Source organism: Argiope bruennichi, chromosome 11 (assembly GCF_947563725.1).
Source record: "Argiope bruennichi chromosome 11, qqArgBrue1.1, whole genome shotgun sequence".
NCBI classification, from domain to species: Eukaryota; Metazoa; Arthropoda; class Arachnida; order Araneae; family Araneidae; genus Argiope; species Argiope bruennichi.
Genome location: NC_079161.1, coordinates 55,078,844 through 55,223,022, shown reverse-complemented (window position 1 = coordinate 55,223,022; position 144,179 = coordinate 55,078,844). Strand labels below are relative to the sequence as shown.

At 29.0% G+C, this 144,179-nt stretch overlaps 1 protein-coding gene across 1 annotated transcript; it reads right to left on the bottom strand.

Moving 5' to 3' along the window:
• Window positions 1–30,380: 30,380 nt before the first annotated feature.
• LOC129956560 (uncharacterized) lies at window positions 30,381–120,462 on the bottom strand. Its single transcript, XM_056068489.1, has 6 exons — window positions 120,342–120,462; window positions 104,259–104,498; window positions 72,775–72,955; window positions 69,485–70,274; window positions 67,024–68,241; window positions 30,381–31,336 (listed from the first exon to the last, which is right to left on the bottom strand). The coding sequence occupies exons 1-6, from the start codon at window positions 120,460–120,462 to the stop codon at window positions 30,605–30,607; spliced, it is 3,282 nt and encodes a 1,093-aa protein (XP_055924464.1). The 3' UTR covers window positions 30,381–30,604.
• Between the last annotated feature and the right edge of the window lie 23,717 nt (window positions 120,463–144,179).

The window sequence follows — 144,179 nt, the reverse complement described above, 5'->3', positions numbered from 1 at the left end:
TCCTTCGCAGCTTTAATTTCATATATATTTTATTTTCCATGTAAATAATGAATAGAAATTGTATTAGAATAAAAGATAATTTAGAATTTTAAAAAAAGAAATTTAGAATATATTTTAGAATAGATTTACAGTATTTTTTTTATCAAAATTCTATGTTAATTTTTTTTTTCTATTTTTCTACTGTTATAATGTGTTCCCAAGCCAAAAAAACAAACAAAACTCCTTTTTTTAAATCTTAAAAATCGTACATTGAAGGGTTAAGTTATTTTACCTAAAATTGCACGAGTATGACTAACAATAGTTTATTTAACAATCTTTCATTCTCAGAAGAATGCCTTGGAAATTTCATATACTAATGTATCTGGAATATTTCTATTCAGAGTTTTTTATTTTTTTAAATTTCAGAGGTTTAATTTTTAAAAGACCTTTCATTATAAAATATATACATTAAACTATCGAATTTGTATGCAATTTATGTAATTTAATCTCTTTATTATTAAAAAAGTAAAAAATAATATGTTTATTAAATTATGAAATGTTACATGGTTCCTATGAATGTACGCTATTTTTAAAGTGGATAAGAATATCTTTATCTCAAACACTGCTTACTCAAACACAGCTTACTCAAACAAACAGCTGCAAACAGCGAAAAACAGCAAACTCAGCTTAAATAGCTTTTACTCAAGTACATTTGAGAAATAAAAAACGAGTAACTTGAAGAGTTTCCATAATGTTGAATAAGTAAAATTAACAAAGAAATATCTATACACAATAGGTTCTTATAACTTTCAATAATATATAATTAAAAAATAACATTTTATGGAAGACATTTGTATATTTTAAACTATCTTAGAATTTGTGACATAATCCCCAAAAATGATGAAATTGGCAGTAAAAATTTGGAATATCATGATCGAAAATATTATAATTAGGAATGTTCATGATTTATCATGCGATAATAACTAAGAATGTTTATAATTCATTGTGTAATAATTAGGAATATTCATAATTAATCAGAAACAATTAGAAATGCTTTTGATTTATCGAATAATATTTAGGAATGTTAATGATTTATCGAATAATATTTAGGAATGTTAATGATTTATCGAATAACTAGGAATGCTCCTGATTTATCTAATAACTAGGAATGCTCCTGATTTATCTAATAACTAGGAATGCTCTTTATTTATCTAATAACTAGGAATGCTCCTGATTTATCTAATAACTAGGAATGCTCCTGATTTATCTAATAACTAGGAATGCTCTTTATTTATCGGGTACTAATTAGAAATATTTGTGATTTATCGCTTAATAATTGGGACAGTTCAAGATTTACTACGAAATAACTTGGATAGTTCAAGATTTATCGCTCAATAATTAGGATAGTTCAAAATTTATCGCTAAATAATTAGGATAGTTCAAAATTTATTGCTAAATAATTAGGAATCTTCATAATTTATTGCTAAATAATTAGGAATCTTCATAATTTATCATGCAATATGTAGGAATGTTCATGACTTAGCAATTTCAATAATTTCATGAATTTATGGTAGCATGTTATTAACCACATACTTTTTTCAAATATAACGTGACAACCCAACTGTATTAATTTCCAAATTTTCTATGAATTAAAACTCTCAGGGGAAAAATAAATAAGTTCTTTTACATCATCAAATACGTTACTAGTACATGCAACATTTTGTTTTCGACAAGTTCGTAAATATCATGTATTCATCATCAGTGTTTGAATCAACATACATTACAATAATTTGCCTCCTGAATTTGCTTTGCTAATACTTATGATTTAGTGTGTCATAACTACGAATGCTCATTTTAAATTTTAATTAGAAATGCCATAACTTACTCGAGCACTTATAGCAGAAATAAAAAAATCTTGTTTAAATATGGTACAGTTTAGAACATTCATAATGTAATATAATGATTTAGTTTCTCATAAGTTTGCACATTCCTGGTACGTGATACGAAAATTTCTTTATAATAGTAATCACAAACCAATAAATAAAGAGGACATTTATTAAATAAAGATTATTGCAAAAATTAATTTGCTAATTTGGTCTAGCCAGTGCTCCTTTTGCTTAATTAACTCAACATTTCACTGATCTGTCTCTCTTAAGTGACAGGTGGGGCATGAAAATGAATACAAAAAAAAAAGAAAAAAAAAAGAGAATACTTTTAACATTCAGAATTTAAAAAAAAGCTTGAAAGATTGATTTTTACTGATTGTGAATCAATTTATTTGCATTATTATTGATTTTGCTTTAATGAAAACCCCTTTTTTTCCCTAGAATTTAAAATCTCAGTTGAATGAGAAGTTAATGCATTTTTGTTTCAAAGAACTTTTTGATGAGGAAAGAATCTATGTAGATTTATAATGGTTAGCCATTTTATGATTAAATCAGAATTGAATTTAATATGAATCAATCAAATTAAATTAATTAGATAAATATAGTTAAATCAGAATAAATGCCATGATTTATCAAATATCATTGATTGAAGCTTTCATCTAATGTCCGTTTATGTTCTCTGAGAGTAAATACATGGTTAAAAATGTTTATTTGCTATACTGAGATTCTTTTTTTTAATTCTCTGCAATAATAAGTGGCAAAAAATCTACTTGCACTAAAATGCTACTGTAAAATCATCTCTTAAGGTGAGTTTATACTCGGGCAGTTCTAAAATGGCCAGTAGATAGAGCATGCGCAGAAAGGAACATTAGGTTTTCCACAATTTCATAAGAGGTTCAGGCATTCCATGCTTGGCTATAAATTGACGTTTTGGCGTCCCTCTTTCACTGTGCATCGTATTAAAACGATAAATAATTACACAAAGAAACATGGTAAAATAAAACAAGGTCAAAATATCTAAATTCAGGAAACTATATAAAAGAAATGGCTAATAAAAGGAAGGAAAAAAATCCCATCAGAAAAAAGAAAGAGCAAAAAATGTCGGAATTAATCTATCATAATTCCATCATATCCATTTTTTTTCATTCCAAAAAAAGAAACCCTCAAATTCTACAAACGCATGCGCAGTAAGAAAAAAAAATGCAATACAGCGGTACGTTGCTGTTCCATCCGGACAATTGCTTCCCATCAACCGAACAGCATTTTTTCTGCCTTTCTACGCATGCTCTGCCTACTGGCCATCTTATAACTGGCCGAGTGTAAACCCGGCATGACATGGACAAATAATAATGATGAAAATAATGTCTTCGCATTCACTTATATCCATATTTGTCAATTACAGATAATTTTTAAAAAATCTAAAACTGCAAAAGTTTAAATGAAACTGTAAGGTAAATATCAAAGCTAAGAAAGCAGGGTTACTTATGACAGTTAAACTTTTATTTACCGAATTATTTTACCATCGATTTTCCAATTGAATTTTTGCACTGCAAGATAGGTTTTGATCAGTATAAACCTAGCAACGGGGAAAAAATAATTGTGATAATAAATAAAATAATAATTAAATATTTTTAATTTCAAATTTGAGCTGATATCTACTACTTACAATCGGAGCTACTGATTAAAGTCAGGAAAATAGTCATATTACAAAGACCTGGTCATGATTACGAAGATATGAGCCTGATTAAGACCATTACTATTAAATAAGAGTTACTATTTCATAGGTTTTGCTATTTAACATGAGAGCCCTCATTAGACAGGAGCATAAAAGTATCAAATCATGAATCATGTAGGCTAAATTTAAATTATTTTTTACCATTATTATTTAAATCATTGGTTATTTGATATGCTAAGTGTATCAAAAATCTTCTAATGGCCCATATAAATCTGAACATGATCAGAATTTCAGAGCAGAATGTATTATGCTTCAGAACAGATTTAGTAATAATGGGATGAAAATAAATCATAAATTGAAGTCAGAAAAATCTAGAAAAAGCCATCAAGGAAAATTATACGAAATTTCGTTGAAACTTTCCCTGTTCTTCATTACTATAATGAACAGTTTGAAAAGAATTAAATGTTTTATTTATCTTAAATTCTCAAAGGCTCAAAATTCTTTAAATAAAATCATTTCTTTTAAAAAATAAAATATATTATTCAATTATTTAACCAGACATATTTAAATAAATCCTTGGCGTAGAACTTTTAAAAGCAAGAAAGGAAATACATTTATTAAATTAGAAATACAGAAAATAAATTTCTGAGAGACTTCGTAAAATGGTTTCTCCTGATTTCTTTAATTTACTAGTGCACTTAGGATTTGTTTTGAGCAACAACCCATCATTCACTTAAAGGTGACATACGAGACGTTGCTTTGAATGCGGAACATGAGATTACTTTTAACTATGAGAACTAAGTGGAGTCGCGATTATTGTTGTTTACTGAAGTCAAGTGTCTCGACTTTTTTTTTTTTTTTGGGGGGGGGGGGGCTTTTTTCCTCTTTATGTTTTTAAATGAAAGGGTTACTATTTCAGTCATGAAAGGCTTAAAAAAATGGCAAATTTCTCTTTAAAAAATTAAAATGTCTTAAAATCTTATTTATGAAATAAATATTTCATGCGGAGACGTTGAGCGTTTAAAAAATCGTATTTATTATTCAAGCATATATCTTTAGAAGCATTTCTAATATCAGACATTTTTATTTGAATCTTCTATAACATTTTAAACTATTTAATGGAGTTTCATCATATCTAAATATATTATACATTAAAGACAAGTCATTTGATGGAGAAATAATTTACACAAATAAAACTAACTACAAAAGATTATCTTTTCGATGTATTTTTACTTTTGGAAGATTTTCTTTTTCATTTTTCTTTAGTTATTCTTCTAATACAATCTTTTTCATAGAACTGAACATATGTTTTCATTTTTTTTATTAAAATAAGTTTTATAGTGAGTGGTCAAAAATCCATTATAGCAATTTATAATCTGCAATCACGAACAAAATAGATTTTACCTTTAAAGTTGCATCCGCCAAATTTCGAGTTATTTTTCATAAATTTCTTGCAGTAAATTGTGATGAGAGTTATTTTTCATATATGTCTTGCTATAGAGCACAATCAGAGTTATTTTTCCTAAATTCCTTATTATAAAGCCTAATGAGAGTTACTTTTCATACATTTCTTGTTATAAAGCCTAATGAAAGTTACTTTTCATACATTTCTTGTTATAAAGCCTAATGAGAGTTACTTTTCATACATTTCTTGTTATAAAGCATAATGAGAGTTATTTTTCATGCATTTCTTTCTGTAAAGCGTGATGCAATATCATAAATGTCTCTGGAATGGTACATAAAGCATATAAGCGAGAAAATAAGTCACAGACAACTTCCTGCAAAACTTTTTAATTAGATTTTCGTACCTTCTTTCTTACATCATTTAATTCAGCACAATAAAGTTTATAGGCAGTATTGCATGATGCATTGATATTGAAGAATGAAGACACAGAGTATCGCATCTTAAACTGAAAAAAAATTTAAACGATTCCTTTTGACAAAGATTATTCGTATTGATGCCAGACACTTACTTATAAAATGCCATCATGCGTGAAGATAGACAAGTGTAATAATTGAAATTCATATTAAAATGGTTTTTATCATCACTGTTCTACCTGTAATAGTTAATTCCTCTTTTTTGACTGAGTTTTTTAAAATTATATTTATAGTGCGCAGGTTCTATTCTTACACAAATTAGTGTCTTCATTTTTTTCCTATTAATTATTATTGCATAAAAGTAATTTGTCCTAAATGAATTTTACGAAATATTTCTGTTGTAATTACAACCTCAAAAGCGTATATTTTAGTCTTGTTCTCAATTTCAAATACGAACTGTGAAATATATATATCTCATTTTTATTCAGTAATTACAGAATCCTTTAGAATTTTTAAGAATCAAGCAATTGGGTTCAACTCGTATTTGAAATAATATTTGGCGTTATTGTTTTTAAAGGACTCATTGCATATTTCAGAAGGCAAAAATAATACATTATTAAATTTAAAATGGCCTTTCTTAGCCAATTTTATCTAGCCATATTTATTTAAGTATTTCAAGCATGGAATACAATATACATATTCAAAAGAAGTATTATTTCTATTTTTCCCAACTAATAATGAAATAGAATGGTATGTTGTTGCTTTATGTACAAGTTCAACAAACCAAAAAGTATTAATTATAACACATATATGCTTTTAGATAGTGGTTACTTTCAACTCGGAGGGATTTATTCTGAAAATTTAATTAATCGAAAACTAAGCAAAGTTTTATGCGATAACTTCCGAACATATCACTGCACAAAATTTATTTTTACACCATATTAAAATTAAACATAATAATAATTAATCTTTTTATTTATTTTTTCTTTTATTATGCATAATTTTTTAAAAATATATTTTGTGCTTTTTCTTAAAAAAAATATATTTCATTATTGAAATGAAGCTCATATTTTCATCCTTGTTTTCGCTAATATTTCATCCTGGATTAATGAAGATACGAAAATGCCACTCATTTTTCCATGTTGGAAAAATCTCTGTATAAGGCTAGATTTTAATTTTTTTGAAAAAAAAAGTTCAAAATGGACACTGTTAAAACATAGTTCAATGAAAAGAAAGGTGCAAAGCTTCTAATATAGTGCGAATCTATCAAACTTTCGTTAAAAATGTGTGTCTTAAGAAACCATTAAAATGAAGCTATTGATGAAAATTGTTAGAGCGTCTGTATTAGAAAATATAGAAAGGATTCGAAACACAAAGAAAGGAAACAACTTGTATATATAAGAATATTATGCTTACAAGTTAACATCCATTACTAAGCATCAATTTCAAATTTCAATAACAATCTATCCATGAGAGAATCCATCGCAGGTCCTATATTTTCCTAGAGAAAAATATTCTCTGCCAAATGGCGCAGAGAATTTATCATAGAATTATACGCTGTGAATCTATATGACATTTGTAAAGAAGTGCTTGCATAATGTAAATAAAAATTTTCCTCTGTGAAATTTTTGGAACGTAATAATTAACGGTGAAGGACTGACGGTTCGTTGATGATAAATAGTTGGCAAAAAATACGATTTTCTTCTTGCAAACTTTGTATAAACAGGGTGAAAAATGCTTGCTTTCTTTCTTAATGAAAGTTAGAAGCGCGCGTATAGGGATGCATTGCCAATTTGGTTTTGAGGCTAAATTTGGCAAGCTGTGACTCCTTCACCGTTAATTGTATAATAGTGTATGATATTAAACAATATTCACAATATTGTATAATATTGTTAAATATTAAATAATATAATATCATACAATATTAGATAGTAGACTGTATTACCTGGATAGAATGGCAATTCATAAATGGAATCTTTGAATAATTCATACACTATAATCACAACCGAGCTTCAGAATTAAATGTTACATTGAAAATACAATCTGCTCACAGGCAATATGTTACATATATAATTGGGGTTTATGATGACTGTAAGGTTTAAAATAAATTACAATTTTAATATTCATTCCATAATCAGGACTTTAGCTCCCTGAAGTTTTATTATAAAACCGAATTGTGTTATTTCCTAATCTAAGAACGTGAGAATTTAAATTTGTATGGGTGCAACATTAAGTGAAATTCACATGGATTAGCTTCAATTTCTTTAAATAAATTAAATATATGCAATTTTTTTTTAAAAAAAATTAGTTTAGTTTACTTATATTAACGTCCCGTTTTAAAGCAACCCTAGGGATATTTCGGGAAGGACCTCGTAATTTGAACCGCGGCCAGATAACAAGAAGGATACCTCAGTTGACACCATCCCTCCGAGTACCCACACTACACCACACCAGCGGGAGGACGTTTGACTCCGATGGATTTGACGTGCACTTAGCCCGCTTACACGGCGGTTCTCTGGTGGAATTGGGGCTCGAATCTGAAACACTCCGGTTCCTAAGCCGGGACCTCCAGGTGGCCCTCTAAATATATGCAATTTTTTTAATTCATGTAATTTTTATTCGTTAACCGTTTCAAAGGCCGTGGGAAGTATGCTTCCCACCAAATTTATCAATCTTTTTATGAAATTATGTTGGTTGACATAAGTGCTGAGTTTTTTTTTTTTTAGTAAGTCAGAAACTTAGATGTTTTAGTTCCTTATCTCAGAAAAAATGATGTGTCTTGATTTGTTACTTAATTACTAATTAACCAAATTAATTAATTACTCAAATTAAATTTATCTAATAAGCTAAATGAATCGCTTTTCTTATTCTAATTTCAAGTCTAAAAATATTTTAACATATCACTAGAAAAAAATGGCCTTTTAAAGTGTTAAGCAACTTTCTCAAATTGCTAAATTATTAAAAAGTATTTTTAATTTTTTTTGAAACCATGAAAATCTATTTAAATAAGGTTTTTAAAACTTTCTAATATTCATAGAAGGCTTCATTATGGAACTGCTCTGCTAAACTTCCAATAAAGATCCATGAAGTTAATTATCACTCTTGATAATCTAGTCAGTATATCTCTTCCTGACTAAGGACAAAGCATATTTATGATGTAAATAGTGGTTTAATTTACTAATTTGTTGCTTAAAAATGCAATCATTTGTTGCTCTATGACGAAGTCAATATCATTAAATCAAAATAAATTTCAAATATAATCTAATTTTAAATACTTAATGGAAAAAGAGATTTTTATTCAATAGTTTAAAGTTTAAAAATATCCATATATTTCTGATTATTTCAAATGGAAATTGTATTTAAATAGTAAAATTTAATTCATTAAAATAAATGATAAAAGTTAATGAAAAATACAAATTTTATTTAATATTATTGTTGTTTTTTTACATTTTAATAATGAAAAATAAGGACCTTATTTTCAAAAATCATTGCTTTATTTCAGATGTTTTCTTTTAACTTAAACTAAAGTATTACAAATGCTTGAAATCATTTTATTTACTTCCGTGTTGCCATTTGCAAAATTATATTAAGTTTTATATAATTCTTTAAAAATATCTGAAGAATTAAACAGCGTTTTGATCAATCTAGTTTTTCTAATTTCGATTAAAAAGTTTTCAGGCAATACGTCTATTATAGTATTTAATGAATTATATTTGAATAATTATTATAGTTTGCAAGTAATTATTATAGTATCAAGCTATTCATAAATTAAATTAATTAGTATTTTATGTAAAAGAATTTTACATAAAATACTAGTAACGAATCCAAATACGTCAAATTTACTCATAAAGTTTGAAATTATTATTTTTTATTAAGATACATTTTAGTTTATTTAAACTGCAATCGTTCGAATCTGTTTTGAAGCTTTCTTACTGAAATGTTTCAAATCATATTTGTCAAATAATTCGCTGAAAGAATACCAGAATAAAAAATGTTCTCTTAAGATTTTTTATTAATTTTATATTAACCCTTTGAAAAGGCGATATCTAGAAAGTAAGCCTTTTTGATAAAAACTATCATCCAAAAAAAAAGTTGACAAAATCAATCACTTGAGTTATTGGCTTAAGATTATATTGATTTTTTTAACATCTTTCCTAATATGATTTCTAAGAAAAAAAGTCTATAATTCTCAGATATTCTAACGAAAGAAAAACATCTATTCGAATCAGTAACATTTTGATGACTTTTAATATACTAAAAACAGTAGACAACCTTTATGATATGTCGTTTATGGAATGCCCTAGTTTTAGTTTACTTAGAGTTAAATAATGATATGTCTGTTGGCGTTCAACAAGCAGATATTTTTGCTTCAAGTAGAACTAAATTCCATAAAGAAATATGTCTTAAAAGTTGTTAATGTGCAACCAGAAGCGATTTTTTTCGAAAATTTTAGTTAAAATTTAAGGGATATTCTGGAATTTTTCGACAATTTACAAAATTAATATTGCAGAAAAATCAAAATATTTTAAAATATAGAATCGAGTTTATTTTTAAGAAACCAATGATATCCAATCAATATTTGATAATTATATTACTAATTGTATTAGAAAGAATTTTTGGAATCATGTTTTAAATTTCGGTAAATCTATTACTGGAAGCAAATATTTCAAAAATCTCCCGCGTTACGCAGTAAACAGCAGACGATTCTACATCTATTTCATGGAAAAAAATGTTTACTTAGTTTTTTTCTAAATTAAATATTTTTTAAAATCTCAAAGATATATATGAAAATATGAAAAAGAATTTTCATGTTATGTGAATTTTTTGTCTAAATTATATTAAATAAGCATCAGATAATATATTTAGGGAATTTTAATTTACCTACAGATTGAACTGAAATAATTTCCCAGAATCTCATTAGATTCCGCCATGAAAATATGGGATGAAAGAATTTCGGAAAGATATTTAAATACTTTTTTTCATTATGTCTTCAAACCCATAACATCATGTCCATGTTGTTTTATGCTTATTACTGTCATTTTAACTATAATTCCCAATATACATGTTGAAAAAAAGTCGCTATACAATGCTGAATGAACTCCGAAATGCAATATATTTCTTCAGTGACATTCTCATTGAAATAAATGTTTCAAAGTTTCAATTATGCTAAAAATTACAAACAATATAATGCTTTTCTTCAATAATTTTGGAGCAAATAGTTACACAAAAACCATTTCTATAACCCTTTAAAATTCTAAAAATAAGCCTTTTAGCCAGATTATTTTTTTTTTCTAAACATGCGGAATTTTTAAATATGTTTTAAGTACATTTTATATAATAACACTTTTCTTACTAACTGTATTTTTACCCCAGTTCGTTTCAAATATTAAATGTATTTTTATATTTATAAAATCACAGTCAAAAATTAATTTTATGAATAAAATAAAATAAGAAGAATGCAATATAAAATTTCATCACGCCACCATTACTTGGAATTATAAATTTAAATCTTCATTTTATTTTTTCATTCTTACAGATAGAAATTGATATGATTAAAACAGAAATTATTTTTGTAAATGTGGTCTTAATAATAATTAAAAAAACATATCTTCTGAAACATTTGAAAATATCTTCTAGATTTTAAAAGTTTAGTTATGCATGATTAAAAAAAAAAAAATTAGCAAATCTGTGGTATTGCATCATTTCTATAAATTATCTCTTTCCAAACAGTATCCATTTAATTACTTCTAAATTTTCCTTCAAATGGGGAAACATTATTTTGCAACAATTAAAAAGCTATTTCAATTCAAATTTGCAATTAATAAAAATTGATCTTGTATATTATAACCATATGTTTTGGAACTTACTATATTTAATGCTACTGTCATGAGGAAAATAGTAATTAGTAAATAATACGATGCATTAAAGTATGCAATTTGTACAAATAATTGGGTATTTAATTAAACAGTTATTGAAAGTAATTCGCTAAAATTTATTATACAATTTGAGTAAATAGTTTGGTATATTCAATTATAAAATTTGAGTAAATAGTTTGGTATATTCAATTATAAAATTTGAGTAAATAGTTTGGTATATTTTATTACACAATTTGCGAAAATAATTTGGTGCATATAATTATACAATGAGAAAATAATTTGGTGCATATAATTATACAATGAGAAAATAATTTGGTGCATATAATTATACAATGAGAAAATAATTTGGTGCATATAATTATACAATTTAAAAAATAGTTTGGTGTATTTAATTGGACAATTTTATAAAAAAGTTTGGTGTATTTAATTGGACAATTTTATAAAAAAGTTTGGTGTATTTAATTGAGAATTTTTATAAAATAATTTGGTGTATTTAATTGGACAATTTCATAAAAAGTTTGGTGTATTTAATTGAGTAATTTCATAAAAAAGTTTGTTGTATTTAATTGAGAAATTTTATAAAATTATTTGTTGTATTTAATTGAGAAAGTTTATAAAATAATTTGTTGTAGTTAATTGAGAAATTTTATAAAATAATTTGTTGTATTTAATTGAGAAATTTTATAAAATAATTTGTTGTATTTAATTGAGAAATTTTATAAAATAATTTGTTGTATTTAATTGAGAAATTTTATAAAATAATTTGTTGCATTTAATTGAGAAATTTTATAAAATAATTTGTTGCATTTAATTGAGAAATTTTATAAAATAATTTGTTGCATTTAATTGAGAAATTTTATAAAATAATTTGTTGCATTTAATTGAGAAATTTTATAAAATAATTTGTTGCATTTAATTGAGAAATTTTATAAAATAATTTGTTGCATTTAATTGAGAAATTTTATAAAATAATTTGTTGCATTTAATTGAGAAATTTTATAAAATAATTTGTTGTATTTTAAAAGGTAAAAGGAAGATAAGCAAGAAGAATCGTCAAACATTGGCTTTAAATATCAAAATTAAAGATATAATGCAGGCAAAATGTTCCAAAACGCGCGAATCAATCTAGAATTTTTATGCATCTTAGAATTTTTACATAATGTTACTAATAAATACTTCTGTTATTTTATTTTTCATCTATTTTACTGATTTTCTTCAAGTTATTACATTTTTATCTTAGTGTGTTCAATCACTTTCAAACAAAAGAATAAAGCTTGGAAATTTTATTCTTTCTTTTATTACTGCAAAATTTTGATTTCAAAACGTAGAAAATTTTATCAATATTGACTTTTTTTTGTTAACATAATTTCTATCTTAAGAGACTGAAACCTCAAGTTCAAGATATGATCCTATCTATTTTCCGCCATTCACGCTTACAAACATTACGTGATCATTCTGAACTCATTTCGTTTAAATGTTTTCAATCGGAATTTCCTAGAGTATATTAATACGGTCACAATTCAACAATATGAGACTCATTTCTAAATAGTTCTATTGTAATTCTAAACTGAAATGTTCTAATGTGAACACAAACTAAAACATTTGTTACGGACAGATTCGAAACAATGGTTAAATTTGGTAATACTTAATTTGTAACAAGATCAAATATATTTCTCCATGAACATTTTTAAAATGTTTGAAGTCTGATAAATTTTTAAATTCTTAAATTCAACCACCTTTTTACAAGAATTTTTACATCGCCTACAATGAGCTTAATAGTAGTGAACCATACCTAAACAGCAGTTATCTTACAGATCAAATTATAACAAACTCGTCAACTCAGTTGAACCATTTCCAACTTCGGAAGTCGCAAACAGAAAAATCTCAGTTGTTAAATCACACTTTGTATTTAAAAATAAGTCCAGATAACCTCTGAATAGAATACATTTTAAAGACACCTCAACCGTAATCTGACACCTCTTCTTCCGTTCGTCTAGAATAAAGCGAATTACCGTCACACATCTTTATATAAACAATTCATTCCATTACCATGCTTCGATGACATCCTTGGCATTCGGATTCACAGTTATTTCAATTCTGGCTGGGGGGGATGATTAAAATCTGTGTTATGGGACCGAGTTTCATGCGCATTAAACCTGTCACGCCGATGGAGATCCGCTGAATGATAAACGTGGGACTTGTGCTGGTAGGAATCAACAATGAATTCCGCTCTACTTGGTTCGAGAGTATGGTGGACTGGATGCGTTATGGGGACACAAAACTCGTGTTGTGGAATGGGTTTACTGCATTATGATTTGCTTTGCAGAAATTTGAGATTTTCATTTTCTTTTCATTGTTGTATTTTATCAAAGAGAAATTTAAAATAATAAAAGTCATTCGGGGAATAATTAAAGAAATCAGAATCTATATCAAGCAGCCAAGTAGTAAAATAGACTTTAGCAGAAAGTGGGTTCAAGAGTATAGAAAAAAAGACAGTTTTTGGAAAAGCAAAAACATTTACATGCAATCTTTAGTCATGTAAAACTAGTTTATAAATTCGACTGCTTTCTTAAAATAAAAACGCAAAAATTTTAAATCCTTATGACAATAATATTGTAATCAAATCGTAAATCCTCATGACAATAATATTGTAATCAAATCGTAAATCCTCATGACAATAATATTGTAATCAAATCGTAAATCCTCATGACAAAATAATATTGTAATCAAATCGTAAATCCTCATGACAATAATATTGTAATCAAATCTTAAATCCTCATGACAATAATATTGTAATCAAATCGTAAATCCTCATGACAATAATATTGTAATCAAATCGTAAATCCTCATGACAATAATATTGTAAGCAAATCGTAAATATTTACGACAATAATATTGTAAGCAAATCGTAAATATTTACGACAATAATATTGTAAGCAAGTCGTAAATACTTACGACAATAATATTGTAAGCAAGTCGTAAATGCTTACGACAATAATATTGTAAGCAAGTCGTAAATGCTTACGACAATAATATTGTAAGCAAGTCGTAAATGCTTACGACAATAATATTGTAAGCAAATCATAAATCCCTATGACCATAATATTGTAAGCAAATCATAAATCCCTATGGCCATAATATTGTAAGCAAATCATAAATCCCTATGACCATAATATTGTAAGCAAATCATAAATCCCTATGACCATAATATTGTAAGCAAATCATAAATCCCTATGACCATAATATTGTAAGGAAGTCATAAATCCATATGACAATTTTTAGCAGAATTTTTTTTAATGATTATCACCTATAAAATGTAAATTTTAATAATAAATAACAAAGAAAATTAAAAAAAAATTAAAAGCCATAATTTACTCGCCATTTGATTGATAACTGTAATATCGATTGGGATCTTTCCTACAATTTCTTTAGCGAACATTTTCGGCAGAAAATTTCAAATCATGAATTTAATAATCTATTATCCTTGCTTTAATATTATTTGTTGAGAATATTTATCCCTATAAAAATAATACATTAGTTTTTTTCATAAGAATACTTGCTTTTGAATTATAATTCGGTACGCATGATGTGTTAAATTGTTGTCTAGGAATCTCCGTTTTTATTTCTTATTATATCAAGTTATATTCATTGAATTTTCAATTTAAATAGGCGATTTCAAAATAAAATAACGATTTGATATACGATGCATTGTTATGAATTTCTTGACAATTCTTGCATTGCATGATTTTTGCTTTGCTCTGAAATTAGCTGATGAGCTATGATATTTCGTATTTTCATACTTTAAAAATTACAAATAACAATTTCATCATCAAACAAATTAAAAGTATAAATTAAATTAAATTAAAAATAGAACTTCTATTTATTCTTTGACCAAAGTAGAAAGATTCATTAAGAATACAGAATTATCTATATGCATTTCATGTTACAGAATTAATTTGTATTTCTCTTATATATATATTCAATTAGAAAAGTACCATCTAACTGATTAGTTTATGATTATAAATCTACTTGTTTATAAAAAAAGTAATTATATCATTTTTGAAGATGTGAGGATATATGGTAAATATAATTACACTTCTTATGTAATTGGCAGGTTTTTAAACTAATAATAATGAATATTATCATTTTTTTAAATGATAAAGAAAAGTTTTACTTACGTTATTACTTCTTAGATGATCAAACATTTCTATGTTATAAATTATATTCTATACTCGGTTTCCACAACCCATTTCGAATCCTTTCCAAAAAAAGTCAATGAGCTTACGAAATTGTAGCAAACCATTTTCATTCCAGCAATACTACTTTCCTAACTTGAGAATGCTCTACTATATTTAAAAAAAATTAATTTCGAACATACAATCAGCTATATGTTGATAAGGAAAATCTTTCGAATTTGATGACGTATCAAAAATTGAAAACAGTATGACTGGATAACGAGTAAATATAAAATCCATCTACCAAAACTTTTGATCAGCTGTTTCAGATTTACTGCCGACAGGTCACGTGTCGTTAGCTGTGACGTCACATGCACGAGGTCCATTACAAGCATTTGCTTCCACTACATATTCATAATCAATATATATCTACATATTTATAACCGACATTATATTTCACTACATATTCATAATCAATGTCATTATTTCAAGATATTTCAGCGTTCATTTATAATTTTTGATTCCAAATTTTAGCTTTTTTATTATAAATTCTGACTTCACTGAGAGCGATTTTATTATTCTTATTATTATACTTATTTATTATTTTATTTCAGATTATTTCACTATTTTATTTAATTTCCAGCATCGTTCATTTAATGAATTCCAATGTCCATTACGTCATCTCTTAGATATTTTATTTTTTACGTCTACGCTATGACGTCATAATAAGGAATATATAAGTTATTTATAATGTATTATAGTGTCTTTCAAACAAATTCATATAATTATTTAATAATCACTCATACCATAACAAGGATTTTGTTGTTCATTTTTTTGTTTATCATTTATGATGTCAATATAAGTATTTTATTTGGTAATTATTTATTCTAACAATTAATTTTAAGTATTGATTAAGTGATTATTATTTATTGTAATTATTCAATTTTTTACAAAAATTCCGAAAATCGCAAATATCAAAAATTTAAGCTTAAGTTGGCTTGACATTTTAGCGTGATCTCTGATATTGTTTTTCTAAAGATACTGTTATATCGAAGAATTCACAATTTAGCAGTGATTTAAGGTTTCAAGAATTCCAAGAAAAATATTTTAATAGCATTGCTTGAATTAAATAAATGATTGAATTCTAACTAGAATTATGTATAGTTTTATGTTATGCCATGACTAGTTTTATAATTAAAATGGATTTGTTCTATTTTCAGTGCTTAATTTCATATTTATGATCAATAGAACCTTTGCATCAATTCACTTTTTCTCAATCTGAGTGTAAAACAGAATTTGATAAAAAAAAAAAGAAAGAAAGAAATTTTGTCAAGAACACTTAAATTCTGGCTATAGATGCCTCTTAGGGCATCGTTTACCAGTGAATTGAAAAATGATTCACTAATTTTAAAGCTCTAGTATAAGATTTGAAACAAACGAATTCAATTCCGGCTGTTTCAAATTAGAATGGTATAAAAAAGGAAACATCTGGGGATGGCATATATTAAATATGCATGCTTCTCCGATATCGGTGACGAAAAATGTTTGACAAATTATAATTGGAATGGGATGACTCTTGATTTGGTTGCAAGATCTTGATATGATTTTATCAATTTTTGAGGCCATAATGATAAGCATTATTTCTACCATATGTTTTTCTCATATATATTATATCTCTAAGGGAATTTGCGGAATCAGAAATTTTATTATATGCAGTTTTACTATAAGCCACTGTATTTGAGCTAAATTTGTCCTGACAAAACGAAGTACTGCCTGTCTAAAAGAACTTTATAAGAATAGAAAGTGTCGTCCAATGAATGTAATGCAAATAGTTTTAATACCTTTTAGAATTCTCAGTGATGTTTATAGGAAATTATATCATTATTGAAAAAAAATTTAATTCTTTATTTTCTCTCTTCTTGTTCTTTGGTGATATTCTCATTTAAGAAGGTTAGCCCCTGGTCGATTTGTTGGAATACCTTTTACAGAAAAATATGGTTCGCATTTTCTTTTCGTTAATGGCGACACGTCTACATGTGTGTCACTTTTTGATAATTCTATGGCATGCGATAATAATATTAATAATATTTCATTATAATTAATCAACTTTCTTGTTCATTTATATTAAAAATGAATAATATTAAATGGTATTCATAAGCAAGAATGCTTATGAATGGGTTATAAATCTCTGACTTTTTTATATATATTAATTCCATAGATTTATTATATGTGCAATATATAATCTGAATATTTGCATTGCATATGAAATACTTTTTAAGAAAAAATATGAACTTCTGTCTTAAGAAATACTAAATATATATTTTTAGTTATATAAAATCAATCGTTTCTTAAATATATGAAATTGGCTCTTCATATGTCTCCTTAATTTGATTAAATATCTTTAAGCTCTTAGAATTGAAATTTCAACAAACGAAATCTTTGTGATCTCTTGTGAGTCGAAGTAGGCTTTTCTAGTGAACATACGTACCATGTTGTGAATCACTTACAATGTTATCAACAGTATATTGCTTTTCCTATAATGCAAAAGCCTATAACTTATTATTTTACTGAATATTTTAATCGGTTTATTGATGTTTGTGTAATACATTGACCTTCCTTGACCTTTCCAATCCTTGATGTTTGTGTAATGCATTGAAAGTCCTTCAAAATAAACGCGAAGTTTATTCTGAAGGACGTTCTAACAACCAAAATGTTAATAATATCTAGAAACAGCAAAAGCAAAACGAATTAATAAATATTCCCTTAAAGAATGCCTTGGTTAAGTTAAGAAAAATAAATTTACATTTTGATAACTAAATTAAAATTTTGAACATTTCAAAATACTTCATTTAAGAATTTTTAAAGAAATATATAAAAATAAATAAAGATTCTCTCATTTTTACAATGAACATAGTATTGCATTAAAAACAGTTTATAAAAATTCTTTCATTGATATGCTTTAAAGAATTATTTTTTTTAATATTGTATGCATTTTAGTTTTATAGCTTTACATTAATATAAATGCCATGAAATTGGAGAAATAATTTTAGAAAATTAGTTATTTTAATGATATTCCTTAAAACGTTTTTATCTGAATATTTCCTGTATTTAGAATTTATTGACAGATTTCGCACGAAATTAATAATTTAATTGATTTATTAACTAATAATTAAGTTTTGAAGATATTAAAATAACAGGTGTATTGATGTCAAAAATATAAAAGTGAACAAAACTTCAAAACTCTAGTATATAAAAAGCAATTCCAAAAAAAAAAATCATTTTAAAAATGTTATCCTTAAAAGCATGAAATAATTCAAGTTAAGCATAAGTACTCATGAGCTGAAAAATCAAGTTCAACCAGTTTTACGATTCAATTTCTAAGTTATCTGCTGTTTTGAAATATCATTGGTTTGGGCACTTAAATAAAATTACCATACCAATATGATTTGTCAATTACATGTTTACCTGATGTTCTTAATCACTTCGCCTTTTGTAAAACATGTTCAATGTTAAAAAAAAAAAAAAAATTACCAGTGAAAATTTGAAAGTGCTCAAATAAAGAACAGATTTTATTTGTCAAACATACAGATCATTTATTGACTTAGAAACATTAGTATAAACTTGTAACACATGGCAGAATGTTTGATCATAGGCTTTAATTTTGCACACCGTTGCCAGCGTTTTCAGTACAATACATAGACATCATATACTGTGATAACACTAATTGCACAACAATGACCATAGGTCGGGTAGCAAAAGATACATGCCGTCACCGAAAAGAAGTGAAGAGCGAAACACAGAACCATTTATCGAGTGTCAAGTTTACATGTGTTGTTATTTCTTGCAACACAGACAATAAGCTTTTTAGATCACATATGAAGAAACACAGAAATACATCTATTATTAAGATACAAACATAACGTGTTTCATTTTAATTGTGTTTTTTAGAATTCATCAGTTTGTTTTCACAAAGACAAGTCCTGGAAACATTATTATTATAACTGCGAATATAATAATATAAATAGGAAATATGGTTATTGACATTGCACAACAAATAAGCAAAACAGTGCACAACATAATTTTCTTCAGTGATTATTTTAACATTGAACATACATTTCCACACACACTTAAGAGTTCAATATTTATTTATAATTCTTAGTAGAAAATTAAGATGGAAAATTAAAGTTTGGATTTTTAATAAACAAAAGAATATCATTTATGACTATGCAAATGGAATGAGTAAAAAATAAAAATAAAAGCAAACAGTATGAAAAATTAGCATATATATTTTATATTGAATGGAATTAATATAATTTAACAAATTATAAAAGGATTAATGGATATTATATATATTTCTAACCTGCATTTAAATTCATATATTTTATAGTTATTCAATGGCTGAAAGGATAATAGTTTTATTTTAGTTTATAAAAATATGTTGTCTTGAATATTATTTTTGTATTTGCTTATGAAAAATCAATGTTATTACAAGCTATCACTAATTGTATTCGTCTATTTAAATTTAATAATAATGACATTATTATTAAACTTAATAATGATGTCATTAATTTTGATTATTTAAGTTTAATAATCAAAACTTTTTGGTATTGATTTTTCGTAACGTTACGTAGAATAATTTTTTTTCTTTGTTTTAAATTTGTGCAATAAAATATGGTAAAAAAATTCAAATGGAAGTTGATTTCAAAAATATGGAATTTTAAATTACAAACTTTAAAAAAAATATCAGAAAAATAATACCGATGCTGATAAAATAATACTCTAAATACCGATAAAATAATACTATAAATACCGATTTTTTATTATTTTAAAATTGATACTGATAATACCTAAATACAGATTTTTATTAATTGCAAAGAATTCATTATTCACTGTGATCATTTCGGATACACATTACAACACAATAAATCTTAGCATATATTTTGAGTCTTATATAAATGGTATCTATTGTAAGTCAAATTATATAAAACATTGATAATCAAATATGAAAAAATATATAATTTGTAAAATGAAATTTTTTTATAAATGCGAATTAACCTAATCATCGGTGAAATACTTTCATACTTCTAAATCAATTTAAATAATTTTTAGAGCTCTGGTAGTAAAACGCATTCAACAACAACGGCAACAACATGACATCAAGGTTTCAAGAATACAACAGGGTGTAATAATATTATTCCCCAACGGGTGTCTCTCATATGGGAAGGGAAATATTCTCACAATTTCCGCAGTTGAAATAACGAAGAAGACAGTTAACAAACATTTCTCATAAATTAAATCTTAAATAGTTTTCAAGCAAGTTTTAATAACAAAGAAAATGATTTTATTTATCATTTATTTAAAAACAAATAATTAAAAATTCGAATTTTATAACTTATTTAAGATTTTTTTAAAATTTTAAAGTAACACAAGGGTTATTTTATGTTGGATCTCTTAAGTTGAACCATGGTCAGCTAACAAGGACAAATGGGGTGGGGGGACCACTAACTCCATTTAAGCTTTACACCAGCGGGAGCACACTTACATATTGGTAAAACCTGTTTTCTTACTGGAGTACCAAATTCGATCCTTCGAAAATTGTAGTTCAAAACTTAAAATTCTCCATTCACGAAGCAGGTATGTTTCCAGTATTTTATGGGGGGACTAATGTTTTTAAATGAAAAAGAACATTTGAGTGATCCAATCCTGTATTACGCGATCGCATGTAGCAGTTGAATCATAGATTAAAATATCCTCTTGTAGATTAAAAGATGAAATTGAATTATTTATTTCCACAGATGTTGTGCAATAACAGTACAATCATTCCAACTACAACATGGATTTGTGATACTGTGATTTTCATATTACAGGATTTGAGCAGGCTTCATGTAGCCCATTTTTTTTTATTATGCTCCTTGGATGAGCTGTGCTGTTTTCATTCAGTACAGTTATGATAGATAATCATATTAATCAGCCATGTTATAGAAAGGTCGAATGTACAAAGTTGTTTTTTTTTTCGCATATGCAATAAAGTAGAAATCCCTATTTGAACACAGCCATTTCTACTACAACATGTTATTATGATCCTATGGTTTTCATATAGCCTGAACTGAGTATATTTCATATAGCACAATTTTTTTCATAATTCTCGCATGATTGTGACAAATGTATTACTTTCGTTTAGCACAGTTTCAGTAAGAATCCAAACTTACCAACCATGTTATAGAAGAGTTGAATGTAGCAAGGGCATTATTTGCGTATGCAAGAAAATGAAGGAATGTGTGCAATATATAGTGAAGTGCGAAAATACATTAACAATCCACACAATACAAGACAGCAACATGCGTATAATCAAAACATCAAGTATTTCATGCGCGATGTAGTTTACGAATAACATTCAATACACATTTGATTAACAAATAATTAATAGTTCTCGTATTAATATTCAAATCATTATACTTTATCTTCAGATATAGAAGTGATCAAAATTTTTAGTTTAACGATAGTGTACATTAATTCCTTTTATCATGGTTTTGGTGCTAATTTGCACTTAATTTTTAAACACTGAGTATAAGATTTTAATAATACGTTCATGAAATGTAATGTTTTCATTCAAGATATCAACAAAGAACTAATTATATCTGTGAATTGACCCAATTAAATATTTGAAAGTAAAAATATTTTATAATTGATTGTTTTAGTTTCTTTTTAAATAAGAGGCAGTTATGTAATAGAGAAACAACCATCTTTTTAAATATTAGGGCTTTATGAATATATAAATATATTCACTATTGTTTCTAAGTTATAAAATGAAAACCAAGAAATAAAAAAAACATTAATAATGTAACTAATCTGACGAAAATCTGTATTTCAATTGAGAAAAAGTAACCAAATATTTAAATATGTAGTTTTAACATATTTTTAAAAATGTGTAACTGCATCAGTAGAATCATTGATATAGTATGCCAATACTTCATTTTAAATATATTTTGCACAAAATGATTTGAAATTTCATATAGATTTCTAAAAAAATAAATATGTGTGTGATTTATTTTCTTCTAAATACATTAATTTTATTTATTTGATTTTTAGTGTACTTTATTTGACCTTGAAAAAATATGAAATAAAATTATTTAGCGAAGAAAGTGATGAGATTTAACATGAACGAAGAAGAAGATTTAAGATTATTTCAAAAATAATAAAAGCAAACGATCTAAATTTCAAACTCTTTTTCCGTTCAGATGGACGAGACCCAGTAAAATATCTAGTCGACAGAATTTGCATTTTTTTTTTTACCAGATGATATTAATATTAGAATTTCAAACAGTACGTAATACCTTCTTTTATATACTAAAAGTCCTATGAATGGTTTGAAAAACAATATTGTCATGATTTTTAAGTAAAAATACAAATAATTCATAAGTTTCAAAAATAATGACAAAAATGTACAGATATTTAATTTTTTTTCAAATATATGGTTTTCAAGTTAAGCTATTTTTAACATATGACTATTCTTAAATAATTTCAAGAGCATACATGTTTGATTTTTTAGAAGAAACGAAATTACAGTTTCCTCCAATATAAATCCAGAATATATGAAAGAAAAAAACTAAGTTTAAACTCTTATTTCAAACAAACATTATTCCTCTGTCAAAAATTCCAAGCGTTTACATAAAATTTATTATACATGATAATAAAAAAAATCTGAAGACACCGATTCAATATTGATTTTAAGTGTTTATTTTTTTTCCTTTTCAATTCCCATAGTAATAAATATATCCCAATTCTTAACCTACGTTCTGTCCGATTTATTTCGTAGTTAGTCTTAAAACATAAATAATAAATCAGTGAGATTAAATTTTAATGGAATAATGATAGCCTAGTTCATCTTCAATAAGAAAATTCTTAATTATTTATGAATATATAGTAGCAGAAGCAGTTTCTTGCAGATGAAGTGACGTTCATTGAAGAATTTAACAAAATCGTTTGTTTAAAATTCTTTTGGAATAATTAAATTAATCTGAGAATGTTTTTTTTTCTGAAAAATAATTTCGCTTAATAAACATTTTTTTTTTGTTCTAAATAAATGTTTCGTTTGCAAAAAAATAAATGCCCATTAGATTCATTTTTTTTTCATTGATGTACTTTTTGTCGCGTCATTTAGATTCATGTTTGCTATTCATTTACATTCTAATTTATCATTCATTAAAAAGCAAACAAAAATTAATTTAATATTAAAACAAATATAAACATCTCTTAGGCTCAGATTCATAGGCAGAAATATTGAACTTTCTTTATACATAAAAAAAAAGTTATCAAAACCTTTAATTATTTAAATTTTTTATTGTGTATTTACTCACCAAATTGCTAAATTCAGTATCTGTTGATATAAAATAAGGCATTTATTTGTTAATACATGATAGTCTTGAGACCAAATTTGTTGTCCTACAGATTTTTTTAAAAATAAAAATGAAAACAAGATTATTTTTTTTTCGATTTTTGTCTTAATCTTTTATTTACCGACGATACTTTAAAGTTCCGTTTAAATTCTGCTGATATCTATACAATATGACTACTTTTTCGAAAATTATTTGAAAGAACACAAATAATGTTTTCCAATAAAAAAAGTAATAGATATGATCTAAAAAATAGCATTAAAATCTTTTATAATTAATTAACTTATTTTATTTAATTAAAAAGTTATTTTCTTCTTCATGCGTTTATTCTGTACCAAAAACTTAACTAATGGTTCAAAAATAAATTTGAAAAACTGTTGTTAAAATATTTCAGTAGGTAAAGGGTTAAACCGTTATGAACCTATATATATCAAATAGTTTTAAAGTACTCTAAGGTATTTATTAAGCATATATATATATACACTCAAGAATGTTTCAGAATATTTAGTTTAAAATATATTTATTTCTTAAATTAATCTTAAGAATATGTAATAATAAATATAAAATTTGCGTTCTATAATAAATTATTTAACTAAAAATGATCTGAATAATGTTTAGATACCAAAGAGTAACACCTGTAAAAAAATAAACGGCAAGATTCATGGTATCAGAAGAGCAGTATTCAAAGTTTTTTTTTTCATTACCAAGTAAATCTTTCTTATTTGGAAGAATTATATTTTTATTTTTATTTTTTATGAAAAAGGAGTTAAATAAATTTTTAAGCATGTTTTTTTTCATGATTTAAACTAAAGATTAAAGAAAGATAAAAAATTAACAACTTAACTGATAACTTTAAGAACAACAAAATATATTTTTTTTAATATTAATTTTCCCTTTTATGAAAAATATAATTTTGCCGAGATACTTAAAAGTTTACTTACAAAAAATTAACTAATAGAAAACATCAAAGGTTTAAATAGTTACCATCTCAAGAAGCAATAGAATATATTTTCAAAAAAAAATACATATATAGAAAAAAACAAATATTTCTTTTTAAAATAATATTTTTTTGAATAAAAAGAACACAAAACAAACAAAAAAATATATGTTTGTAATCTCAAACCATGTCGTTCTCTTCCATCTGAGATATCAAAACAAACGCTGCTGAAACACATTGTGGTAAAGGATTTAGCCTCGTCCCAGAGGAAAAACCAACATGGCGTCGCCCTCACATCCATTGTTAGAGCCGTATTTGAATTTCCAACCAGAGAGTAATGCTTTTCTGAAGTCATTACACACCAGTAATTAGCTCTGAGCCCAACCAGCGAGTCCCCGAATGCCAATGCAGGATCAAAAGACTGCTGAAATTGGCCAGTGCGTTTGAACAAGGGAATGGTTTCGAAACTCGTTTGTCGGTATTTTTGTGCAGCAGCGTAACACGATAAAAGGCCTTCGAAATGGTTGCGCCAAACTCGTTTCTCAAGTGAAGGGAGTAATCTTAATCAGTTATACGCCTTGATATATGAAACTGGGGAAAAATTAAATTCGAATGTAGCCAGAAGGTGAAAGGAAGATAAGCCAGTTTCCGGAACAGGACTTAATATTTAAGTCTTATCTTAGAGTTTTCAGGAACTTTTGGGTACGTATTTCTAGGTATTAATATGGCCGCATATTTCGCAATAAAATGAGATTATTGAGAAATACAAGATACTTATAATCAAGGTTATAATTTCTAAAACACATTATGGAAGTTTGTAATTACTTTTAAGGGGCCACAGCTCTGTTTTATGATTTCGATCAAAATGGATTTGTGAATATTTTAAAGAATATAATTTGAATGGATAATGAGTATTCATTATTTTCATATAATATATGCTCATAGAAATATTGCATAATTACCTTAAGAGATTTGGTTAAAATTGAATTTTTCATTGCTTAGAGTTAACTATTTAGACTGGTAAGGTATAGTTTAAATGTAATTTAGCATTGAATTTAAGAGCAGAATCTCAACATTTCTCAACAACAACAACTACCTTAATTAAGATAACTTTTAATTTAAATATACTTATTATACTTATTTAATTTAAATGCACTTAAAACACTTATTTAATTTAAATATATTTAAAATGTTTATTTAATTTATACTTAATTTAAATCTACTTAAAGTACTTTTTTTAATTTATATGCACTTAATTTAAATATACTTAAAATCGGAGGAACTTATTTTAGTAGATAATCAACAATTTTATTATCATTTATCTATTTGATGAGGGAAAAATATCTTCAATTTTGGATAAGTTAAATATATATTAAATGAAATATTATTAGGTTTTGGAAACATGGCATGCGTTTTTCTAGATTTGTTTATTATTTTGGCTGCAACTGTAACTGCCTTCATAAAATAGAATTAGGATATTTTTTTTTTTAATTAAAGCCAACGATAAATAGTAAACAATTCTAAATAATGTTTAGATGTATATGCTTCATTTTCAGATTGCAATCATTTTCATTTAGAAATAGGATTTGCTATATTGCAAATTATGTTAAAGGATTTTTAAAAATAAATATTACTCGCAAAAAATCTAAAACAATTCTAAATTTTCCTGATAAAAGTTATGATTTCTATTATTCTTAATTAATGCACTGCTTGAAAAATTATTACATGTTTTTAATTGTTATGAGCTGTTGAATGTAAATTACGTAACGACTTTTCAGCGATAATTTAATTAAAAAAACCAAAACAAAAAATCTATACAAGTTGAAACAAAGTAAAAATGTATATGCACAATTAATGAAGCTTAATTATCTTTAAAATATATTAATTTTGCCAATGGTTTTCTTAAAATAATAATTAAAATATATACAATGTTTAAATATCAATACTCTACAAAGATTTTATTTTTTTTTCTAAAATCTTTTATACGTCGATTAATTTCTGAAAATAATTTTAATGCATTTTTAATTAATAAAAGTATTTTCAACGCATTTTACTGCATATTTGGTTTATATTTTTTAAAAAAATAAAAACAATAAGGAAATTTATATTAAGAAAGTAATATCACCAGAAATTTCAAATTGTCAATCCCATTGAACAAAAGATAGTTTTGTTCTTCTGCATTTAGTATAATCAGTTAAACAGATAATGGAATTTTTAATAGACTAAGTATACCAAATATTTAACAGGAATTACACTGCTATTTATAATTAATTTGTATAATAATATTTATTAAAATATTTATAATTAAATGCATATTTGCTCTGAAAATTAAAATATATATACCATATAAGATAATAATAAAACGTCTGATAATAAAAATATAAAATGCATGTATTACGCTTGTGTAATAAACATTTGAAACTGAATATTGAATTTTGATTGCATTATTATAATATAATTTATCTATATTGAAAGTTGTGAAAAATCCATCATGTACAAATTATATCTAGAAATCTAAAAATAAGAAAAATCAATTAAATGAAATAAACAAAATCGTTTGCTCTTTTATGAAATTCATCAAAAATAATTCACCCAAATAAGATTCGAAATCTGTAACAAAGTTTTTAAGATTTTAAATACTCACATGTCCGAACATTTTATTAAATAATGGAAATCAAGCTTTTAATTTTTGGCTTTATAACTATAATTCAAATGTGCTAAAGGAATAAATAAAAAACCATCATAAATAAATATTATTTATCACAGTTCTAAAAACAAAAATTAATTCAAATGAAATTAGCGAAATCGTTTGCATTTTTACATCATTCATCAAAAATAATGTACATAAATAATATGGGAAATCTGTAGTGAACAAATCTTTTAAATGCTCATATGTTCAAAAATTGTATTAAATAATTAAAATTAAGCCTTTATTTTTGGCTTTATAATTATAATTCAAATATGCTAAAAGAATAAATAAAAAAAACCAACATAAATAAATATTATTTCTCAAAGTTCTAAAAATAAAAATTATTTCAAATGAAATTAGCGAAATCGTTTGCTCTTTTACATCCTTCATCAAAAATAATGTACATAAATAATATGGGAAATCTGTAGTGAACAAAGCTTTTTAAATGCTCATGTGTTCGAAAATTTTATTAAATAATTAAAATTAAGCCTTTATTTTTAGTATTATAACTGAAACTTAAATGTTCTGAAAGAATAAATAAAAACCCATTATATATAAATATTATTTCGCAAAGTACTAAAAATAAAAATTAATTCAAATGAAATTAGCGAAATCGTTGCGAATCTTATGCGAAAAATAATATATTCGAAGAAACCACAAATTCTGAGGCTCCTGAACCAACAAAACTTTTAATTTTCAATCCAATTCATTACTAATCCTGAAAAATGTTTATCCGAAACTTCTGTGGGTGTTCCCCGATTATTTTTCCATTAATTTAATGTGATCCTTAATTGAAGTAATGAGGTCTACTAATGAAAGTCTAATTGAATAAACAAAAAGTTTTGTCTCCCCTTTTAGTGGAGTAAAGTTTGGTACGAAGATTAGTTTTGTGGTGTAAAAATATCATAAATTGTATTACTGCCTAAGATCCGGTGTGATAATAAAAATCAAATACAGAGGATGACTTTTTAGATAATTTAATTCCGGCTTTCCATCGCGTTGCCAGTTTCTCGCAAAGAAACTAATTTATTTTTCAGCGGAAACTGACTCAGATTACTTTAAGGTTCATTAAATAATTAACATCGGAAGCATGGATCAAATTAACACTTTTGCATGAGAAATCCTTTGGCGAAAATAATTGATGTTAATTATACGTCAGACCCGTTTTTGGCGTCTGAATTTACGGTTTTTTTCTGGCGAATATTTTGGCGATTGAAGTATGAGCTTTCTTTTTCTTCAACGGTCTTAATAAGCTTCAATTAATTTCATTAAAACTAAAGTCTCATAAAACTATATCAAATAATTCTTGTTCATAAAATAAATTAAGGAAAATTGGTTGGCAATTTAATTTATAATTTATTCGCTTCGTATCAGTGACTTTTTTTTTTGTTGTTTCATATGTTTTACTAATTATTTATTCATTATCATCAAATAAAGAAAAACAGCTCTCATCATTAGAGAAAATTGGAAGTAAGTTCTAATACGAAATAGTTCGATTAACAATGCATATCTTAAACGTAAAAGCACTTAAAGCACAGTTAGAAAGTTATACATGCTTAATCTGTAGACAGGAACTTTTTAATAGTGTTTATGAATTTTGTGGGGAAAATTTGTATGATCTGTTTATTATTTAGATATTTTTTATAAAAATTAAATATTTATTTTATTTTATTTTTCGAACTTCTTTTAGTTTAAGAATTAAATTCAAAATTTTACATAAATAATTTAACGTGTTTTTAAAAAAGATATTCAAATTTTAGTTTCAATTTTTTTGTGTGTGTTTTTAAAGTTAGAAAAGTTATTTTGCTCTATCATCAATGCAATTACGATGCACAACGAATATTGTTTAAGAGGAAAAAATATATTTTTCGTCTTTTATTAAAATATATTGGCAATATCTATCGAAATAAATTTTGCATTAATATTGTTCAAGATTTAAAGTTTTCCGCAATTAAAAAGTTTGAAATATGTATAGAAAGGGGGCAATTGTAAACATTAGATAGAAATTAAGAACTGTAATTAAATGAAAGATATTACTTAATTCATGAAGGCATATACCTAAGTTTCATACCTATATTAATCCTGCATGGAATTAAATTTAGTTAAATCATTCTATGTTTTTTTTATTTTTTTTAATTTCAATAAAACATTAAAAGAGATATTTTGTTAGTATACACCCCAAACAATTGTTCGCCAATACAGTCGAGAATGTTATATAATCCAAAAGACTGGAATTCAAAACAGTTAAGAATTTTTATATTAATCCTGCATGGAATTAAATTTAGTTAAATTATTCTATGTTAAACAATACTTTTCTTCTTCAACATGAATAAAATATTTAAAGTAATATTTTGTTAATATTTGTCACAAACAAACTGTTCGCTAATGCAGTTGAGAATATTATATAATTCAAACGACTGCAATTCAAAACAGTTAAAATTTCCTGTTTAATCCTGAATGAAATTAAATTTACTTAAATCATTCTATGTTAAGCAATACTGTTTTTTCTTCAACGTGAATAAAATATTAAAAGTGATATTGTGTTTATATAGGCCACAAGCAAACTGTATGCCAATGCAGTCGATAATGTTATATATTAAAAATAACTGCAATTCAAAATAGTTAAAAATTCCTATATTAATACTGGAATAAATTGAATTATGTTAAACCATTCTATGTTAAACAATATTTTTTTTCCTTCAACTTGAATTAAAAATTAAAAGTGATATTGCGTTATTATGCGCCAGAAACCAATTGTTCGCCAGTAGGATCGAGAATGTTATATAGTCCAAAAGACTGCAAGTCAAAACAGTTGAAAACACATTTCATTCCTGATTCGGAATTGTTTCATGCAAAAATAAAAATATCTCCATCTGATATAATTAATTTGTTTCAACAATTACTGTGCAAAATGAAATTTTTGTTTGTTATTTTTTTTTTGTGTGTCTGAAATCAAAACCATTTTACATAGAACTGTTAATCAGTCACTTAGAACTGAGTAACTTGGGATCTTACAGGTTATAAGTACTGTAATTCTGCCAAAGTACAGTTTAGCCTTATGCACCTTCTTGGGTAAACAGTATAGTGTCACATATCAAAAACAAAAAATTTAAAAAATAAAAAAAGTGTGCCACAAATAAGATCGAAACACCAAACATCTCTTTTAAAAAACACATCTATTTCACGTGCGGGCTGTCCATCGGAAAGTCTTCTGTTGGCACAGGTCTGGATTCTTTGAACTCCCCTCTCTGCCTGCATCGTATTGTGATCAGTGCCAGTGCCAGCAGCAAAATTATAGCACCAGCGGATGTACCAGCAGCTACATATGACGTAGGGAATCTGTCGCAATGTGCTGGTGCCTCATCATAACCAGATGGGCAATGCTTCCTCCCATCACACCACAGTTCTGGTGCGATACAAGCATTCAGCTCAGGACATTCGAAAGGACAGTTCACATCCCTCAAGACCTGGCCACCCCTTGTCCGAAAGAAGGGTTTGGTCACTTCCATCCATTCGAAACGTACAGTCTCTGCATGGTTGGCCAGCACCTCAATGTAGACATGATCCCTTAAGACATGCCGACCATTACCGTCTTGGCCAGTATCATTATACCAGTAGTTGGAGAAGACATCAACCTCTCTGTTTTCATTGGCTGCAGAGGACGATGCAGATTCGGCACCAGCTATTGATGTAGGAGTCTTGCGTCCGCCATGCAAGCACACCACCGACAGTGGTTGAACAGGTAAGCCAGCATAGACGATGATTTTGTTGCCAGACAGACAGCCTTCTGCACCGTCGGTGCCTTTGAATCTTAGGTAGAGGTACTTGTGAGGAGAAGCTTCTAAAAGCCATCGACACCGGAGAGGCATGGCTCGGCCTTCAACTGTGGATGGTACTTGAAAGACTACCTGTTGAGGCAAAAAATAAAATGTAAAATACATATTGTCTACTATACAGAAGGGATACATATTTTATATTAAATGAAAAATAAACATATAGAGGAAATTAAATGCTCATAAGTCTGGCTACAGTGAATTCTAATGTAAATTATGTATCAGGGTAAAATGTCATTCTGTTTTTTTTTTCCTTTCTTTTTTTACTATTTTTTTTTTACTGTTTTTTTACTAATTAAACATTTGCGTGTTATAAAAAAAGAAGCAATTGATTATTTCAGTTTTTGGTGTGATTCTCTAAAAATGTTTATTTTTCAGCGGGTTTTATAGATTTTTGTAACTTAAAATTAGTAAAATACGTTCTTTATTCAAATAAGATTTGAACATAAGAATGAAAAATTCTGATTAACAGCCTTGCTTTGACCACTTTACTCCTTCAGCTTATAAAAATGCAACAAGATTTTTTTCATACATGAAAAGAATTACGAACGAATTTCACTTCGAATCTACGAAAGAATTTCCCTTTAAAAGAAACGTGAAAAATATAATTATAAATGTAATTCACTCTGATAACTGCCGATATATCAATATAAAGGTATGTTTTTTTTACACATCTCTCCATGATATATTCAGTATTGGTATTTTCATTAATTTCGGCTTGAATGATTGTAAGAATTAATCAGATTGATAGCATGTTATGAAAGGCTATAAATATACTAATGTAACTTGTTCACGAATAAAAAGTATCTGTTTATTTACTCACGACGAGGCAGCCTATCTAGGAAGTGTAAGGCCTTCACTTGGAAATGCGATTTTTTATATTTAATTATCTTGCATTAATATTAATTATTATTTTATATTAATTATCTTGCATTAATATTAATTATTATTTTATATTAATTATCTTATCGCAATTTCTATGATAAGAGTACAAGATAACATTGCATCAATGCCATTCCATTAAAATACAAATGCTAAAAAAAATCTCAAATTATAAAATAAATGTTTAACAACATATTATTGATTCTTGTAATAATTAATTCTTAGAACTCAATCTTCTGAAAAATGTAAATACATCATAATTATAGGACGAAAAATAAAATATTAATATACAAATCACATTAAATATCACCTAGTCTTTCAATATGTAATAACTGAAATTTTCAAGCAAAAAAATGATTTAATAATTTAGATTTCTACAGAGAACAAGTAATTTAGTGTTTCCAGTTTTACTTGTATAAATAAAGCAATTTTTATTAAAATTTTGCAAAACTCTATAGCAAAATATTATCTAATAATTGTAAACAAAATTCAAAGAAATAAATTCATGTCAAATGTTCAAATGTATAAACTAAAAAAATAAAGCAAAATAAATGTATAATTTTAAAATTTTGGTTACAATTAAACCATTAATTAACCATTTAAAATCAAATAAATAATGTATACATACGAAAACAAAAAATGAACTGCAAATTTATCGAATAAAGAGAACATAAAAATTTCTTTTGTTAAATATTATGAGTAAATTTTATTAGTGAAAAAATTATTTTGCTGTTTGATTCCCCTAATGTTATTCAGCAAAGAAAATGAACGAATAGGAATTTTCAAAATCACACTTTTATTATTGTATTAAACAACAGAATTTTTTACTATTTTCTTGTATATGATGCAAACATAAAAAAAAGAAAAAAAAATCAATGATCGTCAAATAAGAAATTTAGAACTTGAGATTTTGAATATTATACCTTTCAGATCTCCTACAGCCCGGAAAACAAATTTTTGGAATTATGGCTATCTGTTTGGGTACTCAATAATTGAAAAATACTTTAAGCTAGAGGAATGGCATTTGGTAAATTAACTTGATACCAAATTTGTCAAATTTCTATCAAATGATGAATGAAATACATTCAACAGAAATCTATCTAAATGGATGTCACTGTACAGCTGAGCCTGGCAGCTACATAACTACATAACATAAAGTGCTGGATACAAAAACAATTTGCTACATAGGTTTAGCACATAAAATAAGGAGATTTTTTTTTCATAAAATTTGAATCATATCTGTCAAAAGGCTGCTCATCTATCAATCTGTGCTTTCTTGTGCATGCATATTCAATACCTCAAAAAAAGCAACAACTTAAATAAATAAAATTTGGCATGTGAACGTGGGGCTAGAACTGTAGCTCCATGACAAGATTTCATTCTAATCGGGAGGAAAAAAAAAAAAAAACGCATCTAATATACAAATTTGATTTTTGAGTGCCAGATCTGTAAAAATTCAGAATTTGTGTCAAAGATCTATATTTTGTAGCTATTGTTCACCAATGTCACGCAAGACATCATAGGCCTTACTCAAGGTGCAAAATTTTATTTATTTATTTATTTTGGTGAAGAGAGGGTTAACATCTTTATTGAAAGGAATGCGATACAGTTTGATAAGACCCATTATCTCTCATTTTATTTACTTTCTACAATTATTCTTAGGTTCAATTAATTCTCTATCCCCCGACTAGGTGACATTATTATGAAATCAAATTTTTAATTAGAATAGTAATTACATGATGATTACTCTATGAAAATATTAAAATAGTATTTTGTCACTGATGGTAAGTCATAGACTGACTATTTCGACTCGTCTGAAGACACATGTAAAAACTTGAAAGCCCAGACTTCCACGATAGCAACACTGGCGGGAACTATGATTGAGTGCTAAGGGCCATCACCGGTCACGGTACAACCCTCCCCGAAGGAAGTAAGTCCCGCCATCGATCGGAGGAGTCAGATCCCCCACCTATTTGTGTACCCTCCTGAATGGCGAGATCCAACCACCATGCCGAAAGCATCTCATCCTCAATTATGAGACTCTCGGGACTGTCATTGACTGCTTAAAGTGTGCTAAAGTTCAAGAATTTAGCACATCAGGAAGTTAGCAGATAATTGATAAGAAAATTGTTTTCCCCAAACATGAAACAAATCAAGTGAAATAAAGGTTTTAAAACATCATAACATTCCACTAAAAATTTGAAATAAAAAAGCAAAATCAACTTATGCAGTTTCATATGTAGAGCATGAAGTTGAATTCAAAATACATGAATCATAATATATATTAATCATAACTCATAACTAATACCACTAAATAAATTGCTAGTAACATTTAAAGTGCCAGTAAGCTCATATATTACAGAAAAGAAAGAGTACAGAATAAATAACCTAAAAAACTATCAATCAAAATTATAACCCTCAAATGGCAATATTATTAGATCTTCGTGTAAAATATCACTTAATCAACGAAAATGATTACTTCGAGGGGGAAAAAAACTGATGTGTCTAATTATGAACAAAATTGGAATATGATAATTAATCCTCAGGGCAAATGCTTCGAACTCGGTTCACCGCTCTTCATTTTTTTTTTTCCAAATTACCAAAAAAGGTGTGTGAAACAGCTTCTGGCTGAAGAAAGCAATTAGAGTTAAAGTTGATTGTAATCGTTTATCACCAGTTCATTACCTAAGAGATTCAGGTCTTCTGTATAGCTTAGGAAAAGGGGGGAGTGTTACCCTAAGAAGCTGGTACAATTTTGATGAAGTGAAATGAAATGGAAATTATTCCTCATCTGTGAAATATAATGTCATTTTTTTATTAATCTAATGACCTGTGATCAATTAATCACATTACATTACGTGTTACTATAGGAGTGTTGTATAACGATAGGAGATTTTTTTAATGACACTAATTACTCAAGATGTTTTCTTAAGAATTCTATTTTATTGAAGAGTTTAATGCCAACACTCTTTTAGATAGCATGCTCGTTTTTTTTTTAAGAATAAAATTTTGTTCATAAATTTCTTTATAAATAAATAACTAGAAATATTTCTTTTTGTATTATACAGAATGGACATAAAATAATTTTCCCTGTTTGGAGGCATCTGCGGTCAAAACGAATGAACGGAATGAAGCCACGTTTCAATTACAGACTGAGGAAGGCATGAGAAAATAAATTCCGCAGAAAAAAAAATTAGTGCAAAAACTTGCCTATAGAGAAATTACTTGGGAAGTCAGTCAGCCATCTGACTCTCCGACCCCCCACGAAGGCACACGGATTTAAACCATAAAGCTGAATGACCGGACTGCCTCAACAGCAACACTGGCGGGAACTGTGGTTGAGTCCTAAGGGCCATCACCGGCCATGGTACAACCGTACCCGAAGGAAGTACGTCCCGTCATCGATGGGAGGAGTCAGGTCCCCCACCTATTTGTGTACCCTTCAGGGTGGCGAGATCCAACCACCATGCCGGAAGCATCTCATTATTATTTCGAGGTGCCACCGGGGGTTTTTGGGTCTGTGTGAGTACTGTTATGAATGAATTCATGAAATCATAAAAAAATAATATTTATTCACCAACTTTAAGATCCCCTTTACGCCATGCAACATTTTCAATATCCTGCACTTCCCTGTGTATAACATATTGCATACGATATATGACGTTCTCCACTGTTGCGTGTAAATTATCAGTTATGTTTATAACTTATGCTCTGTTTTAATGCATGAAGGTTTGCTTAACCGTAGCCACGGCATTACACTGTCTATTGTCGAACAGTTTTGGCAGTAAAGCATGCTGAAGTGAGTTTGGCTCATATTAAGCCCACATCAACAGTCAATCACGAACAACAGTCAAGAACGCACCAATAGTTAACAAAAACGAACTACTAATAGGTCGTTTTCTCTTCCCTTTTTACAAAGAATGCATGTTGCAGCTGTCAAACACACACTAGTAATTTTACATAATCCATCTCGATATGCAAATTTCCTCGATTGAATATGACAGCAGCGCCAATATTTCCTCTATTGGTGACTTTTGGTACTAATTTTGTTTACTCCGGAATAGATCTTATCATGCCTTTCACAATCGTAAAATCTTATAAAATCTGGATACATTCCGTGCATTCGTTTTAGCTATAAAAGTCTTCAAACATATTTTAAAAATATATAACATATTTCATAGCCACCTGTATATCATAACATATTCCTGCTAAAAATTAATAGATTGAAAAGCCGTAAATAATGGAAACAAAGCGTTTTTAATAGAATGCTATTAATTTAAATATTCATTTATAGAATGTTGAATACTCTGTTGATTTGGTGATGAAAATAAACTTTAATATCAATATCAAATGATAAGAGAAACATTTACATTGATAAGAATATCAAATCAACAACGTAGTAAATGCACAACTCCAAAAAAACCAAAAAATAGTAAGAAAGTAGCAAATGGATTGCCAGAAAAACTAATCTACATGCATGCTTACGTTAGCACTTTGACAACAGACTCAAAAGCCAAATTAAAGCAGCTTTAATCAAATTACTTTTTTTGCTCATCATTTTCACAGTAATTGCATTTTGGCAATCAGTTTGGCGTTTTATATAAATTTCCTAAGTAAGCAGCATATTTGGTTACATTTTCTACTTTCTATTCTAAAAGCTTCCAAAATGTTGATATACCAGAATATGCTTTCAAATGAATAAAAATGAAGGCCAATATCAAGTAATTGTCTTTTCAAACAAGATGAGGTGTAAAATAATAAGCCAGTGTTGACGAAATACTAGCAATAAATATGCCAATTGGCGACGGAAATTTCAAGACTTTTCATTTTTCTTTCATGCAATTAAATATTATCTAGATATGTTTCTAAAAGTTTCAACAGTTCAAAATCGAACAAATTTTGCTTTTCTTCAAAATTATATGTGTGCTTAATTAATTAGATAAATCTAATTTCAACACTGAACAGATGCAACAACTCTTTGGTAAAAATTCATCCAGGTTCTATGACTATTCATTCTATTCTAACTGATTACAGCGATAAGTTGTATTGATTTTTCATAAATATTCACAAATTTTATAATAATTATCTCTAAAATTAATACTTATTTACTAAACAATTATGATAATACATAATTTCGAAAACATTAATTAAAATTAAATCCAATAATATTTTGAAAAATTGCGAAAAAAAATCCGGCAATCTGAAACAACATAACTGCTTTTTTTGGTATATTCCGGAGGCTAATTGCTGCCAAAATTTGATTAATTCGCCAAATCCATATAGATGAGACGTGTTTGGAGATTATTTGATTCACCAAGAGAAATGGGTTCAAATGATTCTGATTAAAACTTATTTTGTAACTATTTTATAATGCCTTCACTAGCAAAATATTATTTATCTTCAAATTTTGATGCACATATAAGTATAATATTTTTAGACGCCTTACATTTTTATGTTCCGTGTGTTACGTACATCTTTTATTTCTGTGTATTGTTTTATAATGCGTATATTCCAACTATATCACCAGAAAGAATATAAGTATAAGAAGGTCAAAATGGGCGCACTTAAAAATTTTTTGACACTGCTTTATTGTTAATTTAAACTTTAATTTTAAATACAACAAATGTTTGAAGCTTTTTCTAAAAGTATACCTTATATCAAGACCTACTCAACATGGAAATGAACTTAAGTGCATAGGAGATTTTCCGTTGAAGTATTTAATAAAAACAACATTTGCGATTATATATTTTATATAACGCTTTAATAATGATTTCCTCAATAAAATATTTTTTTGAATTCAAATTTTGAGAGATATATAATTTATATTGTCTTAGGAACTTTACATTGTTCTGTTTATTGTACTACCGTCTAATTTCATTAATTTTCTCTACATTTTATACATTTAAATTTATCACAAGGCAGATCATTATTTTTCATAAATGGGCGCCTTTTCAAAATTGTTCTCTGTTTCTAAGTTCTGAATCTAAGCATTAAGTAGCATAAGCTGAAATTTAGACAGCATGGAAAATAAACAGAATTTCGATATTTTGATTATCATCAATGGGGAAAATTCCAGAATTGAAAATTAGTAGCAACAATGAAAATTATTTGTGTTTTAATCTAACAGCATCTGTTTTTGGAAATTTGGAAAAAAACATTAATTTAAAAAAAATCCCAATATAAAAAAAAAACGATTTGCGTGATCATTAAATTGATATCATGAAAAAGATAATATTTCGAGATTTAAGATGTTCTAAAAATAATTTTTGTTCTGTGATATGTCGGGAGTTATTTCAGAAAAATGTCAAAATGACGCTTAATTTTTAGTTACGTAAAAAATGAATAAAAAGAATCTCTGAGAGATGCAAATTCCCATTCATCAAAATTTAATAGTTCTAAGCAAACAATCTTGTTTATAGACGCCAACACACAGAAACACAGCACTGCTTTATTATTAGTAGATATATGTTATCATTTTGTATGATCATTTTCTCTTGTTCAATTCTTTGCAAAAAGTCTCCTTTGTAGGCCTCATGTTTAAGATATTCTGCATTCTTCGGAAAAAAAAATATGTCTATTCGTCTATCCAACTTTATCTATCCAAGTTGTTGAAGCAAAAGTAGATATTCTAGAAAATATTTATTTTAAGAATATGATTTAATCAGAAAGTTATATTGTTCAAATACTGAAAGAAAATAGATTTATTTCAAGTGTACTCTGTCTGTTTTATATTTATTTCCTCATTCATTTAATCAGGTGGTGATCTTATTGAGATCTAATAGTAAATTTAAAGGTTTTGCTTTTTGATAGCGATAACAGATGGCAGCACAGACTCTAGATATTTTTCTTTGGAAAATTCATGATTTAGATTTGCTTCCAGGAAGGATAAATAATTAAATATGATCTTGAAAGTCCGTCTTTTTGAATCAAAATAAAGAGAAGACAATTTTCTCTCAGCAAGAGATGACGAAGAAAACGAAAATATCATGTCAAAATAAATATTACGGGGAATAAAAAGGAGAAGTCCGTTCTCTTATAATGGTATTTTTACAATCCCTTTGTGAAAAATATATTAATTATTAAAAACAGATGTTTTATAAACTAATTTAAAAATATATTATTATTTTTTTATTTCTAAAACATTATAAGCTTGAAAATTAAATTTTAAGTATGAAATCCATTCCTTCAACATCATTATGGATTTTGACAAAACATGCTATCAGAAAACAAATATAAACAGTCACCCTTACAAAGGGACGATCCATTATTTGAAAAAAATTAATGGAGTTAAACAGTTTATTATTAATTTAATCTATATTTCACAGTTGAGCATGCTTTGAATAAAAATGTTAAATTTGCTGTCACAAATTAAATGTTTTAAAGACAAAAGAAAAAAAAATAGAAATTCATCAGAAATAATTACTCATAAAAAGCGAAAATATCTCAGCTAGGACACTAAACCTAGATCATTAAATACTCATTAAACTTTTAAAAATGATACCATTTGGGGAAACAAGTGCTTTTTTGAAATTTAATGATCCGTTAATTCCCAATTACAAGTTTTGAATGGCAGATTTTATATCGTATCATCCAGATTTTACAAAATTAATTTTCATATAGCGACGGTTTTCTTTGAAAATAAAATAAATTTATAATTTGACTAGAACATTTACTTAAAATATCAAGCGAAATTTTTTATAAATTGATGAATCTGCGCTTATGACAAATATAGCAACCACAATAATCAAAAAGAATATTTACTAAAGCAGATATTCTGCTAGAATATTGAAATAATTCCCAGCATTTTTCTATGTTGAATTATGCACTCCTTAAAGGATATATATATATATATATATATATATATATATATATATATATATATATATATATATATATATATATGGTTTTATATTTTGTCAACAACAAAAATTTGACTTGCAATAACATATAGGATGGTGTGAATAATTTAGTCATTTGACAATTCAAATGGGGCATTTTAGTATATGCACAATATTCTTCCCCCCCCCCTCCCCGAAATATATTGCAATACATTCGTCCAATTCTCACTTAATTAAATATGAACCTTCATCAGCAGAGAGATAACTCTTATTATTATTATACCAACCATGGAAGCGAGAATATGCTTATTTACACGACAACTTCTCATCCCTAAATCTGATGTGCCTCCGGTAAGATTTCAATTTTAATAAGGATAAATGAAGGGTCTTATAAAGTTATGTTGTATAAAAGTACTTTTATACTCCATATCTGACATCCATTCAACATTCATAAAAATATCCTTGGAAATCTCTTCTTTGTTAGAGTAGTTATGCAACATAACAATATTACAGATTTATAACTATTGCTTAAGGATTTTAAAACTAAAGTGAAAGATAGGATTTTTTTTAAATATTTAATTTGCTAATGAATGCCTTTCTTGCAGTATATAAATAACGTATTAATGAATATGTTGATTTTCCTTAAAATAAATATAATGCTTTATTGTAAAATTACTTAAATAAATGCATAAATCCATTACAAGCATATTTAAATCTCAAGTATTACTTTGGCAATGTTTTTTATTTTTAATTCGACTTACTGTTAAACGAAATTAAAGAAATTCAAAGAAATATCGCTTAAAGATTATTTTAATAATAAATAATTAACTGCTTTATTCAGTATTTAAATAAAATATTAAATAAATCAAGAAAATTAATGCAAAATTAAATATGAAGAAATAAACGCTTTCCATTAGAAAATAATTTTATTTTATTTATTAATTTAGCTTCGATGTTTTTAAAATAATATATTTATAGATTAGATTCTGTAAAATATTATAATCATGCTTAAATGATATTTTATTTTATATTTTTCTTTTCAACAAGAAAAAAGAGAAAATATTTATGAAAACAGTAAATCCTCTTTGATAAAATCATTTATTTGAGTAAAACTTTTTACATTGTTTTTGTTTTCTATAGTGTGAATTCAAAATATTGATTTTTATCTTTCCATAGAATATTTTCAAGTATTATAAATGAATAAATAAAAGAATTTTTTTTTCTATTTCTTCTCTTTCTTTCCTCTATATAAAATATGTAATAGAAATAATGTTTCTAACATCAAAAATATTCAGAATAAAATATCAACCGCTTTAAATTCTAAGTTGTCTATTCTTTAAAATCACGTGTTTGATTTCCCAATAAGTATACGAACACTTTTTGCATGTGTATAATCTTATGTGTGTGTATATATAAAATTAATATAGTGTGTATAAAATAAACGTAGAGAAGTGAAAAATAATTTTTTTGCAAAGATTTCATTTAGGGCTGTTTCATGATTTCAAAGTAAATCCAAATTTGTCATATACTATATATATATATATATATATATATATATATATATATATATATATATATATATATATATATATATATATATATATATATATATATATATATATATATATATATATATATATATATATATATATAGAGAGAGAGAGAGAGAGAGAGAGAGAGAGAGAGAGAAAGGCATAGAAAAAAACACATTCCTAGATTGCAGAAACTCAAATAAAATTTTTTTTAGATAATTTGAAATATTTTATGCATTTATCTCCATAAGAAATAAGAATTTGACATTCTGAAATTCATTTTTTGAAAAAATTTCCATTATATTTCACAAATTATTTATGTAAAATCCACTTGAAATTTACTAGTATAGCTTAAATCCAAATTCATAATTTAATTTAATAAAAACTAAATTTTATACTTCATTTAATTAGAACATTTTACATGCAGCATTTGAGAATATAAATATAAATTTGTAGTTAAATTAACTGAAGTAAAAATGCCGAACTCAATTTTAAATCAATTTACTTATTATTCCTTTTAATAATGTACATTCAACATTTTCTTAAATTGGACAATTAAAATATTGAAATTCAAGCGTACACTCAAATTATAAATTGTCTGAATCCATATGAATCTAAGAATTTTTAAATTTAAAGATTTCTGATTATATCCGAATTTTCATCGCATTAAAGAAAAAACAAATTTACATTTAATACAACAGAATAGTATGCACACATGTAACTTAGAACCTTAGAACCTTATTATATACTTGCAATTAAATTAAATTAAGTTAAAATTTAAAATCAAAATGCAATTTCATTTTTAAAAAAATTTTACTAAGTTGTCTATTCAAATCAAATAGCAACACACTGTCAGCATTCCTTTATATTGGACAAAAAAATAGTATGAATATAAATAATTTAGAATCTTATTTTATACATGAAATTAAATTCAATAAAAAAACACAGAAACAAAATACTATTTTAATTTAAAACTTTTTTACTAAGTTGTTTATTCAAATAAAAACATACAATCAGAATTCTGCTTATATTGGGCAACAGAATAGTATGTCTAAGCTAGAACCTTATTATTATATTTGCAATTAAGTTATCTAAAATAGAAACATAAAAATGAAAGTACTACTTTATTTTAAAACATTTTTACTAAGTAGTTTCTTTAGACAGAAACATACAGTCAGCATTCTGTTATATCGGACAACAAAAAAGTATGCATACACGTAACTTAGAACGTTATTGTATATTTGCAATTAATTTAAATAAAATGAAAACACAAAATAAAAGTTCTATTTTATTTTAACATATTTTCACTAAGTTGTTTATTCAAATAGCAACACTCAGTCAGCATTCTGTTATATCGTACAATAGAATAGTATACATACACGTAACTTAGAACGTTATTGTATATTTGCAATTAATTTAAATAAAATGAAAACACAAAATAAAAGTTCTATTTTATTTTAACATATTTTCACTAAGTTGTTTATTCAAATAGCAACAGACATTCAGCATTCTGTTATATCGTACAATAGAATAGTATGCATACACGTAACTTTGGACGTTATTGTATATTTGCAATTAATTTAAATACAATGAAAACACAAAATAAAAGTTCTATTTTATTTTAACATATTTTCACTAAGTTGTTTATTCAAATAGCAACACTCAGTCAGCATTCTGTTATATCGGACAACAAAAAAGTATGCATACACGTAACTTAGGACGTTATTGTATATTTGCAATTAATTTAAATAAAATGAAAACAGAAAATAAAAGTTCTATTTTATTTTAACATATTTTCACTAAGTTGTTTATTCAAATAGCAACACTCAGTCAGCATTCTGTTATATCGGACAACAAAAAAGTATGTATACACGTAACTTAGGACGTTATTGTATATTTGCAATTAATTTAAATAAAATGAAAACAGAAAGTAAAAGTTCTATTTTATTTTAACATATTTTCACTAAGTTGTTTATTCAAATAGCAACACTCAGTCAGCATTCTGTTATATCGGACAACAAAAAAGTATGCATACACGTAACTTAGGACGTTATTGTATATTTGCAATTAATTTAAATAAAATGAAAACAGAAAGTAAAAGTTCTATTTTATTTTAACATATTTTCACTAAGTTGTTTATTCAAATAGCAACACTCAGTCAGCATTCTGTTATATCGGACAACAAAAAAGTATGCATACACGTAACTTAGGACGTTATTGTATATTTGCAATTAATTTAAATACAATGAAAACACAAAATAAAAGTTCTATTTTATTTTAACATATTTTCACTAAGTTGTTTATTCAAATAGCAACACTCAGTCAGCATTCTGTTATATCGGACAACAAAAAAGTATGCATACACGTAACTTAGGACGTTATTGTATATTTGCAATTAATTTAAATAAAATGAAAACAGAAAGTAAAAGTTCTATTTTATTTTAACATATTTTCACTAAGTTGTTTATTCAAATAGCAACACTCAGTCAGCATTCTGTTATATCGGACAACAAAAAAGTATGCATACACGTAACTTAGGACGTTATTGTATATTTGCAATTAATTTAAATACAATGAAAACACAAAATAAAAGTTCTATTTTATTTTAACATATTTTCACTAAGTTGTTTATTCAAATAGCAACACTCAGTCAGCATTCTGTTATATCGGACAACAAAAAAGTATGCATACACGTAACTTAGGACGTTATTGTATATTTGCAATTAATTTAAATACAATGAAAGCACAAAATAAAAGTTCTATTTTATTTTAAAATATTTTCACTAAGTTGTTTATTCAAATAGAGTACACAGCCAGCATTCTGTTATATTGGACATTTTACATAATGAAATTCATACACATACACAAACCACATTACTTATCTCCTACCATTCCTACTACCAAGAAAAAGCAGAGGAGACATTTCGCTGCATATTTTTTTGAATTTATAATCGCACATGTGTATGAAAGCAAGAAACATGATGTTTGTCAAGACGGTAATAAATATTTTTAGCGGAAGATAAAACTTAAGCTCCACTTCTGGACAAGGTCCAAAGAGATTCCACTCACCGGAATGAAAAATGCGACTAACTCAATATGTTTAATAGCTCCGTTTCGCAGCGGAGAAAGTCATTTCTGTCCTTCAGACAAACAATATATTTCCTTGACTTTTTTTTTTATCATTTAAATAGAAACCACAACAAGACATTTCAAGAAGTTTTAGAGCGAAATGACGTTGGTATGATTTAAACAGGGCTCAGTTTTGGAAAGTAAATATTTATGATCATTATGTAGTTCGTACAAAAGATTTTAATATAAAAACTCTTGCTTTAATTTTGAATAAAATGGAATTTCTAAGTTTTGTGCCAAGTTTTGACAAGCATTTAAGAGTTTATGACGATTTTGGAAAATGAAATAGTTAATTTTTTTTTGAAGGAAATAATTTTCTTGAAAAATATTTTTCAGGAAAACTCAAAGTTTATTCAATTAAAAGCATTTAACTAAAGCAAATATTTATATCCGAATGAAATTGAAAAAAATCTATTAAAACTCTTAATATTTCAAACATTTTTCTAGTTACAGTATAAAATGGTTTCAAATAGTAATGAAAAATAATTTATTTTGGTATTAAATTTACAGATGAAATGGTTTTCAGTAATGGTTTCTTTTTTAGTAATAATTTTAAACAATTTTGTATCAATTCATATGAAGCCAAATAAAAATATTTTAATTACTTACAAACTTTTAAAATCTATCGACCTAGTTGAAAAGGGATCATCTACATTTTTACCAGTTTTATAGGAGAAGAAAAAAAATAATAGGCATAATATTTATTGAATGTTTCAATTTCAATCTTTTATAATTAATGGTAATCACATATAATATAAAAAATTTGTACAATTTTTTATTGTCCTAGAAAAATCCTCATGAAAGATATTTTTTCCCACGCGAAGATGATATACTTTCAGAATGAATCTAGTTTTGTGAAATACAAGTTTATGTTAATAAAAGAAATATTTTATGAAATCTGTGAATTGTTTAATCTATGCGTTAAAAACATATAATATTGCAAATACTTATCGAATGCAAAAATTGTTACGAATTTATAATATTATTCCCTGCACAGTTAGTCCCATGATGTGGAAGAGAATTTTACGGATAGATCTAAAGAAAGCTACGTGGATGCTGGGCTAATGACATTTGGCTTTCGTGACTTGCTGGCGAACAGGTATCTTCGGCGAAAAAATTGTGGATCCTAAATATTCAAGAATCTTGAAAATAATATTTCTCGATCTCGAGTTCTGAGTTTGGTCTAGAATATTCGATGTCTGGAAGTAGGAGCTGTAAATGCTGAGACACACAGGTGTAGAGTGGAGCTCAAGCGAATAGTAGAGTGGACATTCGCTTTGGAGTATCGATCATCACTGTGTTCTTTCTGAGAGATTTGTGCTCCTGTGGCTATTTAAAACTAATCTGCCTGTGTACTTCTGTTTATTACAAAATCTTGTACACAATTTAGATGTGTTTGTTCTTATAGTGTATTCATATTTTCAATTAGACTATAGTTTCGATATATTTTATTAAACATCTTGGATGTTTACATCGTATACACAAATGGAAAATCTTGTTATGTTTTTTTCAATAATAGGAATCAGTCCTCTATGATGTTGTCGATATAAAGCTTTGCAATCGTAACCGATTTTTTTCAGGTGCAATAGAATTAAGAATAATCGTTCACTACAAAACGGTATTTCTTCTCTAGACTCAGCTATTCCGTGACTTGGAATGGAACAAAAAAAGTCACTTTTTATAAAATAGGTTGACGCCTAAATTTCAAAATTATCTATAACTCGAGGCAGGTTTTTTTTTTCTTACTGATTTTGTTCGCTTTTATTAAAGATTCTATCAAATTTTAGTAATAAGCGAAAGTATGTTGGAAGATACGTGAGCCGTGCTTTTTGAGATAATCCGTTTCCAAAATGAAAATTGGGATGAAATTAGTTTCGAAATTCTTTAACAGATAAAATATATCTCATTTTAATTCAGTTCATTTGAAAAACATTGGAATCTTTTTTCAAGCTATCATTTGAAATGATCCATATTTGATTACAATTTCCATCTTTATCTTGCTTATATTTCAACATGAAATCAATATGTATTTACATTCTTCAATTGAAATGAGCCGCACTAATTTAATTCTTGATTCTTTTGCGCATCTTGTGGGGATGACATTACCACTTCTTACTATCCAAATATAACACAAACATTTTATTAGCCTTTTTTATTGCATTATTTCCCATTGTTCTGTTATTCCTTAATGTATAATTTCTTACTGGGCTAATTATAAAAATATACCCTTTTATTCATGGTGAATCATAAAGTCATGATTCCATATGGATATTTTTATGTGTACAGAGAGATTTTTTCAAAGAGCCCAAATAGGCTTGTATATCATTTCATGTATTTTCTCTTGATTAAAACAGCAAACGAGTTTCTACGTGGAATTAAAATGAAAATAAATAAGTTATTGATGATACATTTGCTATGATAGTAGAAGGCCGGGATAGCCTGGTTGGTAGGGCGTTGCATTCGCATCCCTTGGATTGTGAGTTCGAACTCCGCCAGCCGAAGTCTCCCCGTGTATGTAATGACTGGCGCACGTATAAATCTACCGTGGTCACAAAGTCCCACATGTACAGAGTAATACCACTGAGGGTACTGGTTCAGAAGTGACAGTTCTCTGATTCAGGTCTAAATTACGATCTGTGGATAAGTAAATGAAATGCATGAATGAAGCCCCCCCCCCCCGTGAAAGTGGTTGTGAAATGTAAGTAGCTAAGTCGTACTCCTGACCCTAGATGGTGGTATTGAAAAACAAGAGACGCTCTCTCGGCTAAAAATCGCTGACATCGTTAGTGGGGTTGTCAATGACAAGTGCTTTTAGAAAAACAACTATGATAGTAGATTTATTTCATGTTTTCTCAAATATTTATATCATTATCTTTTAATAAAAAATTATATTTAGAATATTAGTTAGATTATGCTTCTTCCTTCAAAAATTAAAACAAATCATCATTCTACAGAAATATTTATAAATATTTTGTAGATTCAAAGCCTATCAATGCAAATTCAAAAAATAAATATATATTTTTCTTTGTGGACATAACTAAATTGTTCAGAAAATGATAGAAGAAGTCAGAAATTATGTTAAAATTGATCATTCTACTCTGGTAAAGCGTGTAGATTTGAATAAAGAAACATATTTATATTATATCAAACAATCAATTACTGAAAAACCATATCGATTATGCTTCTTGATTTCAATTTTAGAGCCTTATAGAGAAAGAAATTTTCACTTTTTATATCTATTAATATTTTTGATAAATAGCAGGCGAGTTTTATTTATTATCATGGTTTCGTGGCGGAAAATTATTTAAATCGCCAAAATTGCGGCTTATTTGGCGATTTTCAGACTATACCAAGAACGCCAAGCTCATTATACACAAAATGCCAAGCTCATGTTACTTAGCTATTTTCAGATTACACCGAGATAACCAAAGAATACACTTAAGTTTTTCGATATTGCTAAGAAATCTAAGCTCCATTATACATAAGATGCAAAATTTTAACTAGATGGTTGCATTCTCCGATTCACTTGGCGGCTTTCAGATTATGCCAAGATTGGTAAGTTCCATTGTACATAAGATTCAAAGATAATCGCCGTTTTTAGTTGGCGACGATTTATTTCATTTTTATTTTCCCGTATATGTTGGATAGAGAAAGTACTGAAATCCTCGAAAAATTCCAACTCGAAATTTTGAAAGAATCTCCTCGATTTAGACCTATCCAAGTTCAAAACACGAATTTTTGGAAAATGTCTGTCTGTTTGTCTTTGACTATTATAACTAAAAACGAATTTGAGCTAGACCGATAAAATTTAATATACTGTCATATCACCAAATCTGTAGATATCCTCCGAATTTAAAGCAAAATCAGTGCTGAGGAAGTCCAGCTGTCCAGGTGTTCGAATATAAATTAAAAGGATAGCTACAAATCAAAGAAAGCTAGATATATAAATTTAGATATCCAGATATAATATACAGTGTGGATTATCTATTGAATTTTTAGATAAATTCAACAACAGGTTCAATGTCCTTCGATATGAATTTTCAGTAACATGTAAACGCGATAAATCAAAAACGTAAGGACTTAAATACATCAGTTTTGGTGTGTGATTTTTCTGACTACAAATGTAATGTAATTATCTGCCAAATTTTTGTTTCAACCGAATGGGGAAAAAATGTACCTGAATCACAAATTCTAATTTCTGATTCAGGTGCTATTAAACACACGCAGGGATTATTCTCATGTAATCTCGCCAAGAAGGACACGGCATTCAATAAAAATGCCAAAAAGTTAACATTTCGTAACAATTGTATGCCAATGCCTTGTAAAGAGTCCTCTGGATAACCTTTATTGGAGAGTAGGCGAGAACGTTTTTTTTCTTTTGCGGGGGAGTGAAAATGGGGCCCTCTCATTGATTTTACCCTCTCGCTGCGTAATTCTTTTATCAAAATAGGTTCGAAAATTGCGAAACGTTTCCTGCCAGACATCTTTCGATTTTTAAAAATAGCCCACAAAATGCTGCAAAACACGCTTGAATATTTCACAGAACCATGGATAACTAATGCTATCTGTTAACCCAAATCTGAATGAAACTATAAACGGGAAAAGAACTGCTTGCACAGCTAAATAGATGGAAAAATGCATCCCGGCTGAAATAGAGGGTTACACAAATTTTGCCACTTCTACGTAGCCCGTGGAAATCGCGAGATGTGTAGCGAGAGGGTGAGTCATATCACTGACTCTCCGATCCTCCCGAATGCGCACGGAAAAATTATACTGAATGACCAGACCGCCGCTACAGCAACACTGGCGGGAACTGTGGTTGAGTCCTAAGGGCCATCACCGGCCACGGTACAACCCTTCCCGAAGGAGGTACGTCCCGTCATCGATGGGAGGAGCCAGATCCCCCACCTTTTTATGTACCCTCCAGGGTGGCGAGATCCAACCACCATACCGGAAGCATCTCAACCTCATTTCGAGGTGCCCCCTCCCCGGGGGTTAGCAAGAGGGTTCACAATTTATCCTTAGAGTCAAAAAATTAAAACAAATGCAAAGCAGTTAATTGTTAATTCCTAAATAAATATCAATTTTTGAAGGCACAACTGAATACTTTGGATGCTTCTGAGAGTATGTCAGAATTCTGAAGATAATTCCTTCTGTAAAGCTGAAGTGCATAATTTTTGAAAAGTAAGGAAGTTTCTATTATTTCAGACTTAAAAGTTTGCAGCACTTACATTACATTCACAATTAATATCTGAAGTAATATTTTTTTATTATTTTATTGATTGCATCTGGAAATTTCCACTTAAAAAGAGAAAGCTTAATGGAAACTCATCTTTACATTTACAATAAAACCAAATATTTCCATGAAGTGTGCCAAGAATATTATAAGATTTTCCCCCCCTCTTATTTGAGTATCAATTTTTGCTCTTTGTTTGCGTTATGAAAGATCGTTGACTGAACAAAGCAAAATTATATAGCTAACTTTTGTTATATCACACTATAAAGATCCATTGAAGAAACAAGAAAATTAAAAAGCAAAGTTGTTTTCTAATACAAAAGTAGGGAGGCACTTAAACGGCAAAGTAAACACTTCAAAATCTCCATTTCTTTATCTCTTTGTTATTAGTATTTCAACTGAATTGTTCCTTTTTTTTAAAAAAAAATACTTTTAACAAAGGAATATGAAATTCTATGCTCCATTTTCATTCGTCTGTTTATAAAAGAAACGAATTGCCTCTTACTATTTTGCTCATTTTTTAAAAATTTGAATCGCATTTCAGAATAAGAGTTTTTGAAAAATGATTCTATTTTTTTAATTTTGTTTACAAGAACATTAAAATGAATCTTTTATTTTATTTAAACAAGGTATTCGGTATTTATCGATCTATTTGTATAAAAACGCTCTCAGAGAATGGCACAGGAACTATATTAATATAAACCATCGGTAGTGGTCTCTCCAGAACTTTCTCGCATACACTTTAATAAACCTTTCACACCATAAAAAGCAATACATAGAATTGGCATACAATAGTTGCGAAATATAAATTTTTTATACGACTTTAGCATTTTTACTGAAACTATAGTATCATCCTTGGCTTGTCTTTTGGCGATTAATCCCTGGCATGCGATTTAAAATATCCAAAAGTAGAATTGATGTTTTAGACACTATTTTATCAGCCCATTGAAACAAAGATTTGACAACTGCACTTGTAATTAAAAAATTCCATATCTAATTTGGTATATTAAAGTCTTTGTATTTTTGAATTATTGCGTCTACTTGTTTCTCAAGGTACAGACCGATAGACAGTCAACTTGTTACTATATTTGGCTCAAACTTTGAAAGGTGGCTACAATATGTTAAATCTGTGCACTGAATTTTTTTGTCTATCTCTCTTCGTTTTTCAATTGTCGTTAACTTATATTCAAACAGCCGGGCAGACGGGCTTTTTCTGAGCAGATTTTACTCAAAAGTTGGTAGAAATATGCAAACTTGGTGAACAAACCATGTACCAAATATTAACCGTTTAGCTCAAAGCGTTTTTTGAGTTGTCTTTGCCAGAGATAGACCGGCAAACATTTTTCAGAAACATGTTTTACAAATTCTAAAACGTGGTCTAAACGTGGAGATTCGTCAGAATCTCGAGTTCGAATTTTTTGACAGTTGCTATACTTTCTCGAAGCTACGAATATGAGAAAGTACGAAGTCATTGTAGCCAGTATGGTCCACATTTCCCCAATACTACTATGTTGAATACGGCCATACTGCACAGAGTTATTATCTAACAAGACTACAATAAGATTATTGTAACATTTTTAAGTTGATTTTCTAATTTAATTTTTAAATATCAAGGTAAGAGACTACTATATAGTGTCAAATTTTTGAAAAATATGTTTTTTTTTGTTTTATTTAGCATTCTTAATATTGAACGATTTACTTCATAAAATCATTTGAAGTTTTTTTCTAAGTCGTGTTTTTTTTTTCGGAAGGGAGGTAGTTGATTTTTACTCTCTGGTACATGTAGTAAAGAGACAGTATAGTAATCATCAAAGAATTCGAACTCGAAATTTTCAGAAATCTTTACGTTTTAGTCCTCGTTGAGTTAGTTAACCATTTCTATGGCCGTGGGAAGTATGCCTCCCACCAAATTTGTGAATCTTTGCATGAAATTATGTAGGTTGGCATAAGTTCTGACACATTTTTTTAGAAAGTCAGAAACTTAGATGCTTCTGTTCTTTATCTCACACAAAATGATGCGTCTTGCTTTGTTACTTAATTATTAATTAACCAAATTAATTAATTAATCAAATTAAATTTATCTAATAAGCTAAATGAATCCCTTTTCTTATTCTAATTTTAAGCCTAAAAATATTTTAACATAATATGACTAGAAAAAACTGGTTCTTTAAAGGGTTAAACAGATTTTTGGATAATGTTCGTCAGTTCTATCTCTGACAAAAATAACTGAAAAAAATTTTGGGCTAGATCGATGAATTTTGTTATACGGTGTTTTCAGCAAATTTGCAGATTTTTGCACAATCCGTGTAGAGGACGTCTGTCTGTTCGACTGTAGGAACGTAAGTTAACATAAACTAAACAAAATAAAAGAAATGGATGGATAAAAAACGTAAACAATTTTAATATATTTAGTGTAGACACCTGTCAAATTTTGTGCCAAATCCAATGAAGGTTGACAGTCTGTCGGTCTGTACTTTCAGAAACATATAAATGCGATAACTCAAAAATGCAGTGAGTTAAATACATTAAATTTGGTATGGGACTTTTGTGACTACAAGTGTAGTATTTTTAACTAATTTTTGCTTCAATCGATTAGATAAAACGCATCTAAAATACAGATTCGGTTTTCGGTTGTTATCAAGCACATGCCATGAATTAATCGCCAAATAACTCTACAAGGTTGGCACGATAGATTCAATAATAATTCTAAATTCATGCCCTAAGATGAATATTTCATGATTATTGTACGCAACTGCCATGTCAGGTGTTCTCTGGAATAACACATTTATTAGAAAATATTCGAGAAATGTTTCAGAAGATCCTTCTAAAATTTAAACTTTAAGAGAAAATCGAAAACTATGACAAATCCATTTGAGAGGTAGCTGAATCGAAATAAATAGGTGAAAAAATTTAAATACTTAAAAATCAAGTAACAACAATAAGAAAGTAAAACGTAAAGTTGCAAGAGAGTTGCAATTATTTTGAGCGTTGAAATGAGTTATGATAAAGAGGGTAAATCTTTAGTAAGGAGAAGACAATGCATACTTGATTAGTTTAAAATGAAAAATCCAGTAAAATCGTTTTATTATTTACAAGTATTTTATACTTATATTTATAAATGTATTTTTATGGACATTATTTCCGGCGTCCTAGCTTAGGGTTAGCGCGTCTTCCCTGCGATCTGGACGTGCCAGGTTCGAGTCCTGGTTCGTGCATGGTCATTTTTCGCCTGTGTTCTATCCGTGAGGTGTGTGAAAGGGTCTCCTTGTAAAAAGGGGTTGTGGAAGCAAGCGTGTGTGTGTGTCATCTTCTTATGAGCTAGAAGCGTCAAACTTCTGCCCTCGGGTATTCGGGAATCCTCAGAATTTACTGTACTCCCTTTCCGTAATAACGCGGACACGACATCATCACGAGCATTCTTTTAAAATAAACTTTAACTATTTTAAAGACTTTATTCTGACCTTAAAATTATAGAACTAATGAGGCCAAATATTTTCAGAATTCTATAACATACCGCATTATTTGACTTTGAACTCAATTAAAATAATAGAACTAATGAAGTCAAATATTTACAGAATCCTATAATATACTGCTTTATTTGACCTTCAATTAAAATTCTAGAACTAATGAAGTCAAATATTTACAAAATTCTATAATATACTGCTTTATTTGACCTAGAATTCAATTAAAATTATTGAAGAAAAATATTTACAAAAAATCTACAACATAATAATTAATTAATAATGTCTGCTGTTATTTAAGCGAGGAATAACTCCATCACAAGTTCAAAACTCATCAATACGATTCTCTCTCCTTAACATGTTCTCGGATTTGCTGTTAAAAAATAAAGAATCAACCTCTTCTCAGTGCCCCTGATCTTTGAACCTTCCCCACCCCAACACTTCAAAAGTGATTGATGCCTGCTTTTGGGGATTTGATTGATGATATCTGCTCTATTTATTTAAAGCAACCTAGTGGAAGGTAAACTTAATTAAAAGGAAGAATTCTCACAACATTACTCGATTGAAACAAACTGTGAAATCATTACTTATCATAATGATTAGATTCGCAACGTGATACCCAATCCAGACTTAGAAATTAATGATGGCAGATGGGTGTATACTGAAGATTTTTATTTGCTACCGATTTGGAATTTTTGCACTGGAATTAAGTTCAGTTTTACATCTGTTCGATTCCTTCCTTTATACGTCAGTTTAGCGAGTTGTTGAATAGATTGTTACGAATCTGTGATGATGCTTCCCAGCATAGTTGGTTCCATCATAAGAAAGGCTGTTTTACAGTCATCTGTATTGGACTGAGTCCGGGTGTCGCGTCGGAGGTCCCAGAGCTTGGCGACAAACTTGGCAACCATTTGCCGACGAATTTGGCGACTTTGGCGCCAAAATAGATTATACCTGAAACATCGAGAATTTTCCCGACCCGTCCATTGGGAACCGAAATACGCCTCGAACGTTCCTGATTGGTTGAGAGACTTTTAGCCCCGCCTCCTGAGACCTATAAAAGGAGGCAGTCTACAGCTGCCGGAGAAGTAGTCGGAATCGACGGTAAACAACGGGTCTTCCAGAGATTAGCAGAGCAGCGAGAGAGTCAAGCTAGTGCTGAACTAAGGTGTGCGCTTTTGTCTGCAGTGGAGTCTTGTTGTGTGCTGCTGTATGCATGTCTCGGCTGAAGATAATTGTCTTCTATATGCTGTATATAGTTGTCGTCTTTGTGCTGTTCTGTGTGTCGTAGTGTCAATGAATGTGTTGTGTGTTCGTCTACTGAAAGGACTGATCATTGTGTTGTGTTATCTTCCTATCACACACAATTCTTCCTATCACACATTATCTTCCTATCATTGTGTTATCTTCCTAAATACACACAAGTAAACGAACCCGACAGATTGATAGTGATTGAGGGAAATCCGTAACAATATCCTATGATGTTATATCCTCAGAAAAAGTGTTTGAAATTTCAATTTTTAATGAATAAGGGGGTAGTTAAATTATTATCATATCGGATTTTGAGATCAATTAAATTCAAGATCTATTCTTTGTTAACAAAAATATATTTTAGTAAATCCATCCATTAATTCCCCAGTTGTTACTTTTTCAACAGAGAATCGTTCTATGCAATAACATTTTCAAAGTATATTGCAGAAGGAACCAGCAGGAGTGGTCTCCTTTTAATTTTCCCGCATACTCTCTAATAAAGACGTTATCGCAGCGAATGCTTTGCGTGAAATTGACGCACGATAGTTATAAAATATTAACCTTTGGAGTGAATTTAGCATTTTTACTGAATCTATCGTATGATCCTTGGCGAATGTTTTTGGCTATAAATCCCTGTATGGGTTGATAATGTAAGAAAATTGAATTTTGGCTTTAGACCCCAATCTTCCGACAGGCAACCAACCATTAGTTGGATTTAACTCACAAATTGTCAGGTATCCACATCAAAGACATTAACTCTGTGTATCAAATTTTATCTGTCTAGTTCTCTTTGTTTTGTAGTAATTGGTTTAAATTATATTCGAACAGCCAGGCAGGCAGACTTCCTCTGAGCAGATTCTGCTCAAAATTTGATAGAAACCTACAAATGTGGTAAAAGTTGTTATACCAAACATAGATCTTGAGTTATCTTTGTCACAAAGGTGTTTCTCGAACTTAGGGATATCTATAATGTAGAGAGTTTTCAAAATCACGAAGTAAAAATGTTTCATAAGTATTATTTTTTATCTATACTACGCACATGAGAAAGTAAAAATTAATTTTAAAACTGGCAAAAGATTGAGCAACTTCCTTTACGGCGGTAAATATTGGGCTATAAAATTTAACTCAAATTTCTGGTAGAATTGATAATGAATATTTTTTGTTAAATGTTTAATGTTTATTAAAAGTTTTCAGCTAAAAAACTTCTTCAACACTTTATTATTTAAATAAATATAGGTGAAGTTTCTTCTTGATGGATTTCCAAACAGACGGAATTTTGGTGAATGGATTTCATTCAAAATTTCATAGAAATTTAGGAATTCGGTATTAAGTCTATATACCATATTTCATCCTCCTACTTGACAATTTTTTTAAAAAGTTCTCGTACTATTTAGTTTAGGTATAGTTTCAAATATGTGTTTTTGAGTTGAGCAGTTGGATTTGTAATATATATATTCATGAAAATCTCGAATTAGATCTTTGCTATGATTATAATAGTTTCACTTTGCATACGAGAAAATAAATAAATAATAAATAAATAAATTTCAAATTATGTGAGAACAGTCTTATTTGAGAGCAAAAACATAATGTTTAAATCATCACTCCCTCCATGAAATGGATTGATGAATTGAAACATCAAAATCATTTTGGGAAAAGGAATTGAACTTCGCACCTTGATCATTCTAAAAAGATATTTTTAATAAACTTTTAGGTAGTTTTGATTCAGAAACCGATCTGAAACGTTCGGAATTTGGAATATTTTAATCTTAGTTATAGTCCAATCAGACGAAAATCTTACAATTTATGAATTCCAACAAATCATCCTCTTTATTTTTCTGCCAATGCATTTTAAAGCATCAAAAATATTAAAACAAAACAACATCACGTTCCAACTGGCGTCTGGCATAGGGGTTGTGCATCTTCCCCGTGATTTCGGCGTCCCAAGTTCGAGCACCGTTTCGAGCATGTGTTTCTATCTGTGAGGTGAGTGAATGTGCCTACTTTTAAAAGGGGTTGTGCAAGCGAATATCAGACATGAAGTGGCTAAGTCGTACTCTTGGCCCTAGTTGGCTCTACTGAAATAACAAGAAACGCTCACTCGGCTTAAATTGCTAACAGATCTGACGACGGGTTTGTTAAGTGTCTTAAGTAACACCAACAACAACATGTTTCTACATGATGAAAAAATATGCGATCTGAGAAATAATATGCGTACTAAGCCACATTAAACGGAGATTAAAGAACACATAAAAGTTTATATTTAAATCAATTAATTTTTAATTGATGTAAATATCTACTTTAATAATGTTTTTTTACTGCTAATAATATTTCGTTTAATTTGTTTTAATGAAAAAAGTTATTAAAATCTCATGTAACGTCACCTCCAACTTATAATAGAAAATCTTCAGACAAAGTTTAAAACTGAAAAACTATTATTTATTCCCACCTTACTACATTTTCTTAGTGAAAGTGAAAGAATAAAGAACCTCTTCTCAGCCGTCCCCCATTCTTTATCTTCGCCGACCCCGGCACACTTCAAAAGTGATTGATGCCTACTTTTAGGAGTTTGATTGATGGCATCTGCTCTATTTATTTAGGGCGACCCCCGGAAAGGTAAACTTAATTAAAAGGAAGAAGTTTCTCAGTTTTGCTCCATTGAAACAAACTGAAGGATCATTATTCATCGTAATGGTCGCAGTTAGAACATGATATCCAAATAAGACCTTGGAAATAATGAGCGCAAATGAATGTGGGTGGATAGGTTTGTTTTATCTTTTGCTGAGTCCTAAACAATTACATGCGGTTTAATTTTCTTTGATGTTATGTCATGCACGATACGGATGGTGTTTCTATGCTGTTAATATTCTTTATAGAAAGATTTATGAATGGAATGAATTAACTGAATACAAATAAAATCAGTACAACCAACACGGCAATTTCATGATAATAATCAGAAGCAGAACATGATATCCATACTAACCTTGAAAATAATGAGCGCAAATGAATGTGGCTGGATAGGTAAGTTTTTATCTGTTGCTGAGTCTTGAACATTTATATGAGATTAGGGTTTCTGTGATGTTAGGTTAAATATGGCAAGTGGGTGTTTTTGTGTTTTCTATATTTTTAATCGAAAGATTTATCAATCGAAAGAATTAACCGATTATAATTAAAACTAGCAGAACCCACATGGCAATTTGATGATAACGGTCAGAAGAAGATCGTGATATCCAAATTAGACCTTGAAAATAATGAGAGCAACTGAATGTAGGTTGTCTGTTGTCTGAATATCTGTTGCTGAGTCCTGGACATTTATATGCGGTTAGAGATTCTTTGATGATAGGGTATGTAAAAACTCGGGAGGATGTGTCTATGTTGTCAATCTTCTTAAACGAAATATTTATGAATGAAATTAATTAACCGAATATAAATAAAACTAGTAACCCCACACGACATTTTCATGATATGGTTAGAAGGAAATCGTGATATCCAAACTAGACCTTGAAAATAATGAGCGCAAACGAAAGTGGCTGGATAGGTAAGGTTTTATCTGTTGCTGAGTCCTGGACATTTATATGCGGTTAGATTCCTTGATGACAGGTTATGTGAGGACACGAGAGGGTGTTTTTATGTTGCCTATCTTCACAATCGAAAGATTTATGAATGGAATTAATTAATCGAATATAAAAAAAAGACTAGAGGAGTCCTCACGGCAATTTCACGATAATGATCAAAAGCAGAATTTGATATCCAAACATGACCTTGAAATGAATGAGCGCAAATGAATAATGGATAGGTAAGGTTTTGTCTGTTGCTGAGTTATGAACATTTATATGCTCTTAGGGTTTCTATGATACTACGTTTTGTAGAGTATGGATAGTATTTTTATATTTTTCATCTTCTTAATTGAAAGATTTATGAATGGAAAGAATTAACCGAATATAAATGAAACTAGCAAAATTCACACATAATTTTCATGATAAAGGTTAGAAGCAAAACCTGGTATCCAAACTAGCCCTTGAAATCAATCCGCGTAAATGAATATGGGTGGTGGCTGTGGTAAAATATTATCTGTTACTTTTTCAATTTTTATATGAAATTCATATCAGATTTTAAATTGTTATTCCACTTTTTGGTAATTTTAATTTGAAAGATTTGTGATTGGTATAAATTAAGCAAATATAATTAAAATTAGCAGAATCCACATGGCGTTTATATCAGAATGGCCCAGATGCAAAATGTGACATTTGATTAAATTTTGAAATTAATGAGAGCAAATTAATATGTTTGGATATATCATTTCATCTTTTCTATATTTTTATAGATTTGGGTTTTCTATATTTTTCCAATATTTTTATAGATTTAATCGAAAGAATAACGGATGAAAAGAATTAATTAGTATAATGAAAACTCGCCGAATTCGGACATGTCAGCAGGCCAACTTGTAAAGCATGTAAAAGAAAACTAACTGAAGAGGAAAGGACAGCTATGAAATATGCTTAAAATTCTAATCAAATAGTTAAGAAATGATAATTTTTAAAGAAGTAAAAAACGACAAAAAGCAGCTTATAAAGTAGAAAGCAGCTTTTAAAGTAGTACAGGAAGACCGAAAACGTAAGCTTAAAGTGGTACAGGAAAAACCGATTGCATAAGCTGTTGAAAGTATTAATTCTCTATTAGATAGTGGAGTACGAACATCAGGTAGTGATGTACTGTACATCGAATGTCTGGTTTATTCATGCTTCAACAATACATGCTGATGCCCAAAACAAGTATGTCAATTCTTAATCGAATTACAGAAATATCAAGCGTTTTGTGAGGTGGCAAATTAGGCCAACTCTCAACCAAATTTTTAATAAATTTAATTTAGTAGACTATGTAAATGAGCATCTGATACGTTTATGGGTACTTGCTTATTTTTATTGTCTCTTCGATAAATTGCCAAAGAATGCAAGCCTTCGCCAATCAAGGTTACAGATCTGAAAATCGCCAATTAAATTAGAGAATTCTACAGTCGTACATATAATAAATATTGCAAGTTTTGGCTCAGTTTGAAAATCATAGGCCTTAAAGCATGCTTTATAAGAAGTTTCGAATATAATATAAATAATCCGTCATTCATAAACTCTAAACTCTTAGAATATATATCATTTTTTTTCTATTGGATCGCATTTAATAGTGAAAGACATTAACAGACTGTAATTTTCCTTTAGCCGGACGCAAATGTAGCCAATTGTGAACAAATGCGAATTTCGCGTTAGAAAGTTTGCGGAATTCTACATTATTTGGCGATTTTTCGCTTTCGTCCGGCTATTTATACACATCAAAGTGAGGAAATAAGAAAGAAGGTGACGATCTTTTGATTCAAATATTGAAATAATTTTAAATATTGGAACCAAAATTACAATGAATTTTCTTAATTAAGAAGAAATGAACAATTTTGAAATGGTTAGTTTTTAATATTTAAAGCCGAAACTACCAACCATACTCTGTAATAAATGTGTTATACCTCTCTCGCCAGTATATAACTGTGACCTTGGGCAAGACTGTGAAGTATGCGAAAGACTAGATTTTTATTTTCACATATAAACGTTATGTGCTTCATTTTATTGTAAAAGTTATGTTCTTCATATTATTATAAAAGTTATGTGCCTGATATTATTGTAAAAGTTATGTTCTTCATATTATTATAAAATTTATGTGTCTGATATTATTATAAAAGTTATGTGCCTGATATTATTATAAAAGTTATGTGCTTCATATTATTGTAAAAAAGTCGATGCATAATATACGCCATTGGCGAGTAATAGCTACAAATGATTGATCTTTGGCAAATTATCATTGATAATTGGTACTAGAAACTCAATTATATAGTTTGGACGACTCTTTCTAGACCAACTGAAAGTAAAATTTGACAAGATTGTACTCACAAGATCACGTATCGCATTTCGCTAACATTTATGCAAAAGTAAAGATCCACTTTTTGACGAATTTGGTTTTAAATCTGATGCGAATCAAAATTATAAATTTTAAATGTATATATCAAATTGTATTTATCTAGTTCTTTATGTTTTGAGGCTATTGTTTTTAATATTTTACTTGTACATACGGGTTAAAAGCTCTTCTGGGAGTGGATTTCTTTCAAAATTAAGTAGAAACCTACAATTTAATGGATAAACTATAAAGTTAATCTCCTCCATACAAAGCACTGAATTATCGTGTTCACAAACACACAGACAGACAGACATGATTCCAAAATTGTATTTTTCCGACTCAAAGAGCACTGAAATGATTGATTCCCCAAAATTTCAATTCAATCAAATTCCACTGATTCCACAAAATATCAAGTTCTAATTTTTTATGACCTTTTTGCATATTTCATATATTAAAAGTAAAAAGAAATTTAACATATATCAAAAATCAACAAAAAAAACTTTAATTTTAACATTGAGAAAGAAAAATAAGACAAACAAAGCAACGAATTTGAGAAAAAGAGCAAATAAAGCAACGAACTTGACGACAAACAGTTAAAACTAAAAAAATTAAACACAATCCAAAACAATTAAAACTAATTTACATATTTATAAATGGACCAAAATAAGTACAAATGAAAAAGCCTCAAATCAAATTCAATATTACAAAATGTAAGCAACCAAATAAAGATTCAAAATATATATCATAGAAAAAATAGTTCATTTATTAAAGAGTAAAAAAATTCCTCAACATTAATTCCGGAAAAACAAAACATAAAATTTGCTGTTTATTCTATGTGTCCAAAAACTAAAATTCAGAAATAATTCAGAAGTTTCAATTTTCAATAAATAATCAAAAGAAATATTTAAAATTTAACAGAAATTGCAGAACTCCTGGAGTTATTAATTTCTTCTTGAATTCTGTTAAATTAGGGTTCTTTTACAACTCATTTCAAAATCGTTATACTTCATTTGAAACTACCGTCATGAAATTAAAAAAAAAAATAATTTTGAGTGCAAACTACATCTCAAAGAAGGTTACAAAATCTGTCAAAATTATCTTGTTCAAATATTAAGATAAAATAGTTGAATTTACTTAATGCGGGAAGATATGGAAGATCTAAAAGAAATCGTCTGTTTCGTTAAATTAATTAAAATTGTTTGACGTGGAAACACTTTTTACAGAACTTTCCTTTTTTAGAAAGTTGAACATCTAAGCAAAATATTATTGATCTTTTCAGATTTATTAAGCTGGTTTTCAAAAAAAACCCGAAAAATTAGCTGCGTATCCTTCATTTTTAAAGCAGAACAAATTTTTCCTTTGATGTTAAGTAGCTAAGACGTAGTATTTTAATTTTTCCAAGGTTTTGTGGACTTATTTTTAAAACTTAAGCAAGATTCAAATACTTCAAAGTAACTTCGAGAAGTTCTGTTCAGTTTTTACAAAAATTAACCTTTGATGTTGAAGTCATATGCTGTTGGTGAACTTTTTTAGGTTTTAATTATTATAATAAATAAAATATTTCATTTCATATATTTACAGTTCATTAGAAATATATAATATTAATTCACATCTTAATGGGTCTTAATGTTATAAATGGGAAACATATTTTGATTCTTTTTGCATTAAAATTTTTTAAATTCAACCAATATTTAAGATTGAAATATCTGGAATAATGACATATTATAAGACATAATTCTAAAATATTATTTACATGTATTTCGTAGTAATACTGAGGATTTTTATTTTTCCAAGATTCTGTTGACTTATTTTTAAAACTTAAGCAAGATTCCGACACTTCAAAGTAATTTCAAGAAATTCTATTCAGTTTTTTTTTTCAAAAATTAACCTTTGATGTTGAATTAATATGCTGTTGGTGAACTTTTCTTTGTTTTAATTATTATACTATTTAACATTTTTCGCTTCATATGCCTACAGTTCATTAAAAATATATCATATTAATGCATATCTTAATGGATCATTAATGGTATAAATGAAATCATATTTTATTGTTTTTGCAATAACTTTTTCACCGTCCTTTCCTATCCGCGAAAGTTTCTGTTTTTCGCCGCATTAGAACAAACAAAAATAAAAATTCACACAAATAAACATTTACAAAGCGTTTTAAAAGTTTAAAACTTTTAAAATGTAGAACAACTCTTGTAGCGCGTTACGGCCGTGCTATAGAAGTTTCACTTGAATGAGCTAGACGCGTTACCGACGATCAAGAGGTTAAAATATTTTGAAGTCAACCAATGTTTAAGATAAAGAAATTTGAAATAATGACCTATTAGAAGCCATAATTGTAAAATTTTATTTACATGTATTTCGTAGTAGTACTCAGAATACTTGGCAAATGAACAATTCTGCCTACTAATACTTATTCGAGAAAAAAAATATTTCACATAGCAAACACATCTTCTGATAACAATTACCTTAGCTCACTTATATTGAAGGGGGGGATCAGTATTTGACATATTATTTAACATTCCATAAAAACAGAACACAAATATGACTGATATATAGTCAACATTGTTTACAATATAATGAGGAAATAACACTGTTGAAGCTAAGTAGTTAATGATAGACAGAAAGATTTAGACAAAAGAACGAAAAAACATTTCGTCATCCATGTACGTACACATCACTGCACTAAAAGCAGAAGTACAATCGATATTGGATATATTATTTAATATCCCGCATGAGTAAAAAAGTAAATATAACTAATGCTGTGATGCAGTTCAATATTACGCAGATAGCTTACAGTATAAAGTGGAAATGACAAATATGACTAATGCAATGACTAAGACAAAAAAACTCGTTAATAACAAATGAGGAAAAGTTAATTCATCGACATATTATAGCTATTTTAGCACATTTAAAGCAGAATTGTAATCGGCATTGTACTCCAGAAGTCATAAAAGCAAATGTGACTTACTGAGTGACATAGTCATAAAGGACTGACTCTTTAATACCAAATGAGGAAAAAGCAATTCATAGACATATTATAGATACTTAAGCACATTTAAAACATAATTGCAATCTTCATTGTACTCTACAAGTTAAAAACGCAAATGTGACTCACTGAGTGACATAGTCACAAAGGACAGACTCCTTAATACAAAATGAGGAAAAAGCAATTCATAGACATATTATAGATACTTTAGCACATTTAAAACAGAAATGTAATCGGCATTGTATTCCAGAAGTCGAAAAAGCAAATGTGACTTACTGAGTGACATAGTCATAAAGGACAGACTCTTTAATACCAAATGAGGAAAAAGCAATTCATAGACATATTATAGATACTTTAGCACATTTAGAACATAATTGCAATCTTTATTGTACTCTACAAGTTAAAAACGCAAATGTGACTCACTGAGCGACATAGTCACATAGGACAGACTCCTTAATACAAAATGAGGTAAAGGAATTCATAGACATATTATAGCTATTTTAGCACATTTAAAACAGAATTGTAATCAGCATTGTATTCCAGAAATCGAAAACGCAAATGTGACTCACTGAGTGACATAGTCACAAAGGACAGACTCTTTAATACCAAATGAAGAAAAAGCAATTCCTAGACATATTATAGATATTTTAGCACATTTAAAACTGAATTGCAATAGGCATTGTACTCCAGAAGTCGAAAAAGCAAATGTGACTCACTGAGTGACATAGTCACAAAGGACAGACTCTTTAATACCAAATGAAGAAAAAGCAATTCCTAGACATATTATAGATATTTTAGCACATTTAAAACTGAATTGCAATAGGCATTGTACTCCAGAAGTCGAAAAAGCAAATGTGACTCACTGAGTGACATAGTCACAAAGGACAGACTCTTTAATACCAAATGAAGAAAAAGCAATTCCTAGACATATTATAGATATTTTAGCACATTTAAAACTGAATTGCAATAGGCATTGTACTCCAGAAGTCGAAAAAGCAAATGTGACTCACTGAGTGACATAGTCACAAAGGACAGACTCTTTAATACCAAATGAGGAACGAGGAAAGAACACTTTTTCGACATTGTGCAAGTACCTCTGCACACTAATATTAGAAGAACATTGGAATTAGATTATTTACCTTTCCACAAAGGATAAAAAACAAACAATGCCAAACTGGTTTGCTAGACATTAAAAAAACAACACGCAAGACTGATTCAGTCATGTAATTTACATTGGACAACTTATTTATGACACAATGTGGAAAAAATTATTTGGCAATATTCTGCATTGTTCTCCTCTGCATACTTAGATCATGCGAACATGAACAATGGACAGATTATTTAATATTCCAGAAGGGAGAAGAAACGAATACCTTCGATATCAGGGCATTACCAACTTAAGAGAAATTGTTTATGATATAACAAGAAAAATCAGCGGGAGTGATCTGTCCTGAACTTTCATGATTACTCTCAAATGAATGTACTTGTGTGCAATTAAAAGCATGCCAATGGTGAATAAAGTACCAATTATTACTCGATCTTTAGCCATTACTCACTTGGATGCAGTTAATACATAAATACCAGAAAACAGAATGCGCATTTTAGAAGCTTTCTGCTGACCTATTGAAAGCGAAATTTGACACCCAACTGCAATTATCGTTCCGAGATTACAAAGCTGTTGTATTTAAATCATTGAATTTGTGAGATACTTAGCTTAAATGCTTGTGGAAATACAGACCAACAGACGGTCAATTCCATGATAATTTTTGATTCTAATTTTCCAAAGCATCTACATGTTGGATATTATATTTGGGTATGAATTTAAGCAATATTATCCATTTAGCCCCCTTGGTTTGTAGATATCGTATAATTGGATAAGCCGGACAGACAAAATTCCACTAAATGTATTTTGTTCAAAATTTGATAGAAATCTAAAACTTTTGTGGGAAGATTGCATGCCAAATTTCATCCGTTTAGAGAAAAATATTTTGAGTTATCGTGTTCAAAGTCACAGATAGACAAAACTCCAAAAATGTGTTTTTTCGACTCATTTAAGCCTGGAATGTGGAGATTCATCAAAATGTCGACAATTTTTCGACAATTACAATACTTTTTCTTTGTACACTTTGCACACACACACACACACACACACACACACACACACACACACACACACATATATATATATATATATATATATATAATGAACTATATTATACAATTTTTTTAAACTGACTTTAGCAGATTTCCAAATCAAAATTCACCAAAATTCATCCATTTACTGAATAGTTTCATTCCTTTAAAGATATGCAGTGAACAGGCAAAAGCTGACAACAAAAAAACGATAGAGTGCCTAATTTTTGAATGAATTATTTGTTAGTACATCACCCATTTTTAAATTCAAACCACTTAAATATATCTTATTATTAAAAAAACTTTAGTTGTAGGAAAGTTCAAAGAAGTTTCTAAAACAAAAGAAAATAGCTGTTAGAAAAAAAAATCAGTTTTTGTTTAGAAGCAAAACACTTAAATGTAATTTTCGTATGCAAATGCATTTAATATCATGCTATATGATTTTTATGTCATAAGCACAAAAGGGTATAAAAATAAATGTAGAAAATTGTTAACACTCCTTGTAGGAACGCCAATTTTCTGAAGTGTATATTTTAATATGAGGTCTGGATAAATAATTCCATATAAAGTGTGATAAACAATTTCAGATTAAACAATATTGGTACTTTATTAAAATGAAATGTATAAATGGTACTTTTTAATGAATTAGTAGAATTATCTGTGAAATAAAAGTAATGCATATTCAGTATTCACTCAATTTTTTTTTATGCAGATCTATATTTCCGTTAGTATTATAGTTTATAATAAGTTATTCACTAGTACTTTCAACATAAAAGAATAGTCATCTATGTAAAATAAATGAGAAAATGTAAAAATTGAAATCCGATCACCGATTACAATAACAGTGAGATAAATAAGATTAAAATGATGCCTAACGCTTAAAGAAATAATAAAATCAAAAATTTATTAAAGATTATAAAAGTTAAAAAGATCATCATAAATGACAAGCAATGTAAAATTATTTCTTAAATTAATTGTAAAATAATTTAAGTTTCATATATTGAAAGAACTGTAATAGTGTACTAATTTTTCTTCGGATATTTTTTTTATTTATAAATAATTCTAATTTTATTTATTAAAATTATTTATTAATAAATAAAATTAAACAATATAAAATTATTTATTTAATATAATAATAAAATTATTTAATAATTTTATTTATTAATATTATAATAATATTATTCATTCTTAAAATTTAATAGAAAGCAAAAGTATTTTTCAATAATGAGAACATTAAGTTGAATATTACTTTGAAGTTTAATAATTATACTCGTTTGGCTGTAAATCTTACATTATCAAAATGAGAAATATTTATAAAAATATTAATTAATTGTAATTTGAATTTAAAATAGAAAGAATATACCAAATTCTTACCTCTCCTTCACTAGACCCATTTTTCCTATGGATATTTGCCTCACAGAAAGATATAGGTAAAAACTCATACATCGCTTCAAATCCAAAGTGGTTGAAGTCATCAAAAGGCGACATGTTCGTCACTGTGAAAGATACCCTGACGTTATTGGTCACAGATTCAATGACCAGTGGTCTCCTTGGCTCTGACTGGAGGTCACAGAAACAAGCCAATGGTGACTGGATATTCCCTGTAGTCCTTTCTACGACCTTGATAACAGCTGCTGTGGTTGGCGAGGAATACCCATAAGTCTTCAAAGTACGGCATGTATGCCTCTCCATTATGGGATCGTATATGTGTTCGCAGTTGGTAGAACGGAGTTTAATATCTGTGAACGTTAGAACAACACGCTCTGATGGTAATCCAAAGAACTCATAAGAACACGACACATTTGCACTGCCACCTCTTCCAAAAAGGAACACATTTTGTGGAGATTTCACAGTTCCTATTCGGTTTGTACGGCTTTCGAAGCGTCTGTTGCACGGATCTGGGCTGTCTGCTACTGCTGCTACCCCATGCTGTCGCATGTCAACAAATTCGTATCGAAGCGTAAAAGAGCTGCTAGTAGTTGATAATTCGGGTGTGGTGTACACGTTGTGCTTGATGATAAGCCCCGGGCCACGGGACAAATAGCTCTCGTCTGGAACCTTGCATGGACGGACTGGGACATAGTCTGGTTTGTCAGCTGCTCTGGCACAAACCTTCGGAAAGGTCTTCTCACAGAATCGATAAGAAGGTTCTTCTGTTTTCCTATCCAATAAACCTCTGTCGTTAGTAGAATCATCAATCTTCACCAGTAATGCTGCTGTGTCACGTTTGCGGGTACCACCAGGTTCGTAAAGCTCCAGCTTGCCAATTTCACAGGTCTCCCGTCTGGACCACGGATGTTTATCCTCGACAAAATAGGACAAGAAGTAGAACCATATCTTGTCATAGTCGCTTGCACCTTGAAGTTTGAAAATGCAGGTGGTGTTCCTTGGAACAGTGTGGCGAGGGCTATAAACTAATCCGTGTCGGTGCTTTGAGCCATCGACGGTAAATTCGCAACGTCCATTATGAGCTCTGTAATCTGATGTATCAGTGAATCTTACTTCGACATCGATTTCTGCATGGGAGTTATGCATTACTTGGTTCGGGCTGCTGTATAGCTGTACCAAAACTTCTGGACTACTGGATATAATCTGCAAAATAGAAAAGGTACGTCAAAATGGTAAAGTAGTTGATGGTTTCACAGAACATGCATAACAATTATGAATATATTGACTAATCTTTCATTTCTCAGTACCTATTTGCTTCCATTCTAAATTATATGAAACAACATTCTTAAAACTGCTGAGAATTTAGACATCATTTAAATAGATTCATGGAATAAACGAATCTAAACTAAGATAACTAAAAACCATTCTAAATATAATTTTAATTTTCAAACTACTTTTACCGATAAATTATAATTCAAAAAGAATTATTTAAAAAAATTTTATTGTACTGAAAATTTCAATCTCAATACTGAATTCTTGAATCGTTCAAAAATATTTTATGATTCTGTGGTGGATTGATATGAGCGAGGATAGAACCTGAGACCTGTAGGTTCACAGCTCAGTAACGTGACCACAATACAAAAGCAAATGCTCGTGTAGCGTATCTGTAAACTGGTTTATAAGCTTTCACTACAGACTCTCCCTCCAGTGAGTCGGAGGTGAGACGAACGATATGGCTGTTGATTAGTGATGTATTAGCTGTTGATTCTAATGCGCCTGTACCCATTTGAGTAGCGCCAAGCATTATGGCAAGCGTGTGTGGGTGAGTGGTTGCTGATGCTGTTGCACCAAGTGAGTCAGGCAGCTTTTTTGTGTTGCTGCGTCAAGTGAGTTTGACGACTTTGGGTTGCTGCGTCAAGTGAGTCTGGCGACTTTCGTTGCTGGTAGATGGCGCCACAACAGCTGTACGAATGTTGAAGGTTCATCATCCGAGGTCACCAATGTGGCGAATTGGATGAGCGAGGATAGAACATGGGACCTTTAGGTTCGCAGCCCAGTAACATGACCACGGTACAAAAGCAATTGCTCGGGTAGCGTAGCTGTTAACTGGCTTATAAGCTTTCGCTACATTTCAAAATACGTTTACTCAAATTTCTAATCACACTATTCAACTCTGGAATACATTGAAGGTAGTAGTGGCTAACATTACCAACAAATATACATTCTGTATTTTTTGCAAGAAATGAAAATGAAAATATACTTTATCAAAGGCCTTTTTTATGTCGATTACCTAATGCCTCGCAACGTCTAGTTTCTATTGTTCAAAACAAAGTACAGATCAACGAAAATTTATTAAGAATGTTAATGTTTCACTATGCTTAAATAATATTTCACCAATTAATATATTGTCAAAGCTAAATGAAATGAATTAAAATAAAATACATACTTCAGGTAAAGTACCAGCACCACAGAATTCAATCAACAGTGGGGAGTTAGTTGTGGGTCCATCAAAAATCCTAATAACGTCACTATGGCATTCCTCCGTGAGTGACACATGTGGGTACGAAAGAGGACTAGATCTTCCAGTATATAATGATATCTTATACTCGTTAGACTGAGAAAGAATTATGCTTGCATGACGTCCATGGGGCACGTGATCTTGCCTCACCCAATAGTGACACGTTATGTTTCTCAGGTAAAACCCTGGGAAATTTGGCGATCGAATAGAACACCGTTTTCGATCGCAATTAACAAGAACCCTATCACAGTATGTGTTCATTAGTCTGGTTCCATAGTAATAATTGCTGTTGCTCAAGGACACTGGGCTTTTCGCAACGGCTGGATGTTGTTGCTGTTGCTGTTCTTCCTCTTGCACGGTAGGCTGCGGCTTGGGCACATTCGTAGCAACAGTGTCTTTTGTTAGGTATTTGTAGGTCAAGTATACACTGAAAGAAAAAGGATGGAGAGCTGCTTTACCAGGGATTACCACTCGCAATGTGACGTTATTTCCTTCTGTGTAGAAAGTTGCGCTTTTGCCAATCATGTCACCACAAAACCGACCGAAATTGGGGTTGCCTCTGCTGGTATCAAAAAGGGATGATAGCTGCTCTGTTGGTTCTTTCAATGCCGATATGAGCTGAGAGAAGCCTCTGGTCTGCTGACTTAGAAGAGCACTCGTTACTGCTGGAGGTTCTACGATCTGCAAGTAGCCCTTGTTGCAAGATGGAGAGTTTTTGCTGAAAATATATTGAATTTAAAGATTCTTAATCACCTTGATATGTCCTTAGACTTCACTCTTAAAATAATTTAATAGTCATAATTTCCAAAGAATAAAAGATATATTCTCAGGTACGTATATAAGAATAAGGTGAGCACAGCTCTTATTCTTGATAAGGATAAGAGTTTATTGATATATTAAAAAAAAAAGAACTCATTTAGCAAATGAATGTAAAGAAAATTTTATAAAGAAATGAATATCGTCTCCTGATTTTTCAAGGTGACCCGTTCTATAAAACAAGGATTACACATTTAATGTTCCTTCAATCACAATTGGCGAAAAGAAGATTTTTCTGGAAGGTCTAGATATTATTTTTATTTGATTGAATGGTCGTTTTGAGCACTAAAGCATTGGAAGAGTTCATTCTAATCAATCTTCCAGAATATTAGATAATATCAAATGCGATGGACATAAGTTAAATTCTGAAAAGTGTCATTAAAGGAAATTTACAAGAATATAATATGCAGTGTAAAAATTCGAATTATGAATTCGATTATGTCCAAAAAGATAAAATCGGAAGAGAATTTAAAAGTTCAAAGTTTAAAAAAAATATCAATTAAGTTACTAGTAAGAAAGCAAAAAAATAGGAAGAAAAATGAGTAACATATTAATTTGTTCTGATCGATCATTAATCAAATCTTTACAGAACTCCAAGTTAATTACTCGAACATCTTAACACTTAACTGGGGCGGTGACATTTTAGGATTTAACTGGTGAGGTACGGTCTACGAGACCGCCTTTCATTTAGACTCAAATTTAATTTTCTAATGAATGTATTCGTATGAAAAACTGCCAATATATTTTTCAGGTATTTTTCTTGATATAAAGATATGTTTTAGAAATTTTTCAAAATATATAGTCATTGAAAAAAGTAAATGCGTTGGAACATACATTTTCTTCTCAAATTACATGTTGCAATAAATAATATTCTTGAAAAAGCATATTACATTTTACTTTTTAAATCATTTATTTTTACAGTATATGAAGGTATATAGAAGACAATATAATGTAAAATTCAACAATCATATGAAATTTTTTTAAAAAAATTACAATGGGTAAAATTGACCCTTTTCTTATAGGCTTATGTGATTTTCATAGCACGATTTTCTAGGACATTTTAAACATACAGGTTAAGAACTAGTATGAAAATCAACCTATAAATTCTCTATATGTATTAATATATTTTATACATTTTTCAACATCCATTATCACTAGAAAAATTAATTATGTTTCGACATACATATCAAAATCAGTTAAATGCGAGCTTTCATCGAAAAATTATTCTGTCCAATTATCCTCATCACTAAAATCACTCTCTGCTTCATTTAAAAGTGTCTGGAGCTCTGATTCATAATAAGATCAGTAAACTGGATGATATTTCGGGGTCCAAGTTTTAGCGCCTTCTGCTAAGCCTTGTTTATCACTGGGATACAAACAAGGAGATGCGGTCTTAGAGACCGCGCTCGAAGAAATAACTGAATTATTTTTAAAAAGAATCTTCTGAAATCGGTTGAAAAAGTGCACGTGTATTGAAGGTCACAAAACAGGAAGCTACAGAGTCAATCCATTCAATTGAGCTAAAAATAGAATAGGGGTGATAGAAAATCCATCGCTAGTGGTCTGAGAGACCGCACGTCGCCAGTTAAGGGTTACTAACATTATTAATCACACTTAGATACCTATAAATATTTCATCTTCTAACATGTCTCTTAAAATTATAGATATTTATATTACTTTTAAAAATTCGCTTTACATAAAATATAAAAATACGAAGAAAAATATTTAAATGTCAAAGAGTTACAAAACAATAAGCTATGTTGTTGTTGATGATGATGGCACTTGTCATAGACAAGCCCGCTGACTAAGTTAGAGAATTAAAGCCAAAATTTTTACGTCTCTTGTTTTTAATAGCGCCATCTAGAGCCAAGAGTACGACTAAGCTACTCACGCGTCACAACCCCTTTTATGGGGCGAACTTCATTCATGCCATTCATTAATGCAAGCAGAGATCGTAATTTAGATCTAAACTAGAGAATGATCACCTCTGATCCAGTACCCCCAGTGGTATTACTCTGGAAATGGAGGACTTTGTGACCACGACAGATTTATACGTGCGCCAGCCTTAACACCTCTCCATGCCCCTGCGACTATAATCTTAACGATTATTTAAACAGTTGGGTGGACATGGAGATACGTGCGCCAGCCACCACACACACGGAGAGTCTTCAGCTGGCGGGTTCAAACTCACAACCTAAGTCAGGCGAATTCAATGCCCTACAAACCAGGTTATCCCAGCACTTACAATAAACTATAAATTTAAAAGAATAGCACTAACTTTTATATGGAACACTAAGATATAAATAAATGTTTGGAATTCTTCTACCTCAGAGAGATTTTAGAAAACATAGATTCTCACAGAAATTCTTGAAAGAAAGAAAAATTGTTAATCATTGTCCTACCTGTCCGTCTCCAGCGTCCCGATCTGAAAGGATAGGAAGGTGAGCTGAACGATGTCCCCGTAGTCCCCGCCCGCGGCCACGAACGTCATGCTGCACACATACGGCAACGGCCTCCGAAAGGGAGTGGTCATGCGGAGGGGGGTTTTGATATTCACCTCCGCATAGTACGTGCGGTTGCAATCTGAAAAAAAAGCAAAAGAAATAATCATTATCCTATTAACCGTCAACTATTCAGTATCTGTATCTTCATAAAATGGCTTTTATTGTAAAAGCATTTAAGATTTTCTAGATAAGAGTCGTTATTAGGCTAATTTTCAAAAGATGATTTTTTTTTTTACGTTTTAGCCGGTCTTATGATAATAAATGATAAACGACTTTCTACATGCGAGCCGTTGCATGAGAGTTTCGTTGGGGTGACTTTCTACGCTCCAGCCGGTTGAAGGATTAAATATGCTGAATATTACTGTATGGATGTACGAAGAACGGTCCAGAAATAAGTTTTGTGATTTGGTTCACGGCGAAGTTGCATTATGATAAAAAAAATAAACACCCTTGGCTTTTTTTTCCATATAGTTACAACCAACATTGATGCATTTTTTGCACAGTGAAGTTAATTTCAAGAATCAGCTACCAAATAGAGTCCCCTGTGATTTCCACATATTCCTTACAACACTTCTTACACTTCTTACTTGCTTCTGAAATGATGCCCTGGTAATAAGTTTGACATAAGAAAAAAACTAGAAATCTCATGTGATAATTTTAATGCTCTCTATAGGATTATTCAATTTCTCTCCCCCCATGCAACAAATTTGCTTTGCATTTTTCGGGATGTGTGCCTTCAGGCACTATTGTTCAGAAACAACATACCTCAACTGAAGCATCTTGGTCTCTTGCATCGAATGTCTGATACCATAGTATTTTGCACGTTTCTAGAAGACGTTTTTATAAGAAACTAGTCTGAATGAAATCAAGCAAGTCTATTGCTTAAATTTCTTGTTTCACATTCAATGCATGCCTAATGTTCTTTTACTGTCAATCTGTTCGCCGATAAATCTGGAAGAATTTATTTTGGTTATAGCAGTGTGTGTGTGTGTTTTCAATTTGTAACAGAGCTTCTCTGACAAATAAACCAAGGAAACTTATTTTCCGAAAATCCCCTATATATTACCTTTAAGCAGATCATTAAAGATCACTATATTCTTGTTAGATCTTACTATTACAATCGAAAACAAATCATGACAGTAGAATCCGGTTAGTTCTGGCGTGAACAGTTGAGGTGTGTAAATATCAAGAATTTAAGAATTTCCAAATACAAGTAATAGACGAATGGTGATTTGGAGTGGAATAAAATTTTTTTAGTGCCCTTAATAAATTGTTAGGTAATGGATAGCATATTGGGAGAGCCATTAACTTGGATAGTATAGTTTATTCGTGATGGAAAAGTCTTAATGAACTGTCAAATCGAATATGAATTAGTTTTAATGTACGAACAAAATTTCGCCAATCTCACTAAAATTGTATTTTACCGGAATTAGAAGGGCATTTGGCGAGCTCTTTTAACTCGCCAAAAGTCCTTATAGTACTATTAATCGGATAATCGTTCTTTGATGAGCTATTTCCAAAGAAAAATTCAAATTTGCCCGCATCTAATTTAGTCTATATCTTAGCTTATAAGAAATCATAGTCTCGTGTAAAAGAAACAGAGAATGTCATTGAAACATACTTCGGTATTTCTATCTGTCATTTCGTTTTATATATTTTCCAGGAAAAGTCGCTCAATTTTGCTAAAGTAGCATCTTTTACTGAAAGCACGCAGAATATTAGACTAAAGTTATTATAATATTATAAAGAAAGAAATATGTCATAAGAAATCTTTATCCTCTTTTATCTTAATAATTATGATTTTTTCTAATTTATGAACCGTGTATTTCCGAAAAAAAATGTTTTAGGTGTATTTCAGATTGTGTACTTTGTTCTTTTAGATTTATATTTAATAGTGTGGATAATTACTGTAATATTAATGAATTGACTACTAGTAAATAAAATTTATTTGAAAACTGAATTAACTGAAATTAGTTAAATGCCTTAAAAATTCCCGCGAACTTAAATATAATTCATATTACAAAGTAAAAAATTATTCCAATCATTTTATGTAAAGCTATGATTGAAATGTAAAAAGAAAATTATATCAAATAAGTTATAAAAAGTTTATAAAGAAAAAAATATTACTACAACCGAATTAAAAAAAATTAAGTTTAAAAACATTTTGAACCAGCAAAACATTTACTTTAACCCTTTAAAGGGCCATTTTTTTCTAGTCATATTATGTTAAAATATTTTTAGGCTTAAAATTAGAATAAGAAAAGGGATTCATTTAGCTTATTAGATAAATTTAATTTGATTAATTAATTAATTTGGTTAATTAATAATTAAGTAATAAATCAAGACACATCATTTTGTGTGAGATAAAGAACTGAAGCATCTAAGTTTCTGTCTTTCTAAAAAAATGTGTCAGAACTTATGCCAACCTACATAAATTCATACAAAGATTGATAAATTTGGTGGGAAGCATACTTCCCACTGTCTTAGAAAGGGTTAATCGTTATTTGAAACAGTTTTATTATGTGCAATAGTTGCAAAATTGAAGTGCTACTAAACACATAAAATGAATGACATGATCATGAGTTTAATTTCTTTTTTTCTGTACCAACTACATTCAATGAAATAAATTCGAAATTCTGCAAAAAGATTTTTTTTTATTTCCCAACTACAGAATTACGTATAATTGAAGAAGATATAACTGAATAGTATTTTATAAAAATTTCAACTTTTGAATACCATAAATATGAGTTAATATCTATACATCAATTGAAACACCGTGGAGCAATTTGGCCTATTTTTAGGCTTAAAAACAAGGCAGGAAAACGCTATAATGGCTTTGATTTTACAGCCTGACACAAGCTGATTTATAGAAACCTCAAGTAACGCGTGTGGCGTATCTAATAAAAGAGTTACCCTGCGTGCCAGCTATCTTGTTTAATGATGTACTTTTGTAAATTCGCACGTACTCTTTTCTCTGCAGTTTATGCGCTGGTTTGATAAATGGTGTGTTAGTTTATTCTGAAGTCTAGTCTTTGAAGCAGAGGATCTTAATGTAGTTTCATAATGGAAAGGATACTGATTAGCTGTTTTTTTCATCCTCACCAAGGATATTAGCGGTGAAGGCCGAAGTTGTTAGATTTTCGGAAGTTGTGAAGTGATTTGAATAATATCGGTCATTATGACTGGAGGTCGTTAGTGGGTACTGTCAACATCAAGTGGATTAGTCCCATTGGATGTAAAGGATGTTTCCTTTCAGGAAAGATAAAGCTTCAGAAACTTTCGGACAAAATTATTTTAAATCTTTTCCTTACTATTTCTTAAAATATTGACACGGATAAGTCTTTTATTTATTTATTTATTTTTTTTTTTTGAATGACAGGGCACTTAAACTTGAAAGGATATATTTAAATGGATATCTTAAAACTAATACTCATTGAGGAAAGTGAAAGTGTCTCGATTAATAAAATCGTTGAAATTTGAGATGTAAGCAAAAAAAAAAAATATCCAAGTAAATATGGAATCTGATGTAAAAATAAAAGCAAATAGAAAAAAAAATGACCTGTTTTTATTAGATAATATGACACAAATATTTGTTTTTAAAGAGTTTTATAATTTAATTTCTCTTATATGTAACAAATATAAAGTACAATAATCGTCAAGAAATTCGAGCTCGAAATTTTTCAGAATCTCCAAGTATTAAACCTTCCAGAGTTCGATGAACACATGTTTGGAAAATATCCGTCTGTCTGTAGCAAAGATAACTCGAAAATGCTTTGAGCTAGCTAATTGAAATGGGGTATAAGGTCTTTCTACCAGGATGCAGATTTTTATTAAAATTTGTTCAGAGAGATTCAGTCTCTCCGGTTGTTTGAACATAATTTACACAATCATTACAAAGCGAAGGGAGCTAAAATAGATAACATTCGGTACACTGATTTAACATCTATAGTGTCGACAAATCAAACTACGGGTTGACTGTCTGTCTGTCTGTACTTTCAGAAACATGTAAACACTATAATTCAGAAACGCTGTGACAAAAATATATAAAATTTTGTATGCTATTTTATGACGATAAGTGCAGCTTTGTGCCAAATGTATGTTTGAATTGGTCAAGAAAATCGTGTCTAAAACTCAAATTTGATTATTGGAATTCCATGGATTAATCGCTAAATGAATCGCCAAGAATGATCTGATAGATTCAATGGAAATGTTAAATTCACGACAGTATTGAATATTTCGTAACTGTTGTATGTCAATACCATGTAAGGTATGACAAGATCGTTAGAGTTAGTTTAGTTTAGTTATATTAAAGTCGAGTTTTAAAACAACACTATCGCTATGTTGGGACGGACCTTGTAATTTTGAACCACGGTCAGATTACGAGGACGACACCTGCACTGGCACCCCCTCTCCACAACACCCCACACCAGTGGAAGAACGTTTGGCGTTCACCAGACCCACTTACACGACGGTTCTTCGGTGGAATCGGGCCTCGAACCTGAAACCCCCGCTTCTGGAGTCGATATCTTACCACTAGGCCACCGCAGTCTCCAAATTCATTAGAGAATATGGGAGAAAGATTTGTGGGGACTCCTCCTGCTGGTTTAATATTAAATCGAAAATGTTTCATGCGAATATGTGCAAATGCATCAATTAGAATTAGTTCCTTCAGAAAAAAAGGAATTTATGAAAAATGTATTCAAAACTATCATTAGATGTGAAATAAAGATCAATAATTACAGTAAATTAATTTTCATCTCACTGTAGTTGAAATGAAAATAAAAAAAAAAATCTTATGCTACTTGAAAGAGCTGAAAAAGGCATATTTTTATCATAAAGAAGTATAATAAGTAGGAAATAAAAACTTAATTCAATTTAAAATGCATCATGAATAAAGAATCATTAAAACCAAACATCTTAAACCAACTCTATAATTCTTGAAAAAAATGCTATATAATACTTCATATAAATGCAATAAAATAAAGAAATTTTGTATCGAAATTTTAAAAAAAGATCACATTCCAAAAACATTTTAAAAAACATAATTTTTGTAACCAAGACTCATCAATTAATATTTTTAAAGCTGAATTTTGAACTTTCAGGTTTTCAAACTTAAGTACATTATGAATATCTATAATTGTTATATCTTCTCTTATTTTATGGAGAAAAAAAATAGAAAAATCGGTTTTTCAAGTTGATATGTCTTTCTTATTTCCTGAAACCTTAATTTAGAAAACCAATTCTTATTTATTCACTAGAAGACCATGCAACACGCAAGAAAATGAAGAGTATTATCAAAATTCAAGCGAATAATAAAATAATATTAAAAAATAACATTTTAAATCTAAAACACATTTTAAAATCATACTGTATTTGAAAATTACGATTATCCAAACCTCTATCATTCAAAGTTTATTTTAATTTAACCGATATCAGAAAATTGAGCTAAGTTTTCATTTATTTTTCAATAAAACCAATAAAGTTTTGAGAAAAGAATGGTCAAAATTTCACTTTGTAAGCGATTTTGAGAACTCAAAGGCTTCTAAATATTGTTAACGGTAGCTATTATCATATGATTCAAGAACTTATTCAGATAAGAATGTAAACACGCAGATCCATTCAAAATCAATATGGATGAGTCATTCTAGAAACACGCAGAATTGCATATAAATATTTCAGAATATTCGCATTATTGAGCTGAAGAGAGATATTCTTTTGAGGACATGTGAAATAACCAGCATAAATTGTTAAAAGTTGAAAATCGGCTTAGAAGATATAATAGATAATAATAAATAGAAGATATAATAGATAATAATAAATAGAAGATATAATAGATAATAATAAATAGAATATATAATATTTAATAACAAATAGAAGATATAATATTTAATAACAAATAGAAAATATAATAATAAATGCTAATAAAATGTTAATAATTTGTAATGATTGCTGATGTTTTCTTTTATAATCTCAGTTTAAGTTATGTGATTACGTTTGGGATAAATTTTTTTGTAAAACGATCGAAAACTATTAGATTTTTTTTTTATGTTTGTATAAAAATTTATCCATAAAATATTCCATTTAAGTGCGAATGGTTTTTGAAAATTGGAAGAAAAAGGCTTTTTTGGCTAAATAGAAGTACAAAATAAAAGTGTTCTAGTTTAGATGTTTATTAAATGATTTCCTCAAAATGTTGCGGATAATTTGAGGAATATACTATCAAGATTCTGAACCAAAATCTAGGATGTTTTTCTGTTTATTCTTTACATATTGATGTTCGACTAATAAATAACACGAAATTTTCATTTTTTTTTCACATTGTGAAGCACTAAAACAGCTATAAAATGGTTTTAAAGGAACAGATTACATATTCGCATGTTCAGGAACTGCAGAACATATGAGAAATTATTATACCAAATTTGAACAAAAAGTATGCATTAGAATTTAATTTATGAGGTTTCTCTTAAGAAAATTCAATCAAAGATAAGAATTTGAGAATATAACATCTGCAGATGTCGAAAATAAAACATAAATAAAATGTAATTATAAAAATCAGTGTAACCTCCCAAAAAATAGATTTAGAAACTAAATTAAAACGGTTTTGTCAAGAATCCTGTTCAATCATTAAGAATATTAAATAAACAATTTCTTAGTTTCGCAAACGATTGATTTTTCAATGTAGTTACCAATTTTGGGAAAACTTTGTCAGGACATGAAAAAAAATTAAGGATTTATTTCAATAAAGACTATTATTTCAGTCTCTGTATTATGATTTCAGTTATAAATTCCCCGCTAGAAAGCGGCAAAAAACAAAGAGATAGGCACAGCGTACTCTAGTCAATTTTTATTTAAGTTGTTTTAAATTAAAAATTTCGTACAATATTATTTTAATGACAAAACAATATAATATTAATTGTGAAAGCATCTGGCGATAATGAAAACTAGAATAATTTAAGAACATTTGTATTTTATTCAATATTTTCAAAATAAGATCCAATTTTTAAAGACTTTGTATAATTTCTTGTGAAAATTATATTTATCTTGGCCAAATCACCTCAAAGAAATTATTTAAATTTTTCAGGATCTTTTACAGCGCTTTTGCTTTTGATCCCCTTTTTTTAATTAAAAATTAGTTTTTAATTTCTTAATACTCTGATAAACATATAACTTTAAAAGTATTTTTATCAGTGTATATTATCCTCGTTTAAACGCCAATCAATTTGGCATAGCTCGCATCCTAATAGAGTTATCGCCAAGATGCTATTTCAGTTTTGTCGCCAATATCGCCAAATTCGTCGCAAACCTAGTTCAATCGACAGCCACTCAGCATCCGTTAGAACTATCTGTAAAATTATCTTTCTTGTCACTAAAGTGAATGCGCAAAGAATCTTTCACAACAATAGTATCTTTCCTACATTTTATGGTCAAACCACTTTATCTCTGTTAAGAAAATGGATTATATTTAGGATTTTTCGAACAATATGCGCAAATGCATTACACATAAATAATGAAACTTTTTTCCGTTTAATATCAAATTTTCAGTTTAATATTTAATAGTTAAATATGATTGAAAATGGAATTTATTTAAATAATTCCAGGTTTTCCGTTATTATTTAACTTTTTATTGAATTGACTTAACATTATTTTTTGAAACCAATTTATATTTCTTAGCAATGTAGCAATACGAAAAAAAATTCTAGAGCATTCACTTTCTTAAATGTTTACATTAAGTGAATTAAAAAAAAAAGAATTCAACGGACCTAATTGCTTCCATTTTGCTCAGAATTCTCCCTTCCGTTCTTATTGCCTCAAAATGCTAATAAATCATTTAACTCATTTTTTTAATATTCCTATTTCTTCCTGCGAAATTTCTCACGAACCAGTTCCTCTAGAAATCACAACGAATTCCCTCTTTTTTCGCATTTTTCTGATTCAACCTGAAAGAATTAATGAATTCATTTTGCTCCAAAGACATGCAGTTACTTGATGCACGCCATCTCGCATGTCAAAATGTTCGGAAACTAGACTTAACCAAGCTTAATAGCAATAGGCGGCTCAACTAAAGCCAAAGTTTATCTACAAGAAAATCCATTGATGCCGGCAGCGCAGAAATATTAATTACTTTCGGGTGGGATTGTTACAATTCGTGACTGGAACAAATCTGATGCATCTAATGAGTTTAGTAACCTTTAGTCTGGGAAGGAATATAATATCAGCGTTTTATTGTTTCATTCGTTTCTGTTTCAGTTCTTTAAGGGAATTTTTCGAGTGGTTGTTTAATTGGTTATTTATAAGATTCAGAAAATGTTGATCTTTGAATTAGAAAGAATGGGTATGGTTATTACTTTAGGCTCCAACAATCTGCATGATCTGCGGAATAATATAATTGTGTTATCGTTATAATATGATAGTGTTATCTCGTTATTATGGTTGGTTTATAAAGATAAATGTGTTGTCAGGAAAATATAATTGCGTTTTCACGATAATAAAACTGTATTATCAAGTTTATAGAATTCGTGCATCAAAATAATGATGTTGCCCAGATATTAGAATTGAATTTTAGTAAAGAATTGCATTATTAGTTTAATTGTGTTAGCTGTGTAATGATATAATAATGTTATCATAATAATAGAAAAGCTAATATAATTATCAAGATAATAGAATCATGTAAATATTATAATTGCGTTGTTTGGATAGTGAATCGCCGTTATAACTATAATAAAAAATTGTGTTGTCATATATAAAGTTTATAACTATTTTATTGAGTTGCTTGAGCTGTATTACTAAAAAATGTGTGTTCATCTATATCAAATGTGTTAATTTTATAGTAAGTATTCAAAAAATTCAGTTATCAAATTTTGAGGAATTCCTGCATTTTTATCTCTCAAAGTTCGAAAAAAAAGTTATTTCTTTCTTTCTCTCTCTCTCTCTCTCTCTCTCTCTCTATATATATATATATATATATATATATATATATATGTATAAGTGTGTGTGTGTGTGTGTGTGTCTGTGTGTGTGTATGTGTGTGTGTGTGTATAAAATATATCTTAATTTAATTTAAATCCTAATTAATTTTCTATTTATTTAACTTAATTCTTAATTCAGTCCACGTTAACTTCATTCTAAAATGTCCTTTTATTTCTTGATCCAATTCGCCTTCTTTTTATTTAATTATTTCTAACACGTGCTTAACAAAATTGCTGACTCCAGGAAACAAAGGATAAAAGACCTTGGCACCTCCGTATCTTTCTAAAAAGATACCTAAGATTCCCTTTCCTATATCGACACGTGGCGACGAAATCCGTACCAAACCTCATCGTAAAATCATCAAAGGGAAAAATTTTGGTCACTTAGCTGTTGTATCACAATGTAGACATGTGTCATTTTATTATCACTTCTCTCTAGTACAAATTATATATATATATATATATATATATATATATATATATATATATATATATATAGTGCTGCATTTGGAAAAAATACATGCATGTATTCGTTTGACGTAATTCCTGAACTTAATTTTTGCTTTCTATAATACAAAATTTAAAAGAAAAAATCAACAACATTAGAACCATAAAAAAATCCTAGATTCCCCGATTTTACCAATTTTAGGAAGTACGTTAATTCTTTCCATCGGTTTTTATGTAAATGGTTAACCTAGAGAAATGAAGACATGATGTTCGATATGTAGTTTTTACGTTAAAATAGCTTATTAGAATGAAATTCAGGACTTTATTCCACCGCCATTGAAGAATCTGTTTGCCGACTGCGTCGAAATTAATAACGATAATTCAAAAGTATCATCAGCCAGATGGATGACATTTGATTTTTGATTTTATTATAAACTTGTGCATTCTTATAATATATTGATTCATATTCTTCAATGATTCGAGAGTCTGTTCAGCGTTCCATTTTTGATATGTAAAGGCAAAAGCTAAGAAAAGCAAAATGCTAAGCAGGCGCATATTAATATATGGTTTAATATCAAAATTTTAAACTTTGTCGAATTTCCAATAAAAAAACTACTTGTATTTAATTGAATGCAACTGAAAAACATAACTAGTAAAATAATGGAATTCAATATATGGCCAGTTATACAAATTATGGAATCGTTTCGAATCTTCGGATTAAAGAGCCAATGTGAAGATATTCTAAATAAATGCACGTATTTCGCCTTTTGAAACTAATGGAGCAAGATATTATATTCAGAACTAAGAAATAAACTTTATAGAATGCATATTACATATGATTGAATTATGATAACACTAACCATACTTACATAAAACATTCATTTACAAAGATCCAAACCATTCACTTATAATATATAACTTTACATTTAAAGCTTCCAATTATAAAATTTGCACTGTAACTCAATTAATAATTATTACTTTTCATTTGAAACACATTCTACAATCCTTCATTGGTCATGATCTTTGATTAGATTTAAAAACGTTTCTTAATTGAATTCTCGAAGTATTTACCAACCTGAAACATTTTTTCCAAAAGATGCCATCCACAAAAGCAGGGGAAAGGACGTAGTTTCGACTGAGAAGCATTTGATTTACATTCTGTAAGATGGCAATTGAAATTTAGTGATTTGACGCATTTGGCAATTTATCGTCTGAAAAAAAAATAACCGCTGGCGAAGGAGTAATCTCCAAAACCCTCGTCAAGGATTATGCGTTGTAGATCATACAGTTTGTCGATCTCATCATAATGCACAATAACGCATACTTATTCATAATTTAACGAATTTAACGTTGTCACGGTTGTTTTTATTTAAATATTTCCTCGATTTTTCCACAAATATTATCATTAACTTTCTAACTATAAGCAAAAAAATTTTCTTTAGGTTTATCTTTGCTAAATTTAACTTTTCAAATCTGGTCTATAAATAGACCTATAAATAAATTCTAGTTTCAAGATATTTCTAGATGAATTATCAGCATTTTTTCGTTACTGAAATCACATGAAAGGCGTTTTTCTACTCCACATTTAGCACGGTAATTTAAAGTATCGTCGGTATGGATCTCATACTCAAGATCCCATTACCCAAGCAAGATTAAACATACTGTTACGAAATTTCCGGGGTTCGTTTGTATAGTGGAAGTGATATGGTGTGGAGAACGCTCAATCAGCAGGCGGCAGTAGAAAATAAAACAACGACGTTTATTTACACGAAGACACACAGGAAAGCACAAAGACGACAACTATTTACAGCGCAGAAGACTATTATCTTCAGCCGAGACGTGCAGCATACAACAAGACTCTACTGCAGACAATAGCGCACAGCTTAGTTCAGCACTAGCTTGACTCCGTCGCTGCTCCGCTTATCTCTGGAAGGCCAGTTCTTCATCGTCGATTCCGACTACGACTGCGACTAATCTCTGGTTCACGACTACTCTTCACTGTCGCTTCCGACTACGACTACGACTACTCAATTCACGACTATACTGGCAGCTGCGGCTGCTTCCTTTTATAGGTCTCAGGAGGAGGGGCTAGAAGCCTCTCAACCAATCAGGAACGTTCGAGGCGTAACTCAGTTCCTATTGGACGGATCGGGAAAATTCTCGATGTTTCGGGTATAATCTATTTTGGCGCCAAAGTCGCCAAATGGTCGCCAAGCTCTGGGACCTCCTATAGAACCAACTATGCTGGGAAGCCGCATCACAGATTCGTATCAATAAGTAAAAAAGAAACAGCAAAGAATAAAGGAAATGGCAAATAATCCTTATTTCATTGAAAATAATAGTGGAAATGTTTCATTTCATCTGCTTTTTTTTATTATCTTAATTTATGAAACAACATCAAGAAAATTGTAAATTTTTTAATGTCTGAATAATGGTCTAAATTTGAAAGAGTATCCATTGACGATTAAATTACAACAATTATTTCAATTTTGAGAAGTAATTTCTGCTGTTTATAAAAGAAATAACAGTTTCATATAATTCATGAGCTAAATCTTTATATATGCAATATTTGCCTTTTATTCATTTTAGCATATTTCATTCATAAATTTGTTTTAAAAAAGTGGTTTTTTTATTTACCTGTGCAAATGTTTTGTTTGGAGATATTTTCTAAGCCTTGGTTATATTTAACTTTGTAATCTTTTAAAGTTAATTTTTCTAAATGTTAAATAAATTTAATTCTTTTTTTTATGTCTTAAATTCTTCTAAAATACTGATGTAAGTACTTACTAACTAATTAACGAAGCAGAAATTATTTGGTAGAAGTTAAATCTAATTAAATATGATATTATTGCATAAAAAAGTAAATATAATTTAGATGACATGTATTTAATAGAAAGGGAATAACTGCATCAGTTTAAATCGATAAATAGTAAATTAAGTAAATGTTAAAAATTAGTAAATATTTTTTAAAAAGTATATACATTTAAAATATTTATGAAAGTAGAAGAACCAGTCTCCTATCACTAATTTATCTACTGATTTTGTCAATTTTTATTTCAAATGAAAGCCCACGACTCCTGCATATGCTATCATTGATCGCCATTTCTTCTATAGACCTGTTTTCCATGAGAGGAAAAATTTATTCTTTACAGAAAAGAGCAATCCAGTTAAAATTACTAATCCGATTCCATCAATAATTTTTCATCACCATAAAACACATGATATAATTTGTAAACAATTCTATGCTTCAATCTATACTCAGTTTTCGAGTGTATTGCAAAATATAGCCTTGACACAGCCCACAGCTGCAAACATTTGGCCGATTTCGACAATTAATTCACTCAAATATAACTTTGGCACTCCCCATAGCCTCACAGCTTGAACGACTACGTCACTTTATGCATATAACTAACCAATCAGAATGCTATATGTTTATTTGAAAACATAATTTAAAACAGATATTCATTTGGTGCCATAAAATGCAGTTCATCATAGTAACGGCTTCACACAGGGGCCACAGATATATGGCTCGTAATTCGAAATACAGAATGGATTCAATATCTGTTCGATATATCATGTAATATAAATCCGATGGCGATTGGATCCATTAAATCAAATTTAAGCCTGAGGCTTCATACTCTCAAAATCCCTCTCTGATTCATAAAGGCTGATTGTCATTACTAAAATAATACTATTGATACTGAGAGCGAATATCTAATTACAGAAGACAATGAACAAAAATTCTATCATGAAATCATCATCTTTGATAAAAATTAATCAATGAACTAAAATAGTATAACATCTATTCTTGCTTTTACAGACAGAAGTTTAAAATAATGAATTCTTTCATGTCAATTTGCATCTGACAAATGTAGGTGAGTCGATCCTATTTGTAAAAAAAGCAATCAATCTTGTAGAAAATTTGAATCAAAATAATTGATCTACATCTACATCATTTCACTGAAGTTTACGAATGTTCTTCAGTATGGCGCAGTGACGTCACCCGAGAGCTATTTACCATGCCATAGCTCTAAATTTATGCTTCTAACTTATTTCGATCGTCTGCAAAACCATAAGGACTTCGGCTTCGTTAAATTTCTGACAGGATCGTTTGCTGGAAAATATATCGAGCCGTAGAATAGCAATATATCAAAAGGCTAGATTATCTCCAAGCATATTTCTTTTTTTAGTATTTTTTTTTCACTTATTCTTTTATTTTACAAATCTTTGATAAATTATGCATGGAGAACCCACAATTTCAGATCGTAACTTCAAGAAAACGCTCTTTTCTTTGCCCGGATTATAAATATTCATTGGGTTTACTATTTCTAAATTTATTATCTAAGGGCTTTTTTTTGTATCAGTTATGAATTTTAAATCCATCAACAAAAGCATGGCGATGGGAAATTAATAAAAAAAAAATGGGCTTCTGGCCAAACATTAATTTGGATTATGCTTCGATACCTATAGAATTTTATGTCATTATGCAGATTAATTCTATCTCCTCTGAGATAATGAAGTAAAATATATTTTGTTAACACAGAATAAAAAACTGTGGGAAGGTTTCATTATCAACGCAAATGAATCATGAAATCATTAATCTCTGTGTTTAGTGATATTACATTTAGTTAGCTTTAACTAATGCCCATTAAATATTAATAAGACACACGAACGTGTCATTTAAGACTAACGCAAAGCTTTTATCAAGTAAATTAATTGTGTAAAAGCATTAATAAGTATAATGAGGAGACTTATTTTATTAATAGAGATTTTTTATTATTTAAAAAAGATGATTTATGCATTCTTTTTTCATTGATAATAATTCTTTTATTATTTATTGTTAAAAAATCAGAAGGTTCACATTTCGGGTGATGAAATAAATATCCTTTTTTATTTATTGGGTTTAACTTTTTTCTTAAAGGCTTCTCAAATGGTCACTGTTTTCTTCTTCTATATAAATACTGGTATAATCAATAAAACAGAAAACAGCTAATGGCATAAATTCATTCATTCCAGAATTTTTCCTCTATGGAAGCAATCTGTGTGTCATTCCAGTTATCCTGAAGAACATTTTACGCCATTAGCTGCTTTATTAAGGTGAATGTACACACTTGGAAGTTCGAAAATCGTTCAAAATATCAAATATTTTTTAATAGCTTAATAATGTTCTCTGATTCTTTAGCTTTCAAGCGATACCAAGATGTTGCCAATATTCCAAATATTTCTCGAGTTATAATTATTTTTCTTGATGTGGTTTTATTAAAAACTCTCGTTACGGTGTTTTTAAAACTCATTTTATGAAGAATGAAATTTTTCCACTATGTTGCTTCATTCAAACAATTATAACTCAACAAGAAATTTACCAAATACAGTTATTTATATATCAAAAGAATCTGTATGAAATAGCGAATGTTTTGCGCCTCAATCAAAGCTATATTTATAGAAATAAATTTTTAATAGCTGTTTAAAAGTTAAAATGACAGAAAAAATCTCGCTTTTTCTATACATCGGTGATGAAAAAAATTGTAAAAAAAAAAAAAAAAAAAAAACTATACATTTTTATAACTTGATTGAGGCAGACAACATGAAGACTAATATTAGGCATCATTTCCAATTAGAATTGTCTGTCTGTACAAATTAGGATTTAAGATATCATGTTTCAAAAAATAGGCTCATTAGCTCATTAAATATTATTTAATTAATTAATAATTAGTGTAATATGGTTTTTTTTCTCACTGAAATGAGTTTAAACATATATTAATAACCTACTGTGAAAAAACTGAAAGTTAAAATTTAAAAAAAAATCTTCAAGTGTGTACGTACACCTTAACTCTTTCGTGATGTGTACATACGATCTCTAGAAAAGTCGAGACAGTCTTTTAATGCAAGAAAAGAATTTTTGGTTGCCTACTCACTAAATTTCTCATTGTTTCATAAGAAACAAGTGTTTTATGCCCCTGACCCTTATCCAGCGATTATCATAAGCAAAATTGATTTTAAAAAATATGCTTCATATATGATTTTATGAAGCCTCTCTGAATTTTAAAAGAGAAAAGGCCTTTAAAATAGTCATTAAAGCCATTTCCATTTTGTTTTTTCCATTGTCGTTTACAACGTATGCAAAGAGAAAATATTGTAATAGTCAAAAAATTCGAATTCGATGTATTCAGGAATCTCCCCTTTTCACACATAAATCAATCTGAAAATATCCTGTTTTAGAGCAAAATTGCATCTATGTACATTTGAACACGATAACTCAAAAATGCTTTGAGCCAGACGGATGAAGCCTTACATGTGGATATAACTCCAACATCATAAATTTCTGTGACGTTCTGGACAAGATTCTATGAAAAAAAGTCGGTCTGTCCGACACTTTGTGTATAAGAGAACACGATATCTACATAATGTATAGAGTTAGAAAAAATCTGATATATTTAGTTTAGCATCTAAAATATTTATTTACGTCAAATTTTGAAAAAGATCTATCAAGCGACTGAGTGTCTGGCGATTTGAATTTTCTTAAGTATTTTAATGCAATAATTCAAACAAGCAATGGTATAAGTAAATAAAATTTGGTACGTGATCTTATGACTGTAAATCTACCTTCCCGATCAATCGATCGGAAATAAGGGGTCCAATATACATATTTGATTTTTGAATATTTTAAATTTAATCCCTGTCAGAGTAGTATTGTCAAACGAAAACAATCACCAAAGTTCGGATGATAATATCGGTAAAATTACTAGATTCACGCCAAAGTTCAATACTTCTTAACAATATTTCACCCCTGTCATGCAACGCAGTCGTGGCCTACTCAAAGCACACAATTTTATACGTGTAAAGGCATAACAAGTTTATTAGAGATATGTAAGAGAAGTGATGGAAAAACCACTCCTGCTCATTTTTATTATATCAAAACCTTAACTATTAACCATTTATATATCTCTGATTAAATCTTCTAAATAGCAATTAAATCTCCCATAAATGCTGTAATTTTGAAATAAAAATTACATGCATAGTTAAATATCTCAAGTATTGTATTTATTTTCATTTGAAAGAAATCATCAAAGAATTTCTAAAATAGAAAGTTGCGTGTATTTAGACAGTAGAAAAATAATCCAAATGAAGGGTTAACGTCTCCGCGGTTGTGAACTGTAATCAAGTAAAGAGAACGAACCAGAGTTAGAATCTCCATTATGTTCTGTGGTTCTTCACCATATCAACAGGTGGGCATTAGATATTAAAGAAACGTGACTTGTCCCCTGCTTATATAGAATAAATATTCCATATAAGAGTGTTTCGAGTCAGCAATCGTTTGTCAATGAAGCACAGATACTACAGGACCCCACATTTTTGAATATATCTTATATAAATACCCTTATTTAAAAAAAAAATTAAAACCAAATTCAATCTATACTAGGATAATGGTCTCCGTGTAACATTCTTGAATTCTCCCTAATAAATTATATAAACGACATTTATGATTTTAGAGAAAAATAAGCGGAATACAAATTTTAGTAGCAAAAGCGGTCTCTATAAAATATAGTTCCTTGCATATTCAATAATGATGTATTATGAGATAATGTATCCACACTGCAAAAAAACCTGTATATTTCCAGCAAGGCCATGAATAACACCAGTGCTCAGATTTTTATTTTTAAGTCCCAAATATGATGATTTTGAGCTTTGCTGTATAGTAAAGAAAGAGAAGTATACATTTCAGATGCCTATTATACAACTTATTGTAACCGAAATTCACTCCAAAACAATTTTCATAACAGAATAGGGCCGCGGTGGCCTGGTGGTAAGGTCTCGACTTCGGAACCGGAAGGTTTCAGGTTCGTTACCCGATTCCACCGAAGAACCGTCGTGTAAGGGGGTCTGTAAATCCGTCATGACCAAACGCCCTCCCGCTGGTGTGGTGTGGTGTGGAGAGGGGGTGCCATCTCAGGTGTCGTTCTCGTCATTTGACCGCGGTTCAAAATGACGAGGTCCGTCCCAAAATATCTCTAGTGTTGCTTCAAACGGGACGTTCATATAACCAAACCAAACCAATCATAACAAGATCATGTACTACTTATTCCATTTGTGTAAATCGTTGCGTTTTTGTTTTATAAATTTTATTAGAATACGAATTCACAAATCAACAAACACTCAAACGTTTCAAAAAATGTTTTCAATATTAGAAATGAATCAATGGTTTAATCGCTAAAACTGTCCCTTAAATATTAACCATCCAGCTTTTTACATTTTGTTGATATCATGTTCATTTGCTCTATAACAAACTGATAGAACTACTTCCCTAAGAATTAGATAGTACTTTCTAATTCGTTGCAGAGACAGCATACTAAATTTTATACGCCTAGATCAAACCGTTTTAGAGTTTCCGAATTCGCACAGACAAAGCGACAAATAGACAAATATAATCCCAAAAATATATTTCTTGGATTCAAAAATATTCTGAAATATTCTGAAATTCTTTTACCAAAATGCCAAGGCCTAAGGGTAAATTTTTGATGATAAAAATATTTTTTCTATCCATTTCGTATACGAGAAATTAGAATTAAAAATGAAAGTTTTAAAAAAAGTGAAAAATGTACAGTGTGTACAAAATGAATTAACATGAAAAATGTACAAATGTGTAAATACGAAAGTGAGCTTTGTGAAACATTTCTGTGAAATATACCCCCCCCACACACACACACACCATCAAATCAAATATCAATCTTTTTAGATTAATAAGCATTTTAAAATATGCCAAATTCTGAAAATTATCAAATAAAACATTAATTATTCTGGATTAATGAGCATTTGAAAAAATGCCAAATTCTGAATATTAGCAATTGAAGCATCGATCATTTTGTATCAATGTACATTTGAAAAGTTGCCAAATTCTGAAAATTATCAAATAAAACATCAATCCTTTTGGATTAATGAACATTTGAAAAGATGACAAATGATGCAAATTAAGAATGTGATTTAAAATTTAAAACAATAATAACAAATATTACATTGTTCATATCTCTCCTTTTTCGTTTTCCTGATTTGTAAGAATTGATAATTGTTAGTAATTAGTACAGAATATTACTATTAATCAGTACATAAAATAATTAGCATAAACCATGTAATAATTGCGAAATTTAAAATTATAATTTCTTCTTTTAATTCCAGAATTTCGATTTTAAAATTAAAGCATCTTTAATCAACCGAAGTTCCAGACATTATATTCAATGCATCATCAAATTATCATTACTGATTTTAAAAATAAACAGAAAATTTTCAATTTTCTCGTTCTTTGCTTTTTAAAAATAAAGCAGAATCTGCACAACACATATCACTCCCCAAACCCACTTTCAAATTTTCCGTTTCAATAAAATCTATTGTTAGAAATCTTTAGAGAGCTCGAAACAGATCTAGTTTTGACTTTCAGCAGTAAAAAGAAACTGAAGCTGAAACTTTCTCGGGAACTTAAATAAATGGGACACCTTGCAGGCAGAACACGTCTTCACGTACCATTTTACGCCTCACGTATAAAAATACATGAAGTCTGCCGAATTCGATCGGGTATCCCTAGCTTTAGTACTGGTGTCTCAGATATATTTTATTTATATTTTTTTTTTCTCTCAAGTGCATTGAAGAGCTTTCTCGTCTTTGATTATTTTAATAAATATAAACAATAAGGATAAGATTTTTAATGAAATCATGGTTTTGGAAAAAAAAGTAAATAATTTTCCTTGATGTGTTTATTTATTTATTTGAAATATCATTAATATGCTTGTAAAAGCATGAATATCTATGCTACTGGTGTCTCGTATATATTTTATCTATATTTTTTCTCTCAAGTGTATTGAAGAGGTTTCTCGTATATGATTATTTTAATAAATATAAACATTAAAGATAAGATACTTGAGGAAATCATGTTATCAAAAAAAGAAATATAATAATTTCCTCAAAGTATTTAATTTTTTGAAATATCTTTAATATACCTATGTAAACATGAAGAGCTTTTTTATTGGTGTCCCAGATATAATTTATTTATATATTTTTTTTTTATTTTACCCAGGCGTAACGAAGAGTATCTAGTATCTAATTATTTTAATAAATATAAACAATGCGGATAAGATTCTTGATGAAATCATAGTTTTTGGAAAAGAAGTAAATTATTTTCTTGATGTGTTTATTTATTTATTTTTGGAAATATCTTTAATATGCTTGTGAAAGCATAAATAGCTTTCTTTGGTGTCTCATATATATATTTTATTTGTTATTTTTCTCTCAAATGTTGAAGAGTTTTCTCGTATTTGATTAGTTTAACAAATATAAACAATAAGGATAATATTCTTGATGAAATTGGGATTTTAGGAAAAGAAGCATATTGTTTCCTTAATGTGTGCATTTATTTTTTAAAAAATTATTATTAATATGTTTATGAAAGCATGCAGCATGTATAACTTTCTAACTGGAGTCTCAGATATATTTTACTTATATTTTTCTTCTCTCAAATTCGTTGAAGAGCTTTCTCGTATTTGATTATTTTAATAAATATAAACAATAAGGATAAGTGTCTTGATGAAATCGTGGTTTTAGGAAAAGAAGTAAATTATTTACTTGATTGTTTATTTTTTTAAGTATCATTAATATACTTGTGAAAGCCGAAATAGCTTTCTTACTGGTGTCTCAAATATATTTTATTTATATATTTTCGCCAAAGTGTATTGAAGAGTTTTCTCGTATCTGATTATTTTAATAAATATAAACTATAAGGACAAGGTTCTTGATTAAGTCACGGTTTTAGGAAAAGAAGTACATCATTTCGTCAATGTTTGCATTCAATTTTTTAAAATAACATTAATATGCCTATGGAAGCATGAATAGCTTTGCAACTGGTGTCTCAGATATATTTCATTTATATCTTTTAGCCCAAGTGTATTGAAGAATATCAAGCATCTCATTATTTTATTAAACGTAAACAATAAGGATAAGATTATCGATTAAATCATGGTTTTAGGAAAAGAAGTACATCATTTCCTCAATGATTGTATTTATTTTTTTAAATATCATTAGTATGCTTATGAAAGCAGGAATAACTTTTTTACTGGTATCTCAGATATATTTTATTTATATCTTTTCCTTCACGTGTACTGAAGGGATAACTCGTATCTGATTATTATAATAAATATAAACAATAAGGATGAATATCTTGGAAAAAATAGAGTTTCCGAAAATAAATAAAATATAAATTTTTCTCTACAGCAAATATATAATTTTTTTTTTTTTTTGAAGAATCGTATTTATGCCTACGAAGTATGCCTATAGGTCTAAAGTCTGAAATATATTTTATGTATATAATTTTCTCTTAAATGCATTTATCATTTTTCTCATGTCTGATTATTTAAATAAATATAAACAATAAGAATAAATTTTTGATAAATTCATATTTTCAAGAAAGAAATATATTACTCCTGTCATATCTATAAAGTTTTAATTTTGCATAAAAGCTTCAATATTCTTTTAAAAGCATTAATAACTTTATTAAAAGGATCTCAGATTTATTTTAATTAGATTTTTCTCTCTCAAGTGTATATTGAAAAGCTATCTCGTATATGATAATTTAATAAACAATAAAGATGAGATTTCTGATGAAGTCGAGAATAAGTAATTTATAATCGAATTATGATTAATATATTACAGTACACTTCCGAATATCCGGCATAATGTGACGGAAGGGCCGGCCGGATGACAAAAAATCCGGATTGGCCAGTTTATTTCTAGGCTATTTCTTTGTCTACCAATATCAAAAGACAAAGTTTTTATGCTAAAACTCACAGTTTTTAATACATACTTTCTGACTTCTTATTGAGTACTTAGCCCACCATTTATCACAAGCCACATTGAACGTGAACGCGACCGCTTCAATTTCTCTATATGCATACCTTTCACCATGGTATTTCTTACTTTTATTCCATTTCCACTAGTTTGAGAAACGCGCCATTTTTCAATTTCTGTTCACTTTTTCATCGAGTTCTCCAATGTACTTTTCCCAACTCCTAACTCAGAAGCTATATATATATATTTTGTTTGTTGTTGTTGTTACACCAGAATCTTGTATCTGTATAAAGCTTAATTTCTCTTCCATAGTCACTTTTTTTTCATTTATCACGTTTTAAAAATCTTCATTTTGATATACTTAAGAGCATAAAGCATATCCTTAGAGCAATTTACGAATACTATATTTATGCCGGGTTTACACTCGACCAGGAGGCAGCGCATGTGTAAAAAAGGAACTGAATTATGTTTGCCATAATTTCATAGCTAGATTCAGGCATTCCATGCTTGGCTATAAATTGCCTTTTTGTCGTCCCTAAATTTTTATTTTCACTGAAATTCATCGAAATTTGAAAATCTAGAGTAAAAAAATGGCAAATAAAATGTAAAGAAATTTAAATGAAATCTACGATCGCAAATTTCAAGTTATCATGTGAGAACATTCCTATTTTTTAAATCCTTATTTGTCTTAATTAATAAGTCATTAACCAGTTTAAACCGGTTTGAAATAATCACGAGTCTTCTCTATCGGTCTCTCTCTCTCTCTCTCTCTCTCTCTCTCTCTCTCTATATATATATATATATATATATATATATATATATATATATAATTTTTTAAAACTTTCACTTTCGATATTTCTAGCTGACGAACAAAGTTTGGAGCTCGACTGATTTGAGATGAAATAACAGCTACGACATCATAGTTTTATGTCAATCTTTAAAAAACGCATCTGTTATCATAGAAACATACATAATAATAAAGCAATACTGGTAAAAGCAGGTTAACCTTTTAAAAACGCATCTTCTTTCGAAGAAGCATACATAATAATAATGCAATACCGGTAAAAGCAGGTAAAAAATATAGGCGATTAATAGATAATGATGAAAATTTCCATTTATACTTTATTCATTGCCTACGCAATTTCGAACTTCAAAATCCCCTTACCAAAACAACTTCATGTTCTCACATGATAAAAAACCTCGAGCAAACTCAGAAAGAACAAAGAGCAAAAAATACCGGAATTAATCTAAAATAAGTGTTATTTTTTTCACCCCCCCCAAAAAAAAACCCGCCAAATTATGCGCAGTAAAAAAAAAAAAATGCAATACAGCGGCATGTTGTTGGCACAATACAGCGGCAGTGTATACCCGCCATTATTGTGCAGTTTTAATCAGAAACAGCGGTAACTATTAAGGCCCATTTACACAATGATAAACAATGAACAACAAACAGAGTGCTGCTCCTTTCTTGTCACAATTAGTATTTTGTGCCCAACAGGTGGAAGATCGTAGCAAATTACCGTTTCCAATGTCCTGGCAATGGTGCCAATGCAATGCCTGCTTTCCGTATTTAATTACTATAAAAGAAAACTAGTCCGGATTGTACTGAAGCCGGATAGGCACGAACTGGATACTCGGGAGTGTATTATATTTATTTGTTATTAATCCCTCGCCTTATATATTTGATTAAATAAATATAATAAATGGTATTAAATTCTTGTTGTATAGGCAGATTTTTAAATTCTTGTAAGTCCATTATTTCCAATGTGCAAAATTTTAATTGGTTTTAATATTTGAAGATATATGAATATATTGAAACTTCTACAAATTTGAAAGCTTTTGTTCTTTAATATTTTATTAAAACCAATAAAAAATTTCAAAAGATTAATTTTATAATTTAAATGATTCCTCAATAAATTTGAATCGCATGTTGAAGAGAATTTGTTGATAAATAGCATATACATTAGCCACCTTTTAAGACCATCTGCCCAGGGAATATATTTATAGTTTTAGTTTAGCCATATCAATCAATATTTATGAATGACATGTTAACCCAACAGAAGAAAGTATTATTTTAAAATATATTTGCACAACATGCAGAGAAAAGTACAAAGCTAGCTAAAAGAAAGTTCGGTGAAAGCTTATAAGCCAGTTAATAGCTGCGCTACCTGAACAATCGCTTTTGTATCGTGGTCATGTTACTGCGAACCACAAGGTAGCAAGTTCTATCCTCGCTCAACACAAACCGCCACAAAAGTTATAACAAATATACTTATATTTGCAAAGTAGTTAGAGTTGTAGCCAAAGTATTATTTTGCAATATCTCTGAAAACTAAAGAGCTTTAAAGCTCAAGTCAACACTTAAGACATGCATATGCTTTTATACACATGGAAAATTCGTGAAATCAGTCTAGTGGCTTTGGCTATAGGGCTAGTTCTTTTATTTTATTAATTGTTTTAAATATATATATGCATAGATTAAACTGAAGTCTCCTGAAAGTGTCTGTATGTTCGAAAGAGAAAATGTCTAGAAATACTTAACATTGGTGATGATTGTACCATTTTGTAGGGCATTTATTGGGGGAGGTTTTAGTATATTGAAGCCATATCAAAATTTAAAAAGGAGTTTTATAATTGCGATTTTAATTATTTTCTCTCTACGATTTGCGCATGCGTAAAACACTCATTCAGACGTGTGCAAAAAGTTTAAATTGCGCATGCGCAAATACCAAGAGCTCCGATATGCGTATGTGATACATTTCTTTGTTTCCATCTAATTTTTAATAGCAATTCAAAACTCATTATGCAAAAAAAAAAAAAAAGGAAACCAGTCCAGGTTGGAGTTAAATGCCAAAACGCTTCGTTTCTTGCGTGATAATAAAAATATAGGGGAAAGAAACGTTCGGTTGGTGAATATCAGAGAAATAATATTCACACTTAGGGAAGGAGGTCTTCTGTTCAGCGAAGTAACCGCCTATCTTCAAATCGTGCTGCAATTGAATTAAAGCGACCGAATGAATATGATGAGGAACGAAGTGATCGCCCATCCAATATATTTACAAAGAAATACTATGAAGCAAGCCGAATTTTATTTTCATATCAGATTATACAGAGTTGATAAACAAATGTGGAACAATGGATACAACGACTTATTTGTATATTTTTTAAATTTTAAAACAGCTTTTCTATTGTATGTTTTTAGTGAATTGTTTTGTCTATGAACATATAATATTTTTAAGTTTTTAACAGTCTATTTTTACCTTTTTAACAGTTTTGTGTGTTCTAAATTGTTTTGTAATTAATTTTGATGATTTTTAAATATATTTTTAGAATTATTTGATGTCGCGTGACATGTCCATGTCATATTAAATTGAAGCTAGACTAATTTTTACTCTTGGATGTTATGCTACGGGCAACGTAATGAGGATACTGCTGTTAGAATAATATATTTAATAATTTTATCTCAAGAGCATCAAAATCGTTTTTCGTATCTGATTATTTATCAAATAAATACAGTATAGTGATAAAAGGAAATATTTCACATTTTGTATGTTAATTTAAATAACGTATTAAAGTATTAAAAATTAGTTTAAAATTAATTTTTTCGAGTAAATTAACAATATAGCAAAATTAATTTAAATGAATTAGTCAATCAGTTCATTGTTAAAAAAATCCAATATGATGGATTAATTTTTAAATTAATTTATGGAAAAATAGAATTTTGACATTAGTTTGGGGAATGATAAGTTTTCATAAAATGGTTCGACTTTGATAGGGCATTCAATTTCTAAGTATATATCTACCTTTATACAGATAATAGATGTTGAGTTACTTCGCGCTTTTGAATTTTCATGCAAGACGTTTAATATCCTGAATCCAAAATTAATAAGATATATGTAGTTAAAATTTGGAACACACCATCCGCGAATATTTTAATTTAAATCTTTTGTGTTATCTCCCGGACTTTCCTTATTTTCATATCCGTTTACATAATTATAAGCAATTTCCGTTCCCAGTGAGATTAAAAAATTCAAATTTCAGCGACTTAATGCCCAACAAATATGTGCACGTATGCTCTCTAAGAAATAAATGAAAATGTAACGTTACAGTTAAAGAAAAAAAGATGCAATTAGAAATAATTCTGTTAAAATTAAATATAAAAAAACGAATCAAAATATGCACAAAGATATCGAAATTCTTTGCTATAAAATTAAAAACTGATGGACTAAATTTGCAATTTCTTACGTTATGAATTTATAAAAACTCATCCAGATCAAATAATAAAAATACTTGCAGCAACATCGTAAGCAACATAACAAAGAATGAAATATTTCGCACTGATAACATTGAATTATAAAATCACATGAGTAATTGTTTTAAAGATGCCATATAATTAAAAATAAATTATTTATTTCTTATTAACATAGTCATAAATTGAATATAAATATTTAGCAATGATGTAATGAATTTAAAAATTAATTAAATCGTCTGCAAAAAACGTCGAAACTTAAAACAGACGATGAAATATTTTTTAATAAAATAAGTAAACATAAGAGAATAATAAAATCGTTTGCAGTGATTTTTAACAAATTCATATTTTAAATAATTTATTCAATTTAATTCTGAATTTTTTCGTATTATAAAAAAATAAAATATTTGTAACAAAAAAGGAATGATGTAAAATTATAAATAAAAAATATTTTAACAATGATGCTACACATCATAAATAATTAATGAAGTATTTATTTTGAAAATGGGGCTAATTTATTCTTATTAAATTACTAGACAGGCTGTATTTTAGACATATTTCTTTTATTATCTGCCTGATTTTTGTTCTTTTAAATTTCACTTCTGCGAAATATTGCACAGAAAAATAAATGCAGATCGCAAAATTCTACAAAGCAAATCATACTGCAAACCTATTCCTTAGCGCGAATTTTGTGTCCCCATAACGCATCCAGTCCACCATACTCTCGAACCAAGTAGAGCGGAATTCATTGTTGATTCCTACCAGCACAAGTCCCACGTTTATCATTCAGCGGATCTCCATCGGCGTGACAGGTTTAATGCGCATGAAACTCGGTCCCATAACACAGATTTTAATCATCCCCCCAGCCAGAATTGAAATAACTGTGAATCCGAATGCCGAGGTGTCATCGAAGCATGATAATGGAATGAATAGTTTATATAAAGATGTGTGATGGTAATTCGCTTTATTCTAGACGAACGGCAAAAGAGGTGTCAGTTTACGGATGAGGTATCTTTAAAATGTATTCTATTCAGAGCTTATCTAGGCTTATTTTTAAATACAAAGTGTGATTTAACAACTGAGATTTTTCTGTTTGCGACTTCCAAAGTTGGAAATGGTTCAACTGAGTCGAGAAATTTGTTACAATTTCAGCGGAAAAGTAATGACTAGTTAAGTTTGGTTCGCTAGTTTGTAGGGAATATGAAAATTTATTTTTATGAAGAGGAATTGGATGTAAAAATTTAAAACATTATCAGATTTTTAACCTTTTAAAGTATTTGTGAAAAATATTTTTTATCTTGTTACAAGTTAGGTATTGTTAACAAACTCTATACATAGTTTCGATAGTGTTAATAATGAAATATTCCGTTTAATTAACACATTATACTGCTATCTAGCTTTAAAACTATATTAGGACTGTTTGGAAATGAGTTCTGATTGTGTATTCGTGTGTTTGATATGCTTAGTCAATGAATGTAAGCTGAAATGGCGGATGCAGATAGGATTGAGTTTCATATCTGACTCTTTCGTCTTCTGGTATTAAAATTCTTTCCACAGGAAAAGACAATTTCGATATGAATTTATTATAATTTGTGCAGGAATACAATGACTGGTTAGATATAAGTCATACATCTGGACCTCCAACCTGCCAGAGTAAAATTACTGGAAGACCGGACCGCCGCAACAGCAATAATGGTGGGAACTGTGGTTGAGTCCTAAGGGCCATCACGGGCCACGGTAAAACCTTCCCCGAAGGAAGTACGTCCCGTCATCGATGGAAGGAGCCAGATCCCCCACTTCTTTGTGTATAATCCAGGTTGGCGAGATTCAACCACTAAGCCGGAAGCATCTCATCCTCATTTCGATGTGCCCCCTCCCGGGGGTTTACTGATTAGGTATAAAAATGATTTAGGCTGCGTTAATCTATCTGTATTTTATTTTTAAATTTTACTTTTAATTACATGGGAGTTATAATAGGAAAATAAACAAAAGTATTTAGTAGCTTAAGGTGGTACATGAGTTTAGATTCAGTCGTTAAAACAATAAAAGGTAGTGTAGCCAAATATAAATAAAATTATTTTCAAAAATGCATTAAATGTTAAAAATGAAAAATGTAACGAAATTTCTGTTTAGAAAAATTAGAATTACTGATTGCCAATTTTTATTAAATAACATTAATTAAAGGTTATATAAAAATAATTTTTGAAGCATAATATTCTTCAAAATTATTGAGAAAAAGTTTTAAATTTCTGAATAATTTTTAATTAAAAAAAATATATAATCAAAATATTGCAGGCTCTTTCATAGTTCCACTCATTTTGGGTATATTTTTTTCTGATCGAATGAAATCAAAATCTAACATAGAACTACAACGGTAATGACAAGAACACATACCAAATATAATTCCTTTAAGTCATTGGACTTTTTATGGTTTTTGATATACTTCGAAAATATCGAAGAAGTAAATAAGCTACAATTACGTTTTTCATTAAATTTGGATTTTTACGAAATTTCCGAGGTTCGTTTGGATAGTGGGGGTTATACGGTGTGAAAAACGGTCAATCACCAGGAGGTAGTAGGAAATGAAACAACGACGTTTATTTACACGAAGACACACAGGACAGCACAAAGACGACAGCTTTCTACAGCACAGAAGACGATTATCTTCAGCCGAGACGTGCAGCATAGAACAGACTGCTACAGACAGTAGCACACAGCTTAGTTCAGCACTAGCTTCACTCCGTCGCTGCCCCGCTTATCTCTGGAAGGCCAGTTCTTGGTCACCCATCCCGACTACTCTTCGACTCCACTGGTTCGCAACCCAATTCACCACTGGTCCACTCTCCTCGGCAGCGGCAGGACTGCTTCCTTTTATAGGCATCAGGAGGCGGGGCTAGAAGCCTCTCAGCCAATCAGGAACGTTCGAGGCGCAACTCCGTTCATACTGGACGGAACGGGAAAATTCTCGATGTTTCGGGTATAATCTATTTTGGCGCCAAAGTCGCCAAATGGTCGCCAAGTTTGTCGCCAAGCTCTGGACCTCTTATGGAACCGACTATGCTGGGAAGCCGCCTCACAGATTCGTAACAGGATTTTTTAACTAAAAGTTTGAAAATATCCTTTGCTGAACTCTAGTATAAGGAAGTAACTACATGCTGAATTTGGTAGTTCTAGCTGCATTGATTTACCCTGCTGAGCGTCTTAAGCAGTTGTCCACCGATCACAGCATGTTGCAAAATATTGTAGAATATTCTGTGACATCATATTAACCGCATCGCTGTAACCGCAGCTCCTCCTTTCCAATAGTTCTATATATATATATATATATATATATATATATATATATGCAAGAAAAAAGTAAAGTACTTATATTTCTAACTCTTAAAGTTTAATTTTCAACCCATAAGAGGTTTTAACTTGGTTAATTACTGTTTTACTATCTTAAAGAGTTCGATAAAAAATATTTTCAGTTTTAGCATTTGGCGCCTGTAAGTAAATCTATAATCTCTCTGCATATTATCGGCTATGTGAAAAAAAATGCAGTTCCTAAGTTCATAGTAACATTTTTAAGCGATTAAATTATTACTTAAAAGATTAGCAATAACAAGAAAAAGCAGCTTAAAGCCTATTTGCCTCATATATTAATAGTTTTTTATTTTTTTTAAAAAAGGCAATGATTGGATTTTAACAAACAAGACTATCTTCTTATGTCAAGAAATCCAAATTAATAATGTTTTTTTTTTTTTTTTTTCAAAAATGTTCAATGATCGAAGAAGAATTAGCAGATGACGCTTATTAATATTTTTTGAGAAACATTTTGACAGACGATATTGATTCGTGATTAAAGTTATGTTTGTACCACAGGTTTGTTATTATGAGTGGCATATTTCAAACAGTTTAAAGAGAAAAAAAAATGAATGTTTGTTTTTTTTGAAGATGTATTAATAAAGGTTGTCATCTCGTCCAAATTTACTTAATAGGGCTTGGGTATAATTAGATTTGTTACTATTACTTCCTGTTTTTTACTTTTACTCCTTAGAGTACGGAAAAAAATGAAAGGAATATCTCTTGGAGTTATTTGATGCTTTTTGTTTTGATAAATTTCGTACCTATTTTGAAGGGAAATTTTCCGGTTACACGCATTAATATTTTTCCAAGAAATCCCTTCAAATTACAAATTTGACTTCTTGGGCACTTTTATAATAGAATAGTCTTTTTTATTCTAAGAAATAAGAAGATCCTAGATCTCAAACCAATGCTATCTTATGATAAGTGTGCTGTAATTAAGACTTTTTGATCATTTTTATTACCTTTGGGGATTTTAGATATAAATTTATCTAGACTTAAAAAACTGAGAAGTAATAATAAATATTTCTGGAACTAAGAGGCTTCCACTGACTTAAAGGATCGCTAAAAGTTAGACTGCAAGTAGGAAAATAAAGAAAAAAAAATATTTTTTTTTATTTTCAAATAAAATTAAGTTCATGATCCTCAAGCTAGAGATCAGTAAATAAATACTGAATTAGAAAAAAAAAGGAAGTTTTGAATTTTCAATTTTACAAGTATAGATTATTTAATATTCAACAATATTATACAATGTTGCGAAAGTTGATAAATGGTATATAATATTGCGAGATAGTATCTGTGTATTATTGGTATAACTCAGTTAAAAAATTCCAACTTTAAAAGACTGCTTTTTAAATCATGAATTAAAAGCTACCATGTAACGAATTCAACTCAAATTCAACTAAAAAAAGCTGCAAAGTCAAGCTTAAGAAATGCAAAATTAAAAAAGACCGAAGAGAATAATTCAATTTCTAACACTGTATAAAATGCACAAGTGACAAACGCAATTAAACCGAAAATAAGCTTACTATTTCAACGGAGAAAAATATAATGTTATAAAAAATGTTTAAATTAAATTAAAAATTCATTAAAAAAGAAATAGCCCTTTAGAAATAAATGTCACTTAAATGCTGCTCTTTTTTTAATATGACATAAAATTAATTTTGCACAGAATTCATGGCAGAGAAACGTAACTTTTAACGTAAACTATTTAATCCCGGTTTTACACGTTTTAAAGATTTGTATAAAGTTTTTAATAATGCAATTATATTTTCTAGAATCTTAGGAACATGTGTGCGAAATTCCGCTTGAATCTATCAATGGAATGTACAATTAAATAACGTCCAAAATACAACCAAACAAATAAATGTTCAAACTTTCAGATTGATTAAAAAAGAACCAGCCATTTAGTAATAAATGTCACTAAAATGCTACTCTTTTTGAGACGGCCTAAAAAAATAATTTTGTGCAATAATTAATTTTGCCCAGAAATCACGACAGAAAAACGTAAAACTTTTAACTCCAGTTTGAAAGCCTTTAAAGAAGAATCATATAAACTTCCTAATAATGCAATTAAATCCTCTTGATGCTGATGAACATGTCTGCGAAATTTCGTTTGAATCTATTAATAGATGTAGAATTGTATAAAATTCAGAATTATAGGATTGTATAAAGTTTAGTTTAATCAACGTCAAGTTTTAAAGCAACATTAGGGCTATTTTGGGACAGACCTCGTAATTTTGAACCACCGTCAGATGACGAGGACGACACCTGAGCTGGAACCCCCTCTCCAAACTTTCACACCAAAAAAGTGGGGGGACGTATGAAGATTAAAATACAAACAAACAAATAAACGACATTTCAATTTTATAAACATAAAGTATTTAATATTCAACAGTATTATACAATATCTTGAACAGTGAAAAATGTCATATAACATTGCATAATAGTATGTGTACGCTACCAGCTGCTAAAATTTAATAGATATTTCATTTGAATACTTTATAAAAGTTAATAATTTAAAAGAAAAAATAGAGACGTGTACGTACTGGTGCAGGCTGGTGGCTCGTCGCTGAGGTCTCCACAATCGTCCGTGCCGTCACAGTATCTCCCGGACTCGATGCAGCGCCCGTTGTCGCAGCTGTGCTCGGAGAGGCGGCACACGGCCCAGCACTGGCCCAGCACCGTCAGACAGAGGACGAGGGGAGGGGACAGCCATCCCATCCTCCTCCTCCCCCTCAGCCGGCCATCGGCCTCACGGCGGACTACTCGCCCGCATCGCACTCGGCCTGAAAGAGACAGGTATATAAGCATTTATTATTAGGAATTCTAAAAAATTAAAAAAAAAAATGATTTAACTGTTAAAGGGACAGTTGACTGACTCTATTAGACACTTTTGGGAATTTTTCTGTAAGGGTTATAAAATTTATAATACATTATTTTAAAACTAAATATATTATTTTTTTTAAAAAATTAAAAGATATATAATTTTTAAAAAATTTCAAAATATTCCTGTCGTCTTAATTTTTAATATTTTTTTTCCTTATTATCCTATGTAAATTTATTTGGAACAAAATTACGTATGATTTTATAATCCCAATTAAATACTAATTATTTTAATTATTTTTATGCACACTTCCAGAATTTTCATAGAAATTGTATGTTTTTCTGAACTAAAATTTACTTCTAACGAGATAAAAAAACTCGAAACATAAAATGCATACTCCATTTAAAGTTTGCATACTCCATAAATGTTTGACCGAAATCTTTATTATCAATTTCATTTAATTTCTTCAAAAATTAAGATACCTGGAACATTTCAAAGATATTTAAATCTAATTACAATATCATTTTGAGAAAAGTCATTAAAATGTACTTTTTTTTCTCTCAACTCTTCAAATATTTATTTTATTCAGTAATACATTTTATGACATAATTTTATTTGAATATAAACATATATTTTGGTGATGAAATGATAAAAATAAAATTGCACGTTTTCGTCCATTTTTGCTTATTTCAAAGTCAATTGTCCCCTTAAAAACTGGGTTTTTTTTTAATATCAGGGTTTTTTTTTTAATTTTATTTTCGAGGGATATCCAGAAATTTAATTCCGTTTTTAATTTTTCCAGTGAAAGTGCTGCATTCGTAATTTCGAACATGCGCGTAAAGTTTGCGGTCTTATTCACAAAAAGTAAGAAATTACTTTTAGATAGCCGAATATCATGTCATATACATACTTAGCGTTTAAAATATTTCATCTAATTAAATATCCCACCACATTTGAATGAAGTTACTGATCCTTTATGCTAGGAAATTATAAAACCAGTTTCCACAGAAAAAATTTGTTAAACTTATCGCCAAAGTGAATAGTTGGCGAGAATGTAGGTGCGAAGTTTCAATGAAGGCTGTGAAAATAGACAAAATGAAAAAAGGGGGATATTTTCTGATTGGTGACGACATTCTTTCATAAACTGAGAAGAAAATTAAGGATTACCGAAGGTTTATTATTAGTACACTATTAAATATTTTCTTGAAATTTCCTCTTCCATCATCAAATGTGGAATTTTCTTGATGAGAATATACAAAAACCTCGTGTCCCACATAGATAAATGCTTCAACAATGGCCGTATTGAATCTAAGCACTGCATTTCACTATACAGCAAAAATATTTCTCTAATAATCATTTCATCATAATTCTAGCTGTTTAACGGAGGTTGGAAACCCCTAATGTAATTCGTAGTCAAAAATTTTATAACGTTACACATTCAATTGCTTTTATGAAACTCACTCACAGATGTCGCCACATGTATGGAATCAAAATTTAATCCAAAGACTACCATTCGAAAAGTTTTCTTGAATGAAATTTAGCAGAAAAAATAATTTTTTGTAAAATAATTGATTGCCAAAGACGGCTGTCTCAGTAATTTCACATCAAAAGATTACATTTCAAAATAATAAGTCCGTCTCAAAATAATAGGTTTATACTAATTTATATAAATGTGCTTGAAATATCTTCCAGTAGACATTTGTATAAACAAAACGATATGGAAATATTATTGAGCGGTAAAGAGATTAGCTAACTTTCGGTCGTGCTGTTAGGAAAATAGTGAATTGCAAAATATAATTAATGATAATCATTTTACAACATTTTTTAAGAATAGAACAACATTTAAATGATGAAATGAAGGCTTGGCGATAATTATTTTCAAATTACTTCACATCACTGGATCAAAGTTTATAATAAAGTTCAAAGTAGTCTGAAAATTACTTAGAAGCAGTCATTATCTATATTTATTATGCAAACGCGAACTATTTGACGATGCATGTAACAAAACAAAACAAAACTGAACCTTTCAGTCCATTGAAGAAATTAAAACTCATTGAGGGAGTTAGAAAAACTATGTTATTTAAATATCGTTACAAATTTTAATATTACTTCACAATAATATTAAAATTTGTAACAAAAATACTAATGGAAAAGAAGATAATTTTGCAGATATAATAACAACAGCTGAATAGATGCCGAATCAATATCTTTTGCCCCCGGCATAGAACATGTATACTTGATGATGAATAAATGCAGCAAAAACGAAGGAAACAGAAAATTCAAGAATCTTGGCGATAGCTCTATTATAAATAGAGTTCCAGTGAATGGTCCTGAATATTAGTAGCCCTATTACTAGATCTCTAAAAAGCGGAATCCAATAGAGACAAGTGAAGAGTGGAATCAAGAGAAAGTAGTCCAGTGAATTCTCTCTTTGGAGTGTTGGTCTTCATCGAGTACTCTCTAAGTGCTTGTTGTATTTGCAGTTGTTGATTTCTGCCTAAGCGCTTCTTTTTACTATTGTACTGTACGCTTTGTTATCTTTTGCTATTGTTTGTTTGTGTTTTCGATTAGAGTAAAATATCTTTTACCGATATTTAATCAAATGGACTTCCTCCAAAAGCAGTTTTTTTTCTTCATATAATAATAAAATCCCAAGAAAGAGATTTAGACAGTATTAAAATAACTAACTTATATCTGAACAATGATTGTCTCTATCTCTACTAATAATGAAGGTGAAGTGTGTGTGTGAGTGTATGCGTGTGTGTGTGTGTGTGTGTGTGTGTGTGTGTGTGTGTGCGTGTGTGTGCGTGCGTGCGTGAGCGTGTGCTCGTGCGTGCGTGTGTGTGTGTGTCAGACCATTTGACCAACAGTCACGAACTTTGGTTCACTTATTACTCAGAGAAAAATATGCATTTTAGAACGACTTTTTAAAAATTTTGATTGGTTCAAAAATTAAACGCAATTTTGACATTTCTAGCATTATTAATAGCATAACATGAAACTAATTTTACCATTATTTTAAATTTTAAGAAGTAGATATCTTTTTTTAATTTTACCTTTTTAATTTAAATTTTAATTTCTTTTTTAAATCTAGTAGTCATATAAATTTATGTTCCATTTTGCCGATTTTAATTTCTTTTATTAGCTTTAAAAAATAGACTACATAACTTCCCTGCACTTTAAACCATTTTCATTTGTTTGATTAAATAATTATTAGTATTAATTCCTTTTTATTGATGGAAGCTAAATAAGAATGATTCTGTTTAATATATGCGTCATTGACAGGACAAACATAACAAGTGACGTTATAGCGCTGAAAAGTCATAAGAGGCATGAAACGAACAATTTCGTTTTGAATGGCTCTTTGAGGTCTATGAGGCCATGAACTTATCTACGTTAGAACTGAAAATTTGTGAGAAAAGATAATAGCTTTAATGGCTATACTAAATAATGCATAGAAAATTTTTGTTGACGAAGTCATGGACATGGAATTACGTCCAAGTGATTTAATCGAAAGCAAATACAATTAATAATATTCTAGTCGAACAAAATGGTCGTCAGAGGCATTTAGATTTCATTAATTTCATATCATCGCATTATAGTTCCAAATGAAGAGATTATTTTAAAAAAATAGTTTTAGAAAAGTTTCGAAAAGGAATACAAATAACCTGAGCTTATTAGAATAAATATGCAGTTTTCTTTTCAAAGGGCAATAGTGTTTTAATTATTCATACACAAGATGCATATAAAAATAACCAAGAATTCTTTAAAAAAATGATTAACTTTCTAATTATGGTTATAAAATTCGGTATAATTCGGTTTCAACGACGGCCAAGAAAAAAATTCGCCAAATAATATAAATATGCTCAAGTTGACATGCTATATGGTTGAAATTGAACTATTTTTCCTTGGCGCCTTTTGGTCGCTATTACAACCTACAAGTACGTAACATTTTGTTAGTTAAATAGCTTAATAATAGTTTCCATTAAAAGCCCCTCAAAAAACTTTGAAGTAAAGAATTAAAGCTATACATATATAATAAAAAAATTCAGATAAAGGCTATCTTATTAACATCATTTATAAAAGTGAGTATTATGTACTTTTTACTTATAGATGTTTTAAGAAATACATCGCTATTCAATGAATTGATTATGGAATTATTATTCTGTTTAGTTCAATAAATTAAATGTAATGACCCCACATAAAAAATGGACAAATTTCAAATAATTAAATTCCATACAATGATTAATTTCAAAACCTGTCAAAATAAACTAAAGGTTTTCCTGTTGGACGTTTTACAAATCAAAGGAATAAGATGTTTGTTATTCAATAAATGGATTGAGCTACTTCATGCGATTCTATTTTTTAAACAGCTTAAAGATAATGAATTCACAACAGAGACTTTTAAATAATTAATTAAATTATCAGCAATTACTATTCAATTATTGTGAAATTTCACATTGCTTAAAATTATAGTAAACCAATAATCCTCATTCGTTAAAAAATCAAATTTCAAATTAATTTTTTTAACTACATTACTTTCAGTAATACTAATTATATTAGTTAAATAACCCGAAAATTTAATTACTAAACAGTCTCAAAAGCACTGTCATTTATATATAATACTAATTATTATTATTTTTTTTAATTTCAAAAAACATTTTAGCAAGAATAAAATCATAATTACAGACACCACAAAAAAATGAAGCATATAAGGAACCTGATGAAGTAATGAAATATTTTAAATATCATAATAATGATTTAAACCATTTATAATTATCTATAATTAATTCAAAGAGGAAAAAAAGTGAAAAACTAATAATAAAATGAAAACAATTATTCAGCATCAAGCAAATTTTTTCTCCACTATCTTTTAAAATAATATTATCAGATATTTAAGATACTATTTTTTAAAAAATTTTTAATAAACTTTATTTTAAAAAAATATTAGAAGCAGAAAAAAATTAAAATTATTAAAATTGCACTTTTTTGGTAGCGATTAATTTTGAGAAATATATTCTTCAGAAATTGCAAAATAATTATGCCTTACCTAATTGATTGTGTTTACATTTAATTCATTATTTTATGTATACTTTAAAGTTCATGATTCATTCAAGGAAATATTTTTGAACTTAAAATTGTGATAAATATCAGAGCCATGATATTTTAACACCCTTCCATCTGTTTTCGCTTTTGTATAGGTGAGTATTTTGTAGGCATGCGTCTGTACTACTCATTTTTCCTACTAGTCAAGTGTAATGGCATTATTATCTTTTAACCATCTACCTTTTAGTGGCTTTTTGTCTTTTGTGATACTGTATCTTCAATTTTTCATTTAGCATATAAATTATACAGAACTTTTTCTTCCTTAGCTTTCAACAATATAAGAAAGAAAATATCTCGATTACACATTTAATATAATAATAAAAATATTCAGTAATGAAAGTTAATGTAAAAAATTATTGCAAAAGAATAAATAAATAAAAAGTGTTAAAAAATTTTAATGATAATAAAATTAGCATTATTAAATGAAAAAGTTTAAAAATTTTAAAATGGTGTAAAAGTTAACAATGTGTAAAAATATTATCTGGAGTGATCGTGGAATCCAGCAAATGCTATTCCAGAAATAATTTTCTAATTATTTTTAGAGAAAAGCATGAAATTCATAAATATTAATTAAATTGGTGAAAGATCACATTAATCAACGAAATTACTGCTCTAATCAATCAAAATTCTTCACTTTTAATCATTGGAGATTCTTAACTATTTAATATATATTGAAACCATGAAACTATTAAATATAACAATTAATGTATAATACGAAAATAAATATTCCATTCACGAATGTTTTCAACAATTTTCGAAGAGTAGTATAAGGAAACACCGGAATTAAAGAGGTTATTTCTTTTCGAAAATTGCTAACTCACTACATAAAAGTATCTCACATTTTGAAAGACTAAGTAAAATAGAAAAAATATTGCATTAGCCAAACTAAGTTCATGTTTAATGCATCAAAATCTTACACTAATCAACGACTGGAGATTTTTAACTATTTTTCTAGCATTGAAGCCTTCATTAAAAAACAAACAATTAATGCATAATAAGAAATAAATATTCTTTTCAAGAATGTCTTCACGAATTTTAGAAGAGTGGTATCTGGAGACATCGAAATTAAAGAGAATATTTCTTTCCAATAATTACTAACTGTTTGTATAAAAGTATCTAACAGTTAGAAAAGCTAATTAAAATAGAAACATATTCTATTAGCCAACTTTAACGTGCCGTTAATCAATCAAAATTCCATTCTAATCAATCACTTGAATTTTTTTTAAATTTACATGGAGTCCATGAATATATTAAACAACAAATAAGCGATGTGTAATAAGAGAAATATTCGATTTATGAATATCTTCACCAATTTTCGAAGAGTAGTATCTGAAGAAATCAATTAAATAGGACACTTCTTTCCATAAATTAGTAATTTTCCATAGAAAAATATCTCACAATTGAAAACTCTAAAGCAGAAAAATATTATACCAGTCAAGTATATTGCACCTTTAATCAATCAAGATTCCACACTCATCAGCTAATGGAGATTTTTAACTACTTAATTTATTTTGAAGCCACGAAACTATTAATAATTAATGCATGATAAGAAATAAATATTTTATTCACGAATGTCTTCTCCAATTTTTGAAGAGTGGTATCTGGAGACATCGCCATTTAAAAGAAGGACGTTTCTTTTCAGAAATTACTAACTTTCTACAGGAAAGTATCTCACAATTAAAAAGGCTAAATAAGACAGAAAAATACTACATCAGCCAAATGTAACCCAAAATTAATCAATAAAAACTTCATAATAATCAACCACTAGAGAATTTTAATTAGTTAATTTAATTTGAAGTCATGAAACTTTTGAACAACAAACAGTTAATGCCTTACACGAAATAAATATTCTATTCTTGAATAACTTCTCCAATTTTCAAAAAGCGAGATATGGAGTCACCAGCATTCAAAGAGGATATTTCTTTCCAATAATTACTGACTGCTTCCAAAAAATTATTTCACTGTTAGAAAGCTTAAGCAAAATAGAAAAATACTGCATCAGCCAACTACATTGCAACATTTATCATTAAAATTTCCATACTAATCAACCACCGGAGATTTTTAATTGATTCCCAATGTATCCATGGAACTATTAAACAACTAATAATTTACGCCCAACACGAAATAAATATTCACAAATGTCTTTTTCCATTTTTGAAGAGTTCTATCTGGTGACATCAGTACTAAAGAAGACATTTCACTGCAAAAATTATAAATTTTCTACAGAAAAATATCTCCCAGTGGAAAAGGCCATGTAAAATAAAAATATAAAAAAATCAGGCAGCTATAGTGCAACATTAATCAATCAAAATTCACTATTAATCAACAGCAGAAAATGTTTAACTATTCAACATACACACAGTTATGTTTAACTATTCTTCATACATGCAGTTATGTTTAATTATTCCTCATACATGTAATTATGCTTAATTATTCCACATACATACAGCTATGTTTAACTATTCCTCATACATGCAGCTATGTTTAACTATTCCTCATACATGCAGCTATGTTTAACTATTCCCTATATACTCAGCTATGTTTAACTATTCACTATGCATGAAGTTATGTTTAACTATTCCCCATACATACAGCTATGTTTAACTATTCCTCATACATGCAATTATGTTTAACTATTTCCCATATATTGTTTAACTATTCATCATGCATGCAGTTATATTTTATTCCCCATACATACAGCTATGTTAAACCATTCCTTAAACATAAAATTATGTTTAACTATTCCCCATGCATGCAGTTATGTTTTATTCCCCATACATACAGCTATATTAAACTATTCCTTAAACATGCAATTATGTTTAACTATTCCCCATACATACATCTATGTTTAACTAGTCCTAATACATTCAGCTATGTTTAACTATTCTTCATACATGCAGTTATGTTTAACTATTCTTCATACACGCAGTTATGGTTTAACTATTCCCCATACATGCGGCTATGTTTAACTATTCTTCATGCATGACGTTATGTTTAACTATTCCGCATACATACATCTATAGTACACTAATCAATAAAAATTTTCATTAATTAACAAGGGTAATTCCATAACTATTCTGCTTACTTAAAGCACTGACCACTACCTCAAAAAATCAGAAAACAATTCATTCATAATATGAAATAAATACACTGTATTCATGATCATTTTTATTTTCACGAAGTTTCTGAGAGCAATATCTCGATAAATCTCCGTTAAAGAGATAACCTTATTTCTTTCTGGGAATTGCTAGTTTTCTGCAGAAGGAATTCTCGATTCCGAACGGAAGGAAACCACAACATGTGCTTAGAATGCTGGAAAGAATTCGATTCTGGAACGACCTCCATCTCTTCTACCCCAGAGACCAATTTTCTGGGAGGAGGTTTTAGTCCAGTTATCTGCTTTTAGCCTAGTATTCTCCTGGAAAAACCAGGTACATCCCTCCCCCCCCTTTTTTTTCTTCTTTTTTGGTTTCCCATTGTTTGAGTTCGTAATCGTGTCCCATTGTTTTCGCAAAACAGATTCCCAGCAATTTTATGGACGATGAATATTTGTTCCAAAATAAATTAAGCTTGAAATATTAATTTTGAAAACACTTGGAATAAACACGAATTATTGTGTAAATAATTATAAATTGTACTCACCAATAGTAAAAAGTGGGACAATTTGATAGTCTTATTAGCTTTAGGGTTTGAAAAACCAACATTAATGTATAGGAACTTATGGAAAATAATAAATTTTCCACTGACGTTTAGTATGGGAAATTTCAAATAAGAAGAAATGCCAACAACAACATGTCCAACATGCTCGATACAGATATTCCGCAAGAAAGAGTAGTAGAACACAAGAAGCAAAATATAGCCGAAGCATACAATATTGGTATTTGAAATAACTCAACTGTACACCATCAGCATATTACTATTAAACAACCACAACAGCTCAAAGAGGTACTCGCATACCAACACACCAAACAGAGACTTCACTTTATTACTGATTTAATCTCTGACTTTCTGGTTTATAATCTTCATGACAAGAATAAAGGCTTCTAGAAGCTTATCGTATCTTAGGTCCCAGTCAAAGAATCGCCAAAATTCTCATATTTTGGGATTTTGTACCCAAATTATTCATCAAATCTCCAAATAATCGCCAGTCAGAAGGTTATTTATCTCGTATACATGCAATTGCCATTAAAATATTGAACAAACTCTCTCTCTCTCACTATAAAATAAATTACCCACGGAAGTGAAAATTATATATTCATTATAGTATGATAATTCACTCTTAAAGAAATTATGCAATAACACCCCATTGAATTACAGTCCAACGGAGGAAGGACTGCACTCTCTTCATATATTCAATAATTTCCTTTTTATCGATAAAAGCTAAATTTTTTTAAAGTGGAACATTTTTGTTTTATTCATTATTGAATGTTTAATCTTGCTGCATATTGTTTCACAAACCTACTAAAAGATGGCGTCACGAGTATGGAATCAAAATTTAATGAAATTAACGATTATTCGATAAAAAAAATTCGATGCTATGAAAATATTAAAATTATGCATGAGGAATCGAAAATGCCCAGTTGTGCACTATTTCAGCCATTTAGTCATTATTCAAAATAATTACACAAAAACGCTGTGAATTAAATTTATGAAAACTGGTATGTGATTTTATGGCTACAATTGTAGTTCAATTCTCTGATGTTTGTGTTTTAATTGCATACCAGCCATTGAACGCACCGTAAAAGATATCCAAAAATCGCATGGAAATCTCAGTAAAAATGTTTGTCCATTGGTAGATCTTACATAACTATTGCTCGTTATTGGCAGGAAATTAATACCTAAATACCGATTATGTTTATTATACTGTAAAGTAAGTAACTTTTATGTGTAGGAGTAATATAAGAAGAAAGAGCACTGCAAGAAAATATCCAGAAAATGCAAGAAATTTCGAGAGATCTAACCTGCTGGATCTTTATTATTATTATTATTTAGAAGTAAATTTCCAATATGATATAGCAATGTCATCATCATGATATTAAAATGAAACGATTTTGAAATTACATTTTCTTTATATGAATTCTTTGTAAAATTTAACTTATAACCTTTTAAGAATAAAAATATTTTTGTAATTCTTCTCTTGTGAGGTAGATTTTGAGTAGGCTCGGAGACGATTTTTAAAAAAAAAATGTACCTAAACAAAAAAATTTTTTGTTCTAGTTAATTCAAATAGCATGAAAAGACCAGAATTTCGAGAAAACAATACATATTATCATTATCTTTTTTTAAAATATGTAATTAATGAAATTATAGCAAAATTTTCAATTTTAAAAACAAATATCAGTAAAAAAATTCATAAAAATATTTGATTTTTATTCCTTATACATACTTTTCAAAATAACTAAAATGCAGAATAGGGAAGAATGTAAAAGTTATTTAAAGAAATAAATATTTTATGAATATCTGTTGTTGATTTGTTATGAATATTTGTTTTTTTTAACAATATTTTTATGTTTTGAACTGAAAACGATTGTAAAACATGACTAAAGAAAGTTTTCTTAATATTTTCGACCTGGTGTATTTCCAAAGGCATATGACGTATGGACAAAAAAAATCTCATTATATTTTATTGAATTGTTTTTGAGATATCACGTTTTCCGTGACCCAGCGGTAATTATGAAGTATTCATTCTTTAGAAAATGCATTTAAATATATATTTTAAAGTTAGTGCATTTAAATACACTAGACATAAATGCAATTTTCAAATTTTTATAAAGGAAGCAACCTGAAAATAAGGAAGAAGCTGTTGGATAAGTATACTATTAATATAAACATTTCACATATTAATTTTGAGAACTTAACCAGTAAAGATAAAATTAATCAATCACTTTTTATTTAAAATATCACTATTTACGGTTTCATTTTTATCCGTTATTTGTTATTGAAATCACTATATCTATAGTCTTATCATTCAGATATTAAGAGTAAAAATTAGAATCTACAGAAGAAATGGCTGCAAGGTTTAGGGTTTATTTTTAGATCTTCACCAAAAATTCAAATCTTCCAAGCAAACGGATTTGTACAAGATAGCAGGACACTTAAAATTTTATAATATTTATAATCATTTTGGAAATTTAGTAAATGATACTCGCTACATAAAATCACCACCAATTTGAAAACAAAATGTCGCTAAGAACTGTTCTGACTAAAGATAAATAAACATATAAAAGCTTCCAGGTTGCTTGTTTAATGATAAGAATCTCGGAGTGCATACATTTCACCCTTTTGGATTTTTATTCCGCATTTCACATAAATCACTAGTTATTCTTTCAAATAAAGACCATCTGTAATTTCGAGTGGCAAATCCTTTGTCTCTCAAGAAAACATTAAATGAAATCTCAATTCAATTCCAAACCATTTACAAAATGACTTACTATAAAAGATGCATCTAGGAACAAAATAAATCGTCTTCGAACGAAGCAAATTGAATTTATACGCATAACGCGCATTTTACAAAACGGGAAATGGCAATATTTCTGATTGTAAATCTCCACAGCCTATTCGCTTTAAAACCTCCCAGAAAAGACTGGAGGAAGAATTATTTCCAGACAAATCCATTTCAATCCCAATTCTTTGGATGTAGCATGTAGATTCTGCAACGCATTTCCATGGCACAGTTTCAACATTCCCTCGCCAAATTTGATTTAAACTTCGCCACTCTCGCCATCCTACCCTAACCCCTTTACACATTACCCTTATTTACCATCAGTATCGATTGTTCGAGACCTTGGGAGGGTATGAAATACGTGGGAGGAGAAAGGGGGGGGGGGGTAAGCTTCTCTTGGGATTCTGGAATCAACACTCTACGGGACGAAGCATTCGTTGTCGGTCTAGCAGCAATTCCCCTAAGAGCTTGGCGGGGTGGGTTGCACAAGTACTAACAGTATCCTTCTTCCCACCCTCTTCTGTAATCTTGGCGGTCTAATGACGTGATCGCAGACCACTCATTACGCCAAAAGAGATCGCCAGTCTTTCTTTATTTTTTTGTTCCTCGCCAGTATCAAGTTCTTTTTTAGTGTTACTATCTCTTTTTTCCACTATTCGGCGCTAGTAATCTCTGAAAGGCCAGCGAATTTTCGGGAGTAGGAGGTGGATTACACAGGGCTCTTGGCTCGGACCAGCGCATTGGAGCAAAATTATAGATACGGCCCACCCCGGAAAAATTTAGACGAATCGTTTTGCTGGAAATGGAGTGACCATGGCTGGCATTCGTAGGAATTTTCGTTGATAAGGCAATAATTGTGTCGGCAATTCCGATAAAAAGATCAGTAGGCTGTAAAAAAATCCATGACTTTTGCAGTAAATTGACTACAGAGTAGATATAAACGGTGATCAATCTTCTCAAGGACAGTTTTCTTACTCAGTTGTTTTTGATACTCAGCGGAAATGAATAAGCATATATATATATATATATATATATATATATATATATATATATATATATATATATATATATATATATATATATATATATATATAAAGTCTTCTTATATTTAAAAAAAATATTAATTCATTAAAGTAAAATAAAATAGCTGAGTCATGAATTAAATTATGTTACAACAATATAAAGAATTAAATCTGTTGTTAGATTAAAGTAGAAAAATTAAAAATGCGTTTAGTAAAAAATATATTTTATAGTGCACTAAAATAAAGAACATATGTGTTTCATTAAAAATATAAAAATAATAAAAATTGTACATTTTTTTTTCTTGAGCCCGAGTTAAAAATTAAAATATTACTCATATTTCCAGAAATAATAAAAGTAAAAGTATATCATTTTGCCTGTATGCGCATGTTTCTAGAATATGGACATGCAAGGCGCGGAATATACATTTTCAAACAATTTTTTCGAAGTATTAAATAAAATTTTAATTACAGAGAAATCTCTCATACAGAATGGTTCACAAAGCGAGCGAAACAAATTGTTAAATAAAAATGACTCGTTTTACGAGCGATGTTTCGAAGAACGAGGGACGAAGAGATATAATGCGATCATATGATGAGTTTGAAAGAATCCGCATATCTGCATGGAGGAAATTAGGCGAGATAGCGTTGACGAACAGGATACCAAGCAATTTGGACAAATACCTATACAATCGTAATTGAAGAGATTTTGTCTCAGGTCAAGATTATTATTGTCTAAAGCATCATCGTAATATTTAACAGTCTTATCACAAACTTTTACACATATTTTGTTTTATTGAAGGCCCATTGAATTACTTATACATTTTTCTTCTTATTGATCATATGTATGCTACATAATAACTTTTTCTGGTTCTTGTGCCATTGTGCCCAATCCAATCGTAAGGAAGAGGCCCTTTTAATTCAATTTTTGTCACAATTATGTTCTACATATTTCCACAGAAACAACGAAATCCTAATAATAAAAGTACTTAACTGTAATTTCCTCATATGCTTCTTTATATTATTCATTATTTTATATCCATCCTTTGAAAGATGTATAAATGATATTTCACTAATTTTAGCTTTCTCATATTCGTATTATAGAGAAAAAAAGTATAGTAATCGTCAAAAAATTCGAACTCTGGATTTTGATGAATCTCTACTGTTTAGACCACCCTGAGTTCGAAAACATATTTTTTGGAAAATGTTCGTCTGTCTGTCTATATGTCTCAGACAAATGTTACTCGAATATGCTTTTGTCTAGTTGGACGAAATTTGCTATACGCTCATATACCAAATTTGTAGATATCTATACACATTTTGAACAAAATCCGCTTAGAGGAAGTCTTTTGTCCGGCTGCTCGAATCTAACCCGATTACGAGAAAACGAAGAGAGCTACATAGATATAATTCGGTACACAGAATTAACATCAATATTCAAAACGCCTACCAAACCTAGCAATTGATTGACAGTCTGATTATCTGTACTTTTAGTAACATGTAAAACATAGGTGCAATGACTAAAATATATCAAATTTGGTATGAGATTTTGTGACTCTCATCGTAGTTTTATCTTTTTGCTTCAATTTATAGAAAAAAAGCGTCTGAAACGCGAATTCGATTTTTGAACACTCTTACACGCATACTTGAGATTAATCGCCAAATAATTAGCACAGAATAACACGATAGATTCAATAAAAATGCTAAAGTCACGTCAAAGGTAAATATTTCGTAAATAATGTACGCCGGTTCCATGCAAGGAGTTCTATGAGATAACATCTTTATTAGAGTGCCAGAAAGTTTTGGGCAGACCACTCTGTCTGGTTAACTTTTATTATTTTTTATTTCTTTTTATTATTTGAACGTTATTTATTTATTTATTATTATGTTTGTCAATATTTAATTTCTTTATTGTATTGTAACATCTGGCAACAAAATAAAATTCCATCCAGATTTGGAAATAAACTTCGACGTTCGAAATGGCTTTATTTTTTATTGAACTTGTGATATGTTTTCCCAATCGTAAACAACGATTCCAAAAAGAAATAAAAAAAAAAATCTTCCACAATTTAATATTATCTTGGAACACAGAGAAGTCTAACATTTCCTTGAATCCATACGTTTTCCAAAGAAAAGTATAGGATGTAAGTGGAAGGGAGAAAAAAAAAAGTGTAAATCCTTACTGGATCAGGTTTTCACCTCAAATAACATGTCAATAAAATGTATCCTCAGAAAGCAAACCTATTTTTCAAAAGGGTTTCTTGTTGTAAGCTTTTGAAAGCAGAAACCAAAAGTGTGACTCCGGTAAAATTTCAAGACATAGTTTAAGGGCATGTAACAGTTGCAAGTTCGAGAAATAACTCAACTGTAAAGGATATATTTTCGATTCGATTGCCAGAAATAAGGTTTTTGAGGGAAAGCAATTTTATTTTGTGGAAGCATTTCATTCTTTAATATGGCTTCTGGTGATTGCACATCGGACGTTAAATTTCATTGCGATTGGCGCATGAGATCTGTGAAAGTCTGATTAATATATATATATATATATATATTCAGTTTTTAAGAAAAAGTAACATTATATTTACTATTTTTACTTAAATTATTTACAAGATTGCTTTTTGCTTTCTTGTATTCGAAGCATAGGAAGATAAAATATTGCAATCGTCGAAAAAATTCGAAATCGAGATTTAGTCGAATCTTCTTGTCACAGATCTTCCTGAATCTGAGAAACACATTTCGGAAAATATGTTTGACTGACTGTAACCGCTTTAAACTAGATGGATGAAATTTAGTACATGATCTGTACCCCAAATTTGTCGATTTCTATCAATTTCTAAACGAAATTCATTCAGTGTAAATCTGTCTGTCCGGTTACCCAAGTGAATACAATAACTATAAAATGAAAAGAGCTAAATATATAAAATCTGGTAAGCAGGTTAGTATTTAAAATAAGGATTCTTATCTAATTTTGAACCAAATCTATTCAAAGAATTGACCATCCGCTGAACAGAACTTTCCTCTGCATATAAATTCGGTAGCTCAAAAACGCTCTAATGATAGACTTGACCGGTTACTCCGCCCCACCTGAAGGCACTTGGAAAAATCTGAATGAACGAAAAGCCGCGACAGCAGCTCTTTTCTTCTTGTGTACAGCCCACAACCACTGAACGTAGCAGTATCAACAGGACCACGATAGCAACACTGGCGGGAATTATGGTTGAAACCTAAGGGCCATTACCGGCTACGGTAAAAGCCTTGCAGATGGAAGCACTTCCGGTTATCGATAGGAGAAAGTGAACCCCCAACATTTCTGCACCCAATAAGCTGCTGAGAACCAACCACCATACAGGAAACATCATCCTCAATTACCAGGTGCCTCGCGGTGAGATACGAACTAACATCTGAATAAATAATTATAATAAAATAAATAAATAAAATTCGGTATGTAGTGTTTTGACTACATTTATATTTCTCAGTCAAACTTTGCTTTTAAGAAGACGGAAAAAAATTCAAATGGGTCAGAATCTTCCAAGATATGCATTAAACTTCTGGTACTTGTAATAATAGCCTTTCACCCATTAATCCCAAACATGCCGGCGTCCTGGCATAGGGGTAGCTCGTCTTTCCCGTGATCTGGGCGTCCCGTGTTCGAGTCCCGGTTTGGACATGGTTGTTTTTCCTGTTCTATCTGTGAGATGTGTGAATGTGCCCTCCTGTAAAAGGAGGTTGTGCAAGCGAATGAGTGATGCGTGAGTAGTCAAGTCGTACTCTTGGCCTTAGTGGGTTCTACGATAAAAATAAGAAGTGCTCCCACTTTTTCTTAAATCGGCTGTCTGATTTCGAACAGCGGGCTTGTCCATAGCAAGTGCCACAAGTAACAACAATAATTCCAAACATCACACTGTAGATTCAGACCAATGACGGTCTTTTGTAACTATGGTTTACCAATGACATACAATCTGCACACTGGCACTGCTTTTTTTTTTTATTCTGCTACCTAGCACTGAACTCTCAGGTGTGAATATAAAAGTCTTTTCTCTAGTGGCTTTCATCCACAATTTTATACGGGGGAAGCAGATGCCCTTATTACAGACCCCCCCTTTATTAGAAAATATGCGAGAAAATTTCGGTAAAACCACTCCCTATGATTGTTTTTTTAGAAAGTAGCTAATAAATATTTATATACAATTGTGCTGGTTGACATAATTAAAGTGAAACCTGAAAGACTACAACCAGATGAACAGACCAAAAAAGTTGTTTTTCTTGTTGCTAGTATTGAACATTTATTAACTCAGAATTTTCAAGTTAAACTCAAAATGCACTACGAATAACCGAATAACATTTCATAATTTTCAACTCAGAAAATTTACATAAAATTTGAAGAAAATAGCTGATAGAGCCCTTATCACTGTTCCTTAAATAAAAAGATAATTTGGGATTGTCGTGCGATTATGTCCCTTTGTGGTCCCATGATTTGATACAATTTAAACTCAGGTAACACAGAATTTTGTGCAATATTATCTAAAATATACATATTATATACAATATTCAGCAGTATCTTATAATACTGCCTGCATTTTTTAATATCATACAATATATGTGTATTACTGGGAAAGGAATCATACTGAAAATATCTTTCCTTCAAACTAGGACATTCAGCACACCTGAATGACTAGACAGCCATTAACAATAACATGGATATTGATAACATAAAACAGTGATTATTACAAGGAGATTCGTTTTATCATCAGAAAAAGTTCTGTCCAGTCCTTTGTAGACGGATACGATCCCATAGTGCAATCAGATGTTTTATTCCTTGAAGTGGCACTATCATTCCTAAGAACTTTCCAGTTCAGGTACTTCACAATACTAGAACATCAGAGTTTTTCTTTCAAAAATAGGCCTACGCAAAGCCATCCTTCAAAACGCGCAACGGCAGCCAGTGTTCTTAAGGACTGATATACCAAAAAAAGGTCTGTCTAGCTATTGCTATTACATAATAGGACATATTTCAAGAATTTTCAAACAATTATATTTCCCTGAAATTATCTGGCAGACATATCTAACGTAAAAGTCAGCGGCGCAGATACCCAGTCAAGCATGCGTAACGAATTTCATAAGAATTTCACTGCATATGTTTTAGAGTCGTTTCATTGCGTTGACTTTTAAATTTCTTTTTATATATCTATATTCTGTATTCTATATTCGATGTTCTGTATAAAAATATTCTTATATCTGGAATTCTGACGGTGGGATGGAACATTTTTTTTCTTACTTCGTTTATCCAATAGAATTTTCTACCATGATATCTCTAATTTACCACATCTTTAATTATTCTTGTTTCCTATCATTAACTATACTTATAGTACTCATACGTATATATGTAGAATAATACAAGGTATTAAGACTAACTTCAGTTTTATAACAAATTTAGAAGAAATACTAAGTGATAAAAGTACTTTAAAGTCTCCGAAATTTCTCTCTTAGGAGATTGTTTTAAAAAAACGAATTTACTTAAAACATTTTCATACGAAATTTGAAACAAATATTCGTTTCAAACACATTTTTTCATAAAGAAAATACATTTACGACATACGAGTAATTTTAAATACCTATTATTCAATTTTTGATTATAATTTTGAATTTATTCCACGAAAACTATATTTTTCAATTAGAATCAACTTTCTTTTTTTTAGAAACGAACAAACAAATTAATGTGAAACATATTTAAATAACGTAATTTTAATCCCAATGTTCTTAGCAGATGAAAGCATGGCATGGAAACTGTTAAATTTCAATAATAAATATCAACGAAATCTCATCCATCATCAAATTCACAGTTCGATTTTCAGCGAAGATATATAAATATGAATATCTGAACCAGCATTCAATTCCAAGGTGCAAATCATTTTATGATTAGGAAATACAATCCTTGCAGTTTTACTTACACACTCCAGCATATTTGCATTCCATATGTGCCCATTTATTTATAAGAAAACTCTTAAAGTTTCTAAATTATTTTTTTTATTATCTTACAGTTTTATTAGTTGTTTACAATATTGGATCGAACATGTAAGAATTCTAAAAAGAGATAATCTGTTTCATATTTTGGGCATTTATTTTTATAAGACAACTTCTCTGATTGATTTGTCAATATTTTACCATTATCAATACAATGGCATTTAATTTAGAGCTCAAATTTTGATATTATTAAAACTGCACAGTAAGACTTTATTATATTAAATCAATAATTAAAAGAAAGAAATTTACTAGACCTCAGAAATTCCTTGATCTAAATTTTGCAACGATTTATGAGACCATAAGATTTAATTTCATTTTCTTGCAATCAAAGTATATAAAGATAAATTATGGTAATCCTTTAAAAATTTTGCCTTCGATATTTAGACTTCCTCATTAAACTTCAGACCTCAATGAATTCCGAAAATCTATTTTTGATACTTGAATTTTATCTTTTTGATAACTCAATAAATAAAACTCTAAATTTGACTAAAGTTAAGAAATGAAGTTTTGTATGATGGCTTTACATTAAAACTGCAATTCAATAACAAATTTCGAAAAAAAATTCCTTAAAAGTAATTCTGTTTTTTCGTCTGCATAAATAATAATTCTGGAAAACAATATGATAGATATGTAAACTTTAAGATATATCTATACCAAACTTTTTGTTAAATTACTATTATCTGACTTTGTATTGGCCTGCATAATCAAATTTGTATGTAAATCCACAGCAAGTAATGAATACGAATAGTAGAAAAAGAATTGTATACAAAGTATTGGACTCTTAGGTAGTTAAGTGTTCAATTTTAAGAAATCAATTAAAAAAATCGATTATTTAACTGTTCTTGTATTTGGGAACATTTTAATTCAAAGAAAAGTAAAGCAAGTTAAATAAAATATTGTAACTCTGTAAATAATAACAACCAAGAACAAATTCACTTAAACCTTTAAAAATTAAATATCATTTAAATAATCACAGAGACTTCCATATGAAATAAAAAACAAAATTTCTTATGAAAATTAATAATTATTTTAATGAAAACAGCCAAAACATCTTTACTTTCATAGAGAGAATTTTTAACTCAATTAAAATTTTATTAGATTACATTTACATTTCTTTATAATCGTTTGCTTTCTGACTAAAAAATTATTTTACTAATTTAAAACAAATACATTCACAACGTCGTTACAAATTTTTATTCTTTCGTTTCATTTGTATAAATGAAACACGTTAAGGCAAACGATATAAATATTAACTTTACATATATAACTTAATAATGTCATTGTCAATTATTTATTTATTTACCTACAATGCATAACATTACTACTTCGTCAAAAATTATTCATTTTTCATTTTTCTATAATATATTAATTAGTCTGATTCAAATAACTTATTCATTTATTTTAGAATTCTGTTAGAATTGTTCAAATGCTTATAAATATGATAAATTAAAATTAAAATAATAAAGTTGCTTAAGATGGAATATAATTATTCTGAATACAGCAAACTGAAATACAAAAGAACTAATCTAAAGCAAAGTACAATATAATTAAATTTATTAATTATATTGTACTAAGTACGATATATTTTATTTTATGATGCATCCAATTATGTGCAGTAAACCTAGAAGTAATCAACCTAAGATTCATAAAAAGAAAAAATTGTATAAAATATGGATATTTTTTAATTTATTTTAGCAACCAGAATAATTCCTTAAAATAATTATTGCAAAGATCCTTTTTTTTTTCTGAAATATTTCACTACTGATGTTAACACAATGAATGTAAATATTTGGAAATTAAAACATCTCTTTGGAATTATAAACAAAAAATATTATAAACTTAAATTTAATGGAATAAACGAAAAATTATTTTCTTATCAAAACATAGTAAAGAAAAATATTTATTATTTTACTAATCTTAAAGAGAAAATAGAATGACCACAATGAAATCATATTAAATCGAATTATGTTAATTTCGGAAAATTCTACTGCAAAAGAAATAATCTACTTTCAAACGCCCTATGTTTAGTTTACGTGACACAATTAATTTATAAAATTTCAACCACAAAAATAATTCAAATACAAGAATTATACTAATAAACATAGTAAAATTCGAAAAAATAATAATTTGATCATTCTTTTAAGCTATATGAAACTTTTATCTAAAGCATTATGAGACAAAGAAAATTTTTTGCTAACATTTTACTGCTGTATTTAATGCAGCGGATAAAAATACCTTGAAATTAAAACATCTCTTTAGGAAGACAACAAAAAAAGAACATAATAATAATCTAAACATACAACTAGAAAAAAACATTGAAACATAAAGAAATCTTTTTACAACTTTAATATGAAACTAAAAGAAATAAAAATAAGCATCCCTTAAGTTCCCACATTTTTTGGTCCATGCTACCATTTTCAAAATACTTCAACATTCTTATTCAAATTAGCTTATTTTTCTGAAGAATTTCGCATCGAGTGCTATGGAATTCAACAGACATTAAATAAATTGCATCAAATGTGGAATTCCTATAAAGATTACCAAAGCAGAAAAAAATAGTTTTCACTTTAAAAATGACACTGGAACGATTAAGAGTAATTTTAGAGCGCATCTTAGAAAAGAATATTTAAATACTTTAACGCTTGGCTTACATAAGATGGCGCTTATTTTAATTAGGTAAGAAATTTTAATCTTATCACTTTCTTATTTTCGGCGTGAATTGTTCTAGATTAAATTTCTAAGTCCGCCATTTTTGTGGAAGCAAGTTTGGATGAGTTAATTCTACCAGAGCTTCAAATTTAACGAATGTAGTATATCTTTAATTTGTTTTAAGGATTAAAGACGATTCTTTTGTTTAAGCTTTATAAAGGAAATCGTATCTGCTTGAGTTATGACAAAATACGAAGCACGGTTTGCTTAGTAAATAAACGTCTATTATCTCGTAAACGATGTTTTATTTAAAACTGCTGGAATTTTTAAATTGAATTTGTGAGCTTCGATAAAATCGTTTGCATTGTTTCAATTTAAACAAGATGTGTTGTATTAATTTATCGAAGCGTTGGTTTTTATGTATGTTTGTAACAGGAGAGGATTTAGAGTATTTGAAATATTTATTTAATGAATTTCAATTCTTAAATAAATGCATAAATGCAGTATTTTTTTTTTATATTTCCTTTTCCTTCACAAAAGAGGTTTTCAGATTTTTTTTTTATTTGTATATTTAAAAAAAGTAAAAATATAATCAGATGTTCCGAAAAATATTTATCAGTTTTATAATATGGCAACAAGGTGTTTTGGAAAGAAAATCGGTTGCATCTATAAAAATGTGTTGACAACAGATATTCTATAATTTATAACGTCTGTAATTGTATAATAGTTGTATCTGAACTTTAATTCAAAGGAATCTTGAATGAAAATTGAGACTTATTATTATAACATTAAAAAATATTAGTTCTAATAGGTTTTATTTAATACTAGCCGCCTTTGGCGACCAGCCGGTTCGCCAATCTTAATGTTCGTTAAAATTTTAATAATTAAATATTTTATGCAATTTCTACTTTAATAGCTTCTTCCTCAAAATATTTTAAAACTTCAAATTTTGATTATCATATAATTCATTCATAATATTATAAAGGCCTTCAGTCATAACGTAATATGTATCTCTCATTTTCTGTTAGCACCCGTAGAATTTATGCTTTAAATTAAAGTGGAAAGAATTTATCTTCAATTAATATAATAATATTTTTTACTGAAACAAAGCATTTTTTTATAATCTGATTACTGAAAATAGAGTCACTCAGCGTTTAAACTTTATGGGCACTAAAGAATATCTTTTTAAATTTATGTAATATCTCAAGAGTTGGTGAACAAAATTTTCTTAGATTCATTATGAGCAGATCGATTAATTAACAATGTTTAAATTTAAATGCATCAAACACTAAGAAAATAAAACGAATCGTTTAAAATAAACGGTTGAAAACAGGTTTTAAAAAAACTACTTAAAAAACGATGTACTTAAAACTATAAGCATATACAAAAAATATATAACTAACATAAATACAATTTACTTACAAAAGCATGCAACTTACCCAAAAATAATTTAAATCATCCATTGATAACGTTGTCATGGCAACAATCAGAACAGAATGCGCATGCGTGAATTTTCTTCGCCGGTTACGTAACGCAAATACGTGATTTTTTTCTACGCCAGTTGGGGTAACGCTATGCGGATTAGAAATTTTTAATTTCCGTTATTCTGTTTTATTTTAATTCAAAAGTACTTCAGAATGAATCTGAAAGATTGATTCATTAACAATGGTTAATTTTAAATGCATCAAACATTAAGAAAATAAACAGAACCGATTGAAATAATCCGCCGAAAAATTTTAACCCTAGCCTCATTACTGTTGGGAGAAAAAAAAAACTGAAGCCTTTCTCGTTTGGCGCTGGGGATAATGGAAGATTTTTTTGGCGGAAAAGTTAGCGGTGGGGAAAATGGAAGATTTTTTTGGCGGGAAAGTTAGTTTTTAATTAATAATTAAAATTCTAATTAAAAATTCGAAAAAAGAAACCCCAGATGCACATTCCCAACCTCTAAGGTATAGATGTACCAAATTTGGTAGCTGTATGTCAAACGGTCTGGCCTGTAGAGCGCCAACACACACACACACACACACACACACACACACACACACACACACACACACACACATTGAGCTTTATTATAAGTACTAGCCGCCTTTGGCGACCAGCCGGTTCGCCAATCTTAATGTTCGTTTAAATTTTAATAATTAAATAGGTTGAACCGGAGTTTAACCCTCTTCTTCGCCAAGTTGCGATAACGCGCTAAAGCTGGCAATCTTTATTATGCACTATAATTGAACATCTGCTCCTTTGCTTTTGAACATTTCGCAAGGCCGTTGTTGGCGATTTTTAAAAATTTTGCCAAGCAGGGGGTTACACTTCGGTCGTACCATTAAATATTTTACGCAATTCCAACTTTAATAGATTCTTCAGCAAAATATTTTAAAACTTCAAATTTTGATAGTCATATAATTCACTCATAATATTATAAAGGCCTTCAGTCATAGCGTGATATGTATCTCTCTAATTTTTTTTTACCCCTCGTAGAAATTATGCTTTAAATTAAAGTGTAAATGATTAATCTGCAATTAATATAATAATATTTTTTACTGAAACAAAGCATTTTTTTTAATAATATGATTACTGATAATAGAGTCACTGAGCGTTTACACTTTATGGGCACTAAAGAATATCTTTCTTAATTTATGTAATATCTCAAGAATTTGTCCACAAAAATTTCTCAGATTCATCAGGAACAGATCGATTCATTAACAATGTTTCATTTTAAATGCATCAAACACTAAGAAAATAAAATGAATAGTTTAAAATAATCGGTCGAAAACAGGTTTAAAAAAACTACTTAAAAAACGATGTACTCAAAAATATAAGCATATACAAAAAAAATATATAATTAACAAAAATACAATTTAATTACAAAAGCATGCAATTTGCCTAAAAATAATTTAAATCATTGAAAACCGGTTAAAAAGAACTACTTAAAAAACGATGTATTTAAGACTATAAGCATATACAAAAAATATATAACTAACATAAAAACAATTTACTTACAAAAGCATGCAACTAACCTAAAAATAATTTAAATCGTCCGTTGGTTGTCATGCCAACAATCAGAACACAGTGCGCATGCGTGAATTTTCTTCGCCAGTTACGTTAACGCAAATGCGTGAATTTTTCTACGCCAGTTGGGGTAACGCTATGCAGATTATACATTTTTAATTTCCTTTATTCTGTGTTATTTTAATTCAAAAGTACTTCAGAATGAATCTGAAACATGGATTAATTAACAATCTTTAATTTTAAATGCATAAAACATTAAGAAAATAAACAGAATCGTTTGAAATAATCCGCCGAAAAATGTTAACCCTAGCCTTATTACTGTTGGGAGAAAAAAAAACAACTAAAGCCTTACTCATTTGGCGGTGTTGAAAATGGAAGATATTTTTGGCGGAAAAGTTGGCGGTGGGGAAAATGGAAGATTTTTTTGGCGGGAAAGTTAGTTTTTAATTAATAATTAAAATTCTAATTAAAATTTCAAAAAAAGGGACCCCAGGTGCACATTCCCGACTTCTAAGGTATACATGTACCAAATTTGATAGCTGTATGTCAAATGACCTGGCCTGTAGAGCGCCAACACACACACACACACACACACACACACACATTGAGCTTTATTATAAGTATAGATTACCTTAAGGAAACATCCATAGCTATATTTATGAATATAAATATTTATAGAAAATCTTAATTTGAAGAATTCTTAAAAACATACATTCACTTCTCCACTAAAAAGTACATTTTCCTTACCTTTTCTATATTCTACTTTTGAGAAAGCAAAATTTTGGAAATATGCAATTATTTATAAAAATATTAGGCACAATATGGTATCACTATATGTTGTCAAATGTTAGTTAAATTAGCAGATTAATTGTTGTTTATGTTCCGAAAACGTTGAAAATAAATTTCTATTAATATTATTCACATGAAAAAAAACATTTCAAAACACTAACATCTTAAGAAAAAAATTAAAAATCAGTTATAAAATTCTTGAATTATAAATATAACATTAAATAAATAAAAGGATATAAAAGAGTAAATTATTATCTGTACTTTAATTCATATGCTTTTTTTATATTATATATAAATATATTTTTGTATTTGCATTTATTTTACTTATAAAACTTTATAATTCCTAATGAGTGAAAATCGATATTTTAATTTAAATTCTATAGTATACTAAGCTCTATATAAACTATGTTATACTAAAAAAATACTACAATGTGCTTTCAAAGAATCTTGGTTTGAATTCATTTTATCAAACAACTTAATACAAAGCACTAATTAAAAAATTTGCCGGGACAAATCCTCCTTTGATTCCTAAGCCTATTTGTATATTTATTATTCCAATTCTGAAACACGTTAATATAGGATCAACTATAATTTCTTGATTACAATATGAAAGTTTTAAAAATATATACTTTGATAACAAAATGTCAAATTATAACTTTCGAAAATGAATCAATTAACCACTATCATATATTTCATGAGAATTTTCGTCAACTAATCGTAAATTTACTTTTTTGCATATTTTTTTTTTAAATTATGAAATGACTATCGACAATATATTAAAGACTTTCATAACTGAAATTTTTATTCATTTTATACTGGCTCATAATAATGACAATTTCGAATTCTAAAAAGTCTTATATATCCCATTTTAAGTATTAGATATACAGTTATTTACTCTAATCGTGGCACTCTAATTTCTAAACTATTAGAAACAGGCATATACACTCAAATGAAAAAATGCTCTGAATGGCAAGAAAACTACATTTTATATTGTTTGAATCAATAGATATCATGCTGAATGAATTACGAAGTCAAAATGTTTATTCAAACTCTCTGACTTATCAATGATATTTATAAATATATTATTGCCACATTAACATTTTAAGTAAGTAGAATCTAATCATTTAAGACTAAAACAGTCCGCAAAATGAAATTCATTAATTTAAGCCCATCAGCGGTCGCTTTGAGGAAGCTTGTAATGCACTGATTGATGGATTTTCTCCCAAGTAGCCATTTAAGTTTTCGAATACAGCCTAATATATTAATATAATCTTTAAAATTTGAGATGTAGAGAATTGTTTTATTTAAAATGACAGAGAATTAAAATATGAATAATACTAAATACGGATGATAGAATATGGAGATGGAATAAAAGTTTGAAGCCCATAACCTTATACTTATTCAATCAAACAATATAAAAAATAATTATTCTCAATATTGAAAGCATTTATAGCATTAGGAATGTAAGTTATCTGCAACAATACAGAAATTAACAATTGGGTAAGTGTTCTAAAATTTATTTGACTGTATATACTTTTTAGCAAAATATTTATCGATTAAAAAACATAAAATATTATTATTTTCATAATTTAAAGCATTTTTCCTGTTGGAAGCAATCGTTTAACTGCATCGATATAGAGTCATCAACCCATAGAATAACCAACACTGTATAAGTTGAGAGTTCATAGAGCAATTGTTGATAATTATATCTTTATAATTTCAGGAAATAAATTCCTTTAAAATTTCAGGCTTTCATTTCATATAGCGATAATCTGATCTACTTTTAAGTAATTGCGCAGACATACACCCATACACACGTGTGTGTTATCATTCATAAGCAATCTTCATTCACTTTTGTCATGTCATCTTTTAATGGGAAAAAATTTGGAACTACTAAAGGGGAGGCATGTGAGTTTAAAAGTTTAATTTAAATCCAAAATATAAATATATGCTTTATTCTTGATGGATTTCCGGGAGGAACTGGTCTACATTTGTAATTCACTTTCTAGAAAACAAAGGAAGCTTGCAGCAGCCTTCCATATCGCAACGATTAATTCATTGCTACTGGACAATTTTGAATAATGATAGATAACCAAACAAGCATAAGATAAAGGGCAACGCTTTCTTTGTACGATTCATGTTTCTTCAAGCTTGAAAAACTTAACTTTTGGGTCATTGGTTTGCTGAAAAATTGTGATTTTTGCATTTTGTATATATATATATATATATATATATATATATATATATATATATATATATATATATATATATATATATATATATATATATATATTAATGTGATAAATTCTTTTATTTTGATGACTTTCTAAAGTGAATATTATTGAGCAAAGAACATGCTATCAAATTTTTTATTATATTGAAATTTCTACTTTAAATGTAGCAAAACTCTTTTAAGAACAATTGTTTAATAAGCACAGGGAAGTTAATTATAAGGATAAAAGCAGTTAGAGCTTTCAGGCCATGAGATTTTTAAATATTCCGATGGAGCGTATTTATTTTTATTTAATGCTGTTCACTTCAACTAGCTGGTTGGGCAGAAAAATTGGTTATATTTATTTTCAGCAAGTCATTTATATGATTCCGTAAAATTTTCAAATATTAAAACTGAGTTATTTTAACTCTTTTACATAAACTGTTCCTTGAGTTATAAATTGAAAATTAAATTTGATCCATATTTCTTAATGCTTTACAGACCTTTCTTTACAATTTCCTTGTTGTTATTTTTTATATTTAGACACGTTTTGATTTATTGTTATTTAATATTTTCGAAAAGCTTTCTATTTTAGAATTTTTTATGATGGAACTTTCATAACAAATCAGTAACAACTTCCTCTTATGCTATAGATTATTTAATAACTAAAGTTTATTTTCTCTTTAAAAAAAAGGGGAAAAACACGAAATACTAAAACTCTTTTTTTCAAAAGGCACACGAGAACATTTCAATTTCAGTTACATTTCATCAAATGCCATTACCAATTTTGTAGCTACACCATTCTCCATTTTATCACTATAATACAAGCATTTTATTGGATGAAATCTTGCTTTGAACTTTTACATCGTATGTCATAACTCTTAATACAAACACTCTAGTGCCATTTTCCAAATCAAATCATTACTTTTAGAACTCCAGAGAAAAAAAAGCTCCGAATGACCAGACCAGTCATTAAGGTTAGGTTTTGATATAACTTCTTATATAAAGGCCATTTGGTAACGCCAAACCACATGGCGTTACTCGCAAGTGCAGCAAAAGGGCTATCATTCTCAGTAAAGTAATAAAAAGAGCCCTTAGACTCAAACACGAAAACGCAACAGAATACTAAAAATTTGAAAGGATGCTATCTGAGATTTTCTTTCATTTCGATGACCACCCCGGACACTTCTAGGAGAAGCCATGCCTCCATCTCTACCCCTTCCCTCCTGTCCTGCAACCTACCCTTTCCCCACTGTTGATTTCGTTCCAAAAGAGAAGAACAAGAAAGAACGACGGGAAAAAAATCTCTTATCTCTTGGAGTTAACGGCAGAACTCGAACTTTTTTTCTGGGGATAATCGACTTTATGGAGGGTCGTGGGGAAGGGGTGGAGGATTATTTTGGTTTTCGTTTGCGATCGAAAATCGATAAGAACCCGGACCCAAAGCTTCCCAATGTTTATCTATACTTGGGAAGGAAGACAGGTATACTTTTTTATGCCTTCTTCCATTTCAATAAAGCATTAAGATACCTTCGATCATCTAAAGGACATTCATTCAAGGTTCTGATCCATAATACAGTTTTTTTTTCAAGAACCTATCAGAGAGTGGCATTATTTAATGTTTTTAGATATTCTTTTCAAGATATCTTTAAATTCCTAAGATTTTTTAGGAGGATATATCTATAAACTTAAAAGATAAGGAATCATTTTCTTGAGAATAAGTTGGGGTGATTAAATTCATTCGAAGACTATTTTTTTTTCGTGTTAGCTTTTGGAGCTATGGCAACAGTGCTGGCCTTACGTATTTAAAGAATAAATTTTTAGAGGAGATAGTTTATAGCGATACTTCATTAAAAATCAATTGATTATATTCTTATAGAAGAGTTCATTAAAATCAGTTTAAATGATTAAAAAAAGACTTAGACTTACATAAAAGTCCTAAAATTATAGACAGACTTTAAGACTATTTTGTTCTACTAATCATGATAATCCTGATCAGGTAAGCAGCAGCAAATTATTTTCTTAATAGAACATGAGAGCAAACCCATATGTCATATGATGTGATAATGCATCCTATGTGACGGTTTCCACGGGACCATTACCAAATGAGTCTCTTTGCCAGTGAATTAAGTAAAAGAAAATAATAATCAAAATTAATGCACCACACATTTTGAATGAAGTACAAAATCCCTATAGAATAATTGCATAATCGAGTGAATAATGAAATTACAATTTAAATGTAGCAGATACAAACAATGACAGACTCAGTACAAAAAACAACAACTGCATACAACGTATGGCTCCAACAACAACTGGGTCATACAACGTATATCTCAGTACCAACAAAAACTCCATACAACATAGGGCTCAGTAAAAATAACAAGTCCATACAACGTATGGCAGAAACAACAACAGCGCAACATACCAAGCAACGTATGGCTAATCACCAACAACAACTCCATACAACGTATGTCTCTAACAACAACTGGGTCATACAACGTATAACTCAGTATCAGCAAAAGCTCCACACAACATATGGCTCAGTAAAAACAACAACTGCATGCAACGTATGACTCCAACAACAACTGGGCAACATACCAAGCAACGTATGGCTCATCACCAGCAACCCCATACAACGTATGGCTCCAACAACTGAGCAACATACCAAGCAACGTATGGTTCATCACCAACAACAATTCCATACAACGTATGACTCATCACCAACAACAACTCCATACAACGCATGTCTCCAACAACAACTGGGTCATACAACGCATAGCTCAAGACCAACAAAAACTCCTTACAAAGTATGGCTCAGCACCTTATATGGCTCAGTAAAAACAACAATTCCATACAACGTATGGCTCCAACAACAACTGGGCCATACAATGTATGGCTAAGTAAGAGCAACAACTGTTTGATATACATAAAGCAATGTTTAAAGTACTTGCCATCCGAAGCTATAAACAATTTTCTGTTGTTATTCATATAGCAGTATTATTGTATAATTCTAAATTCGAATCTACTTGAAATATATTGGGTATTTACCTGATTTAACATTTTCTTTTACTTAATTCACTGATAAAATACTCACTGAAATTATCCTTTTTTTTTTCAATTTGGGGCCAGATTAACAATTTTAAACCATCAGGAGTAGTCTCCACAAAACTTTCTCGTATACTCGCTAATAAACTTGTCATTGGCGTACAATATTTACGAAATATTAACTTTTGATGTGAATTTAGCATCCTTCGCACGATATTTGATGATTAGTCACAATGAGGATTAATAGTATTCAAAAATCAAATTTCTGTTTTAGACAGTTTTTTCTCAACCGACTGAAACGAAAATTTGACACAAAACAGCACTTGTAATCACAAATTCTCATATCAAATTTGATATATTTAAGTCACGGCTTTTTTGAATTATCGCGTTTGCATATTATTGAAAGTACAGACGGACAGACAGTCAAGCAGTAGTTGGATTTAGCTTTAAATTTGAAAAGTATCTACACTGTAAATGTTAAATCTGTGCATCGATTTTTTTCGATCTAGCTCTGTTCGTTTTGTAATTATCGTTTGTGATTAACCTTTAATCGAACAGCCGAACAAACGAATTTTTGCGTGAATATACAAATTTTATTGAAACCATCATGTCATCATTGGCTAGAGTTTTAGTAGTTAATCGCTGGCATGCGGTTAAAAGCATCTGAAAACCAAATTTGTGCTTTAGACATGTTTTTTCCAAGTGATTGTAACAAAAATGTGACACAGAACTACTTTTATAGACACAAGGTCGCATACCACCAAATTTGATATATTTCACCCATTACGTTTTTAAGTTATTGCGCTTAAATGTCTTCGAAATTGTAGATCATAAAACAACAATCCCTTATTGGATTTGGCTCAAAATGTGATGTCTCCACTATATATGTTAAATGCGTGGACCTAATTTTATACGTCAAGTTCTCTTCGTTTTATAGTTATTGTCTTAAATTTTATTCGAACATTTGGAGGGACATACCTCCTCTAAACAGAGTTTTCTCAAAATTTGACCAAATGTGCATATTTTGTCTAAAGACCATATACTAAATGCCATCTGTCTGGCTCAAAGAGTTTTGAAGTAATCTTTGTCACAGGTAGACTGATGGACATTTTTCACAAATGTGAAAGGACTCAAGAGATCTAAAATGTGAAGATTCGTCACTTTCTCTATACTACATATACGAGAAAGTAATGATGTAAGTACTTACCTCTAATCTGTACATATGTAGCGCCAACGTATAATGATAATGCAATAAATGTAGCTATTTTCCAAAAATTAGTTGGCATTATCATGATATTCAATTTTTTATATATAATTTATTTATTTTATCTTGATCCACTGATGGACTTCCACTTATCGAATTTAGCTCAAATTGGACAGATACCTACAAATTTGGTGTAAGGACTGTATATCAAATTTCATCCATGTAATTCAAAGCGGATTTGAGTTATCTTTGTCATAGACTAACGAACAGTATTCAATTCACCATTAACTGGGGACGTGTGGTCTGTTAGACCGCTAGCGATGGATTTTCAGTCACCGCTATTCTATTTTTATCTCAATTGAATGGATTGACCCTGTAGCTTCCTGTTTTGTGACCTTCAATACACGTGCACTTTTTCAACCGATTTTAGCAAATGTTTTTTTTAAAATAATTCAATTATTTCTTGTCTCAAAGACCGCATCTCCTTGTTAATATTCCAGTGATAAACAAGACTTAGCAGATGGCGCTAAAACTTAGGCCCCGAAACATTATCCCAATTTTCTGATCCTATTATGAAGCAATGCTCCAGACACTTAAATGAAGCAGAAAATGATTTTAGTGATAAGGATAATTGTACAGAAGAGTTTTTCGATGAAAGTTCGCATTCAACTGATTCTGAAATGTATGTTCAAACATAATTAATATTTCTAGTGATAATGTATATTGAAAAATTTATAATATATATATATATATATATATATATATGCAGAATTTATAGGTTGATTTTTATACTAGTTCTTAAACATGTATGTTTAAAATGCTCTAGAAAACCGTGCTATGAAAGTCACACAAGCCGATAAATAGCGCGTCAAATTTACCCATTGTCAATTTTTTTTTATTTTACATATAATTGTTTAATTTTACATTATATTGTCTTCAATATACTATCATACACTGTAAAAATAAATATGATTTAAAAAGTAAAAAAAGTAATATGTTTTTTCAAGAATATTATGTATTGTAATATATAATTTGAGAAGAAAATGTATGTTCCAACGCATTTACTATTTTCAATGATAATATATTTTGAAAAATTTCTAAAACATATCTATATATCAAGAAAAATATCTGCAGAATATATAGGCTGATTTTCATAATAATATTTTTATTAGAAAATTTAATTTGAGTGTAAAGAAAATGCGGTCTCGAAGACCGCACCTCCATAGTTAAGTCCTAAATTTCACCTCCCCAGTTAAGGGTAGGGAGATCTAAAACGAAAAGATTCATCGAAATCTTGAGTTCGAATTCTTTGTCGATTTACAAACCATTTTCAATGCTACGTATGTTAGAAAGTAAAAAACGTGTGGAGTCATACACCAGAAACAGTTATGCCATAATAATTATCTATTTTTATATTGCTTGTATTAAAGGTTATAAATTTATAATTTCGAATTATTTATCTAGATATTGCATTTAACAAAGTCCAAACAGAAATATATCAAAATTCTCACGTTTAAGCCTCGAAGCAGATTATTCTATTTCGAAAACATTCCAAAGTAGAAAGAAATATTCCACTTGCAACATTATTTATCCAGATTTAATAAACGAAAACCCAGAGGAAACGGGGCAAAATGAAAAGAATTTCTACTCTAAGCCTCTGAATTAAAACATCAAACATTCTTCAAGCAGCGAAACAAGATACCAGCATCAAACAAGACTCATACAGAAATTACATTACGCCAGAATAAATACTAAATAAGAGCTTCGAATCGTTAATCAAATTAAGCACATAATGGATGCCATCTCTTAAAAGTAATACTAAGTAAATTTAAACCATTAGATTGAGAAATGCAGACTTATATTTTGTAGAATTTCTCGGGAAAAATAAAAGTAATTGAATTAAAGTATTAAGAGCGAGTAAACAGTTAAGAGAAATATGAAAAGAATCATCGGCTTTTCCACTGTCGCTACATTTTTATTTCAGTTTGTTTTCGATCTTTATTTAATTTAGAATTTTTATTTTATCGTTTCTCGCTTTTTGGAATTATTTATTGGGTTTATTAAAATTATGAAGAATGTTAAATAGGGGAAAGATGGAAAAAAGTAGAAGAAACTGGCCTAGCATGTGTCGAATTTCACGGTATTCTAGATTTTTGATATGGAGTTGAGAATCTGGTTGTTATTTAGAACACTGAAGTAGTTGATTTTTTTTATATGTCAGTGATAAATTTTATTAATAAGTCAGGCATATTTTCCAAGATTCTTGAAAAAAAAGGCAAACTGTGGAAAAAATAATTTGACGTTGTTAGAATTGTAACTTTTGTGAATCTTGTCTATTTTTTCTGTGTTTTTAAAGGCGAATTAATTTTTATTTCGAATGTAAACACTTGATTTTTCATTTTTGATTTATTAAAGAAAGATTGGATGATAGAGTACGGAGCTGAGCATTTTGCTTTTATTTAGAGCACTGAAATGTCTGTTTTTTATTTACTTAAGCATTTAATTCGATGATAACTGTAAATTAAATATATAGATATGCTTACGTATTTACTAAAATGGTTAAATGAATGTAAAAAGTTAAAAAAATAAATTGATGTTTTTCAGTATATAACATTTTCTTCTTCTGTTTATACGTGTCTATAAGGTTTAAATGATTTTGTATAAATTCCAAAAGAAGTTCTTGATTTTTTAATACCAACAACCCTTTGAATGAAAAATTTTTGACTCGAAAATACAAATTTAAATATAAGGAAACGCAATTCTGTATATTTATTAGGAATAAATCATCTTGGAATTGAAATAAATTTAAAAAAAATTGTTTCAACTGAAAAAAAATCTGAATTGCAGAATTTTAAAAACCTAATTTATATCATTTTTTGCCTATCTTGATAAAACTGTTTTATTCATTGTTTTTAACTTAGTCACACTTTTAAAATAAATAATTTTGAAATTTCATAGCTGAATCTAATGAAATCCTGATATTAGATTTGAGAGTATGAGTCAAATACTTAAAAAAACTACAAATTGATTATATGCTACACTGTGACATTTTGATCATTCTATTTAAGATAAATATCCAGTTCCCATCATTTATTTTTTTATGTCACGCAAAAAAAAGTTTTTAAAAAATATTAATTTATCATTTTTGTTTATCTTAATGCACATAAGTTTACTATTTACGTTTTCAATCTATATGGCGTTAAAACTACTTCTGAAAATTACTACTACTATAAATATTTTGTTTAAAAGAAATGTTTTTTTTAATCTAATTTTTTAAAAACTTGACTTTTTATATATGCGTAATATGATTATGCAAATTACAAAGCAAAGCCAAATTAGTTCGAAAATTTCTTCAAAATGAATTCCAATAAAAGTTACCATATTAAAATAATAAACAAATACTACTTTTGCAGGAATTCTGTCAAATTTCCTATAACTACAATCATAAATTTAATAATAAGAACTGCACAACATTCGCATTGCTATTCTGAAAACAACTCATTTCTGAATCACGAAACTGACATCACAAATGTGTAAATCTTATTTGCATTTAAGATATTTGGCAAAGCGAAACAGATTCTTCAAACAAAAAAAATCGTTTGGTAAAAAGAAATTCTTGCCATTTCGAAATGAAGGTATTATTAAATTTCCTCAGCAGACAATTCCAATCAACAAATATGTGCAAAAAAAGAATAAAACAAAATGGCAACTCGTTTCCATCGAATTCTCTGGAGACATCTCAGCCCGATTCGGTCAGTTTCAGACGCCATTATATACAAACGTTAACTTAATTGTTCACAGACGTGACACGTATATGTTAGCGATTTCCCCAATGGGCCTTAAAGATATCATTGCTCTTTGATTGCAATTTTCGAAGCTGAAATTGCTTGTTTCCTGAAAATTGAGACATTTTGTCCATTTTATTTGGGAGCATTAAAAGCTAAGAGGTGATTTCTGTTGGAATAGTTTTACAAGATATCTTCAATAGAATCTCCTATAATTGAAAGACTAATTGTTATTAACCGAATAATTGAAACTCGTATAAATTTCAACTTGCTTATTGCATTCTAAATCAGATTTTATTGACATATCCCCATTTAATATTTATATATCAATTTTGATTATTGATTTTCTTAACCGGAAATTATATGATTAACGAAAAAAAAGTAACAGTAAGATATCTTTTGGATTTGCAAGTTCGATTGTTAAGAAATAAATAAGTCATTTTTTTATATACTAAATCACAATTTATTGACAAATATCCATTTTTAATCCCATTTTTTATATTACAGATATTTTCTTCACAATATATAAAGAATAAAAAAAAATTTAATAAAGACATATTTTGAATATGCAATTTTTATTATTATGAGATAAATAAATTAAATTCATATATTTTTAAATTATTCACTGCATTGCAACTCACATTTTATTGACAGATATCCATTTGTTAATTATAAATCGAGTATCATTATTATGTATAATCTCAATCATACGAATAGCATAAAAAAACTTGTTTTGAAAATAAAATCTACATTATAATCAATCAAATTAGTAAAATCTATATAATTTTAAATGATTTGTTTGCATTCTAGCTCAAATTAACACACAAAGGCACATTTGCTTGTTATAAGTAAATTTTTATTATAATGTTTTATCAATAGAGAAAAAATATTGTAATAAAATGTCACCTTTAAAACATTGAATTTTCAATAATATCAATTGAATAAGTAAAACTCCTATAATTCCAAATTGATTTTTGTATTTCAACCTAAATTTAGCCGAGATTGGTCATGCAAGGAAAAAAGAATATATGCAGAAATCTAATATATATTTGTTTTTATGAGTGTTGTCTTCTATCAGCTATTGCATTTACATCGGCAGGAAGTCTGAAGAGTTGAAGCAATTAGTTTTGTTAATTCAAAACAAAACAAAATGATAAGTTAAGAATGGAAATTAGTTAAATTTATCGAAAAACTAAATAACTCAATTATTTCTATAACCCAATTAAGCCAATTTTAATTTATTTTTTTCACAATGATACAGTAAGGCTTAAGATTCAAAACAATTTTTTTTCAGTTACAGAAGATTGTGAAGTTGAAAGAACAAAACAACTCAAGACATTGTTTCTTGACCATTCCAATAAATTATCTTTTTGTATGTGAAAAAATGTATCAGGACACTTCAAGCATTGAGTTAGTTGTTTTGTAAATCGAACATAAATAAAAACAGTAATTTAAGAATGAAATTATTCTAAATCATTAAGAAGTCAAATAGCTTACTTTCACGTTATATCTAAATCTTTATTCAATTTTAGTTAACTTTAAATTATTATATTTTCAAAAAGATAAAAAAAATTATTTTATTTATTAATATTTTGTTATTATATTTTAAAGGAAATAGAAAATTATTCTTTTTCTCGAAACTAAGAAGTTCTAAAATAAAGAATGTATTAAAATCCCAGAACCTAATTTTTTGACAATGCCAATAACTCATCCTTTGTATGCAAAATAAAACTAAGCATAGAATTAATTACGGTGTAAATAAAAAAAAATTAAGAATAAAATTTTTCATTATCATTTAAAAAAAAACAAAATAACTTGTTTTCAAATTATTTATAAATCTATAATCTATAGAAGTTTACTTTTAAGTAATATATTCACAAAGATATAGAAAAGGTTATACCAGTGATTCTCAACCTGTGGGGCGCGCCCCCCTAGGGGGGCGCGAGAATATCCAAGAGAAAATATTATTTAAAAAAACTGACTGAAAGAAAAGCACACATATACATAGAAAACAAAATAGATTTCGACATATTTAATAACTTATTAAAGTAAAACAACTTACTAAATCAAAACTTACTTAATCAAAACATACTAAATTAAAACTAATTTAATAATTTTTAGTGACTTCCTGGGACCTGTCTTCCAGAGCAAAGTGCAGAAAAATCATCCTCTACTCCTACCCAAAATTCAAATAGTGATTTATTGCAAAATTGTCTTTTAGTTTCGCCACTTGTCGCGAAGTCTATGAATTTTTCTTCCTCATCAATTGAGAATCCTTCAGGAGTCTTATGAAATGGATCCCTAACTCACTCGTAACTTGCTATCAGTTTGTCGTCAACAAGAAAATACCTTTTAAAATTCTTTGACAGCATGGCTAAATGATTTTCAGTAGTTGCTAAAATAACTTTTACATGTTCTTTTTCAGTCTTGTAAGTTTTAGTTAAATCATCCACATTTGCACACATTGTTAGATTTCTTTGCATTAAATTTCTGCTCCACAATTCCAATTTTCGACAAAAAGCACTCATATCCAACATATGTGTATTTGTTCCTTGGAGTGGAAGATTCAAATTATTTAATTTCTCGAATATGTCGACCAAGTACCTCAATTTCATCACAAATAAACCGTCGCGAAAATTCTCGGCTTCCGGTCTGTTTTCTTCTTCTAGGAAAATGGCGATTTCTTCTCTAATTCATGAACACGTTGCAAAAATTTCCCACGTAATAACCATCTTGCCTCGCAATAAAATAGTAATGCTGAATGTACTGAACCCATGTCTTTACAAAGTGCGGAAAAGATTCTCGATTTCAGGGGTCTCATTTTTATATAATTTACTACTGTTACAACCGTAGTTAACACAATATTCAGGCCAGGACTCATTTCTTTCGAAGCCAAAGTTTCTCTGTGGATCATGCAATGTTTCCAAACGCACGGAGGCGATTTTTGTTTCACAAGTGCTTGTATACCTTGGAATCTTCCGGATATTGAACGAGCACCATCGGTGCATATTCCGACGCAATGTTTCCATTCTATGTTTTTCTTGTTCATAAAATCATTTAAAATAGCAAATAATGCGAGGGCCGTTGTTTTGAGTTCTATTGGTTTGCAGAAAAGTAGATCTTCTTCCACTGACATATTATCACAAAATCGAACAAAGGCAATTAAATGAGCATCTTTATTACTATCTGTTGCTTCATCAAGCTGTATTGAAAACAATTTTTCAAGCAACTTCGAGAAAAGCAGACACTGTACATCTTCAGCTATATCACCTATTCGACGAGCAACAGTATCATTTGAAACATGTGCGGACTGCAATTGTTTGAAAAATTATCTCCCTAGTTTCTACAATTTCAACTGTTGCTGGCAAAATAAGCTCTTCACCAATGGTGTGAGGTTTTTTACATCTTGCTATTTTATACGAAACTTCGTAAGATGCAATTAAAGCTTTTTTATTCACAGACAAAGTTTCTTTAAAAATGATTTTTGCTTTTTATATGATTTTAATCCGAAGAATTCTCTGGGTTTGTTGACGTTCTCACTATGGAGCGTTTCCAAATGTCGTTTAAGTTTATTAGGTTTCATGCTGTCTGCGGCCACCATTTTTGAGCAAATGATATACAAGGGTCTTTCTTTTACTTCAGCACTGGTAAACCCATAATTAGGGATTGCAATACCGGACCAAAATTTCAATACCGGTATTCGGTATTTTTTAAATCTTAATACCGGGATACCGGTTTTAATACCGGTATTAGAAATTTTAGAAAAAGAAAGAAAACACAGTTTTTTTTTTGTTTTGTTTTATTTGCCAGTTTTGTTAGAGAGTGTAAATATCAAAAAACTTAATTTGTAACTTATAAATTATAACAGTATATAATCACAAAAAAGTAAAGAAATACCTTATTTATTTAAATCACAAAAAAGTGTAAATATCACTATTCAGTCTGTGATACTATTACAAATTTTTGAAACGTGATCTTAAAAAACATAATTGTACTGTCATTAAGCCTGAAAAGTAATTTTGTGTAAAAATTACCAGATGTCGAAAACGCTCTTTCGGCATCTACGCTAGTTGGTTGTACTGTTAGCAATGCGCGATATACTTTTTCCAAGTATTTACCTCTAAATCCCTCATCTTCAAACAAATCGATTTCTAGTCGGATGGTTTTGAATATAGCTGATTTCTGTATTGTATTTCGGTTCGTTGAATTTTTTTTTATTTATCTCTAATTCTAATTTTTGTTCAAGAGACAATTCCTTTTCACTATCGACAGTAGTGACATCATAATCTTCGATAATTGAACCGAATTCTTCTGAATGTGGATAGGTTTGTGGGTAAAAAATTTTAAGAAAATTTACTA

Excerpts from the sequence above, each read along its gene's own strand:
- LOC129956560 (XM_056068489.1), bottom strand. The coding sequence starts at position 120,462 with ATGATGTTTCCTGTATGGTGGTTGGTTCTCAGCAGCTTATTGGGTGCA. Across the intron at positions 68,242-69,484 it reads GTGCTGGTACTTTACCTGAA|ATTATATCCAGTAGTCCAGA; the intron begins GTATGTATTTTA and ends TCTATTTTGCAG. Across the intron at positions 31,337-67,023 it reads ATGGGTCTAGTGAAGGAGAG|GTAGTCTTTCAAGTACCATC; the intron begins GTAAGAATTTGG and ends TTGCCTCAACAG.